At 38.9% G+C, this 144179-nt stretch overlaps 1 pseudogene; it reads right to left on the reverse strand.

The window, feature by feature from the left end:
• Nucleotides 1-81224: 81224 nt before the first annotated feature.
• Nucleotides 81225-81565, reverse strand: LOC124965799 (60S acidic ribosomal protein P2-like; annotated as a pseudogene).
• Between the last annotated feature and the right edge of the window lie 62614 nt (nt 81566-144179).

Raw genomic sequence — 144179 nt, forward strand, 5'->3', positions numbered from 1 at the left:
AATGATTGGGTTGTGAGAGTCTTTTTTTTTTTTTTTTTTTTTTTTTTTGCAGTACTGGGGATTTGAACCCAGGGCCTTGTGCTTACGAGGTAAGCACTCAACCAACTAAGCTATATCCCCAGCCCAACAATAACAGTATAGCATTTTTTTTTTTTTTTTTTTTTTTTTTTTTTTTGCGGTGCTGGGGATCGAACCCAGGGCTTTGTGCTTGCAAGGCAAGCACTCTACCAACTGAGCTATCTCCCCAGCCCCTGTGAGAGTCTTAATCCAATCAGTGAGTTAATCCCCTGGAGGAGATTGGGATTGGGGTGTGACTTTCGGGTCTACATTTTGTATCTGGAGAGTAGAGATTCTCTCTCTGTTTCCTGATGATGCGAGCTGCTTCCCTCTGTCATGCTCTTCCTCCATGATGTTCTGCCTCACCTTGAGCCCCAAGGAATGGATTCGGCCTTTTAAGGAATAAGACCTCTGAAACCGTGAACCCTCAAAAAAGTTTTTCCTCCTCGACTGTTGTTCTGGTTGGGTCATTAAGTGACAGCAGCAAGAAAGCTGACTGATCAGGTGGGATTAGGATTCCTTCTGGAAGTGGCTGTTGCTGTTAGCTTCCTGACCCTGCTGACTTGCATGACTAGCCCCTCTCTTCACTCTGGGCAGGACATTTTCCCTGTTCGGTTTTTGGCCATCAAACAGTATAATTCTTCTGGGCCTCAGATGCGGGCTTATTGCCTTTCAGGGTTATAGTTCCCTTCTTGAGGGTCTGGTTTAGCTCAGAAGCTTGCATGGGGCTCTGGGATCCATCCCCAGCACCACATACACACATGCAAACGAGCCCTGTTTGCATGGAAATCCTGGTGGAGGCATTTCTACTTGCACCTCTATGTGAAAACACAATAGCCACCATGCTTCTTCTAAAATAGCAAGAAGGATTTTCAGATGGCCATGTAACAAATATACTAGTTCAATTAGGAATATTAAATAAATATGTCAGGATTCATATTACATGAGCCACTAATTTCTGTGTATCAGACTGGATTTTTAGAGGTGTCTGAGGCATTCAATATTTTTTTTGCTTTAATATCTAAGCATTAACATAATCCAGAAACAAAAAATGATAAGTAGTTTAATGATTCTACTTAAAATTAATGCAACTAATTTAATGTACTATTGTTGCACAATAGTTATTGTCTTTGAAATGAGCCCTTAGAAAGGTAATATAACTTTCTGAAAATTGCAGTTATAGTACAAAAACTTGTCTGTAAATCATACATGTCTTTTTTATGCTATTTTATTTAAAAGGATGAGCTATTTAAATCACTGTGTAATCTGTCAAAACCATTCCCTAAGAGTCACTTAGGGAATATGCTTTAATTTGAAATAAAAGGAAACCAAACTCAAGTTCCTTCCCATCTGTCTTTTTCTAAAAAAACTGCATTCAAAATTTAAAATTTTTTAAATGCTGATTTTGTCTGTGACACTTAATAATTTAATCATTTAACAGATGATTGATCACCCACTGTGTCAGACATGAAACAAAATAGACAAGAAGCCCCATCTTCAGGGAGCTCACATTGTTTTTAAAAGTGCTTCTGTGAGACAGGCACTAGGCTGTGCTTCTCATACAAGAGCTATTTAAATCCTAACATCTGCCCCAAAGAGGAGGAGAGCACCATTACTGTCCCGCTTGACCAAATGAGGAAGCTGAGGCTTGGTGAGGTTTGCAGTCTCAAGCCTCAGAAGTGACTGACTAGGGTTTTATCTCATCTGCATCAGCCCTGATGGTGGTTTCGTGATCACAGTGCATATGGTCTTTTTGGAGTCCTTTCGAATCATTGAGGTACCTTCAATGTGCATTTTTGTGGAACTCCTCAATTTTGGCATTAGAAACTGTGCTTAAAAGTTGTGGTAGATGCCTGAAAGCAGCCTCTGAGGAAAGCCATCAGAATGGTGGGGTTACCAGTCACATCCAATGAGGGCTGCTGTAAGGAATTATTGAACTGAAATCAATGGGCAGAAGGTCTGGGAGAGAGGTTTCAGGTCAATATAAGGAAGAGCTGTCTAACCTGTTCAGGAGAGGGATGGATTGCCTCATTGCTGAGCTGTGACTGGGGCTTGTGAATATGGTGGAGAGAGTTCAAGTGTTAGATGGATGATTGGTTATATCAGGTTCCCTGACCTTTCATCAGAATGATCCTGACACTTCTTGTAGGTTAGATTCTGGTTGCCCTGAGATGCTGTGATTCATTAAGTTTAGGGTGGAGTGCGAACATTTGAAATTTTAATCACCTCAGTAGAGGACTTGTTGTCTGGGGAGTTGGGGGCTCAGGAAACAGAGGTCACAATTGCAAAATCCATATTTTGATGAGAGGGTGTGGAATGTTTTAGAAACTAACAGATCACTTTGTGGCTGTTCTTAGTGAAGAGAGAGTTGAATTAAGAAAAAAAAAAAGTGGAGATACCAGAGTGGAACAGAAATAAGAGATTCTGCTGAACCATGTTAAAGATCTTATTTGTTTGGAAATCTTTTAACCTAGAGTTGCGAGGCTAACAAGCTTGTATGTGTGAAAATGTGTATACACACACATACACAGACACACACATAGAAATACACATGATGTTTTTAAAGATCACTCAGGTTGCTTCAGCGGTTGTTTAAAGACTAGTTTACCACTGAGCCAAGAAATTTGTAAAACTGGTTCCCTCAAGATTGAAGAATGGGCCAAAGACGGGGAAATTCACTTTTTCCTGTGAATTTCCAATATATGGTTAAAAAGTAGGATCAGAGACTTGACATCTCTCTCTCCATTTTGTATCCATCTTCCTTGCTCACCTAGGACTCTAGGAACAAGTCTGATCCAATAAGCATCATATGATGAGTCAAAGCTACCCTTCAGACAACAGCAACTTTCTTATCTGGAATGAGGCCTTTCTGACCAATCCTGAGATGATGATGGATATACCACACCTGATCAAGATACCTGCTTTGGCAGCTGTGGAAAGCCTCCAGCTGTGCAAACCCCCTAATCCTTTCCCTCATTCCCCTTTCTATAAAGCCTCAAAGTCATGGTCAGTCCCTGGAAGATAGGGCTAAGGTCCTCTGGTCTTCCTAGTCTACATTGATTAAAGTTCTTTGCATGCTTAAAAAATCACTAGCATATGAAAAGAACATATTTAAAAATGTGTGTGGAGAGGCAGGAATGGATGGCAGTAGATAGTTGAAGCATGCCACGTGAACACCCGTGGGCGCTAATCTTGGCTGGACTTGATGGACTGCATAAGTGGGCAAGGGGAAGGGGAGCGTGGAGGTGAACACATTTCTTCACTGAGAGGACAGTGGAGGCAGAGCAGGTTTGTGGGAATGTTCTGGGTGTGTGGGCTCGGAGGTGCCTGTCACACTACTCAGCCACCCTGGGATGCTGAATGGGGATGTTGAATAGGTAGAGAAGTAGAACCAGGGATCAGAAGATGCAGTCAGAGAGTTGAGACCAAGGGGTGGATGAAATTGTCCAAGGAGCAAGAAGAGCGTTGAAGAGGATCCAGAGCTGGGCACAAGCGTGCTTGACGTTGAATGCCTGGTGAGGGAGGAGGCAAACAGGTGTCTGAGAAATCCAGGGAAGAGGGTGGTTTCCAGATGGTGTGTGGGCCCAGAGAGGAAGAAAGCTGGGACCTGAGAGGAATGGCCCTCCACCCATCAGCCTGGAGGTCACTGTGGCTTCTCTGAGAGCTGTTGAGGTGTAGTGGTGGAGGTCTAGTGTGTCAGTGGGCAAGGACCAGGGCAAGTGACCACAGAGATTCCCCCTCAGAATCTAGTTATGAAGGGGACAGGAAAAGAGGACAGAGACTTAAAGGGAGCATGGAAGTTTCTAAAATACTTGTAAAATACATTTTAAAAAATTTTATTAATTATTGTGGTGCTGAGGATGGAACCCAAGGACCTGTGCCTGTTGAGCAAGCATTCTACTGAGATGCACTTCCAGCCCTTAGAATACTTTTTAAAGATGGAATAGACATTTGGTCTATTTTCTGACTTGTTTGCGAATTTTAAGTGAGGAAACTAAAAAAAAAAAAAAAATTGTGGTAGTGCTTTTAAAGTTTCATCTTTCGTATTCTAAATTGCTTTCTATGATGGACTCTGAAGAAATCTTTGAGTGGATGACGGATTTACATCACCAGTCTCATACAGGGGAACCCTCGTGAAGTAGCTTTTTCTAAATGAAAGCGTTGTTTTTCTCTCACACGTACCATTAACATCACATTTTGCTTTGGTGCCTTAGAAGGGGGAAGGCTCTAGATGTATGTTGCAGCATCTAAGACCCAGCAGTGGTTTGATACTTGGGGGACACTTAGTTTGGCTCCCTTTATGTGTGTCACAAGAGTGCAACTGCCTGTGCCACCATCTGATTTTCCTTTTTAATTGAGTATCACATTAAATTCAGGTGCCTGGGGGACCACGGTCCAGAAACATTTTTCCTCATGCCGATTTACTTTTCTGTTCTACAAATCTGTGTCCTGTTTTATTTAAAACACATGTAAATCCTTAATTAGGAAGGTTTTAAAGTCATGAGATTACAAAGTAATCTTCAATCCAATCCTCTGGAATTTCAACCAAATCACCCAATATCTTTAAGCTCAAAGTGTCCTTTCAGCTTTAAATGGAAACTGAATCTCACTGAGAGAATATTATCCATCTTCTCAAAACCTGTATTAATTTCTTTCTTCGTTTTTACCCTTCCTTTCTTAAAGACTCAACAGGCTTGATTTTCTATGTTAGTAACTGTGAAAAGATGATACATTTGTATGCAGAATGACAAAGAGTAAACAATATAAGACTGGGTTTTTAATTTCACAATATACCAGGGGATTAATTGGGAGATGCTGAGGATTATAGGTCTGGTTCCCCGGGCTGTATAATGGTTTAGAGATAAAGAGGGATTTTCTATATAGATGGGTGGTACCCATCTTCTCCTGAATCTGGGATATTTCTTAGTTATTTTAGCACTGCAGACCCATCAGGGCAATACAGTAATGCTAACTATTTATATTATGATATTTTCTTGACAGTATATCCTGTGCTGATTGACACACTCAAGTTTAACAAAACCTCAAGGTGAAGATGAAAAAAAGCCAAATGCTAGTTTATCAGCGTACACACAGAACTATGTTACAGTGTTCTGTGCTGGGCGGGTGGTACTCAGATCTGAACAATCTAAGGGGACGTGAAGTTTGAGGGTGTGTTGAGTGTGGGATCAGTACAGGGGGTTGGTTGGGTGAGGTCAGTGGCCATTTGCCATCAAGCTGTTGCTGAGTGTGCACTGCAGTGACACATCTGCGACATGAGCCAGACCATGGTGTTTTCTGAGTCAGCAGCTGTGCTCTGTTCCCAGCAGTGTCCTACTGGACATTCTATGTGCAAAGAAATGACACGATTTGCTTGTTTTATGGATGGGGAACATGAAGTTCAGAGACATGTGGAATTGACCTCCAGTTATGTAGATGACAAGGGTCAACTGGAACTGGAGCTTGTGCTTAATTCCACAGGCTGATCTTCTGCTCATGTCACTTTACTGTTAGGATTTTGGTGTCCATAGGTGTTCTGTGACATAAGCAACTTTGAGAAACCTCTGTGCCCCCCACCTGGTGTCATTTCGGTGACCTGAGCTTCTGGTTCACTTTGCTGAGATACTGTCTGAGTTGAGGAGCCTGAGAAGGGCTTCCTGGGCTGGCCACATCTGTTCTCATTAGGGAAGTGTTAAATTCCAGTCATCAGCTCTGTGTGGAGTCTGGATAGACTGCATGATGCTGTAGCTGGTAAATGATCTAAGCAAATGATCTGGATTTAGGGTTGGTTTTGGGAAGGAGTTGCAGAGATGAAATGATGGAGGGTTCTAATGGTCTATCACCAAAGCTGCTGTTTACTGTAGGAATTAGCATGACTGATTAGTGCACTGCTCTGAGAAGCTGTGAAAACATCTAAAAAAAAATTCAGCAATTGCCTCAGTGCCCTAAATAATCTTATGTCAGCAATTAGCAGTAACAGTCTTTCATTAATCCATCAGATTTCCGATGCTGCACATCTAACACAGGAGATAATAGAGAATCCTGGGATTAGCCACTGAGGCATCACGGTACAGTATATCATTACAGCAGTAGTGTTGAGACAGCAACTGAAACAAAAATACAGCAGAGCGATTAATTCTCTATAAGCAGCAGTGTTTCTTTTCTTTGTTCAGTTCCAATGCCACATAATGTGGGTACCTCACTGACAACTACTTGGATCACAAGCTCTTCCACTCTTTGGAGGTGCATCAGTGGGCTTTTTAGTTGTATTTCTGAGATGTTTTTGCAAACCTAACATATTCCAAGTGTCCTGGAAGGAAACATATTGCTGCTAAATTCAGAGGGGCTCAGATTGTGCACCCATTGCTTGATAAAATGGACTCCCCTTCGTCCATTCCTTGGTCATGTTACCTAATCTTAGTGGCAGGATCCATTTTCTTGCTCTTCCTCAAATTCATCTTTGCTTGATTCTGTATCAGAATCACTCAGCAAATATTCTGCATTTTTTTTCTTTTTCTGGTTTCCTGAGTCCCTCCAGATGCTTCCCCTCCCCTGGTTCCTGGCAGGGAGCCTCTCCTATTTGATTTCTATGTTCTTAGCTGTCATGTCAACTCTCCCACCTTCCCTTCACTCCTCCTAAAATCCATATTGTCAGCTGTTTGGAACCTGTGTGGGTGATGGAGTTTGACATCTAGATTTGAATCTGGCCTGCTGTACTATATATCACCCTGGTAGGTGCCTCCCATTTGGAATTCTGGATTCTCCACCTTCGTTTCTGGTGCTCATGTGTGTCCTCTCCATCCTGAAATGACAGTGCCTTTTGTCTTGTTCTCAAACTGAAACTCTTGGAGTCATCCTCGTTTCCTCCATTCAGGTCAGATGTCACCTTTGTCAAGGTACCATGGTGGTGGTGGTGTTTTTGTGTGTGTGTTTATGTGCTCCATGAGAATGTTCCATAAAGAATAAACAATGAACTCATGAACATTCTTTTAAAATTTTAAGTAACTTTAATTGTCTGAAGTTCCTTAATACTGAGCCCATACATGGTGGGAACTTCTGAATGTAGCCATGTAAATGCCTGAAATAATCCCACAAAAGCCACTGGAGACAGGAGGAGTTCCTGAGGACTACCCAGAGTAGCATTTGCCTGTCTACGGCTTTCTTGCTGAGGCAGTTTTACTAAATTTTTTTTTTTTCTTTTTGCGGTACTGGGGATCGAACTCAAGGCCTCGTGCTTTCCGAGGCAAGTGCTCTACCAGCTGAGCTATCTCCCCAGCCCAGTTTTACTAAATTAACAGGGAATATTAGTGCTCAAAGACCTCAATGGTGCTGTAAAACATAGAACACTCTGCTTTTACTAAATTTGATAGAGTTCCCCATTTGGTTAAAATTAGTTACTCAGTTTATTTATGGTTCATGACTCATTTGGCTTCTATTTGTTCGAGAAAGGTAGGCAGAGTGATGGAAAGAATGTGAGACACTATGCAAGGCAGGTAACTGCTTCTGTTTCCTTGCTGTGTAGGCCCAAGATCCTCACAGTGAAGATGAAAGCTGTTCATCTCTGAGAGCCAGCAACTGACTTGTTGGATGTTCATTTTCATCTACCTACAACCCTCTGCAATGAAATCTAGTGGGCATTCAGTGAATTTGTGGATGGATGGATGAGAACCAGGGAGAGAGACTGTTCCAGGTAGAGGAGAGAAACTCATTTTGCATAGATGGCTCAGTTCCAAGCTCCTGTGGCTCTCCCAAGGCTCAGTGTTTTGCCTGAAGTTTAAGTCATTTTCAGATCAATGAATGGAATTGATCATTACATCAGTATTGTACTATTGACTTCTAAGTAAAATCAGTCTTCCTTGTCACGATCATACTAATTTTATTCATTCCCACATGATTCAAATAATGTGTCAGAGTTGCAAGGCCCTCCTCTGGGCTATAAGTGGAGCTAAAATATAAACAAGGTGGCCTCCTGCAGATGCTTGGAGTATAATGGGGAGATGAGACCTGTTTACATTTCTGTGAGTATGGGATAGAAGGGGTGTTACACACACCAAGGGACTTAAGAGAAGGGAAATATTCTGTACAGTTTGGAGAAATACAGAAGGCTTTAGAGAATATAAGTTGCATTTTGAATAAGGCCTTGAATGAGATACTGGATTTAAAGAAATGGGTTAGGGACTGTGAATGTAGCTCAGAGGTAGAGTGCTTGCCTAGCATCCTTGAGTCCCTCAGTTTGATCCCAGCACTTGGAGGAGAAAAAAAAAGGACTGGACTGGGTTAGGAATTTAGAGCCAGGGCATTAGAGAAAAAGCAACAGGGTCTGGGGATGTAGCTGAGTTGTAGGGTGTTTGCCTAACATGCACAAGGCCCTGGGTTTAAAAGAAAAAAAGAAAACGAATGTAAAGAAAGCAAGCAACAGGCATAGGAATTGGTAACTGTATGGTCATATAAATCATATAAGTGAATTTATGTTCATTAAAGGTTTAATTCTTTTGCCCATGTGTATTTGTCTAAGTAAATATTATGTATTTATGTGTGGTTTTGGTACAGAACATAACTTAGCACAAAATTTTGTTTTGCTCAGGTTTTTGTCCTTGCACTATTTTATTTCTTTAAGCATTGGAATTCTTCATAATCAAGATAAATAAAGGAAATCATAATTGCATATTGTGATTTCCTTTGAAGTTATATTGAACCGTGTCCATGTAGAAAGTGGACGTTCATGTGGAAATGTGTGCAGGCCTGCCTCTTACCTACTGGCATTGGACCACCTTATTTATTTGTTCAACAGCTTTTTACTATAAATCTACTATGTGCCAAGCACTGGTGCTTGTGTTCTTCATGGTATATTTTACATTTTTTTCCATTGTCCTACTCTATCAACATTTTTTGGAGGATATAGTAGATTCTTAATAATCATCAAGTGTGTACATATTGGAAAATCTCAGATGGGAATTCAGGCATTGATTAATAAGATGGACTTATTGAAAATCTCATTAGAACTTCAGAATTGAGTACAAATATTAAGTCCTGTGTTTCATAGGGCTTCAATAGCCAGAAGGTATTTACTATATTTGGATTTTTGTGGTGCTTTATATTCATTTAACAGATAATTCCACAGATTAATCAGGTCAGTTTTCAAGAACCTTCCTTTGTGTTGTGACTAATCTTACCATCTGATGGGGTTTTGATATAAATAATAGCATGAAGGACTATTCTTAGCCTTTTTTAGGAAAACACATATTTAAAGTTCTTCATGTTTTTATCAATGCTAAAATTTCCATAGGCCATTTTAGCTCTTACATGATTTAAGGGTGAGTGAAAATGCATGTAATCAACAAGAGAGAAGAACTAAATATTGGGTAGTTGATGCCTCACAAAGGATATGATTCCCGTATCCTACCCCAAGTATATAGTTAGTTACTCACACTTCTGGGAGACCCAGTAAAGTGAATTTGTCCAAAAGGTCCAGAGTGAAATATGTGATCTTTTGGAAGGCAGAAGTTGTAGATTCAAGGGACTGGAGATATAGCTCAGTTGGTAGAGTGCTTGCCTGTCAAGCACAGGGCCCTGGGTTCAATCCCCAGCACCACAAAAAAAAAAAAAAAAAAAAAAAAAGAAGTTGTAGATTCATAATTTTGACTTTATGCATTAAATGTAGTTTATTTCATTTTAAAATTTATGCTGCATAATATTTTGGTCAGGGGCTCAAACTTTGGAGAAAGACAGTGTATGAACAAGATTAAGGTTTCAAACAGAAAAAATCAATAGCATTTGATAGTAGTTATCTATGTTCTTACTTACTTCATGTTGTATCTTGTATAAACATCTCTTGGAATTTTCTAAACATATTAACATAATGACATGTACTTGAAAATATCACATTTTGTTCCTACTCTGGTTCTGCCATGATTTTCAGTTCATATTTCAGGTTAAGAATGTTATGTAGAGGATCTTCTGAGGCAAACTCATGAAGTTCTACATTACAGTATTAACTCATTTAAATTGGGATTGTAATTTTAATGCATTTTTAATTAAGTTGATTCTTATGTTAATTTTAGATTTATTAACTGATTTTCTCAAGTCTTCCATTATTAATTTTTGCTTGATTCACCAGCAACTGTCTGTAGTTGAAAATGCAGGTGCTTTCTTATGGGTCTTTAGGGAATGATTTTCTTCTGATTTAATCACTTGGTGCAAGACATATTTTAACACTCCTAAAAGTAATGGAATATTAAATTCCACAATAAATAATAAACTCTTTGCTTCATGATGGAAAAGTTGATCATCTTATATAAACTTAACCGTATTTGTTACCCTAAAACTGTAGTGCTTTACCAGGTAAGTTTCCTTCATTTCTGAGTGATGAATTTAAACTAGGTATCTCATTTCCATTTTTCAGTGTTTTTTTTCTGATGCAATTGACTCAGTGTAGTTCTACTTGTTTTTACTTCCTGTGTGTTGAGCAAACAGATATTATCCTTATATTGTAACACGTGTAATTTCTTGCTGTTTCTATTGGCCCATTTCCAGTGAGCAAATAGAATGTGTTTTTACATTAGCTTTCATTTCTAGTTAGAATGTATCTGTGTCTGAAAATTGACCTAAAGAATGCTGCCACATCTTAACAAGTAGATTAGTAGGTAAGAGATGACCTTGCCATCAGGCTTTATTTTACTGAGAGCTGATTGCAAATTCCTGTGTCATTCAAAGGCAGTGCATAAGAAGTCTTTCACAGGAAATTTATTTATTTGGTAGGAGTAGTGGGAGTAGAGAGGTTCTGTAATTAATGAAAAATGGTAGAATGGAAAAATGATTGGCAGTGACAGATATTGACAAAAGACGGCGAAATAATACTTAGGTTTCCTGTTTCTTGGAAGGTCAATACAAATACTATTCTTTATTATACTGATGGTTAACTGTCCTGTACCAGGGTTGCTGTCCTATAACAGATTGTACCAGAACAGATTATTAGTTAGAAAATAAGCACTGATTGCAGAAAGAAATCTCTACTCTCTATTTGAAAGAATTATTCAATTACAGATATCTATGCCATTTCAAATGATCTGACAGTTATACGGTTTGAAATGAATTATTACCCGGAGGGAGCTGTGGAACCCATCTTCTTGGGAGACAGTTTTGTAGTATTGAGGAAACTGAGGAGAAGGAACCTTTCCATTTTCACAGGTCATTGTGTATTAGAATGCTTTCAGTTGCATGCAACAGAATCCCCAATTGAAACTAGTTTAAGTAAACTTTTAAAAAAAATGTACAGTCCTCCTTCTTCATAGGGGATACATTCTAAAATACAGGTGTGAATTTTGAAGGCCAAAGTATAATTTATAGATAAGGCTCATTTCATTTACTGGATTTGTTTTTTAATATTAAATATGGTCACTCATTATGTGTATTTAATTTTGTGTTCAGTTTTTCCTAATTATTCTTACTAAGTTGTCATAAATGTGATCAAAAATACCTATAGTAACAGGAAAGAATGAGAGAGAGAAAGGAAAAGATTTAGTAAATTCAAAACTATATATCAAGATATGCTTGCTCTCACATAATATTAGGATGTTTAATTTACTTCACCCCATAAGAAACACACATCTTCCAGATATTAGTAACACAAATGTGTGTACTTTAATTGCATCCCACAAAACCAGAGCAATGGCATGAATCCTAAGAAATGGGCAGTTTACCTGAAATTTTACTTCTGTCCCTGAGGATTACTATAATCACAATCTTTCTTATAGGATTTCATAAGATACTGAGAAAATAGTGATTAATCAAAGGAAATTTTAAAATGGAAGGCTTTCATTTATTGGCATTAATTTATTATGAGTAGAGAATAAGGCAGTAAAAAATAGTTGAAAAATGGATTGAATTCTTACTCTTGGTCCAGCAGTGGGCTTTACATATGTTCTAATTTTCCCTTTCATCTTTGAGGCGAGGTGTGTGCTGTTGCAAATAGCAGCCCACTGTACAGATGAGGAAACTGAGGCTTGGGGAAGTCAAGTAAATGGTCTAAGGCAGATCTGGGTGTTACTCCATGTTCCTAGGTACTGTGAGATTGAGGAACAGTGACCACATATGGTATAAACACATCAGAGCTTTGAACCATCCTGTGTGCTGCCTGCATCTATGGCAGATATTATCCCCAGATATTTCGGTATGGAAAAGCAAATGACTATACTAGGTTCTTGACTTATGGTTCTGTGAAGAAAATTGAGTATCTGTTTCTGAGAAATATTGTTCCAAAGTAGAGCAGGCCCTTAAATTGTGTCTTTTGGAGAAGTGTTTTTAGGCAAGGAGTTTCCACTTTTTCCCAGGAAGTGCTTCACAGCACTGTGCCCTGGGAGGGCTGGAACATATATTAACCTCCTTCCAGAGAACTATTTGTTCTCTTTTGGAGACAAGATTTGCTCTTAAAAGTTGGGCAGACTTCACATCTAATTCTGCTGTCGTTACCATTTCCTACCCTAATTCTAAACCCCATGGAGGTTTTATTACATTGTTTGGTGGCATTAGCCTGTCAACAACTGGATAAGAATTTTTGAAGTCAGGAAGCTAAGCAACCAGAAGAACCAATCTGTCAACTTAAATCATCGTGGAAATGGTAAGAATTATTCCACAATGTGGGAAATACAACTTTGCCTCCAACCTGCTTTGTCTCTTCTTTCTCTCTCCTCCCTCCCTCCCTCCCTCCCTCCCTCCCCTCCTCCCATCCTTCCTTCCCTCCCTTCCTTCTTTCCTTCCCTTTGAACTTCCTTTTTCAGAGCAAGCCTCATGTATTGCGTTTCAGAAATGTTGAGTGCTGACTGCTGCTGAAAAACTGTATAGTGTTCATGTGGCCATTTGCTGTGCTTGTTTGAATGTTTATCATGAATATTGTGAGTGGTTTTTACCCTCTGGTTTAATTAGTGGCCCTGTGAGCTGAACACATTTGAAAGGTAAAGGGACCTGGAACTTCGGTCCTCTCATTTTTTATTTTGTTGCTTTTTTTTTTTCCTTTTAAACTTTTTCCTTTTCCTTGTGACTTTTAAATATTTATCTTTCGAAATTGAAATGTTTATGCATTGTCCATATTTAGGGTGAAAGTATATGGGGGTGAACTTTGGTTTTATAGAACTATTCCTTTATAATATTTAGAAATATATTTACATAGTATTGTATAAAATTTAAATATCATCATATTCTCTTGAAATATATATTGTTATGCTCTGTGACAGGAGCAAAGACATAAGATTCCTTGACAAAACCATGAGATGAGTTCATAACTGCAAATGTGTCTCTTCATGGGAACTGATGGGCCACTCCTTTTCAATGACTTTTGCTTTGTTTTTCCCCCCAAACATTATTTTAAACATAAAACTTTATATACTGACGTGGCATTAAAAAAACCTATTATTGGTAACCTCTGCTTCTTAATAAGATGTAAACCGGTATGTTTCTTTATTTTCAGTGTGAATCCATGTTTTTCTGGTTATTTCAGTGACTGTGAAATCCAAAATGACCCGTTCTTTAAATAGTAAAGCAAATAAGTAATTTAAAATAATTTGGGATTTCTTTCTTTTTCTTTATCTTTTTTCTTTTTTTTGTAAATGGGATTGAATTCAGGAGAGCTTTGCCACTTAACTGCATTCCCAGACCTTTTTATTTTTTATTTTGAGACAGGGTCTTACTAAATTCATGAGGCCTGCCTAGAACTTGTGATCTTCCCGCCCACAATAACAGCTAAGCTTTTTGTTGTTGTTTGTTATAAAAACAATTCAAATAAAAGTTGTTAATTTTTATTCAGATAATTTTTTATTTTGTCATTACATTTGTACCTATCAGTATAATTTATGATCTGTGAATTAATTTCAAAACATTAAATTATCAAAATAATCTAAATGTAATGAAACTGAGGCCTAGTGAGGAGAAAACTTCTAATAATCAGGCAGCACATATTTAAACCTAAGTTCCATAGGAATGTTTTCTGTTTTCAAACAAATTTCTTTGTATATTAGTACTACTTATTATATTTTTCTCTTCAAAGTGGCATATGAATTGAAATGTCATGAATGGAATGTTTTTATAATATTTTGAGGTTTCTACTTAGTAAGGTGCTCTGAGATGAATTCTTTTGCAAAAGAGGAAGGAGATTTCTAAATAAACACTCTGTTCTTTGGTTTACAAATTTGGTTTGTTTTATATATAGTATTACTTTAAGTGAAGGACACTTGTATTTGTTATAGTTTGGAACTTCAGTGCCCCTCAAAGACCCATATGCCAACAACTTGGCCTGTGGCACTATTGGGAGGTGGTAGAACCATTGGTAGGTGGGACCAGTGGAAGGAAGTGAGGTCATTGGGGTGTGCCTTTGAAGGGGTTATTGATATCCCAGCCCTGTCTCCCTGCTTGCTTTTCTCACACACTGTGATGTATTTAAAAAATTGTGTTAGCTTTGCATGACTATGACAAAATGCCTGAGATAATAAGCTTAAAAGGAGAAAATATTTATTTTAACTCATGTTTTCAGATCACTTGGCAGAAAGTCATGGCAGGGAGCTTCTGGTGGAGCAAAGCTGCTCATTCATCACAGCCAGGAAGTAAAAAGAGCATAAAGGGAAGCTGTCTTAAAGAAAAAATGCTATTGCACTTGTGTAAACAAGCTAGCTGAGAAAAAATTAGAAAATAGAGGAAACCTAAGTTGAAACTCTGAGAGAAAGCAGTAGCTGAAGACTGTGCATGACCGATGAGAGGCCACTCCAGTTAGCACACCTGGAGAAAGGCCATGGCTGTACATTGCAAGATTAGAGAATGATATGCATGTCTGTCATTTAAGTTCAAATTAAGTTGTTTTATTATTTTTTATCTTATTTTGAAACATCTGTCCAGCTAACTAAAACACTATTCTTTCCTTAAGGCTGAACAGGTACTTTTAACTATAATGATTATTATTGAATAATATATGTGAGCTTCATACTTTTTGTTTAATTTGCCTGCATAAAACTTTTGTCAGCCTTTTCAGACTGTTATGTTATCTTCTGTGATACTACTGCAGTTAAATAGAACAATAATTTTTCTCAAAAAGTCTACAGAAATCATGTGTGGAATAGTTTTACACAAATGTTTTTAAGTGTGACCCAGGAAGTATTTAAATGTTAAATAATTAATTAAAATAAAAGCCAGTTCTTAATGTAATTATATAAAACTAAGTTTAAGTGACCAACCACATTGACATTATTATTATTTTTACAATAATAAATAATAATTATTTTTTTTAAAATATGTTTTAGTTGTCAGTGGATATTTATTTATTTATTACTATGGCGTGCTGAGGATCAAACCCAGTGCTTCACACATGCTAGGCAAGCCCTCTACCACTGAACCACAACCCCGGCCCATTACGTTATTTATTATAATAGTTCAGTATTAGGCACATTTTGATGCCTTTGATTTAATCATGTTTTGATTCTACATATGTAAACATTTCAAGAATTGCAGGATGCTTAGTGGTTAGAAATGAAATTGATTCTTGACCCACCAGTTTTATCAGAATAGTAAGTTTTGGTTTCCTTTTGTTTGGGTCACTTCTGTTAAGTAAGATTCTGTAAGAAGCCATGGATTTGAACTGAGCACCTGATTGGGTTTAAACCAACATAGAGTTTAATCTCACCCACACTTTGGCTTGTCACAGAAGTTACTGTATTCAGTTAGTTAACAGATTAGGCTGTGAACCACTAGCCAATTCAGCTGTAACCCGTTGACTAGATGGTGAACTGATCTGTAGTCGTGTTGTTTTCTGTGCCTCATCTCTGTTTCTGTAAATGCTGTCTGATCACTTTGTTGGTTGAAATTCTCAAAACTTGCTCTAGTTCTGGGAGAATGATTTGTGAATTGTTTTTGTTTTGTTTACTTTGGCCATACAAACTACTGAATTTAATTGGCTTAAGGAAGTTTTCTTGTTAACACTTCTAATGCTTAAAATAACAACAAACAACAATAAAAACACAATTTGAGAAGGCGTGTAGAAATGAAACACTTAAGGCCATTTTAGTGGCAGGATGCGAGAATGCAGCATTGGCCTTGCAAAGCATCTAAGGCACAAATGCTATATAAACTCTGCAGTCTTGAACGTGTGAGCAGTCTCCTTTGTCGCTGTGGAATGCTGCTCATTTTGCCTGTCAGTCAATAATAATTAAATATACAACACAGATAAAGATCAGCTCAGGATGCTGTTCTCTTCTGAATTTTTAATACCTGCAGAAATGAAAAAGAAATAGCCCATCTAGTGAGTGGCAGCGTGGAGGAATAGACTATTTTGCTGCCCAGATCCTCAGAGCATCCACAGAGAGCAGCTTTCCCTATGAATTTGCCTGAGTCTTAAGATCCAAAGTCTGTTTGTTGGTCTTTGGAAGAGGCAGTATCTAATATTGTCAGCCCACCAAGAGTGGGCTGCTCGTAAAGAAGAGATATTGGCATTTTATGAATTTATTTTTATTTTACTTAAATTGTTTTCAGATGGGGTTTCACTGAGCCCAGGCTGGTCTCCATCTTGTGGCTCAAGAAATCCTCCTTTCTCAGGATCATAGGCTTGTGCCCCCATACCTGGCTTTATTAATTTATAATGAGACAAATAGGACAGACCTAAAGGAACTGTCCACCCACAAGTTTAGCCAGGACAGTATTTCTGGCAAACCGTAGGGCAACTGTTAAAATTGAGTTATTTTTGGTGAGCCTGGAAGTAGGGAATAGAATGTGCTGGAAGAAGTCAGGTTTTTTGTAACTTTATGCCCAGGGCTTAACGTGGCCATGTTAGCATGAGCATTAATGCATTCTTGTTTCCTGACTCTGTCCTGCCTATACCATTGAGCAGAGCAGTACTATTACTGTCTCCACAGAGCTCTCATTCTAGACTGTAGATGTCTTTAGTTCTTCCTCCAGGCTCTGTGAAGCATGTAGTCTGGGGTCCTTGGGGACCTGACATCCATTTGAGACCAGAAGGGGGAGGGGGTTACTCAGGAGACATGGAAGGAAGGGAAACCAGTGTGCAGAGCCTGAGAATCTGCTTAAAACTTTCTAAAAATGACTATTCTTTAGAGAAACAGTTTTGGTGCAGGAAGAGGCAGAATGTTCAGTGATTGCTACAGTTGTTAAGAATTTCAGCTTTGGACTTGGGTTGAAGCAACTGGTCTCTCTACCTCCTCATTTCCACACTGTCCAGGCACCAGTTATATTAGAGATGTCACAACCAAGGTTGGGTGTTCCATTTTGACTACTTGCCTCCTCCTGCTTGTGAAGACATTTTGTTGCTAGGTTGGGAGGCTGAAAATGAAGTCTGACAGAGAGAAGTGTGACATATAGTGTCTTCCTCATGCTATGTCCTCAGGTTAATATTTGGTTGACTTAGCAACCAAGGATTTGAGAATTTGCTGCATATCTCACATGAAGAAGGACTCCAAAGGGAATTTTTTGGGGAAAATGAACTTATCTCTCCTTCCCACATATCGGGCTTATCCTAAGAGCAGTGAAAGGGGGTAAGAGCTGGGGAGAGACAGGACTCTTCTTCTTGGGTACAGGGACAGGCAGAATCCTTTGGCAAACACTGTGTGAGGATGTAACCTCCCCAGATACAGGAGATCAAGAAGAGCCTAATGCTCTATTGTCCCCTAACTTGGAACCCACTGGCTTTCAGGGGTCTGCCATATACACATCTTCTAACCAGCCACAATTAGCTTAATGGCAGGATGAATCACTCAAAACAAGAGGAGAAATATTGTTTTGAAGTACTGGACTCTAGCAGAGGGGAAAGGATGAAGAAACAAGACAGAAGAACTGTTCAAGAAACCACTGATTCATTTCTAACAGAAGTTAAAGCATTTTGGGTCCTCAGTAGTGTTCTGACACTCAGAATATTCATAAAACAAGCTCCTGCAACATGGATGTGACTTTAAACTCTCTTTACAGATGTGGTTAAATTTCTGAATCCCACCAAGAAGACCCAAGAGCTGCAGTTGTTTCTGCTTCAGCTGCATCTGTGGACCATTTAAAGGGCACCTGTAGGATCATTGCCAGGGAATTTGCTGTTCTTAAGATCTTGTTTCTGTCTGAGTTCTTAGTAGGTAATGTTTGGAAGAGCCCTTGAGAAGGAAGTGACAATGAACATGCCAGGAAGAGACAGAAGACAGTCTCTTGCCAACTTCCAAGCTGGTTAGTGGAAATACAATCCCCGCGAGGCTGGAAGACTGTCTTCCTCTTGCCCATTTATAAAAATGAGGTCATGGAGAAGAGCAACCTGGGTGGCATGGGAAGACCCAGTAATCCTGCTCAGAGGTTGGCAAACTCAAAACTCCCATTACATGGAAAACCACTGATACTGCCAATAATTGCTACTCCTAATAGATTCCTGCTGTATACCTTCTTTGGGTAAGTACTGAGTGACAGGGTGAGGAACAGCATGGAATATCACAAAATGAACACTGGAATAAACTGAAATAATGATTGCTATTACCATTAGTGGTTTCATTTTTGAATGGAGATGCATTTTGTTGAGTGTGTTCACATATATAAACTTAATCAAAGATATTAATGCTAAGGACTATTTGTGTTCAGTTTTCCTTTCATTCCAAAATACTTCTTTGTATCTGATAAGGGTCTCATCCATGATGGTCATTGACGCCGTCTAGCGGAGTCAGTTTGGCGTGGGAGACAAATGGGCAGCAAGACTCTTGAATTTGAAGCGGTTTATTGATGATTCAGGAACAGGGAACCCGGCACTCAAGGAGAGCCGGCTTATATTCCCTCCAGGAGGCGAAGGGTAGGGTCAACACTAGTTAAGCCAAGATCAGGGTAGGGTCAACACTAGTTAAGCCAAGATCAGGCGAGGAGCTAACTGTCCAATCACGGCAAAGGTCAAACAGGCACGAGCAGGAGCACTTGGGAATACATGCGCATGCATTGTGTGCGTGGACTTATTTGAATATGGCCAATGATAAAGCACTTGGGTGTGTCTATGTTAACCGACCTCCTCACCACCGATGTGATCAAAACAACTTCTGGCTGGTTGCCAGGCGCCATCTTGGCATAGTCCACATGGCATAGCCCCCAACAGGTCATGGGAAAGGAAATCGCACTTATGGGGTAAGGGACTGCTAATGAAAGGGAGGGAGGTCCTGTGTGCACCCTCCTATCTTGGTGTCCTCTTGGTGGCCACTTTCCAACTACAGATGGTCACAGATACACTATGTTATGAAAGTGTTATGAAAGTTCTATGTTATGAAAATGATAAGCAGTTCAATAGAAACTGACTTTGAATTTTGAATTTGGATCTTTCCCTGGGCTGGTGATATGCAGACTGATCCTCTTCTGATGCTGGGCAGCAGCAATGAGCTGCAGTTCCAGGCAGCACTGCCATCATGATGGAAATAACCGAAGCACTACAGTGCGCTATGTTGTTAACCTGGGCTGTTCACCAGGTTACGATAAAGTCAGTGCAGTTTCCACTTATGATATTTTCAAGTTAATGATGGCTTTATCAGGTAAGAACAACAAGAGAAGTTGAGGAACATCAATATTTACTCATTTTAAACTGTAAAGTTTTCCCATACTGGTGACCAATTTATTTATACCAAGTTTCATCAAAATTGGACATCAGTTCATTGAACTAATACTTACTAGGTGACTTTTTGGGCAAGCCAGTATTCTAGATATGAGGAATATGGAAAGATCTTCAAAATCATTGACATCCCAAAGCTTCCAGGAAAACCTGACCACACGTGCATGTATGTGTTGGAGGAATCAAAAAATCAACAACTGTTAAGTGTTCTGGTTGTCTCTCACTGTACAACAAGCCATCCCCAGACTTAGTGAATTAAAATAATAGTAACTTTTAACTTACTAATGTGCAGTTTGGGTATGGCCAATGGGGAAGGCTTGTTTTGGCTTTCAGTGTTGGAACAGGTCCCATGTAAAATGGAAAGGAGAGGCCCCAAGGTCAAAAAAGCAGGGGAAAAGTGATATTAAAAGGTACTATAATGTAAAACATTTTTCCTTCCTTCTGTGGTCTCTCTGTCTTGGTGTTTTTTATTTGCTCTGTAAGTACCCCCTTGCGCATGGGGATACTTGGTGGGCAGTATGGACTCTCCCAGACATCTGCACCCCCTTTCTTAACACCCTCAGCCTACCAGCTGAGAGCTCTCCTTCCAGTCCCAGGACAGAGGACACATTTCCTAAGGTTGGACAAATAAAACTGATTTCTCTCCTTCTCTTGGGCTGTCATCCCAATACACAGTGGATCAGTGATCCTTGAGGGATTGCAGCCTTTGTGGAGGATCTGCTCAGTACTTGATTTGGGGTTTACAAGTGCTGGGGTACTGTTAGCCCAGGTTGGGGTGGCCTTCAGCATAGTATATCCAGAACCCACCACTGCACAGGTTCCTAGCCCCTTCTTCTTCCTGTGTTTCTATCTAGGCCCCTGTCAAGGGCAGAGGTGACAGCAGTCACTGTTGAGGGGTAGGGACAGGGAAGACCAGGGAGCTGGAAAGTGGGCTTCTGCAAACTTGTGCCAAGGAGGCAGGATCTTGCAGGAGTAGCAGTTCCAAGTTGCCAACCCACAAATTCATGGTCCCATGGTGCTCTATATACAGAAAACAGATTCAGAGATAATGTGAAGAATTTCAAGAACATGATCTCAGGCACAAACCCTTGTGAGCAGAGGACCCTGGGAACTGCTGGTCTTCCATCCATGCCCTGTGCTGGAGATTGTTTTTTTTTTCCATATGGGCTTTTCATGCCTTCCTTGTAGCATTCCTTGCAGAACATCCCAGGAGAGCCAGGAGAAGCCGCATTGTATTTATAGTCTAGCTACAGAAATCACAGTCACTTCCCATATACTGTGTTTTTTAAGATAATCACAAGGCCCACCCAGGTTCAAGAGGGGAAGATATAGATGTCTAGATGTGTTGTTGCAGCCAAGATTTTTAGAAAATACAATCTGCTGCTGTAAGATAGTAGATAGTATGTGAGATGGAGATAAGTGCTACAGAAAAGAGTAAAGTAGAAAGAGGCAGAAAAGAGCGGTGTGGGTGGACTGGCTTGCAACATTGAATAGTTGGGTCAGGTATTGCCTCCTTAACATTCGAAGAACATTAGAGATAGAGCTGTTAGATATCTGAGGAAAGAAGGTTGCAGGCAGAGGGGAGTGTCTATGTGGAGTGGATTATAAGAACAGACAGGCAAAATCAAAAAAGACTCTGAGGATTTTGCTTGTATAAGAGAAGCCTTGAAGGTTTATTTTTTTATTTTTTTTTATTGTAAACAAATGGGATACATGTTGTTTCTCTGTTTGTACATAGAGTAAAGGCATACCATTTGTGTAATCATAAATTTACATAGGGTAATGTTGGTTGATTCATTCTGTTATTTTTTCCCTTCCCCCCACCCCTCCCATCCCTCTTTTCCCTCTATACAGTCTTTCCTTCCCCCATTTTTGCCCCCCTCCCTAACCCTAACTCTAACCCTAACACTAACCCCTCCCACACCCATTATGTATCATCATCCACTTATCACCGAGATCATTCTTCCTTTGGTTTTTTGGGATTGAAGCCTTGAAGGTTTTTGAGTCATGGTATCACCTAGGCTGACTCACTTTATAGAAAGATCATTCTTCCTGCTTTTTATAGAACAGACTCTATAGGGGCAAGGTGGAAGCAGGGTGACCCATTGAGAACACTTGAAAAAGTTAGTGGCAGTGGCTCCTAGTTGCTTGGACCAAATAGTAACAATGGAGGTGATGAGGAGTGATTTAGTCTCTGGATGTGTTAAAGGTGGAACCAGTAAGATTTGGTGACAGATTGGATTTGAATATTAAGAGGGCAGGTCAGGAGTGACTACAGTGTTTTTTGATTGGTGGCATTGTCATTAGTTGAGATGTGGACATCTGAGAGATGTGATTGGGAAAATCAGAGTGGTTTGGAGTCTTTAAGTTTGAGATGTCACAAAGATTCCTTAGTGGAGATGTTGACCATGCAGTTGCACCTACAGGTTGGTGCTCATGGAAGAGGCCTGAGACAGAGACAAAACTTTGGGAGTACTCACTACGAGATCAATAAGAAAATGGATATATTTTCAGGAGGGGTGAGTCCCCACTGGATGTGGAATGAATTAATTTGCTATTGAAGGTGAGATAGTCCCTTTATATTTAGACTGGTGATTAAATAGATATTGCTATCACATTTCCTCAACTTACATATTTGGATAGACACGATCAGCCAAGAAATTTTTCCTTTAAGATGTGTGTGTATGTGTGTGAGTGTTGTTCTGTGTATGTTTGTCTGTGTATTGTATTCCAAATATCTTAACCATGATCTTTCCTTTGTGATATGTATAGTTTATATATTTTTTAGATGGTCTGGATTTTTAAGATATTCAAGTTTGTTTCTATATAGATATTTTATGTGCATTTTCTTTATTGACATGTAAATTTGTTGAATTTGTAAATTCAGTTTCTTCCTTAACTAGTACTTCAAAGATTGGGATATCCAAATTGTTCCTCCCTATATCTTCCAGTGAACTGATTCTGTTTTGAATCACAAATTAAAATCACAAATTAATTTAATCAAAAATTAATAGAGCATTTAAAATTATGATGTTCAGAGTTATTCTTTGGATCAGTATGCACACCCTACCTATACTTGAATCAGGATTTCTTTAGCTTTTGTTAATATTTTTTGAACTGTAAGTGACAAATATTCCATTAGACTCAAACAAGTGAGATAAATTGATTGATGGAAAAATTACAGGATGTGTTTGATCTTAGGGGAAAGACATGCCATGATAAAATATTTTAAAGATATATCATTAACATATATTTCATTTAATAAAGGATGTTTTCATTAAAAAAAAAACTTGATAAGAGGTAAAGTTATTGAAAATTGTGGTTAAGAGGCATTTTATACCTAGATTCAACATTCCCTTTTACTTGGGAAATTTTACTTGGGGCTCTCTACTTCCACCGCCTTTGGTACTGGGGATCAAACCCAGGGGGGCTTAACCACAGAGCCACATCATTTTTCACTTTGAGACAGAATCTTGCTAAGTCGCTTAGGGCCTTGCTAAGTCGCTGGGGCTGGTTTTGTTTTGAACTTGGAATTCTCCTGCCTCAGCCTCCCCAGCTGCTGCGATTATAGGTGAGCAGCACCATGCCCTGCTGAACATCATCCCTTTTAATCGTCTATATATTGCCTGATTCCCTCCTTTCCTTCCCCTCCCACCTTCCCTTCCTTCTTTCCTTCCTTTCTCCCTCCCTCTTATTTTCCTGTCTCTTTCTTTTCCTTTGCCTTCTCTTCCCAGAACAAAAACCTGAATTTGCAAGTGGGAGATGGAAAAGCAACGGAAGGAAAACAGAAATCCTGGGAATGACAGCACTCATTTGTTACTCCCACTGTTCAGTCCACTGTGACTGAACCTGAAGTGGGCAGAGGTTCCAGGAGCTTTTGTTAGATGAACGCTGGAGTGACCTCATGCCTGGGTTAAAAGTCCTATTTTTAGTTTAATTTAGGGAAGGACTCAAATGCCTGAATGGTCCTCACAACACTGGGCGCCAACACTCAGGGCTATCTTATGGATGCAGTTGACCCCCCTAGTGATTCCAGTCTGTCTTCTGGAAGCCTCACAGTTCATTCCCTGGTATTCCCATTTCTTCATCCCATATGTCAGGAATACAGTCTTCCCATGAAAGCTCCCATGTTTTTGGCAAAGCATTCTTGTTTCTAATCTCTTCAGTCAACATTTCCCCCATTATTTCCAACATAACCATAAGCCAGGAGGTTTGAAGAACAGAAGCTGACTTCTTGAGGGTCTGGGCATTTGACCAGCAGATGGAAGGTGCTAAGAGGAAGTCAAAAGCAGGACTGATGATTTTATTTTAGGGTTGGCCTGCCTGGGAAGCTAATGCTAGATACAAGTCTGCGGTTCAATGCCATAGTTCAGGTGCACATTAATTGTTTTGTGATGAAACACAGTTTTAGTAAATAACACTAGTAACCAACTCTATTATTATGCCCAACTGAGAGGAAATTAAGTGTAGTTACTTGACTGATAATGATGCCAAACATTTTCAGGTGTTAGAATTTCATTAAGAATGATTTGTTGTCTCTTACTGAACCCATTTACATTTTATGTCAGGTATTTCAAATTAATCATGAGCATAATTAATAGTTGTAGTAATTAGACTACCATTCTATTATGATCTGCAGTGTAGCAGAGAACGTGAAGAAGCAAGAAAAATAAGGAGAAACATTCAGATCTATATAATTAGCATTCTGTGCTCCGTGAGACTTATCAGAACAGGTCTGCTTTTGGGATTAAGGTACTGATGCTTCATTACACGTTGGATTCTTCTTATAAAACTAAAAATGGAGGCAATTCTAATGGGAAGTGAATCTCTCTTAGGTCTGTTAGATCTCATAGTACCCAAACTGAATTATTTTATGAGGATTATTTTCTAACAATGGTTCTTATTGAAGGACAGGCAACTTTTAATAACTGTGAAGAAACCAGGAAACAAATATAAGGTTTTACATTCCTTAAAAGTTTAATTAAGAATCAGACTGCAAAATAAGCCAAGAAAAAAAGGGAAGTTTGGCATTTTAGGACTTGATGAATTATTTAATGAATTACTGAGCATATTTCAGAGAGAAGATTTTTAAATAACATTTTGAACAACTTCTATTAACCTAAAGACACACTCAGTAAACTATCCGGAGGCTCATAGGAAAAGGACATTTGCATGGAAGTCACTTTCCAGTCATGGTGAACCCTGGACATGATTTCAGATGATTGCATAATGAGGGCAGAAGGTTGCAAGGCTACATATAAACTGCATGCTACTTAATAAATTATTCATGTTAGCCCAAAGGTATAATTATTCAGTGAAATGAGAACTAAGAAAATTAGTTCCATATTAATGTTTATTTGTACGGATAATTTTTTTCCTTACATACTCACATTTCCCTACTAGTAATGTAAAGGCAATGCACATACCTACTATGTTTCCTAACTAAATGTTGAAATGGCTTGGAAGTGCAGGGTTAATTGTGTTCACTATTTTTTTTCTTTTTGTTTCTGTTGCTATAATGTGTTTGCTTTTAGAGAAATAGTTTCCTTCTTGAAATGGAAAATCAAATGTTTGTTAATGCAGTTCCCTTTCAAAGGACAAGTGCAACTTGGAATTGCACCATGATCCTGTCGGTGGACACTGCTGCTGTCTTCCACTCCTGCTCTTGCTGGATGAGTCAAAGTGACCCCATTTCAGGTCCTGAAAATTGTGGGATTTTCCCATTCCTCCACTTTATCACCTACAGTCTTTCTTCTCTCAGTACTGATCAGAAACCATTACTCTTATCATTGTCTTGATATTATTTAGCTTTCAGTTGCAACAGTATTTAACACATTTTGGTTGAATTGTCCCTGCTTCTATCCTTGACCTTAGAGTCTTTCCGCAGAACAATACACAGGGAGGTTCTTTCAGGAGGCAGAACAAAGTATTCCTTTGCTCAGAAACTTCTAGGAGGTTCTCAGAGTAAAAACTGCAGTCTTATAAGGTCTGGCTGTGTGACCTCTGTGACCGCCTGTCACTCTGCTCCTTACCCAGCTGCCTCCTGCTGCAGAGGCTTCTGTCCTGTGTGGGGACTATGCCAGCTATGACCTCTGCTGCCTTCTGCTGCTTCCCCTTGAGCCAGGCTTGGTTCACTTCCTCCCCCTCCTAGGTCTCTTGGGAGGTCTCACCTTCTCAGTGATGCTTACCCTGGTCCCTCCAGCGAACTGCTGTTCCTGCAGTGAGAGCCCAGAAACTTCCTTACCTGATCTACTTTTATTTTCACTTACCACTTACTACCTTCTAGAAGTGATTTATAATTTTTCTTTCTTTCTTTTTTTTTTTTTTTTTTGTTGTATGATTTTGCTGAAACAGGGCACCTTACTTTTGTTCAATGATGTAGCCTTGGAACAATGCCTGGCACATAGTAAGAATTTTATTTGTTGGAAGATTCAGTGGATACTTATCCTGCAACTGTTCCCTGAGAATGCTAACTCTGCTGATGCCTGGGTCAGCCAAGTTCCTTGTTGCAAACTCTCAGTCCCCAACATGGGTTTCCAGTTATCACTGAAACCTGGGGAGGAAGGGCAGGAAGTGGCAGCAGCAGAGAACTTTCCCAGGCTTAGGGCTAGAATCCAGCAGGGGATCCTGCCATTCCCAGCACACACTCCATTCCTGCACCCCTTTGTGGTTTAGCCTTCCAGTAGAAGATATGTCTGCTTGGTGGTAGTGATATATATAGGGAGAACCCTTTTGGTGTTGAGTGGCAGGATTTTTGTGTTGGTGTCCTGCTCATGTTTCACCTGAGAGGGTTTCATGACCTCTTACATGTATCTGGTCACTTGCATACCTGTTTGGGTACCCACCTTTTTTGGAACTGTGGTGACTGCCATAGCAACATCTAATTTATAAAGCATGTGCTTACCTCCTGGGAAATTGGGGTCACAGTTTGCTTAGAAGCTTCACAGCAGGAAGCAGTGGAGCAGAGGAAATTTTTGGAAGAGTTAAATGTCTGGGATAAGACCGAAGGCAATAAGCTAAATCTTTTTGTTTCCATAACCTTCTTGGTGGGCAGTTTTACTGTCTCCCTCGCCTTATAAGGCACATTTGGGAGAATTAGGGAGAGAATGAATGTGTGCTATTTTTTAACCTTAATTTTTGTTGTTGATACTGGGGAGTGAACCCAGAGGCACTTAACCATGGAGCTACAGGCACAGTCCTTTTTATTTTATTTTTGAGACAGGGTCTCCTTAAGTTGCTTAGGGTCTCACTAAGTTATCGAGGTTGGCTTTGAACTTGCAATCCTCCTGCCTCAGCCTCCTGAGTTGCTGGAACTACAGGTGTTCATCAGGGTGCCCAGCTGTTTTTTACCTTAATTTTTAATCTAATGGATAATTGAACTGCTTCATAGATTATTTCAATATTGGTCTCTAAAACCACACTGTCCTGGAGTAGCAGGGTAGCTTAATGACGATTGCATGTGTGAGACCCTGGGTTCAATCCTCAGCACCACACACACACACACACAAAAAAAAAAAAAAAAAAAGAAAGAAAGAAAGAAAAAGAAAAATAAAAAACCTATTCTGCCCAGTAGAAAGACAATGTGGTGAGCCACAGTTATAAGTTAACATTTTCTAGTCGCTGCATTTTTAAGAAGTTTTAATATATTTTAATAATATATTTTATCTGACCTAATCCATCCAAAACATTACTTCAGCCTATCATTAGATAAAGTTTATTGAGATAGTTTACTTTTTTCTTTAACAAAACTTTCAAAATTTGGGGTGCATTTCATACTTATAACTCAATTTGGACTGACCATTTTCCCAAATACTCAATAGTTATTTGAGACTGGTAATAATGCATTGGACAAGACAGCTACAAGTAGTTTCATGATAAGATAAAAAGTCCAATACATATAGATTTTCTCTTTTTCTCTGTCCTTGTTAAAAAGTTTGCTTATATTTAAAGTTATTTTCAGTCTCTACATTGTATTGTAGCATGTCTGGTGTTAGGAAGACAGACTGTGGAACACAGAAAATGTGTATTACTCTATATATGATCATGAGCATGATGATGATTTGAGACTTTCTGTTTCCATCTTAATAATTGGTGAATCAAGTATTAAAGATACTTCCAGTAGAAGCTGAGAAGTTGGGAACCAAGATCTATATAACGTATGTTAGCTGTCTGGAACATCTTTTTATTTTGCTACATAAGACTTTTTTTGTTGGTACTAGTACACCCAGGGGTGCTCTATCACTGTGCTGTATCCCCAGTTCCTTTTTATTGTTTTTTTCTTTTGAGAGAGGGTCTTGCTAAGTTGATAAGCCTGACCTTGAATTTGGAGTCCTCTTACCTCAGCCTCCCAAGTTGCTGAGATTATAGATGTGGGTCACTATTCCTGGCTACATGAGACTTTATAAAGGTCTGGCTTAAGAATTCACATACTGTTTCTCTTCCGTTTATTGCAGCAGTTTCTCATTTCAAAATGGGTATGGAGGTGCATGCCTGCAATTCCAGCAACTTGGGAGGGTGAGGCAGGAGGATGGCAAGTTTGAGACTAACCTGGGCAATATAGTGAGACCCTGTCTCAAAATAAAGAAGCTGGGCATTATAGCTCAGTGGTGGAGTACCTATGGGTTCCATCTGCAGTACCACCAAAACCCAAAATGGGCAGGGAGTCCTAAAACATATGAAGTAGTTCTATCTTGAACTTCTAAGGAGTTTTAACTACTACATATCCTAAATGAATTCTGAAGCTAAGAATCTAAGATTGTTTAGGTTGGTAAGTGTAACTTGAATCACTGTGAAAGATGGAGGTTGCAGTGTGCGCTCACAATCCTACATTGGTCTTTGATGCGACAAATAAAATGAAGGAGGTAGTTCTTGAAGAGTAAATAACATTGCATTTTTGTTTTTAAACATCTGCACAAAACAATGGTGACAACCTTCAAAATTAAAAAATATTGTTCCTTAACTATGTCAAAATAAAGCTTAAAAAATTGGGCATGGGAAGGAAGCCTGAGTTCCAGCTCCCTTGAACATCCAGCCTTCTAGTTTATTGCCATCCTGAAACACTACGCACTGTTCCTTTTGCTGTTTCCCACTCCCAATTCCGAGAGACAAGAAATTATATCCACACCAGCTAAATGTCTGGGAGGATCTCCAGGCAAAACTGAGTTGACTTGTGTGGAACTGAATTTAAAAATACTTGATAGAATATTGCTCCAGTCTCTGGATACTGTCAGGTTACATTTATCATAGGTGCCTCTTTAACCAGGATGCACTGTGGTCCTCAGAGACACAGTCCCTGCCTTTCCCCTTCTTCCTCCTGACTATATAACTCAGCTTCTCAAGGATCACAATTTAGCAGCTACTCATTTTTTCCCTCTCAACTGGAAAAAATATAATGGCTTAACTGAAAATTTGATTACTCTTATACTAGGCAAGTTTTTCTGATGAAAATGTTTACATTAGGGGAATGTTTCATGGGTTGTATAAATGGAATATATAATAATGTGGAATATGTAACATGATTATTTATAAATTATTTTCCCCAAAGAAAGGAATTATATTTAGAGGAAATTAGTAATTTATTTGTCAGTAAATTAAATATATAATTAGTCATTGCAGTTGATTGTGGTTTTACATCTGAGGTTATGATAATTCTGTGGGGAGAGGGTGCCCCCAGAGAAGAGAGAAACAGACATTTTAAAGCCCATAATGATTAGTTTTAATTTGTTCATTGATTTAAAACAAAGCAAAGTAATAATAAATGGAGATAGGATTTGAATTTTATATGGCGACCTCTCTTTTTTTGGCTAGGGTACGAATGTCTAAAGTGAATAAGTGGTAGGGTTTATAAAAGCCTCATTCCTTCTTGGCAAGGCTGAGTGAAGAAGGTGGTCATGTACAATAAGAAGTGTTAACCTTTCCTTTTGTGGCGCTAGGGATGGAAGAGGCCTCACACATGTCGGCAGTGCTGTACCCCTGAGCTATACCCCTGACCCTAGTGTTAGTTTTTCTCTTTTGTTATAGGAAATTGAACCTTAGGGACGTTTACAACTGAGTTACCTCCCCACCCTTTTTATTTTTTATTTTGAGATGGGGTCATGCTAAGTTGCCCAGAGCTGGCCTTGAACTTGGGATCCCTTTGCCTCAGTCTCCCCAGTAACTGGGATTCCAATACCTGGCCCTAGTGTTGAATTTTAAGTGTAGATTCTTGGGAAAGACCCTCCCTCCATGACGTACTCAGCCTGATTTTATTCTGGATTAAATTAAATGAGAATCCCTGGCATTGTAAAGAATCATAATTTTCCAAGCATATTTTTCAAGGATTCCTTTTTTTGAAAAAAATGAAGTTCACAAGTTCAACAAATATTGGAATCCATAGCCTCTGAAATGGGTGGGGCACTTCCTCATGGTTATTAATCAGTAAAGCAAAGTAACTATGATTTATATCTAAGGTAATTGTGAAATTTTTCAAAAATACTAATTTTGTCTTTTAGAAGTGATATTTTTCTTTATAAATATTTAGAGTAGTAAATTGCCCATTAAGCATTTTTTTTCTATGTTTTAATTAACTTAATACAATTTTTGGAATAATTTGTATTTGTTTGGCTTTTCTAAAAGAAGAAAAATGTTTATTGTTAGGTATAAAGCCACCTTTCTCTCCCGATACAGGAACCCGGCCTCCCAACCACCCGGCCTCCCAACCACCCATCAATCTGCATTACGCCCGCCTCTTCCGTTACAGGAATTTCCGGCTTATGTTGCCGTAACCTTCCTGCCTCCCACATTACGTTCTAATATGTCATTGGTCCATCAGTCAGTCTGTAATACTTCTCCTCCGCGATTGGTTCCTCCCAGCCCACGAAATTCCCATAACTAAAAAGAAACCCTGCGCCATCTTCTTCTTTTCCTTTCCCCTTTCCCCCGCAGCGGGCACGATTTGTCCGCATAAAATAAAAAGTTCCTCGTGTGGGACCTGTGTCTGTGGAGCGTTTTTCTGGGAGTTATCGACGAACCAAAACTGCCCCTAACATCTGGCCTAACATCTGGCCTAACATTTATTGGCTTTGCTTCAAACTATTTAAAAATGAAACAGAGACCTAGTTAAAGATGGTGGTGTAAAGCCCCCTCTTTTACTCCAGAGTTCTTCGTAGAAGTCCACAAAAGGAAGAAAAAGAGTAAAAAAAAAAAAAAAAAGAAAAAAAAGAAGGAATTGCTGTCTTCCATTAAATAGCCACAACCTCAGACCACAAACTATAAAGAATATCTGCCAAATACAGTGAGATGTGGACCAAATGAGAGAGGATGCTTGAACTTACACAGTCCTCAAATTCTGGCAGGATGTAGTTTTCTCAAGTAGTTAGGCCTCTAGAAATTAAATGGCTTCACTAAGATAATAAAAAGGCACAGCCAGGACTTGCTGTGCAGCTTGGCCATGTACTACAGAAAGCTGGCAGACAGGGAGCAGACAGAAGAGAAGAGCCACCATGTGCAGGAGGGCAGGCTGTGAACTAAACAACCAGGGAGCCCGAGCCCATCAGGGTCTGAGAGAACCAAGATCCCTGGAGTCAGCACCTCAGTGCCTGTGTGCCCACCTCACCACCATGGTGGCCATGTACCACCTGCATTTCTAGTACAGACTCCTAAATGTGGGCAGAGTAGAGTGGAAATGATACCGCCGTTTACCAGTGACAAGTTCTGCTCCTTCTAATGTTGAAGATTGAACACTAGAGAAGCACGCCAAGGCAAGCATATTAAGCAGGTTTTATTTAAAGGTAATAATACAGACTTCTCCCGTCAGGAAGAAGGGGGCCATGACTGATGTTCTAAAAGTTCCAAGAAGTGAGCGCACCCTACATCTTTTATAGGTTAAATTCTCTTTTGTTCTCCGGTTCTCTCCTCCCTTACTCCTTCCTGCCTACAGTGACTAGGCCTGGTTTTGCATTAAGTGAAAAGCCGTGGGCAGGGGGAGGGCCAAGTTGATTCAGGCAGGTAAGGGCCCAGGAGGCATTAATTAGCAGCTCCTTGCTTGCAGTCCTTGATAAAGGCAGGTAAATTTCATAATCAATGGACTCTGGAGCTCCTTGACATTCCATTCTTCCATGGGCAGTCTCCAACTTCCAGAGAGAGATGGCTTTGATCCGATTCCCTATTTCTACACTAACTACCTGTCCTTAATTCTGGCTTCAGGAAGATCAGCTAGGTGGTGATCAGAACATCACCACAGAATGGTGACATAAGGGGCTGCTTAGGTTGAAGGGGGTTCACCCCAAAGACCTGAGTGTGAAATCCTCCCAGGGTACAGGGCTTGACAGAGGTGCAGATAGTGATGGGCCAGTGCTGCTACTCCCTCTTCCTGTGCTGATCATGGGCAGGGGCCAGTGGTGTCCTGTTGCAGTGGGAAGGTCTGCCTGTGCCAGGCCTGGGCACAGGGAGCACGAATTCAAGGAAGGAAGGAACAGCGAGGAAAATGAAGAACACAGATCCAAAGCCAACTATCTCACACACAAGAAAAATTCAGACTCCTAGTTCTTCAAGGCCTTTACAGAATAATGATAACTGGACTTTGTAAAAAGAGGGTTTCAAGAAAAGGCACATATGATGGAAGAAAAGAGAAAATAAAGGTGATGGCAAGGGAGCTGATTCATCCCCATGAAGAAAGAAAAAAACAAAATCATGGAAAGATGAAAATCACATTAGAAGCCCCCAAATTTGGTAAATACAAATGAAAATGCAGGAATAAACAGTCAGACTTGAGAAAGTTCTACAAAGCAAAGTGAAAATGTGAGAAGAAGGATTTCTCTGAAGTTGATATGTAGGAAAAACAAAGTGTTACCATCACATCTTGACTTGTTTTTCTAAAGGAAGAGAATGAAGAATGTGAACCAAAATCCTTCAAAGAGAGAACAGAAGCAAACCTTCCTGATAAAAGACACGTATATGTGCTGTCAAAAGGCCACACCGTCCAGGAGGAAAAAACCTACTTGGACACAATGAATGGAAAGGAATGTGCTGCTGAGAAGTCAAGGGCATGAGGAACAACAGGACCAGGGCCTGTGCTGGGTGAACAGAGGACCATCAGAGCCTGCTGAAAGCACTTCCTGCAGAACAGCTTGGTTTTAGCTGGTGGGGAGAGAGGTGCAGTGGGGGAAGAGGAGAGGCGGGACTTCAGGTTTTGTTTTGCATTGGAATGAGGATTGAGCCCAGAGGCTTTTTACCAATGAGCTGAATCCCAAGCCCTTTTTATTTATTCTGAGACAGGTTCTCGCTAAGTCGCTTAGTGCCTTGCTAAGGTGCAGTCCTCTTGTTCTCTGCCTCTAGACGGGTCTTTTGAGGAGTTTCATCTGAGAGAAGTGAGAGAGAGATGAATGTATTCAGAGGAGGACATGGAATTGAGGGAGGCTCTGTGTGTGTGTGTGTGTGTGCTTTAATTGACACATAATTTTATACATTTCTCAGAGTGTGATATTTTGATACATGTATGCTAAGTACAGTGATCAAATCAGGGTAATTATCACATCCATCACCTCAAACGTTTGTTTTTTGTGACTACATGTGCCTGACAGCATTCAAAATCTCCTTGCTTCTAGCTGTTTTGATATATAGTAAATTATTGTGACCTGTATTAACCCTCCTGTGCCATAGAGCACTATGGGCTTTCCTCCCATCCAGCTGCGTTTCAGCACTCATTATCCATCTTCTGTTTTCCTTCTCCTCTCTACTTGCATCCGATCAACGTTCTTAGTGTCTACATGAGTGAGAAGATATGATATTTGTCATTCTGTGGTCAGCTTATTTCACTTACCATAATGTCCTCTAGGATCATCCATGTTGTCGCAAATGTCAGCATTTCATTATTTTTTACCGCTGAATACTGTTTCATCATACACCCGTATCACATGTTCTTTGTCCATGCAGTCATTGAGGCCACTTCAGTCATTTCTATATGTAGTAAACACGGATGAGTAGTTGTTTCTTCAGCATGCTGATTTCCCTTCCTTTGTATTTACTCCTGGAAGTGGGACAGCTGGATTACAAGGTAATCTGTTTTTATTTATTTTGAGGAACCTCCATACTGTTTCTTATAATGGAAGCATTCCCACCAGCAGTGTATGAGAGTTCTCCTTTCTCCACATCCTCATCATAATTTTTTTTTTATTTTTTTGCTATTAGGGAGGCAGTGTTTCTTTCTTTTTTTTTATTGTAAACAAATGGGATACATGTTGTTTCTCTGTTTGTACATGGAGTAAAGGCATACCATTTGTGTAATCGTACATTTACATAGGATAATGTTGTTTGATTCATTCTGTTATTTTTTCCCTTCTCCCCCATCTCTCCCACCCCTCTTTTCCCTCTATACAGTCCTTCCTTCCTGGCAGTGTTTCTTAAGATGGGAGAAATCTGCAAATATTTAAATATCTTTGGAGAATGTGAAGATAGAGGGAGTGAATCTCAACCCTCGCTATAAATTGAAGCCTTTGGAGTTTTAAAAACAATAACTGATACCAGACACGGTAGTGTACACCTGTAAACCCCAGTGACTTGGGAGATAGAGGCAGGAGGATTGCAAAATTGAGGCCAACCTTAGCAACTTAGTGAGGCCTTAAAGAACTTAGGAAGACCCAATCTCAAAAATTAAAAAGGGCTGGGGATGTGGCTCAGTGGTTAAGCACCCCTGGGTTCAATCCCCAATATGAACAAAACAAAACAAAACTGATGGTGGGACCCACTCACAGAGAGTCCCAGTTAATTGGTGTTGGACATGGCTGGTGTTGAGATTTTTGAGGCTGCCAAAGTGATTCTAAATGATAAATGAATTTAAAAACAATTCTCATAAAAGATAAAATGAAGTCCTAGGAAGATGGAAAGGAATTTGATTCTAAGCATTGGTGGAGGAAACTGTCTTAATACATTTTGTGCTACTACAACAAAATGCCTGAGACTAGAAACTTTATAGAGAAGAGAGGTTTGCTTTGGTTCTCAATATTTGGCAATTTTTTTTTTTTTTAATAGCATGATGCCAGAGTCTTCTTGGTTTTTGGTGAGGACCTTTGCCTTCTCAAAATGGAGAGAAGTGAGATCGAAAGCACAGGTCTTTAAAGAGGAGACACAAGTATAAGAGAGACCAGATAGAGGAAGCTAACCTGATACATTACTCTCAACTCCCACAGTAACCAATCCATTTGTCAAGCAAGATGGGCAATAACCCCTTTCAAGGATACGGACCTCACCTAATCACTTACCACTGAAAGTCCCATCACCTCTCTATACCACTATATTGGGGACCAAGCATTCAGCACAAGAACCTTTGGGAGACAGACCATATCTTGATCACAGTAGAGACCATTCCAAAATAAGAGTAGGTCTTTCTCCTCCATTGTAGCTAGAGGTAGTGGTGAAAGCACTTTTAAATAGAAATGCAGTTTTTTAGCCATGGGCTGAAGGACTCCCTGCTTATTTTCTCTGGAAGGGCCAGACCTGGGGAAGTGCATTGGGAGGAAGCAGGCGAGGCACCTGGAGCAGAGGAACATGTTCAGGGCAGTCGTATGAAGAACGAGGAAGTAAAGTAAGCAATGGTTAAACAAGAGTGTGCATGACAGAGTTGAGAGTCCTGGAGTTTTAAGTTTTGGGGGCTCTTCTTTTCTTAGGTATAAGTAAAGCAGAGTGTAGGTAGATAACGTCAGTAGTGTGTTTTCTAGTAGAGAAGCTAGTTACTTGTCTATTATTTTGTACACCACACAGTGAATCAGACAATGGTGGAAGTAAAATAAATAAGTTAAAAAAATGCATTAGATTAAATTCTGTCAAGCCCTACTTGGTGGGCTCTTTAGATCCACAGCCACAAAGGCAAACACAATTGTTTTGCTCAGTTAAATGGCAAAGAAATGTTTTAGTCTTATTGGCTCCAAACACCCATAGAAAGTAAAGCAGGCCTGACTGTCTCCCTGAAGTGCTTCTTGCCTTCTGGACTAGGGTGTGATTTAAGAGTGTTTTGTGAAGATGTGGTAGTAATTAAGTGTTCACACAACATGCTAACCCAGGCTGGATGTTGAAATACAATTTGATCAACATAGAGGAAAACATAAACTAAATCAGTTTAAATAAAATAATCCCTCTTTGTAAATATTGTGAAGACAATGTAATTCTTCTTTTGGATGTTGGCAGGGTCCTTGAATCAGAGATTTGTGTGTTTGTTAGGGCCTTTGTTCTTTTGTTGTCTTTGACATACCATTTTCATTTGCAGGTAGTTTGCATTTTAAATCATCTCATAACTTGCTTGAACCTGAAATTGGTACTGAGAACATTGTGGCATTTTAAGGGAAAACAGTGGCACCAGGTGTGTGAGAGCCCTCATCTCTGAGTGTACTGGAAGAGAGCTCAGGGCTGGAATTCATGAAGAGCCCGTTGAGAGCTCATGCATTTTGATGAAAACAAAATATGCATAAAAATCAGATCCAAAGTGGACAGCCTGAAATGTCTCAGGAAGTTTGTTCACATCACCAGCCTCTTTTTGTTGCTGTAGTGAGGACAGAAGATTGTTCTGGACATGTTTTCAGAACAGTGTCCTATGTCTCTTTGCACTTTGTCATCCACTGACTCTGTTTACCCTTCATCCTATCCTTTCCCACACATGAAGCTTTGTAGCTATTCCTTTTTGTAGTAAACTTGGCATTTAATGGGAAAATTTTTGCTTTATTCTTTCAAGTTTTATTTTAAATCATGAAATTGTTATATGGTTATACTGTACTAAGCACCTAGGGATGGAGCTATAATTCAGAGTTGGCTCTTGTTTTCAAGATATATGTTCTAAGTTGTTTAAATGCCCTGGAAAGCAAAGACATTTTTCTTGGCTTACTTTTTCAGTGTTTCCACAGTGTTCTTAGCTATTAGAAATAGAAATTTGTTAGAATTGTTGGAAAAAGTTATTCATCTCTTGTCTCAGTTCATTTTTTGTTCCTATCACTGAATATCACAGACTGGATAATTTATCAAGTAATAAGGTTGATTCAGCTCACAGTTATGGAAGTCCAAGGCTGGGCGACAACTCTGGTGACGTCCTGTTGCTGGTAGAGATTTTCTGGAGCGTCCTGGGGCAGCACAGTTCATCACATGGTGGGGCTGAGCATCCTACCTCAGGTCTCTCTTGTTATCATAAAGCCATGGTCTGTTTGCATTAGGGTCCCACCATCATGGCCTCATTTAATCTTAATTATTCCTAAAAGTTCCACTTCCAAATACCATAGTCGGATGAATTTTCCTCTTTCTTAATGCCTGACAAAGGGAATGATGTCCTGGTCACCTTGGAGCCCTGGCATAAGGAAGGAAGTGTTTGGTGGCTGGTGAGCCATTCAGCTGTGGGGTAGAACAGTTTCCTTTTCCAGTGTTTCAATGAGCTGTAACTTTCTCTCTTACCCTCATCCTTTGGCCTGGCATATACTGTAGCTAGCTTGCAGAGAACAGCCTTGAAGGGGTAACAGGAAACTGAAATCAATGGTACTGAGTTTTATGACCAAACTGCCATTTCCTCCATACCCCCAGCCCCAACCCTCACCAAAATTTCATGTTTGAGCTACCCCTTCAGGACAGATGGTTGTACCCGTTCATACAGGCGATTTTCCATCATGTTTGTGTGTGTGTGTGTGTGTGTGTGTGTGTGTGTGTGTGACATTGTTGAGTTTGTATACCCAAATCTGTAAGGACATAACTGCACAAATCTTATTGACATGTTGTTTTACAGATTCGAATGTGCCAGATTATTTAAAAATTAGAACATAAAAGATGACTTTAAGTCCTGAGAATACGAAGATATATATATATTTTTTATTGTAAACAAATGGGATACATGTTATTTCTCGGTTTGTACATGGCGTAAAGACATACCATTTGTGTAATCATAAATTTACATAGGGTAATGTTGTTTGATTCATTCTGTTATTTTTTCCCTTCCCCCCCACCCCTCCCACCCCGCTTTTCCCTCTATACAGTCCTTCCTTCCTCCATTCTTGCCCCCCTCCCTAACCCTAACTCTAACCCTAACACTAACCCCTCCCACCCCCCATTATGTGTCATCATCCACTTATTAGCAATATCATTCGTCCTTTGGTTTTTTGAGATTGGCTTATCTCACTTAGCTTGATATTCTCCAATTTCATCCATTTGCCAGCAAATGCCATAATTTTATCATTCTTTATGGCTGAATAATATTCCATTGTATATATATACCACAGTTTCTTTATCCATTCATCAATTGAAGGACATCTAGGTTGGTTCCACAATCTGGCTATTGTGAACTGAGCAGCTATGAACATTGATGTGGCTGTATCTCTGTAATATGCTGATTTTAAGTCCTTTGGGTATAGGCCAAGGAGTGGGATAGCTGGGTGAAATGGTGGTTCCATTCCAAGTTTTCTAAGGAGTCTCCACACTGTTTTCCAGAGTGACTGCACTAATTTGCAGTCCCACCAGCAATGTATGTGTGTACCTTTCTCCCCACATCCTCGCCAACACCTGTTGTTGCTTGTATTCTTGATAATCGCCATTCTAATTGGGGTGAGATGGAATCTTAGGGTGGTTTTGATTTGCATTTCTCTTATTACTAGAGATGTTGAACATTTTTCCATATCCTTGTAGATCTTCTGTGAAGTGGCTATTCATTTCCTTAGCCCATTTGTCAATTGGATTATTTGCATTCTTGGTGTAGAGTTTTTTGAGTTCTTTATAGATTCTGGAGATTAGTGCTCTATCTGAAGTATGATTGGCAAAGATTTTCTCCCATTCTGTAGGCTCTTTCTTCGCTTTGCTGATAGTTTCCTTTGCTGAGAGAAAGCTTTTTAGTTTGAATCTATCCCAGTTATTGATTCTTGCTTTTATTTCTTGTGCTATGGGAGTCCTGTTGAGGAAGTCTGGTCCTAAGCCAACATGTTGAAGCTCTGGACTACTTTTTCTTCTGTAAGATGCAAGGTCTCTGGTCTGATTCCGAGGTCCTTAATCCACTTTGAGTTTAATTTTGTGCATGGTGAGAGTTATGGGTTTAGTTTCATTCTGTTGCATATGGATTTCCAATTCTCCCAGCACCATTTGTTGAAGAGGCTATCTTTTCTCCATTGCATATTTTTGGCCCCTTTGTCTAGTATGAGAAAATTGTATTTATTTGGGTTTGTGTCCGTGTCCTCTATTCTGTACCATTGATTCACCTTTCTATTTTGGTGCCAATACCATGCTGTTTTTGTTACTATTGCTTTGTAGTAGAGTTGAAGATCTGGTATTGCGATACCCCCTGCTTCACTCTTTCTGCCAAGGATTGCTTTAGCTATTACGAAGATATTTTTAAAAGGAAGTGCATTATTTAGTGCTTTGAGAGGCACTTAGCATTCTCTAAACTAATATTAATTTCCCTCACTTTGCTTGGTTTTGCCAATGAAGTTACTGACAATCCATGACTGAAGCCAGCTAAAGAAATTTGGGAATTTAGTTTATGATTTAAAGTATGGCAATTTCTCTTATTTTCTACATGGATTCCAAAGCCCTCTTCAGAGGGTCACTCCTTGAGGATCCTACCTTCCTCTGGAGCCAGTTCCTGCCATTCATTTCTCCTGCCTGAAGCACTCTGCCCCCTCTCCTCACATCTTGGTGTCAGAGCAACCTGTTGGATGCCTGTGTGTAACACAGGTGAGTTTATCCTCTGCCTGCTCCCAGCACAGTGTTGGATCCACAGGAACAGGCTCTCTGTTCTCTTGGGGCCGAGTGTATGGCAGGCAGCTAGTTATTTGGTGAAAGTCAGTGGAGGAGGAGGAGGTGCTTAGTGTACATTCATGGAATGAGGCAGGAAGGATTTTCATGTAGGGTAACTGTGTTTGAAAGGACTTGAGACACTGTGTTTTAGAAAGTGGTTGGTGATTTTCCTGGATAAAGGAAGTCGCTTCTCACCAAGAGGGATCTCTGTGAGGAAGAGGGCAGTTTTTGTCCCGGTCATGGCCCTGTGCTCAGGGGAGAGTGGCTAGATGTCTCCTTTCCCTTGGAATAAGCCTACTACACACCTGTTTCTCCAGCCTGATCTTTAACAGCACCCTCTTCCATTCTGAAAAGTTCACCAGTTTGAATGATAAAATGCAGGGTCATGTGCTGAAGAAATCGGATTGAATCCAGAGATGGAGATCGGCAAGCAGGGGTTACTGGGGACCAACCTGGGGAGCTCAAGCTGTCCACATCCTTGACTGGACAGGGGAAGGAGTGAGAGGCCTTCCTTTAGAGGGGCCCTGCGCAAGTGCAGTTCTGGACCAGCAGGTGCTACTGTAGCATTAGACCAGGCTGTTAGACCCTGGAGAAGCTGAACTCAACAGTGGCTGGAGAGCAGGAGTGAGGTTAGGGGACTCTGGTGTGTCTGCCCACCCTGTGCAAGCCTGTTACCCCTTTCAGTCATATACCCCGCCCCGTTCCTCATGTTCCCACCAGCCTTTGTCAGCTCTTGGCTGGTGTGGTAGACCTGCTTAAATTAGGGAGCTTGTGCCGTTCAATGAAACCTTACCAGTACATGACTGGTAGTGTATCTTGAGTCTGGGTAGCAGGTGACGTGACTCAGATCTTCGAGAACATCTCCTGGGCTGTTTTTACAGCTAGCAATTGTTGGTAATAATTTACAAATTGTGTATCTGTATGCCACCAGGTACTAAATGTATTATGCCAGTCTCAACTTCTTCCTGTACTTTTCAACTCTTCTCCTTATTTTTATTACAAAACTAATTTAAGCTGGGTGTTAGAAATTTTAAGTATTTATTTTGGTACTGGAGAATAATGAATCTAGCCCTTGTTTTTTTTTTTTTTTTTTTTTTGAGATAGGGTCTCACTAAGTTGCTTAGAGCCTTGCTTAGTTGTCGAGGCTGACCTCAAACTTGCAATCTCCTGCCTTAGCCTCCTGAGTTGCTGGAATTCGAGGTGTGTGCTGCTGCACCTGGCAAAAGATTTAAGCATTTTCCTCCTCTTTTAAACCCACCTCTTTTTTTCTATTGTTAGCACTTTGTGTCTTTCTCCATATTTCTCTACAAAGGTTATAACACTATATGTGCTTATAAATTACACTCCTCTGTATTACTGTTACAGAAATGGTATTAGGTCATACCCAGTACTTACCAAAGCCTTTTAAACTTAGGATTCCATATCTTTGCTAGTCAATAAATACTCATCTCCTTCATTCTTTCTAATTGCAGTATGATATTTAATAGATGAATATATCTGACATATCCATCCATACACCTGTTAATGGGCTTTCAAGTTCTTTGCATTTTTTATTATTTTAAATATCTTTTATTTTTGTTTTACAAAACCATTTATATTTTGCCCAAAGGATAGATGTACAAAAGGATAGATGTAGGTATCTATGCTTAAATTTCGAGACCAGAAATGGGATCTCTGAGTCAAAGTGTATGTGCATTGTTAATTTTAATAGTTATCATCAGTATATTTTCCTAAAGGGACTCTTCATTCTCCCTACAAAACCTTCAGCCCTACTAATCCTTATATCTTAACTGGTAGTGAATGCTGAAATCTTTATTTTTTTCCTAATCTGTCAGGTAAATATGAAGTTACCTTTCACTTTTTTGAGTATTTATATATTCAAATATTTTCTTACATTCTGCACCTACAAGATCTGTAGCAGTTATTTTTGCTGGCATTCACTAAATTAAGTTTTGACTACTAGGAAGATATACTGCTTAAATTTTTAAGAAGTCAAACTCATCTTCCTATGCCATGTTTATCACTTACTTCACATATAAGATATTTAACTCATTTCAGGTTTGATTTTTAAGTATGGTTAATAAGAAACTTTCAGATCAGTGTTCATAATTGGGAATAATTTCACTTTCTCAGAGGTCAGATTTTAAGATTTTTGCACTCAAACTTTTATGGGTGTTAATAATGTCCTCTGGGAGATTATGCGTGTCTGAACAGTTCAGAAGAAGGTGATCCATTAATGTGTGCAATTTTGAACTTTGAAAATAGGCTTTACTTAGTCACTTGTTGAAGTGTAACTAAAGGAAGCAATAAGCGCTAAGTATTTTGATTCCAAGGAGTGAAATGTGATGGAGGGACTGATTATGCGATGGATGGATGGCTCCAGCGTGATTCTGTGCAGTGTGATAATGGTGTCTCTGTCCCTTACACCAAAGGCAACCCACTGAGCAGCAATTTGCTCACAGCAGAGTGCCATATTCGTGGTGTCAGGTTTCTGTCTCCAGGGCCCTTAATGTGTTGTGAAAGCTTCATTGATCGATGCTGGAAACATTGCAACACAAAATAAAAATATATAAGTTGTTGGGTAGTAGTGAAGGGAAACGTGTCACTAGGCCTCATGTCTGTGAGGGATGACATTTCTAGCAACTGTGTTCCCATGATCTAGAACTGTCGCATACTTCTGCTGTGCAACTGTGCCTGGACCAGGGACTGATGTGTATGGAGAACACATCTTTACTGCTTCACCTGGGAAACGGATCATTTTGCTTAGAGAAGGAGCACGGGGGAGAAGAAGGATGTGGCACAGATATTCATTGTTTTTTAGCTTTATGTGTCAGTACTCTGAAAATAATGACACAGATCATTCTTTGGTCGTCAAACCCTGCCCTCGCCAGGACCTCCTCTAAATGTGCTGCCACTCTTTCTTTCCCCCACCCTTCCTGGACTGCTGGCTCAGCGTGTGACTCTGTGCAATCACATGTCCCACCTTCTCTCTCAGCTGCAGACCTGTGTGGGTCTTGGAATAGAGAGTGGAATTCTGGGTAGTGTCAAGGGGACCTGTGGGCAGACAGAGCACAGAGGTCAGAGGAAGGGTTTGACGCGGTGCCCTAGAAACCTTGAACTTTGTTAAGTTGGATGTCTATAGAAACAAGTACAGTGATTTCTCTTGAGGGTGCCCCCAAATTTGATATAATATACTTAAAATATGAATCCTGGAAATGCCTTAATAATATTTAATAATATTAAAATAATTTAATTAGCTATTCTTATCCACTGTTAGATCTCATTTAATCCTCAGACGCCTGTGAGAATTCACTCATGTTATCCTTTTTGTTGTTGACGGAATTAAGATTGTGTGAAGTTTAAAGTCATGTGCTAAGGGTAAGCACTGCTAGAGAGCAGAGGGCCTGGCTGCCTGTATGGCCCACACCAATAGGACTTTGCCCTAACGTAGTTTTCTTAATGAGCAAATTTGTAATTATTGGCTTATGGGCAAGTGGAGCCTGACTAATGCCTGGGCCTCTGCATATACCATAAAGTTCTTTTCTTTTTTAGTGTTGGTTTGATGATGCCTATCTCTCTGCTCAGTACTCAGTCACTTCCTATGTGTGGGAATCAAAGTAGTGTTGCATTCCTTTAAAAAGGTTCATTTTGTTCAGAAATGCTGGATCATATGGTGGTTCTATTTTTGATTTTTTGAGGGATATCCCTTCTGTTTTCCTTAAAGGCTTTATTAATTTATGATCCCACCAGTAGTGTACAAGGGTTCCAGTTAGAATCTTTGAAGGTCAACTGTACCATCAATTGTGCCATCTGACCACATGGCTGAGTCATGTCTTCACAATCATAATTGTGTTTATGATGATAGGCAGGATCGTTATAGTATTCGCAAAGTGATACACCATGAGTTCTCTGTAGGTGGGTGGGAGCATTTTTAGAATTTCATCCACCACTAGGGACATCTAGGGATGCCTCCAGGTGCCTCTGGCTCTGTCTGAACTCTGCTGGAACAAGCCCAAGCCTTCACTGTAATTTGCTGGACCAACCAACACCCTGTGTTACTAGGGATAGCTAATTTCATTTGATTTTAAGGAATTTATGGGCAAATTTCAGCTTATATATGATCATTGTATCTTGGTGCCCCATTGGGCATTAAATTCCTGAGGGTGAGAATAAACATATTAAAAAAGGAGCAAGTATTGCTCACGGTTTGTAGACCTGTTTATACACAAACTCTTAATGTGTCTTACAGGTGAGACATAGACACACTAGGGTCAGTTCACTGCCCCTTATTGTGGGAATGAGTGTGAAACTGGGTCACTTCAGTTTTCTACAAATATAATTGAGGTTATAGGTCATGAGTTAGAACTTCCCTTATAGAAGTGGACAAATGTATCATTACTGTGTTGATCACTTACTAGGTCCTGGGGCTCCATAGCAACGGCAAATTCATTAGAAATAGTTTTGAAGGCTATTGATTTTTTTCAGGTTTGCCTTTTAAGGACTCCTCAGAGCTAGTAGGAAAGGTCAGGCAATAATTCATCTCTAGAAAGAGCACCTGATGGTTAGAGTGTTCATTACTTTCTCATAGAGATAATCTTGCAAAAGGGCACCTGAATTAGTTAGGGTTCTCTGGTTGCAAGCAATGAAATTGGACTTCCGTTCAGTTAAAGCAGAAAAGGAATTTATTGTAAGGACATCAGGAAGCTTGCAGAATGCAGTGACAGGCCAGAAAAGTAGGTACAGAATGAAGATCAAGAGAAATCCAGGGTCATTTCAGGGCACTAGACCTGCTACCTAACTACTGCCCTGTTATTTAGGGCGTGCTGCAGGGATGGAATAGGATGGGACCATTTTCTCTGTCAGTGAGTCATACTAGTCAAGACCCAAAACCCATCTGGAAAAAAGCCCACAGGTCAGGGACCCCAAGACCCACCCCAATGGAGGATAAATTCCTTAAAGGGCCTGGGGATACCATTAACAAGCAAGTTGGGAGTAAATGTTGTGGGGTAAAACCCTAGAACAACAACAACAACAAAAAAGCCTGATATTTAATCTAGAATCCTTTATTCCCTCAAATTCTGTCTCATAATAAAGTGTATTGAATGATAATTAAAAAACATATTCTTCCTTAAATAGTGTTTTATCGTTACACAATTTAATTATAGAAACCTAAAAGTCTGCACCCCCAGAGAGCTAGTTAAATTAAAATATTCAATACATATTATTTGTATAATATCAATGAAATCCTCTGACCAGGTGTGTAAAGAGGTTCATTTAGCATTCAACCACCACCACCACCACCACCACCACCCCCTGCTACCCCCTAAGCAAGCAAATACACAGAAGCAAAAAAGAAAAAAAAGCATTGTTTATGGTCCTAGAGTCATGTTGACTGATTATTTATTTGTAAAGTGAGTACAAACTACAATAATAATTCCCTTTCTATTTATTGAATGATAATAGCTTTTAAAATGAAAAACATTTGTGTCTAACATAAAAAACCCTCTGTATCTGACAGTTTATGGGTAAGTGATCATGTTGTAATAGCTTTGTATCAAAAGCTGCTTTTCTTTATAAATCCTTAAATTTAATTCCTCCAACCAGCGAACTTGTTACAAACTTCCTAGGGAATTAATTTAAGATTGAAGATAAAAAAGAGGCCAAAGTTATTGACATCAAAGAGAAAGCTCCTGAAGGAAGTAATAGTTTCAAAAAGACTTTGACTATTTTATAAAATGAATATAAGCTGTTGTAGAAAAAATTGGTATAAAATAAGACTATTGCTTCTGATTTATTCAAAATGTTTTTTTGTGGTTTATAACCCCGACTAATCTTGCAATAAACTTTTTGAAGTAAAAGTTTCATGTGTGCCTTGGGAGCCACACTGACCAGTTTTACTATTAGATTGCAAAAAAAATGTTTAAAACATTTATAATATAATTCTGACAAGAGCAAATCAATAGCACAGAATTTTTACACTTAATATGTGCAATTTCTAAATGGATAAATAGGGAAAAGTGTTTTTTGTTGGTGAGTGAGCTAAAATCTAAGATTTAATTGTGCTTTTGCATGGAAATAAAATTGCATAAAGCCACCAGGGAAACTACAAAAATGACAATTTTGGAGAATGTTCCCCATTTTAAATAAAAACCCTTCCAGGTAATGACTTATACCTATAGTGATATTGAAGCAATACATTATTTACACATTTAATCTTATTTTGATTTACTCTAATTTATCTGATATCAGCAGCCTGTTAGATGATAATTTAAAAATCTGCTGCTACTGTACTTGCTTTAGAAAAACTTCCTAATGATAATTTTATTCCCTGGAGTTATTTAACTTTCCACCTAAACTGCACATCTCAACACTATAAAGTACATGTTGGCAACGGAAGTTGTTTATGTTCAGGGAGAATGATGATTTCCTTATTGGACAGCAATCCTAAGCTTCATATTTTATGGTAATGGAGATGGATAAAATTACTCTTTACTCTGTGTACCCTCAATGTTTATGTGTGGCATGAACAAGGAGTTCTAAGAGTTTAAAGAATTTAAAACATTCCCCAGAAGGATCTTCCTGGAGGCAAACTGGGTTTATAGTGTTATATTTTGTCAACTTTCACACACACAGTGGTCTGGGCTACTTCCTAACTCAGAGGCACTCTTGAAGACCCTCATCTGACTTTGCCGTGGGCAGGTGCGGGGCAGGACTGGTTCTTGCTCTGATCCCAGAGACCCATTGGGTCTCCTGTCAGGACACTGGCTCCTGCAGGGAGCTGCATTCCATCTAGAGGAATCCTCCAGGGATTGTTTCTAGAAGAAAGGAGAGAGAGATGTTCTGTGATGGAACATAGAGGTAGAAAGTAGTCTTTCCAGAAAGAAAGTCCAAGCTCACAAAGCTCTCTCTCAGTATTTTCTGCCAATAGTGGGAGGATGGAGGCTTCCAGTGTTACCCCTTGTGTCTGTATCAGGAACCCCCCCCAATACTGACATCCACAGGTACGCAATTCCCTTACACATAACCTCTGCACATCCTCTGCACATTTTCAGTCATCTCCAGATTACTTATAACACCTCATGTAAACGCTACACAAATATTTATCACACTGTTTTGTTTAGGGAATAAGGATCAGGAAAGAGGTGTGCATATGTTCAGTACAAATGGAATTTTTAGAAAATTATTTTTGACCCATTCTTGGTCAAACCTGTGTATATGGTGGCCTGACCTCTGTTTCTGTCAAGGTTGAGGATAGGGTAGGTAGGAGAAAACTCTCAGGTGATGGCATTTAGGAGCTGTCCATGGTCAGTGTGTGATAAAAAAAGAAGTTGTGGAGGAAGGTGGAGAAGACCTCATGCCTGGGAATTCAGGGAGAGAGGAGCCCAGATACCTTCTGGTCCAGGAGATTTGCTTAAGGTGACACCAGTGTCCCCTCTGGTGCCTCTCCCCTATGCTGTTGACTTTTGTCAGAATACCCAGCCCAGTTGATTATGGGGAAGTGGGTGAGGCTATGTTTTGGAATTTGACTTCATAGACCTGGACAGATTTATGCAGATAGAGTTGCTGAGCAGGATGTCCCTCGGAGGTGGACGGTGCTCCTGGTGACCCATAGGTCTTCTTGCCTCTTGAGTGCAGGAATAAACCTTCAGCTGGGTGACTTTGAGGGAAGTTTCAGAAACTAAATGCAAATTGGCATACTGCTCTGTCCTGGACTGTACCTTAAGGTGATTTTGGGATTTATTCATTAAATATTTCTTTTGTAGCTGTAGTTCAAACTCCATCTGAATGTGGATTATGACTTGTCCTGATCTTATGTACCTTATAGTAATAAGGAAGAAAAAAAGAGAAATTTAGGTAATTCCAGTTAATGCCAAATACATGGAATATAAAATAAGTAGATGTCATTGAAGAAAGAGTTATGTCCTGGCTAAGGTGAGTTGAAAAAGTTTATCAACTCAGAAAAGGAATTTAAACAAGAAGGAGCTATATGGCAGCTGTAGAAGTACCTACGTTCTGGGCAGAGTGGCTTCAGATCAGGGGACATTGTAGTCGGGGGCTGGAAATAGATCTCCTGGCCGCTGCATTGCATGCAAGTGCCGACATCAGGTGCATGGGACCCTTGGGCCATGGTAGCAGGTAGCACTGTCCCTCCTGTGCCCACCCAGTCATCTCTGCCTTTGAGGCAGCTTTTGATTTTCTCCCCATGCAGGAACGATGCTGGCCTCCTCACACACAGGGAATACCCCACAAATGGTTTTAGCATCAGAACCCCATCTGTGCCGGGGTACACTCACAGTCTGTGGCCTCTACTTGTTTTTTACTGACTTGATCTGAGCTTTGAAAGGAAATAGCAGTACAATGTGAACTGTCTTTCCATGAGGGAATCGAGTCAGCAGTACAAATGTGAACTTGAGATTTATGATCTGGGCTGGGGTCTTGGCTCAGTGGTAGAGCACTTGCCTTGTATGTGTGAGGCACTGGGTTCCATCCTCAGCACCACATAAAATGAATAAAATAAAATAAAGGTATTGTGTCCATCTACAACTAGAAAAAATTTTTAAAAAGATTTGTGATGATCTACTGAAAATTATACAGATCAGTTTCAGAAAATAAACAAGTGACATTTGCTGCATTGGTTGGTTTTCCTTGCTAGTGGACATCACTGGCTTTACGTTCATTAAAGTTGCAATTACTACTAAGTACCTCTTAATCTTTAGAAAATATGTTCAAAGGGTGGTTTATACTCTTGTGTTTTTACTGAATATTGTGCTTTCCTAAGAAGGAACTTTTTCGAAGGTAATGAATCCTTATCCTTTATCATTCATTGCATGGCAAGAGAGCAATTGAATAATTGTCTAATAGCTCTATTTGCATTGTCTTTCACATTTAGGCCCCTTAATTATATGTACTGCATTAAAAGTGTTGCATGGATACTTGGTTTCTGATCAGGTATCATCAGAAATCAAAGGGAGGGAACCATTTGCAAAATTAGGCACAATTAAAACCTTTTATTTATTTATTTTTTGTGGTGTTGGGATAGAACCCAGGGCCTCCTGTGTGACAAGCAGGTGCTGTCCCACCAAGCTACATCCCCAGCCCAAGACCTTTCATTGATAGTTGTAGAAATTAGTTTCATTCAGTAGCAACCCCTGAATTGCAGTAGATGAACTCTAATCAGAAACCACAGGAGGCCAGACACCTGTTACTCTTCCTGGCTAGAAGAGCTCCTGTAAATAGACACCAAGTCACAAAGGCCTTCCTGTCCTGGATGGTCCTCAGCATGGAGCAGAAGCTGCATTTCCAGAGGGTAATTTGTTAGTTCATTGTTTGGAATGGCATTTGTCTAAAAAAGAAATCATGTTTAAACTGTAGTTTGGTTCCAAGTTTGGCTCCTAAAGCATATATTTAAGCATTATTATTCTTACCTTGTTCTACCTTGTATGCTATTTGCCATTTATACTTCTGTATATCTCTGTCTATCCGACTATCTTATTATATCCTACTTGCTTTTATTTGTTAATATTGCTTATTGGATTCATTGGTGTGTCCTAGAAAGTGCTTTGTTCTGTTCTTGACACATATGGTTTATTAAGTATTTTTAAGCAAATAAAAGTATAATACTTAGTAGGTTTTAGAAATAAATATATATATTTTCAAGAGAGAAGTCTTTAGAATTTCAGTTCTGAAAGTCAGGGAATACTTCTGGTATGTGCAAGCTGAAGAGCAGAACTCAGGATTTTTGGAATGGGCTGTTATCTAAACTTCCCTAACTCTTAGTGCCTTGATAAAATGCTTCAGGAAAAGCCTAACATTTCTTTTCTTTCTTTTTTTTTTTTTTTTTTTTTTGGTACCAGGGGTTGAACTCAGGGACACTTTACTACTGAGTCACATCCCTAGCCCTATTTTGTATTTTATTTAGAGACAGGGTCTCACTGAGTTGCTTAGCACCTCGATTTTACTGAGGCTGGTTTTGAACTTGCAATCCTCCTGTCTCAGCCTCCTGAGCTGCTGGGATTACAGGCGTGTGCCACTGCGTCCAGCTAAGCCTAACATTTCTTCAGTCGCAGAGCGATCAGAATTGAAGAGTCAGAATTGGGCTGTGGGATATTCCTTCCCCAAGTCTATAATTCTTTTCTGATCTAAAAAGAAAGTGATGATTTATATGTTGAATTGTTTGTTTCCTGGAATGTTAATTGAATGTGAACGATACCTTTATAATAGATCTCAAAAGATGAGTCCTCTGACTCAGAAAAATATTTACTTTTTTTTTACTTTGAAGGCAATTATTTCTTATATGCTAATATTGATTACATTTTTAAAAATATTATTTCGAGGTGGAGTCTCCCTATATGATTCAGGCAGGTCTCAAACTCCTTGGCTTAAGCAATCTTCATTCCTTCCTTGGGACCACAGGCCCAGGCCACCACACCTGGAAAAGTAATTTTTAAAAGAGAATTGTTCAACAAATATTTTGACTTCCTTTTTTTGTACTTTTAAGACCTCAGATTACTGTTGCTAATTTTGTTATAGGGCAAACTGTGAAAATCAGAGTGCTTTCATGTTTGGAAATATTGGAAGCAAAGTTCTAAACTGTTTGTATTGAACATATGGGGCCAGCTTGGGAATTTGTGAGCAGTGCTTTAAATAAAAGCTTGAATTGTTACGTTTTTACTTTCAGATTTAAATCTGTTAGACTTATCTCTTTTCTGACTGCAAGTCCCTTGAGGAGAGACTATGTCTTAATTTTGTTTTAATCCAAAGTTATTGTTACAGAGCCTGATAAAATAGGAACTACAGATTTTTGTGAGATAAATGAATTTTGAAAAATTGACTCAGGCATGTTAAGGACCACGTTAAATATTTTTGTGCCTTCTTTTTCTGGAGCTCTTTATCTTACGTAGTCCTAATTATATATTAAAATTCATGATGTCTTTAATGAAACCTGAAGATACTCAATAGCTCTAAAATTTTGGAGTATAGATAGCAGAACATTTTAGTGGGAGCATAAAATGTTTTGCTATGGTGGCATTATTAAAGTCCTACTGACATTTTCATTTTCACTGTTTATGTGAAATAGTTGAGGAATTAGCAACTTTTATGTGATTCATGAGGCCAACTGTATTTATTCTTGAGTTTCTTAGATGAGAACCACTACAGTCTTAAAATTCTGTGTCTTCCATTTTCATTGGATTAAACTATCTTTATTCCTTTCTTTTTCTTTTTCTTTTTTTTTTTTTTTTTTGTGTGGTACTGCATCTCTACCACTGAGCCACTGTCCTCCCAGCCTCACCTCCCCTTTTGAGGCAAGGTCATGCTAAGTTGCCCAGCCTGGCCTTCAGTGTGCGATACTCCTGCCTCAGCCTCTCGAGTACCTGGAATCACAGGCTTGTGCCACTGCACCCGGCTTATCTTTGTTTTTCTAATGATATCAGAGATGTACAGTATCTTGTATTTGCCACAGAGTATCTGATGACAGGAGAGAAATATGGCGAGCCTCCAAAAGTGGTGCTATTATATAGTATAAAGTCTTAAAATTTTTTTCCAATGAGAGAGTGAGAATCAGAGAAGAAAATCTTGAAAATTTCAAAGGAATCTGGAAAAATAAGATTTCCTGGGATTAATTAATATGGGGTGGGGAAGGCTGAATTTGCACCAACATCTCAAATACATCTCGCCTAGAACTAGTGTAAACACCATGAATTCTCACTCTCTGAAAATCAAATGTGTGGCTGGCAGACTGAGATGCATTGAAGATCAGCTTGCCTTGACATTACATATTTTATTCTTATGGGAAGGAAACATGAATGTGTTTTTATGAAAAGTTTAACAGATATCATTGGACATGTACTACTTGCTTAGCACTCTACATGCATGATTCTATTCCACTTCTTGCCAACCTTATGGAAGTTAGAACTGTTACTTCTTGGTTTGCATATGCCTCATTTGTTGTAACTTGGCCACATTCTGGAAAGCAGAATGGAAATTAATATGTGACTGAACAGGATCAGAAGCCAGGCAGTTGAATCCCAAAGATGAACCTTCTTCATATTTTATAAAATGTCCTCCTGTTTCAAAATGCCCTTGAACAGAAATAAACACATGGTATAATGGTAACCAGTAACATGTGCCTAAGAATTGAATGCACTTAATTGTTTTTTCCCCCTTTATAAAATTTTTATTATTACAGACTGCATTTTGATTCATTGTACACAAATGTCGGGGTACTGCATACCCCACCCTAGCCTGGCACTGAGCCGGGGCCCCTGGTTTGCAACATCAAGGACTTCAGTGTGGCACCTGGCACTGAGCCGGGGCCCCTGGTTTGCAACATCAAGGACTTCAGTGTGGCACCTGGCACTGAGCCGGGGCCCCTGGTTTACAACATCAAGGACTTCAGTGTGGCACCTGGCACTGAGCCGGGGCCCCTGGTTTGCAACATCAAGGACTTCAGTATGGCACCTGGCACTGAGCCGGGGCAGCCTGGCACTGAGCCGGGGCCCCTGGTTTGCAACAAACAGCTGACACTGCTTAAGGAAATCGTTCTGATTGGATGAGGTGACTCATGCTCGCTGCGTGCTCTCTTGATACCCCTATTGTGTTATATTGTAATCATACTCTCCCCACATGCTCTGTAACCTGATTGGCTCATGATTCATATATAATAACCATGACTTCCTTGTAAGAGGAGAACAAAGAAGAAGAACAAGGAGAAGAATAAAGAGCTCTGATGAACAACCAGTTTGTCGTGTCTCTCTCTGCGGGCAGAGGGAACGCGATACACAAATGGGGTACAACTTTTCATTTCTGTGGTTGTACACAATGTCTGTAACACCATTTATGTAATCCCATATGTACACAGGGTAATAATGTCCGTCTCAGTCCTCTATCTTTTCTTACCAAACCCCCCCAGCCCATTTCCCTCTACACAATCCAAAGTGCCTACATTCTTCTCTTGCCCGTCCCCCTTGTTATATATCATCATTCACCTATCAGAGAAAACATTTGGCCTTTGGTTTTGGGGGATTGGCATATTTCAATTAGCATGTTATTCTCCAACTCCATCCATTTACCTGCAAATGCCATGATTTTTCTTCATGGGTGAGTAATATTCCATTATGTATATATACCACAGTTTCTTTATCCATTCATCAATTGAAGGGCATCTAGGTTGGTTCCACAATCTAGCTATTGTGAATTGAGCAGCTGTGAACATTGATGTGGCTGTGTCACTGTAGTATGCTGATTTTAAGTCGTTTGGGTATAGACTAGGAGTAAGATAGCTGGGTCAAATGGCAGGTCCATTCCATGTTTTCTGAGGAATTTCCATACTGCTTTCCAGAGTGGCTGCACTAATTTGCAACTCTACCAGCAATGTATGAGTATGCTTTTTTCCCCACATCCACACCAAATCTTACTGCTTGTGTTCTTGATAATAGCCATTCTAATTTGAGTTAGATGAAATCTTAGTATGATTTTAATTTGCATTTCTCTAATTACTAGAGATGATGAGCACTTTTTCATATATTTGTTGATCACCAGTATATCTTCTGTGAAGTGTCTGCTCAGTTCCTTGGTCCATTTATTGATTGGGTTTTTGTATTTTGGGGAACACACTTAATTGTAATTCATGTCTTCTGCCAAAAAGAAGTAGTCACTATCTACCATGTAAAATAACTGCATGGATGATATATAAAATGAGTAAGTACCACACTGGCTGTTCAGGATTGAGCAGGCTATAGTATAAACAATCTGTATTATCATTAAAGAACTCTCATACAAAGTGGAATATAGATGCTTTTTAAAGGTGTTTGAAGAAAAGGAAAATGTAGGAGTGCATTGTGGATGCAGTGGCTTTTGCTCCAGGCCCTGGAAGACCAGGTGGCTTCCAGGGAGATACAGACCCAGGATGAAGGGTGGGGCACTGCAGTAGAGAATTGGACAGGTGTAGGGAAAGGAGGGGATGGAACTGTTGTTGACAAAATGAGAAGCGGCGCGTGACAGAGTGTAGAGAGATCTGATGGTGCCTGGTTGCTCTCTGTAGGCAGTGGGGATGGTCACAGGCAGTGGGGTGGAGTAGCGCTCTGCTCTGCCAATGAAGTGATCCAGTGAGGCCCCAGCAGTCACAGTGGGTGGGAATTTGCATTCTGGGGGGTGTGGTCTTCCTCAGTCTTGTAATAACACCTTTATTCCTATTGCTTTTCCCTTGTGCTGTCAACTTCCTTTAAATGTGAGGACACACCAGCCCCAGAATAGAAGAGGGAGTGAGTGTTACAATCTTAATAAATGCCACGTCTCATGTTTCTACAGCCATTTTCCACTGTGAAACGTTGTGAGAAATTACTGATGGTGTGTAATGATGATTTCTGTTCAGAAAGAGGAATGTTAGTGAATGTACTGCCTTTGAATTTGATCAGGTGACGGTTAACAGGTGCAAGCACAGGAAATGCCTTTCCACAGCTTTTAATGTGTAGGGAAGGGCTAAGATGCAAGAATGGGTGAATATACTCATGCAGTGTTTCCAGCTCTTTCCGACAGCGTGAGAAGTTTATTATAAAGTTCAAAGTAAGTGTTTTAAGTAGTATTTACAAACCTGAGGTTACAAAGAAATGGAACCACCATTTAAAAAAAAGTAAGCAAAACAAATGTTTGTGGAAGACTTACTGAGACCTGCCCTTGTACTGTTTTTTCCAAGCATATTGTGTTTAGTCCTGACAGTAGCCCTGAGAGGGAGGGAGGGTTGTTGATATCCCCATTTTGCAGAAGAGGAGAGGCCTGGTGAATGTGAATGATTTAGTTGATGTGCTATAACTGCTAAGGAGCCGCAGAGTGGGGTTTGATCCTGGTGGACCTTACTCCCCAGCCTGCTGTTCTCCAAAGTCCCCTATAAATAGAAAGTTAGTTCCTCATGTCAGTAAAATCACTTGTCAAAGATACATACAAACCAAAAAGGAACTGTAGGTCCTTTGCACCTTTTTTTTCATTTTTTTTTTACAGACTGCATTTTGATTCATTGTATACAAATGGGGTAAAACTTCTAGTTTCTATGGCTGTACACAATGTAGATTCAGATCATTCATGTAATCATACATGCACACAGGGTAATGATGTCTGTCTCATTTCACCACCTTTCATACCCCTGTCCCTTCCCCCATCTCATTTCCCTCTATGTAATCTAAAGTTCCTCCATTCTTTTACCCCCTCAACCCCCACTATGTATCATCATCCATTTATCAGGGAAAACATTCAGACTTTGTTTTTTTGGGATTGGCTTATTTTAATTAGCATGATATTCTCCAATTCCATCCATGTACCTGAAAATGCCATAATTTTATTCGTCTTTATGGCTGAATAATATTCCCCTGTGTATATATACCACATCTTTATTCATTCATCTGTTGAAGGGCATCAAGATTTATAGAAACTCAGTTCACAATCTAGCTATTGTGAATTGAACTGCTATAAGCATTGATGTGGCTGCATTACTGTAGTGTGCTGATTTTAAGTCCCTTGGGTATAATCCAGGAGTGGAATATCCTTTGCACTTTCCTTGATACAAAAGAGTAAGTGTTATGTGTCAGACCTGTTTTATTAACACTCTGCTCCTTTTGGTTACCGGCTGTGTTCCAGTGTACCCAGTGAAGCCTATGGTTTGAGATCTTCTGAGTCAATAGAGATGAACAGACACAAAATCATGTTGCTACTGCAACCTGTGCCAATCAGCAGAGCACTTAGTGCCTGGATGGGATGTAGCAGGGCATCAGGATGTCCTCTCTCACAGATATTTCTTAAAAGTTTTAAGTGCATTTGGCAACAGATGCTGGTTAGTGAGTTTTCAGCAATTCGCTTGATCTCTCTGTGTATCATTCTGTAATTATAGAGCTTAAAAAAATGCCCATGTCTGCCTTTGACATATAGTTGCTATGTTCTCTTTACTTGTATTTCTTGTTTAGATTTCATCTACCTCAGAAATCCTTTATATAGAATTAGCTTTGACTTCTGCCAAGTCAATAGGAAGAGTGGCGTTCAGTGCCATGCTGCTTATTAAGGTATTTCAAGTGCCATGGCCCATGATGTATGGCTGCCTCCTGTCCAAGTGCTGTCTTCACTTTGTATCTAATGTGAAGCAAACGGATCTGGACAGGAATGTTGACGTGGCCCTTATGGTAGTGTAAAGACACACAGGTTAAAAAAAAGTTGCTTAATTTTCTTTCTTTCTTTTTTTTAATTGTAAACAAATGGGATACATGTTGTTTCTGTTTGTACATGGCATAAAGGCATACCATTTGTGTAATCATAAATTTACAAAGGGTAATGTTGTTTGATTCATTCTGTTATTTTTTCCCTTCCCCCTCACCCCTCTCACCCCTCTTTTCCCTCTATACAGTGCTTCCTTCCTCCATTCTTGCCCTGCTCCCTAACCCTAACTCTAACCCTAACACTAACCCCTCCTACTCCCCATTATGTGTCATCATCCACTTATTAGCGATATCATTCGTCCTTTGGTTTTTTTGAGATTGACTTATCTCACTTAGCATGATATTCTCCAATTTCATCCATTTGCCAGCAAACGCCATAATTTTATCACTTTATGGCTGAGTAATATTCCATTGTATATATATATATATATACCACATTTTCTTTATCCATTCATCAATTGAAGGACATCTAGGTTGGTTCCACAATCTGGCAATTGTGAACTGAGCAGCTATGAACATTGATGTGGCTGTATCTCTGTAATATGCTGATTTTAAGTCCTTTGGGTATAGGCCAAGGAGTGGGATATCTGGGTGAAATGGTGGTTCCATTCCAAGTTTTCTAAGGAGTCTCCACACTGTTTTCCAGAGTGGCTGCACTAATTTGCAGCCCCACCAGCAATGTATGAGTGTACCTTTCTCCCCACATCCTCGCCAACACCTGTTGTTGCTTGTATTCTTGATAATCGTCATTCTAATTGGGGTGAGATGGAATCTTAGGGTGGTTTTGATTTGCATTTCTCTTATTACTAGAGATGTTGAACATTTTTCCATGTTTGTTGATTGCTTGTAGATCTTCTTCTGTGAAGTGTCTATTCATTTCCTTAGCCCATTTGTCGATTGGATTATTTGCATTCTTGGTGCAGAGTTTTTTGAGTTCTTTATAGATTCTGGTTAATTTTCTTAATGTAAAATTAGATCTTACAAAAGTTCCTTCCTCAGTGTTGTGTGCAATGCTGACAGCATTGTTTATATTTTCAGTGTTCTTTTTTTAGCTACTACGTGACGGTTGATGTTTGCATTTTGTCCCGATCATTGAAATAGTGCAAGGGACTGGAGTGATGATTCCCCACCATGTATATTCATTTGAAAGTGAAGAACAGGACCCACTTGTACTACCAGGTCTACCTGTTGAGGGTTCTATTCCTTAAATCACATCATTATAACTTACTATCTCAATGCCATGTAATAGGTCTATTATGACTTTTTAAATATTTTAATAGGATCATAAAGAAACTTTTTAAAAAGTTTTAGTTGTAGATGGATGCAATAACTTTATTTATTTATTTTTATGTGGTGCTGAGGATAAACCCAGTGCCTCACATGTGCAAGGCAAGTGCTCCACTACTGAGATACAACCCCAGGACCCCCCTCCCCCCCCCTTTTTTTTTTTCAAATTATGCCTTTGGAAAATGGAAACTGTCTCATGGTGTTGTGATTCTAACAACACATTTATTTGAAAGTTTGGCATATGACATCTAAATTTTAATTTCCTAGAACCAGGTTCCCAGAGTATGTGTGTTTTCCTGTATGATACCCAGCTGTATGGTATCTGTGTCAGAGGTTGTTTGAGTCAGATTTGTTGCTTTTCTGGAATTTTTTGAAATTGTCATAGATGGGAATGTTTCACTAGTTATAAAGGAGCAAATGCACCTTATCAGAATGATTTGAAAACTTCTAACTGCATAGTGTGTTTCGGTAGTTTTCCATTCATGTCGATCATCCTGTTGCTTGTATTTCTTTATGCATGTTTTTGTGCAGAGCCTGGACATGTGGCTGCCTTCATTGTGTAGGCTGTGTGTTTGAGATGATGCATAGAAACACAAACAAGGAATTGTGGCAGCCGTATTTCATTCCTAAAGCTGAATGATGTCAGGCATAATTTCTGAGACTAATATCTGGAGTGTTTTATTAAAGGGAAACCTGCCAAGATTGTTAGCATATACCAGACAGCATTATCCATATGTGCTGTTTTATTACCACTGAACGTCGGGGTGTGTTAGTATGAGGGGAAATGAATACAATGCAGCACAGGATCGCCACTCACATATTATCAGCTCAGAGCTGTTTTAGTTTAGCTAGATGTAGCAGTTTGCTAGGGATTTAAAAAAAATCATACCCATCAGCCATCTGGGGAGTTTCCCTAGGTACCTGTATTACTTGGTCTTACCAGAATTAAAATACATTTCATATGAAAGTACTGAATTCTTTTTTTTAATTTAATATTCTCTGAATCCTCAAAGGAATTAAAGACTATTATTAACAAACAAACAAGATTAGCAGATATTGAGGCCCTACTCTAGTAAATCATGTCGAAAATTACTTGAGTTTAATAGGAATCTTGTTCAGTAGGAAAATAAGAGGGCACTGTGGTGTGATTTGCCAAATTCTTGGAGAAGTATTGAATTGCTGTTCACTCCTTTTTCTGTAGAAGAAAGCTCAGTAGTTGAATAGATAGTTTTAAGTCCGTAGGAGTGGTACTTTTCAACTCTTTTGAATTTTTGAATAGTGTGGTTCTTGCTTCAGTTTATTCACATAGTAACCTAAGGAGGTCACCCCAACCTGGCATGGTGAAGGTCTTCCTCACTAGGTGTGAACAGAGGTTGCCATGCCTATCTACACAGGAATGGAGGCAGGATATGTAGTTCTTTAAAAATTGTACTAAGGGAGTTTTTGATAAAATAGAGAAAAAAATGGTCCTCAGAAAATGCTCACAGTTATTCCTGTATGTTAATCACTGTCATGTGCTGAAAATTGAAAGGTGAATAAGAACACTGTCATCATTTAGTTCTGTTGTAGTCAGGGTGACTGATGGTAAGAAAGGTCCACAAATAGTTCACATGTTGCATGATTGAGGAATATAACAGGACAGAGGGGACCCTGGAATGTTCTGGAATGTTCTTGTTGGACAACAAGTTGTCTACAACAGTGTATCATCCCTTCTCCTGCAACATTAGCAACACACTTCCATCAAACCTTTCTCCTCCCCCCTGTTCCCCAAGCCAAGGTAGGACGCCATCGAGCGGAGCTAGCCAGCCCACCTGTCCCCCACGCCGAGGTCAGACATCATCCAGCGGAGCTAGCCCGCCTGCCTGACGCCCAAGCTGAATTCCGACGCCGTCAGGTGGAGCTAACCTGCCTGCATGTTCCCCAAGCCGGGGTAGGACGCCATCGCAGAGCAAGCTGGCCCACCTGACCCCCACATCGAGGTCAGACACCATAGCTGAGCCTGCCCACCTGCCCCCCTACTGCGGGGGACACTGCACTTGTCTCTGTGCTGTCTCAGCGCACCCTAGCTAGGGCCCCCCAGCTTCTTTGGAGGCTGGTGCAGGCATTTTGAATTATTCCTGGGAGTGTGGCCATCATCATTGGAAGGGCGGCTTCCTTCCTGAGACACATACAGGAGACTGGAGGACCTTTGACAGGACTCAGGAATCAAGAAGAGGAGGTATTGAGAGACTTGGAACTAACTCAGAGCAGCCAGGTGAGTCTCTTCCACTGGGCTAGGCTCCCTGGATGGGTCAGTAGTCCTGGAATGCAGTGAACTTCATGGAGTAGAGTTGCCCAATGAGAATCCCCTGCTACAGTCGTGAATCCAGACAACCCAGAGCATTGTAGAAGAGGTCCGCCCAGCAAGAGGCTTCGGCACAGAGCAAGGGTCCCAGACCTGGGCAGTAAGTCTAGTCCCCAGGGAATGTCATAGAGGAGGGCCGCTCAGAGAGTCCCTTCCAGGACCAGGACCCCACATGAGGTGTTAGTTCCATGCCCCAGGGAACATTGCAGAGGAGGACTGCCCAGCCTACGTGCTAGTTCTGGACTGAAGGGACCTTCTCGGAGGAGAGCTGCCCAGCAAGACGTCCACACCAGGTGAGTCTTCCCCACCGGGCAAGGCTTTTCCACCAGGGTGGTAGAACCAGAGACACAGGCCCAGACCAGCCATGCCCCAGCCTGCAGTTTAGTCCCCCTTTTGACTGACCATCAGTCAATAAGTGGAGGTGCCTCTTCCCACTTGTAGGAAATATACCCCACCTGAAGGCCAACACCCCTAGAGGGGCAGCTTTCTTGTGTATCACTGCATTATCAAGTTCCTCCAAGACTTCAGGCTACTGAAGGCTAGTGGGTAAGTTACTGGAAATCTACAGGGACACTATAAGCCAATAGAGTTTCACTACTAGAGGGGTAGATATCTGACCAATATGAGAAAATAAGGGAAGAAAATGTCCCAAACAAACCTAGATGCTACATCAATAAATTCCAATGATAGCATGGCAGAAGAAATGTCAGAAATGGAGTTCAGAATGTACATAATTAAAATGATCAGAGAGGCAAATGAGATGAAAGAGCAAATGCAGACTTTGAATGATCTCACCACTCAACAGTTAAGAGTAAATGTGGGAAACAAAAGATCATTTCAATAAAGAGTTAGAGATACTAAAATAAAATCAGACAGAAATCCTTGAAATGAAGGAAACAATAAGCCAAATTAAAAACTCCATAGAAAGTATAAAAAAATAGGATAGAATACCTGGAAGACAGAACCTTAGACATTGAAAACAAAATATTTAACCTTGAAAACAAAGTTGACAAAACAGAGAAGATGCTAAAAAATCATGAACAGAATCTACAAAAATTATGGGATATCATGAAAGGGCCAAATATAAGAATTATTGGGATTGAGGAAGGCTTAGAGAAACAAACCAAAGGAATGAATAATCTGTTCAATGAAATAATATCAGAAAATTTCCTACATCTGAAGAATGAAATGGAAAATCAAGTATAAGAGGCTTAGAGGACTCCAAATATACAATATTACAATAGACCCACACCAAGGCACATTATAATGAAAATACCTAACATACAAAATAAAGACAGAATTTTAAAGTCTGCGAGAGAAAAGAATCAAATTACATTCAGGGGGAAACCAATATGGATATCAGCAGATCTTTCAACCCAGACCCTAAAAGCTAGAAGGGCCTGGAACAACATTTTTCAAGCTCTGAAAGAAAACGGATACCAATGAAGAATCTTATACCCAGCAAAACTTACCTTCAGATTTAATGACAAAATTAAATCTTTCCATGATAAACAAAAGCTAAAAGAATTTACAAATAGAAACCTGGCACTACAGAATATTCTCAGCAAAATATTCCATGAGGAATAGATGAAATACAATGATGCAAATCAGCAAAGGGAAGAACTACCCTAAAGCAATAGCCAAATAAAGGAGAAACCAACTCATGTCAAAAAACAAAAATGAGCCAAATGACCAGGAATACAAATCATATCTCAATAATAACCCTGAATGTTAATAGCCTGAACTCATCAATCAATAGACACAGACTGGCAGACTGGATTAAAAAGAAAGATACAACAATTTGCTGCCTACAAGAGACGCATCTTATAGAAAGAGATACCCACAGACTAAGGGTGAAAGGATGGGGGAAAACATACCATGCACATGGACTCAGCAAAAAAGCCAGAGTATCCGTCCTCATATCAGATAATGTGGACTTCAAGCCAAAGTTAGTCAGAAGGGATAAAGAAGGACATTTCATACTGCTTAAGGGAAACATAAATCAAGAAGACATAACAATCATAAATACCTATGCCCCAAACAGTGGCTCATCCATGTATGTCAAACAAATCCTTCTCGATTTGAGAAATCAAATAGACCATAACACAATAATACTAGGTGATTTTAACACACCTCTCTCACCACTGGGTAGATCTTCCAAACAAAAATTGCACAAAGAAACCATGGATCTCAGTAACACAATCAATAATTTAGACTTAACGGACATATATAGAATGTACTATCCAACAAAGAATGAATACACTTTCTTCTCAGCAGCACATGGATCCTTCTCTAAAATAGACCATATTCTATGCCACAAAGCTAATGTTAGCAAATACAAGAAGATAGAGATAGTACCTTGTATTCTATCAGATCATAATGAATTGAAATTACAAGTAAATGACAGAGTAAAAAACAGAAACTACTCCAACACCTGGAGATTAAATAATACGCTATTGTATGATGAGTGGATAACAGAAGACTTCAGGAGGGAAATAAAAAAATTCTTAGGGGTAAATGAGAACAAAGAAACATCATATCAAAATCTCTGGGACACTATGAAAGTAGTACTTAGAGGAAAATTTATTTCATGGAGCGCATTCAACAAAAGAAGAAAAAATCAACAAATAAGCGGCCTAACACTACGCTCAAAGCCCTAGAAAAAGAAGAACAGAGTAACACCAAAAGTAGTAGAAGACAGGAAATAGTTAATATCAGAGCTGAAATCAAATGAAATTGAAACAAAAGAAACAATTGAAAAAATTGACAAAATAAATAGTTGGTTCTTTGAAAAATTAATAAACAAAACTGATAAACCCTTAGGCACACTAACAAAGAGAAGGAGAGAGAACACTCAAATTACTACAATTCAGAATGAACAAGGAAATATCACAACAGACATGAGTGAAATACAAAACATAATTAGAAGCTATTTTGAAAGTCTATACTCCAACAAAATAGAAAATCTTGAAGACATCAACAGGTTTCTAGAGACATATTATTACCTAAACTGAACGAGGAGGACATCCACAATTTAAAGAGACGAATTTCAAGTAATGAAATCAAAAGCCTACCAACAAAGAAAAGTCCAGGACCAGATGGGTTCTCAGCTGAGTTCTACAAATCTTTAAATAAGAGGTCATTCCAATACTCCTCAAGTACTCAATGAAATAGAAGAGGAGGGAATCCTCCCAAACTCATTCTATGAAGCCAATATCACCCTGATACCTAAACCAGACAGAGACACATCGAGGAAAGAAAATTTCAGACCAATATTCTTAATGAACATTGATGCAAAAATTCTCAACAAAATTTCAGCAACTTGCGTACAAAAATATATTAAAAAGATAGTGCACCACGATCAAGCGGGTTTATCCCAGAGATGCAAAGTTGGTTCAACATCCAGAAATCAATAAATGTAATTCACCACATCAACACACTTAAAGTCAAGAATCACATGATTATTTTGATAGATGGAGAAAAAGCATTTGATAAAATACAGCACCCCTTCATGCTCAAAACACTAGAAAAAATAGGGATAGTGGGGACATTCCTTAACATTGTAAAGGCCATCTATGCTAAGACCATGGCTAATATCATTCTAAATGGTGAAAAACTGAAAGCATTCCCCTTAAAAACTGGAACAAGGCAGGGATGCCCTCTTATCACTTCTATTCATCATTGTCCTTGAAACTCTAGCCAGAGCAATTAGACAGACCAAAGAAATTAAAGAAATATGAATAGGAAAAGAAGAACTCAAACTATCCCTATTTGCTGATGACATGATTATATATTTAGAGGAACCAGGAAATTCCACCAGAAAACTTTTAGAATTCATACTGAATTCAGTAAAGTAGGAGGATATAAAATCAATGCTCATAAATCTAATGCTTTTTTATTCACAAGTGATGAATCCTCAGAAAGAGCAGTAAGGAAATCCACTGTATTCACAGTAGACTCGATAAAATAAAATACTTCGGAATCAATCTAACAAAAGAGGTGAAAGACCTCTACAATGAGAACTACAGAACACTAAAGAAAGAAATTAAAGAAAACCTTAGAAGAAAAGTTCTCCCATATTCTTGGATAGGCGGAACTAATATTGTCAAAATGGCCATACTACCAAAAGTGCTATACAAATTCAATGCAATTCCAAGTAAAATCCCAATGATGTACCTTACAGAAATAGAGCAAGCAATCATTAAATTCATCTGGAAGAATAAGAAACCCAGGATAGCTAAAGCAGTTCTTAGCAGGAGGAGTGAAGCAGTGGGTATCGTAATACCAGAACTTCAACTATACTACAAATCTATAGAAACAAAGACGGCATGGTATTGGTACCAAAATAGACAGGTAGATCAGTGGTACAGAATAGAGGACATGGACACAAACCCAAATAAATACAATTTTCTCATACTAGGCAAAAATGGTGCCAAAAATAATGCCATGGAGAAAGGATAGCCTCTTCAACAAATGGTGCTGGGAAAGCTGGAAATCCATATGCAGCAGAATGAAACTAAACCCCTATCTCTCACCCTGCACAAAACTCAACTCAAAATGGATCAAGGACCTCGGAATCAGACCAGAGACCCTTCATCTTATAGAAGAAAAAGTAGGTCCAAATCTTTAACATGTCGGCTTAGGATCAGACTTCCTTAACAGGACTCCCATAGCAGAAGAAATAAAAGGAAGAATCAATAATTGGGATAGATTCAAACTAAAAAGCTTTCTCTCAGCAGAGGAAACTATTGGCAATGTGAAGCGAGAGCCTACAGAGTGGGAGAAAATCTTTGCCACTCATACTTCAGATGGAGCCCTAATTTCCAGAATATATAAAGAACTCAAAAAACTCTACACCAAGAATACAAATAATCCAATGAACAAATGGACTAAGGAAATGAACAGACACTTCACAGAAGAAGATCTACAAGCAATCAACAGATACATGAAAAAGGTTCAACATCTCTAGTAATAAGAGTAATGCAAATCTAAACTACCCTAAGATTCCAGCTCACCCCAATTAGAATGGTGATTATCAAGAATACAAGCAACAATAGGTGTTGGCAAGGATGTGGGGAAAAAGGTACACTTATACATTTCTGGTGGGGTTGCAAATTAGTGCAGCCACTCTGGAAAGCAGTGTGGAGATTCCTTAGAAAACTTGGAATGGACCCACCATTTGACTCAGCTGTCCCACTCCTGGGCCTATACCCAAAGGACTTAAAATCAGCATACTACAGAGATACAGCCACATCAATGTTCATAGCTGCTCAATTCATAATAGCCAGATTGTGGAACCAACCTAGAAGCCCCTCAATTGACGAATGGATAAAGAAACTGTGGTATATATATACAATGGAATATTACTCAGCCATAAAGTATAATAAAATTAAGGCATTTACAGGCAAATGGATGAAATTGGAGAATATCATGCTAAGTGAGATAAGCCAATCTCAAAAAACCAAAGGACGAATGATCTCGCTGATAAGCAGATGATGATACATAATGGGGGGTGGGAGGGGGGCAAGAATGGATTAAGGAGGGAGTGTATAGAGGGAAAAGAGGGGTGGGAGGGGTTGGGGGAAGGGAACAAATAACAGAATGAGTCAAAAGCTATTACCCTATGTAAATGTATGATTACACAAAGGTATGCCTCTAGTTCATGTACAGAGAAACAAGATGTATCCCATTTATTTACAATAAAAAAAGTAAAAAAAAAAAGAACAATAAGAGTAGAGTTGCATTAGTTTTCTTTACAAAATATTGATTGTTGGTTTTGTTTCTATTTTAATTTTCTTGTTTTCTAAAAACCTAATTATAGTATTTCCCTTTTTATGATTGTCATAACTTGAAGTGCAGTAGTAATACCTATATGATTTGTTTTATATATTAGACTTTTAAAAATGGAATCTTTGTTCATTCAATTTGTTTTCAAATTTTACCCATTTATTAAAGGGTGTTAGAGGTAACTCTTTCCTGTTAAATCAATTTCATTATCTAACGTATGAAAATTCAGTGCCTCCTATCTTCATCTGTATAATTGCACACAGAAATATTATCAAAGCTTTTAAGAAGTATACTTAAAAGAAGTTGTTATATGGTCCTGTTTGTGGATGACATCAGGGAGTACACTGATATCACAAATGCTTTCTACTTAACCATGCAAAGTGTGTGTGTGCTGAAGTATCTTACCATTCTGCTTATAAAAAATTATGTAAAATATAATTACTTACCAAAGAAGTATATTAAAACTTTTCTTAACTAAAACTAAGACAAAAATAAACAAGAAATAAAAAAAGCCTTTCTCATGTTCCCAAACCGCACACTGATAACTCCGTGTTTAAATGCTGCCCCTGGATAGCCACTCCACAGACTCTTTTCCTGGGTAAACCCTGATACCCTCCTTCTTCCTTGACTCTTGCCTCCAGCACTGCCAACAAAACTTTAGGAAAACCTCCTTCCTGTCTAGGTCTTTGAAGTCAGTTCTAATGGGTCCTCTACTTTTATTTATTTAATTTTTAACTAGTGACATAGTTATTGTACATATTTGTGGCTATACTATGTGCTACTTTGATAGCTATATATATTATGCAGTGGTCAATCAGGGTAATTGATATATCAGCTCAAATATTCATCATTCCTTTGTGATTACACCATTCAAAATCCCCTTGTCTGTAGGTGTTTTGAAATATACATTACATCATTGCTAACTATGGTCAGTCTACTACGTAATAGAAAATCAGAACTTATTCTTGGGCTGGGATGTAATATGTGTTTAGTACATGGGAGGTTCTGGGTTTGATCCCTAGAACCACTGGGGAGGAAAACATACTTCTTTCTTCTCTCTAGCTGTAACTCTGGGCCCATTTAATTACCTCTCCTCATGACCCTAATCCTCCTACTCTCCCCAGTCTATGGTAACCACTATTCTGTTCACTATTCCTATGAGAGAATTTTTAAAAGAATTCTGCATATGAGTGCAGTCATGCAATATTTGTGGTTCCAAGGTTGGTTTATCTCACATCCATCTCCATCTTTTCTCACATCCAGATCCATCTTTTTTGCTCCAAATGAGAGGACTACTTGAGTAATATTCCATTATGTTTATGTTACACATTTTTCATTTCTTAAAAAGTATATTTTTTTATGTTGTGGGTGGACCTTTATTTTCTTTTTTTATTTATATGCAGTGCTGAGAATTGAACCCAGTGCCTCACACATGCTAGGCAAGCACTGTACCACAGAGCCACAACCCCAGCCCACACATTTTCTTTTCTTTTTTATTTTATTAAATGTAAAGCCTTTTTAAATAAAATACATGAAAAAAGATGAAGACAACCAACATGGTAGAAGTCATATGTTACATAGGAAACAAAGGGTAAGTATCCAAAACACAAAGAACTACAAAATGATGAGAAAAAGATAAACCAGCCCAAAAGATAATGTGCAAAATGAACCAACAAAAAAAGTTAATGAACATCAGCGACTCTAGATTGAGTGCTACTTGAATACAGAGGATAGTCACAATGTACCCCACACCCTTTTCTCTGAATTTGGTACCATATTTATTACCCTTCCAGAATCACCTAGAAAAGTATTACTGAAAATAAAAATAAATAAAAGAAAGTAAGTTAAGTTTTATATTTAGTCACATGTAAAATATCCTATATTTTCCTTTATGATTATGTGTTTTCTGAAACATTTAGAGATACTATAAAACTTTTTTTTTCATTTCCTTCTTTCTTATCCTAGTATATAGGACCAGACCAGACATTGCTTCAAAATATAGTATATGTGTACACACACACACAACACACATTTTTGTGTGTGGTGATGGGCATAGAACTCAGGGCCTCCTGCACACTACGTAAGAACCATATCCCCAAAGTCCAGTATATTTTTAAGGTGAACAAAGCCTACCACTTTTATGGAAGCAGTGATCATTTCTACTACTGTCTCTCACAACCATCCACATACCTGTGCAGCTTCTCCTGGGGGTCCCGTGCACTCTTGGTCTGCAAGGATCACAATTCCTGAACAGGGCCACACTTTCTGGCACTGGGCTGAGTGGCCCAGGGAGCAGCAGGAGACTTGCAGAGCTCAGTCAGGGCGACCCTTGTGCCTTGTGCATGGCAGCACAGGCTTTCAAAGTGGTCTGAGTCACCTTTCCACGTTGGAGGTCCATAGCTGGTGCTCTCTATTGTCCGAAAGAAGAGTCAACTTTGGGAAAAGGCCCTGGGAGGAGGAACTAGCAATGACTTGATAGAAATGAAACCCACATTTTCTTTATGCATTCATCTATTGGTAGACACATAGGTTGATTTCATGTCTTGGCTATTGTGAATATGCTGCAGGTGTGGTACTAGCACAAAAAACAGACATATAGGTTGAGGGAACAGAATAGACAGCCATGATATAAGTCCACACATTCACAGTCAACTCATGTTTGACCAGATGCCAAGAATACACATTGGGGAAAAAAAGAGTCCAGTCCCTTCATTAAATGGTAATGGGAAACTTGGATATCCACATGCAGAAAAATGAAGCTGGATGGACCCCTGTTTCTCAACCATACAACAGTCAACTCTAAATGGATTAAAAACTTAAATATAAAACCTGAACTATGAAACTACTAAAAGAAAACATAGGGGAAAAATTTCCATGACATTGGATTGAGCAAGGAACTTTTGGGATAAGACTACAAAAGTATAGAAAAAAAGAGCAAAGTTGGTATTTTGCTTTTAATCTCCCTTTACTCCAAGCTGTTGCCATATCGCTGCCATTCATGCCATACACACATCACCCTTGTGTAAAATCCTAGCTTCTTGGGAAGAGCTCAGCAGCCTTCTGCCATTCCTCTCACACACCCATGACAGGCCATTGTGTGCATCCCTCTAAGATTTTCCCTGGACTTTCCTTCCACCTGGACATTTCTTTCTCTTTTGTAGAGTACCTTTCTTTTTCTTTTTTTTTTTTAATAAATTAAAATTTTTTGATTAAAAAAATTAAAAAATTTTTTTGATTCATTGCATACAAATGGGGTACAACTTTTCAATTCTAATCACAAAACCAGACAAAGACACATCAAGCAAAGAAAATTTTAGGCTGATATCTCTGATGAATATAGACTCAAAAATCCTTAACAAAATTCTGGAAAATTACATACAAAAACTTATTAAGAAAATAGTATAGCGCAATTAAGTGTGGTTCATCCTGGGGATGCAAGGTTGGGTCAACATCTGGATATCAATAAATGTAATTCATTGCATCAATAGACTTAAGGTTAAGAATCATATGATTATTTCAATAGATGTAGAGAAAGCATTTGACAAAATACAACACCCCTTCCTGCTCAAAACACTAGAAATAATGGGGATAGTAGGAACATGCCTCAAGATTTTAAAGGCTATTTATGCTAAGCCCACGGCCAGCATCATTCTTAATGAAGAAAAACTGAAAGCATTCCCTTTAAAAAATGGAACAAGACAGGGATGCCCTTTTTCAACACTTCTATTCAACATCCTCCTCGAAATACTAGCCAGAGTAATTAGACAGACCAAAGAAATTAAAGGAATACGAATAGGAAAAGAACTCAAGCTGTCACTATTTGCTGATGACATGATTCTATACTTAGAGGATCCAAAATACTCCACCAGAAAACTTATAGACCTAATAAATGAATTCAGCAAAATAGCATGATATAAAATCAACATGCATAAATCTAAAGCATTTTTATTCATAAGCAATGAAAAATCTGAAAGGGAAATGAGGAAAACAACTCTGTTCACAATAGCCTCATGAAAAAAAAATAAAGTATTTGGGAATCTAACAAAAGAGGTGAAAGATCTCTACAATGAAAACTAGAGAACATTAAAGAAAGAAATTGAAAAAGACCTTAGAAGATGGAAAGATCTCCTGTGTTCTTGGATAGGCAGAATAAATATTATCAAAATGGTCATACTTCCAAAGGTGCTATACAGATTTAATGCAATTCTAATTAAAATCCCATGACATTTCTCATAGAAATAGAGAAAGCAATCATGAAATTCATCTGTAAGAAAAAAAGACCCAGAATAGCCAAAGCAATCCTGGGCAGGAAGAGTGATGCAGGAGGAATCACAATTCCAGACCTTAAACTCTACTATAGGGCAAGAATAACAAAAATGGCATGGTATTGGCACGAAAATAAGTAGACCAATGGTACAGAATAGAAGACATGGAGATATGCACATAAGTACATATCTCATATTAGACAAAGGTGCCAAAAATTTACAATGGAGAAAAGATAGCCTGTTCAACAAATGGTGCTGGCAAAACTGGAAACCCATATGCAGTAAAATGAAATTAAACCCCTTTTTCTCACCCTGTACAAAACTCAACTCAAAATGGATCAAGGATCTAGGAATTAGACCTGAGACCCTTCACCAGATAGAAGAAAAAGTAGGCCCAAATCTCCATCATTGCCTTAGGACCAGACTTCCTTAACAAGACCCCCATAGTGCAAGAAATAAAAGCAAGAATCAATAAATGGGATAGATTCAAACTAAAAAGCTTTTTTTTTTTTTTTTCTCAGCAAAGGAAATAATCAATAATGTGAAAAGAGAGCCTACAGAGTGGGAAGAAATCTTTTCCACACACACTGTAGAGTACATTTCTTATCCTTCAAAGTGAGGCCAAGGCTTCCAACTTGAGCTTCTAAGTGATGAATCGTCCTTCCTCCAACTTGCTGCCTTTTCTATATCCCAGTGACACAGATAGCCCATAGCATTTCAACATTCCTTCTCCCAAGGTGCTAGAGATGTCAAGGGAGAAATAGTTATTTTGGGGCTCTGTGTGTGGTGGGTGATTTTCTCTCCCCTCCCCTCTCCTTTCCCTTCCCTTCCCATCCCTTCCCTTTCTCTTTCCCCTACCTCTTCCCCTCTTTCTCTTACTGAGACTTTTAAAAAGGTGAAAGTTTTTTTCTACCTATATAACGCCCAAAGAGAGATACTACCCGTTATGGTTCTGATGTGAGGTGTCCCCCAAATGCTCCTGTGTGAGGCAATGCAAGAGGCTCAGCGGGGGAAATGGTTGGTTTGTGAGAGCCTCTCAACCCATCAGGACGTCAATCCAATGCGGGATTGACTGGGTGGTAACTGGAGGCAGGTGGGGTGTGGCTGGAGGAGGTGGGCCTTGGGGGCGTGGCCTTGGGGCACAAATTTGTAGCTGGTGGGAGGCGCCTCTCTCTCTGCTTCGATCTGGGAAGCGCTTCCCTCCTCCACTCTCTCCGGGTGGTGTTCGCCTCCGCTGGAGCCCGGAGGAGTGGAGCCGGCTTTCTGTGGACCGAGACCTCCGAAACCGGAGCCCCAAATAAACGCTTCCTCCTCTACAGCTGTTCTGGTGGGTCTTTCAGTCACAGCGGTGAAAAAGCTGACCAAGACACTGCAGTATTTAGATTTTTGAGGGAATTAGAAACGAGTTACGCTTTACAACAGAAAAAAATATATGTCTGACAGGAACAGTGTTAGCCTGCCTTTTCTTTTCCTGAGGCCAGCGTTTCAAAGTGTTTCAAGATTGGGGGCTGAGGGTGGGGCGTGGAAGTGAAATGTAGAAAGTGACTTTTAAGTGGTGTCTTTAGTGACTCTTGATGCCAGCCTTCCTTACGGAGATACTTATGGAATCAGTTTTAAAAACCTACCTCATAAATGAGAAAACTTTTAGGAGTCTCCTTATAGAAAACTTTAAAGCATTGTTAATTACTTGAAGCTCTACCATTGTCACTTCATATTATACATGTCAAAATCACCATGGAGAGAAAAGTGCTTTATTCCTCACCCACAGACTCTTTATAACTTGAGTTAAGGGGAGTTTATCTCAGGTAAATTAACCTACAGTGCCAACTACCTAAAATACACTGTAATTGTTTAGAAGATGTGTCCCATGTACTCTATGTTCACTGGTTTAGGGAGGGGAGCAGGTGACATGGCATTAATACTTGGTTGAGAAACCCCAAACTAGTTCTAGCTCTACCAGTAACTGTGTGGCTTAGAACAGGACTTACCTTCCTTGGGTCTTTGTTTGTTTGTTTTTGTTTTTTTCTTTCTATTATGTGAATTTATCAGGAGATCTTCGAAGTCCTCACTACCTCAGTATTTGATTTGTGTTCACACACAGTGGTCCCAAAAGTTGGTACCCTGAATAGTCTCTTTCCAGCATACAAGAATTGCTTTAGCATGAGAATATTGCAGAATCTGCTTTTCAAAATTGTTCTTGATTATTTATAATGAGCCGCTTATTCAGCTCTAAAATTGGCTTTTAGAAAGCATGCACTAAGATTTTAAACAAAGTGAGTGTTTGACTTATGGAAATATAAACTAAACAGAGGTTGGAGAATATGTATTTTTGGTAGCACATCCAGTTTTTACAATACATAGTGAGAGCCTTAATTGCTGTCTAACCTTAATTGTAACCAAATAATGTTTTCTAGTCTGTGTTTAACTATACATCAACTCAGTGGATGATTCATAAAGAGTATAATTGACAGCTAGTAAACCACTTGCAAAAATGAATCAGCTTTTAATTTGCATTAAATTATCCTTTTCTAAACCACTGAAAACTATAATACACTCTTTCTGTGTAATTTGCCATAGATTACTACTTTAGGAGAATAACATCCTTTGTTAAAAAGGCTTTTATGTTATTGGCTTACGGTGTCCCTTCCTCCCACTGAATTAAAGCCTTCACCCTGCTGTTCCATGCCCTGCGCTTTTCACCTGACATCTTTTACAATGAGAGTATAATGAATGTTAGGCTTAAATTAGCTCTCAGTTGCTGCTTTTGACCTCCAGGGAGAGTAAAGAAACAAGCTTCATAGTACAGAGATGGAATTTTTATCAGGTGCTTTAAAGCTTAAATTGTGGAGTCTGTATTTTCCATAATCTGTTTTTACTTTATTTCTTGAGTCTACCCATAAGATGAGCAAGTGTGAATACTTTGACAATTATCATGTACCCCATGTATATTATAAACAGAAAACAACATGGTAATCTATACATTAAACTACAGAAGCATTTGGAACTTAACATTGCTCATTTAACCATCTTAAACTTAATACTAAACTTGATATATTAATATTCTGTAGAAAAAAGTATTGAATATGGCCACCAGGATAGCTGCCTTCATGGAGATTATGGGATAATGACAATTTTAATTATTATTTTAGCTGGTGAAGCGACCTTTGACAAAGTTCAGCACCCATTCTTGACTTTAAATGAAAAAATAATACTCTTATTAAATTAGTATTGGTGAACAGTACTTTAACATTAGACATAATATTTAGATTACAGAAATAAGGTCAGCATCTTAATGGTGAACTGGGAAGCATTTCTACTAAGCCTCCAAATAAGGCAAGGATCACACTGATTTTGTTGCTGTTTAACCTTATATTGGCAATAGTAGCCAATGAAATCAGAGAAGGAAAAATAATTAGAGGTTTATGAATTACAAGGATGTAAAACTATCTCTGTGATACCTGAAACATCCAAAGAATCAATGTCAAAATTAACAAGAACATTAAAGAAATTAGGTAACACCTCAGAACAAAGTTAACATTCAAAGGCTTCATATATACAAACATTAACTGATCAGAGGATAGAATGGAAGAGAAAAGTCTTATTTATAGAAGCAACAACAAAATATGATTCTTACAAATAAAATTAAGCAGATACATTTATAAAATTTAAATAAGGAAAATTCTAGACCTCTCCTGGAGGGCCTCAAGTAGACTTGAACATAATTTGTTCTTGGATAGATGATTCATCATCATAAAGATGTCACTTCTCTTCAAATTTGCAGTTTAATATAGTATCAATAAAAATGGCAAGTCTCTGATCATGACAGTTATATTCTAATATTAATATAGAAAATAAACATGCAAAAATATCTAGGAAAACCTGAAGAGAAGAGAGTAATGGAGAATTTGTGTTTTCCAGTATCCATAATCTTGAGTTTCTGAAATTATGTAGTAGTACAGTGCAAGCACACCAGTGACCAATAGGGGGAAATCCAGAAATAGACCCAATAACACAGGAAATTCAATGTAGTAAAAGTTGCTTCTAAAATCAATGAGAAAAGATAGAGGCTAAAAATTAATAGCCTTTATGTTCCACAGAGGTAAAATACACATAATGTGAACTATTTTTTGGGTGTATAGTACAGTGATGCTAAGTGTCCCATCATTGTGCAACCATTTCCTGAATTCTTTTCACCATGCTAATAATAACTCCCCACTCCAGTCCTCCCCCAAATCCCTGACTACCACTTTTTTACATTGTTTTCCCTATATATTTGACAGCTCTGAATACCCCAGTATAAGTGGAATCATACAGTTTTTGTCTTTTTGCAACTGTCTCATTTCACTTACCCTAATATCTTTAGGTTTGTATATACAGCATATGTCAGAATTTCCTTTTTAAGGCTGAATAATATTCCATTGAATGTGAGGACCTTGTTTAGTTTGCCCATTCATCTACTGGAGCACACTGGGTTGCTTTAAATTTTAGCTGTTATAAATAATGTTGCAATGAAAATGGATACATAAATATTTGTTTGAGACCCTGCTTTCTACTCTTTTAGATATAAGTAGTGGAGTTGTTCTATCATGTGGCATTTCTCTTGATTTTTTTTTTTAAGAATTGCCTATACCACTTACTACAAAGCTTGTTCCATTTTGCATTCCCATCAGTAAAATTAGAACAAGAGCACATGCCTGTAATCCCAGTGGCTCATGATGGTGCAGCATGAGGATCCCAAGTTCAAACCCAGTCTTAGCAAGTTAGTGATGCTATAAGCAATTTAACAAGATCCTGTCTCAAAATAAATAAAAAGGGCTTGAGATGTGGCTCAGTGGTAAAGTGCCCCTGGGTTCAGTCCCTGGTACTAAAAAAAAAAAAAAAAAAAATCAGAATAAGAGTTTCAACCTTCCACATCATCATCAATACTTGTTTTCCATTTTTTGTGATACGTATTCTAAAATGGTATGAAATAGTATTTTTCTTTGGTTTTAATGTGTGTTTCTCAGTGCTTAGTGATGCTGAACATCTTTTCATGTTCTTACTGGTAATTAGTATATCATCTTTGGAGAAATGTGTATTCGAGTCTTTGGGCCATTTCATAATTGGATTGTTTGGGATTTTTTCTTGAATTTTAAGACTTATTTTGATATTTTCTGTGTTAATACTTTATCATTCTGTTGATTATTGTCTTTGATAGGCAGAAATTTTAAATTTTGATATAATCCAATTTATTTTTTTGTTGCCTATACTTTTAGCAACAAGAGCTCCAATTTTTTTCCACAGTGATTCAGGTAATCATTGCCATATCCAGTGTCATCAAGTTTTCCTTTAAGGTTTTTTCTTTACAAAATAAAAGTAAAAAAGAATGTTCATAGCAACACTGTTCATAATAACCCCCAAATGGAATCAACCTTACTATTGATCAGTCAAAGAACAGATAAATACATTGGTATACTCATGATGAAATATCACACAACAGAAATGATAAAACTAACCAGACACAGTGGCGCACATGTAATGCTAGCCACTCAGGAGACTGAGGCAGGAGGATCTAGAGTTCAAAGCCAGTCTCAGCAAAACTGAGACACTGAGCAACTCAGTGAGATCCTGTCTCTAAATAAAATACAAAAATAGGGCTGGGGATGTGGCTCAGTGGTCAGGTGCCCCTGAGTTCAATCCCCAGTACCCCAAAATAGAAAAAAAAATGAAAAAAACTGCTGCTGTACACAACATGGATGAATCTCACAAATATGATGCTGAACAAAAGAAGCCAGATTCGAAAGAATGTCTTCTATACCATTTCACTTCTCCAAGATTAAAATATTGGTGAAATGAATGCATGATACTACAAATGAGTCATCTAGGGAACTGGTTCTCTTCTATTTATAGATGTGGGCAGTGATTTGTCCACTGTGACATTTATTGAGCTGTAGAGGGTACAAAGGTGGGAGCTCATCGCAGCAGTCTGCTACAGCAAGAATCAGTATTTTATCACTGATATTGTTTGGAATATCAAATGCATGATGATACTAAAAAAAGCCAACTGACAAGAGTTTACCAAGTCATGAAACTTACTTGAATATCTCTTCTGTGTATTCTGGCAACTTCTTTTCTTTCTTTTTTCTTTAATGGAAGTGGAAGACAAAAAGCATGATTGGTGTCTTTCAGTTAGCATCATGTTTTTAAGGTTTGTCCATGTCTTACCATGCATCTGTCTGCACTGCATTCCTTATTATGGTGTAGTAATATTCCATTATATGATTATAGCACATTTATCTATTTATCAGTTGATGGACATCTATATTTACGAATAATGGTGCTACAAACATTTGTATGCGTGATTTTTGTGGATACATATTTTAATTTCTTTTAGTCATGTCTGTAGGAGTAGAATTCCTGAGCTGTATGGTAACTCTAATTTTCTGAAGAAATGCCAGACTTTTCCAAAGAAGAAAACAGCATGTAAGGTTCCAGTGTCTCCACATGCCTGGTGCTTGTTATCTTCCATCATTTTGATTCTAGCCATCCTCTTGGGTGTGGGGTGGTTCTTGCAGATTTGAGTTCCATTTCCCTCCTGACTGATGCTACAGAGCATGAGCATCTTTTCATGTGCTTATCTTTGTATATCTTCCTTTGAGAAATGTCTTTTCAAATCCTTTGTTTCATTCATATCAAGTTTTAGGAGTTATCAGATATGATTTAAATATTTACTCTCATTCTACAGATTTTTGATCATATCATTTAATTTTGAATTTTTATCTCCTACAGCACTTTAAATATAAAGATTATTAATGTGTGGCCTGCAGAGTACCAGAACCTAGGTCTTCATTAGAGGTTTATGAGTAAGGGAATTATGTATCTTTATTTCCCTGATCAACCTATTAAACAACCTAAATATATTCAGGTCCTCATTGAATCTCATGTTTGTCATCACTTTTTTTTTTTTTTTTTTGGCACCAGAGATTGAATGCAGAGGTGCTCTACTACTAAGTCATATCCTCAGCACTTTTTATTTTTTATTTTTTCATTTTGAGACAGGGTCTTGCTAAGCTGGTGAGGCTCGCTTTGAACTTCTGATCCTCCTGTCTCAAACTCTCAAGTCACTGGGATTACAGGTGTGTGCCACTGCATCCAGCTGCCATCTCTTAAGAGTAGGAATGACCAGTTTTGGAAGTCAGCTGATTTGCTGTGTGTTTTCTTGAAGAGTGACGCTCCATATTGAATTCTTATATGGCTTCCTATTGTGGGTACACTGGAGCTAGGATCTCCTTTGTGTGCAGCACTATTTTTTATTCATTCAACTTAAGATTTCATGACTTTTGAAGCAGTTTATATTTATTTGTTTATTACAAGTAAAAGAGTTGTTATGGTCTATGTTGGAATAGTAGGTCAAAGTCATACAAAGCTATGCATTTAGTTTTAGAAGAATAAGTATGTAAGTTAAGAATAGAGGCTATTGGCTTTGACAGTACTTCATATAAAAAGTCCTGCACTTTTTAGTCAGTTGCTCATACATAATTCAATGATAGGACAAACTTTTTTAAAAATGATTTTGGAGTTTCTAGATGGTTTTATTTTTATGGAAGAGCTTCTTATTATAACAGGGATTTGGGCTGCCTTTGCTAAAAGCAGTGACACTTAGGCCTGCAAATGTCTGCATACTGGATAAAGCTCAGCATCTCTGCTTTCATTTTAAAATTTTCCTCCTGTATTAACTTAAATTTGGGGTCAGGTACCTGCTCAGCTCTGCACATAGGCATGCTAATCATGTAAGGAGTGTTCATCTAAAAACTAGTAATGCAAGGTTTACTAGCCCTAACGTTAGCTAGCCTATCTCTTCCCCCTTCAAGACTGAGGCAAGATTTGCAGCATCCTGTTCAAGATCCCTGGAGTGGTACCTAGAAGTCTGCAGTCATCACCCTTTTCCAGGATCACAGGTGTGATAGACAAACATACTGAGCAGCGAGTGGAAATTGCCCCTCCAAGTGATAAGGAATTCTCTGTAAGGAGGAAACTCTTTACAGAGTCAGAATTGAAATAATGGTCAACCAGACCACACTGTGACCAAGATTGCTTAGTTATACAGACCTTTTGCCCTTGCCCTGATACTCCTTTCAGTACCTGGATGACAAGGCTGAGGTGCTGGATCTTACCTTGCCTTCCCAATGTGATCATATTGATTAAAGTTATTTTCCTGCTTTTACCGTTACCTGTTCTGTTTGGGGTGAATGACTGGGACCTGTTTAATTGGGTCTCTTTCCCCACCCTGCAGTCAGGCCTCTGACCTAGGATGCTAGTAACAGTCCCAGAGCTATGAAACAATGGAATGGGGGATTTACATCCCCATCATTGACAGGATGTAAGTAGAGGCTGGAGAACCATCAGGGATATGGTAGAAGGACCTGGTGACTGCAATGGACCATAACCTAGTAACTTAAGAATAACTGTGTTTTCTTTTTAACCTCTAATCCTATAAATGCCATGACACTTCAGAGAAAAGGCCAGTGTTTTCTGTATATATACATTGAGATTATATTTTCAATTTATTTTTTTAATCAAGTAGATACTTGTAACCTTGAAAGATTGCTTTTTTTTTTTTTTCTTCACTAAATTATTTTGGCTTGTAAGGAAAATGTCCCATCTTTAGTATTATGCTTTTTTCTTTTTTTTGCAATCCTGCAGAGTGAACCCAGGGTGTCAGGCATGCTAAACGAGTGCTCTACTACTGAGCTACATATCCAGCCCTCATTAATGATTTTGAATGTATGCTCAGATAAATTTTCACATAGTTATATATTCTCATTTTTTTGTTGTTGTTGTTGTTAAGTTTCACAGCTGCATTTAGAAAAACCTTTAGAGAGTCAGCCATATAACTGATATTTTTGTGGCAGGTCAATGGCATGTCAAATTTGAATTTATGTTGGAAACCTGTTTTGCTGTCACAGAATGCCAAATAAACAGCCAAATTATAATTTCTCTTCAGTTTGAATAGGGAAAGTGAGTATGTGTTCGACTTTTATTTATAGAATAAGTTGAAGATGGATAAATATATTTTCTCTGTGCTATGTTAAATGATTGCAATTTTGTAGCAAGTCCAAAAGGGAGAAATTTAACCCCAAAGAATTATGTTAAGTATTTGAAAAACATCTGTTACTTGGGATCATCTACTGTATGCCAGGCGTGAGGCCAGGTATTTTACTGGTGTTATCTCATGTGATTCCCAAATAACATGGTGGTATTATCATTATTTGTAGCTTAGAGGCACTAAAATTGATGACATCACAGTTTAAGGAAATTTGCTCAAGGTCATAGAAACAGTAAATGTGAGTCCAAATCTTGTCACCAGTCTCAAGCTTGTTCTTTGAAGTTCCCCTGAGTTCTTCCAGTTTTATGTTGTACCATAATACAAGATGTTAAATAACATTCAAATATTTTGATATTTAAAACCATATCTTTTGATTCATATTTACAATATTTCAGTGTGTTCAATTCTGATTTTTTTTGTGAACAGACTGTACCCAGACCCTGTTACATGCTAAATATGGATTTTTCATAACACTCTAAAATCTAAAATAGCATCATTACTCTATTTTATTTGGTAGAAACAGGATTAGTTGATTTATATCTTAGGTTATTTGTGAAACCTACCTCAATGTTAATATTTTTGCATAAATGAAGAACTGAAATATTGTCAAGAATCTAGCTATTAATCTTACTTTTCTTTTTTTTTCCCCAACAGCGCTGGGGATTAAATCCAGAGCTTCACACATGCTAGGCAAGTGCTCTACAACTGAGCTGCATTCCCAAACCTAGCTATTAATCTTTTTGAAAGTTATTTTTCCAAATTTCTATATGAAATGTTTTGAAATGAAACACCTTTGTCTTCTTGTACACCAGAGTAATAGAAAAAGAAATGCTCCTCGCTTAACGGCTTTTTTTTTTTTTTAGCTGAGAACTTTGCACAGATGATTTTGTGCCCTGACACAGCACATACAGATTCCCCTTTGGTTGGAAAGTAGATGATGGTCTCAGGAGAGATTATATAGTCATGCTCCAGGCTAGTCCTTGAGTTGCATATTATCTCTTTCCCTGTTCTTTTAATTTTCTACTGTAGTCAGAACCGTTGTACTTAAACATCACATTTATTTTGTAGTAAGGCTGAAAGAAAAACAAACAGTACAAAACACTTACCATAGATAAGGTAGACTTTGTGTCAGAAGGAAATTTTAATATCCACTTAAGTAGGACAATTAAAAATGGTCTTGGGACTCTTGGTTTTACTTACCATATTGCCAGTTCTAGAAGCACTATAGATGTTTTTTTTTTTTTTTTGAGTCATTCTAAAACACATTTGAGTTTATCACTTCAGTTATTATCATTTACTACTTTGATTTTTAAAATGCTTCTAACTTGAAGAATTAAAGAGATAAAATCATACAGAACCATCTAAAACTAACTTAAACTCAAATCTTAGCCTCATTTTTATCATAGTGATAAAATAATGAATTGAGATAATCTTTTGAACATTTCTGTGTTGTTGCAGTTGTCTCAAGTGTATTCCATGCATGAAAAATATAGTCTCCCTTTTTTAGTTGAGAACTTACTTCAATGCTTATATGAAATTCCTTTCAAGTCTCAAATATTATAGAAAAAATTGGGCTTTGACTCTAAGTCTTTGTTATGCCTGGAGCCTATATCATCATTCTTGGATTGTGTATATGTGGAAGGTCCAATTATTGCAAGTATTTGGTGCTTAAGTAATAAAATTTGTAAGGGCCAGAATGGACTCTGGGAAATGAAAGTGGATTCTCACCATTATGCTAAAACATACAGTAACTTTAAGACTCTATATTCCTGGGTTTTTGAAAAGATGTCACCAGAGGATGTGTGATTCTGAAAGTGAGGCATCATTTTCATTTTTTCTCTGTTGAGAACCAAAAATTTATTTGTTTATAAATTTGGTACATGAAGTTTTGCTCAGTATTTAATAGCCTGTGCTTTTAGACTTCCTGTCTCTCCCTGCCCCCAAGTTATAAAGCAACTTTATAATGAGGTAGCAGAGAAGTGTCTACATTATTATAAACTCAAACTGTTGGAAACCTGAATGTGCTCAGTGCAGGTTGCACTCAACAAACAACCTGGACTTTTACCTAAAGGCTACAGCCTTTCTCCTGGATTATACACAGATTAGGGGTCTGTATCACTCTTCACTCAGTTTGGAATGACTAATTAAAAGTCATTTATTGTGGCTATTGTATTACTCAGGAAATGTGGAACCTGAAGTGTGAAATTTCTGTACCAGTGCCTCATAGTAAATCCCTTCCCTAAAGGAAAGTAATTATGGAGCCAGAAACATTTTTTTTTTCTCAGCTGGAGAGAGGGTGACATAGAAAGCTTCTTTCATTGTCCAAAATGCTGCAAATTTGCTGAGAGGATCTCACCTCCCTGACATGTTGATTGCACTTCACATCACACCAAGTACCAAGGGACTTATTTTGTAAGGTTTCTGGCCTTCTCCTTCATCACAGTTGCAGAGTGTCAGTTTGGTCTGATGAAGATGGATATAGAACAATTGTTGATTGGAAGCTCTTGATACAGACAAGGAGTTCAAACACAGGCTCTGCCTGGAGGTTCAACAGTGTGCATCACTCATCAGTCATAATTTTTCCAATGGAAAAGATCAAGACAACTTGCCATCCATCATATCTATTTTACTCCAGAGTGAATTAAATTGTATTTAACAAGTTTTATCTTGCAAGATTTATGCACTCTAGAAGGAAATATACTTCTCCATCAAGCTCTTGTTTTGTTTATGGGTTTAAGATTTTGACACTTGTTCCAAAACATTCAGTAGCTAATAAATTCTTTTCAAAGTCTTCATGACCCTTGATCCCCTCCCAAGTTTTTTTTTTCTTTTTCTTTTTTCAAGATACATAAATAGGCTTTATTTGCAAGGGAACAGGAATTTAATCAAACAGTCCAAATCCCATATCATCCTCAGCCTCCTCAGACTCTTCTTTCTTCTCATCTTTCTTCTCCTCTGCTGCAGGAGAACCACTAGCAGGAGCTGCAGAGTCAGGAGCGGCAGAAACAGCCACAGCCCCTCCAGCAGGCACCCTGGCAAGTTTGCCAATACCTGGGCTGTGACGTCTTCAGTGTTTTTCCCATGCAGCTCATTGATGACCTTGTTGAGCCAGTCGTCGTCAGCCTTGATGCCCATGCTGTCCAGGATCTTCTTGATGTCCTTGGAGCTGGAGGAGGAGTTGCCCCTGAGGGCGGCCTGCAGGGAGGAGGCGACATTGCGCATGTCGGAGGTGGACTGGCCTCAAGTCTGCGACCTCGGCAGCGGCAGGGAGTGGAAAAATAAAGCCAAGTTTTTTTCTTAATGATAAAAATAAATTTCAAATTTAGTAGTAGAGCAATGGAAATATACTGTGAGGATACCATGGTTTAAAAATAGTCGCTTATTCCTACATATGTATGTTCTGAATTGAAACAAGCTTGATCATTATTGCAAGTATTGATCTACAGCCCTTCCAAAATTTTAAGAGGTGTCATCGTAGGACCACAGAATCCTTGAGTTATATAAATACCTGAAGATCTCATCCAATACTATTCATTCACAGCTAAGAAAACTTGGCTGTAAGATGGGTACATGAATATCACAAAAGGACCTTCTAAATGGTTTGCAGAAAAACAAGAATAAAAAATGCAGGTTTTCTAATTCAAGAATAGCATTTATTTGATCTCAGTATTTATCTTCACATACAAATTCTACGTGGAATCTGTGAACCTCCAGTGTCTTGGGGGATTTAAAGAAGAGAAAGACTAAGAGGTGAGAAGTTTAATTGGCTTTAAAAGTTGATCCATTGATTTTGAGTGATGAGAATACCTATGTGAAGAAGGCAAGGGAAAGGAGACCATACTCCATTCTTGCTTTTCTCCAGCTCATGTAATGTCAGATAGCTGCCAAAAAATTGACTCATGAACTGCGCTGATAGAGTTGCTGTGTTTTGCCATCCTGGTTAGTTTATACATCTGCAGAGGCAAAAACCACATACTTAAGGATTTTTTCTTTTGTTTTGGGAACCAGATAATCCAATAAGAAGACATATTGTAAAGTCTCAATGAAAATTGTTACTTTTTTTTCTTGGCATGTATTATATATAGTGTCCCATGATTCTTTGTCATTTGTGTTGTGTATAGTCCATTAAAGACTTGATGGCTGACCAATCTTCACCTCACATTCTCTCTGAAAAATCCATTTTTATTATCAGTGAGTTTTCTTTACCAATTCTTTTTCCTATCATGAGCCAAAAGACTGAAAAGTGCTTCGTAAATGCCCTAGAACCTTCTACCATGGCATTTCTTTTTAGTACCTATATTTATTTCTCTGTTGCCTTTGATGTCCATTACTTGAAGTGAATGGCACAGTTCAGTGAAAAGTCAAGTGTCAAGACTCTGAAGGATTTTTGGGGTCACAGTCCCCCACTGGTCACAACCCATCTCTAAATAGACCTATGCACACAAGGCAGAAGGCTATGAAAAGAGAGGAGAGGTTCTCTTGGAGGCTTGATGAGTTGTACAAGTTTCCTTTTCCCCAATCAGATCCTTGGTTCCTGAAGGAAAATAGTAGACCTCTCCTCTGTGGAGTCACATGCTGCCTTCTGAATGCTCCTCTGTCTTCCAGGTGGCCTTTAACCTGGTTGCATTCCCGACAGGAGGTTCAGTGTGGCTCAAATCAATAGGGAGATTTGCTTCTTTACTCCACTCAGTCTTCAGAAACTCCTGGGAACATGCTCACAGTGTGGGTTCTTGGATCCTTAGTTGAACCATGGGTTTACTAGGCAGCTTGTTTCCAGCAAGCTTTCCCAAGGCTCCTTGAGCAGCTTGCTGCATGCTATGTAGGAACCACTGTACTGCAGTACCAGCTGTTAGACATGACCCTGTCCCAAGCAAAAAGAAGAAAGCTCTTCAAACTAAGCATATCACACCTATGAAGAACTTGAAACTCTCAATATGTCCTGTACCTACATCCAAGGCCAAATGTGCTCTAGACTAGTTTTGTATTACACTAAGTGCTTTCTGAGACTTTGTGACAGTGGGCCCAAAGGACAAATGTAGGTAATTCATATCAAGCTCCATAAAACAGAACACAGCCTGAGTATCCCAAATCATGTGTACCAGAGGCAGTAGAATTGCGGAAAGGGTCCAGAGGAGAAGAAAAGGGAAATCGGTTATTATTTTTGTTAGGAGCCAATGAGGATACAGTGCATTCACCTGAGATCTGTAATATTTCTGCTTTAATTTGACTTTGGTGTATTCAATAAATGAGGGATCTGATTATAAAATTGTGTTTTCATGTGTACTTAAGATTTTAAGTACCTATTAGTGCCTTGAGTACTAAATCAAGATTGTCATGTAATTCTGGGAACAGGGACACATTTTTGGGGAGAGGCCAGGCAAATCTGAATTCTAGTAGATGTGATATTTAAAATTTAAAACTGTTATAGTTTCTTAAGAAGTGAAGCAGACTACAGCTCTATTGTATGTGTTAATTAGAAAAGGGGAGAAAATTATATGGAATTTTTTACATCTTGAAAAAGCCCTGCTGGCATTAATGTTCCAGGGGGCATTGTGACATTCTGAGTTCAGTTAAAAATAGTCTTTGGTAGTCTCATTGTCATATTGGAGGAAAAGTGAATTTTCTGAAGAGTGATTCTTTCAGATTCATTAGGACAAAAATTTCCTGTCTTCCTGTGGGTATTTATTTTTGCTTCAGTTTAAGCTCCTGGCTCAACTGCAGTGCCATTTTATAGCACAGATATCTGAAGTCATAAACCTAGGTGACTTCAGGGGCAAGGAACATTAACTACTGAGTGACCGGGTACAAGAAGGGCTACTGCTGCTCATCTCTTGGTGGGAATATGGGTCCAGTGTTGACAGATCTTATGCATAATTTTTTTGTAGTTGTAGATGGATAGCCTGCCTTTATTTGTTTCATTTTCATGTGGTGCTGAGGATTGAACCCAGTGAGTGCCTCACACATGCTAGGCAAGCACTCTGCCATTAAGCTAAAGCCCCAGCTCTTATGCATTTTTATAGAAGTCCTTTTAAAAACTGAAATGTTCTGATCTTTAAATGTCACCTAATTCAGATAATATCAGAATCATTGGACATTTTGAGGCATGGTTCTACCCTGCAGATAAGACTCCAGGCTCATATTCAAACCATGAGTATTTGTCTGGTTATAAAATGTGAAAACATCCATAGTTTGGTTTTTAAGTAGCCACTCCCTGGTGCTCGTGACCTTGCTGGGACCTTTGTAGGACCAAGGTCCAGGTCCAGGCCAGCCCATCCCTGGCAGTTTCTCTGAAACAGTCTTGTACTCTGTTCTCTTTATAGGCTCAGACCTTGATGGGCTCATGGCACTTCCAGTGCATGGGCATGAAAGCACACAAACACACCATGTCCAATAGGCTACTTCTCCCTTGTCCCCAGTTCTACCTGTTGGCTGCCCACGTGTGGCCAGTTCAGGGTACTGTAGTTTTTTCCTTTGATAGCAAATGCAACATTTATTAGATATTTTGGTTTTACTCTGCCATCTTCCATGCCTGCTTCTCATAGGGGCTTTATCAGTCTATTTTACCCTTAACTTACACTGATGATCTTTTTTCATGGACATATAGTTCTGTCATTTATTCCATCTGATTGATGAGCTCTTTTTTTTTTTTTTTTTTTTTTTTTTTTTTTTTTTTTATTACAGCCTATTTTCCTTTTGCTTCGTCACTCTTCAACCATGGGACTTGGTGGGATGGACACAATGAACACCGTTAAGTACCATGACTTTCCTTTTGTGTCTCTTAGGGTTCTGCCCTCCCGGTTGCTGTCTTATGGACTTGCTACTCAGTAACTTAGACACCTCTTGCTTTGCTTCCTTTGCACTGTCCCCTTAAAGAGTGTTGCTTGTTCCCTGTCATATATGGGTGGTGGTTAAATCAACTTTGATTTTCTACAACTGATTTTCTTTTCTCTGAATTTTTTTTTTTTTCCCCTTTGGTACTGGGAATTGAACTCAGGGCCCAGGGGCAATTAACCACTGATACATATCCTCCACCTTTTAAATTTTTTGTTTTGAAACATGGTTTCAATGAATTGCTTAGAGCCTCCCTAAGTTTCTAAGGCTGGCCTTAAAATTGGGATCCTCCTGCCTCAGCCTCCAAAGTCCCTGCAATTATAGGCATGTGCCACCATACTTGGAATCTTCTTTCATTTTTGAAGAAAGTGGCTCCATTTGTATTTCTTAGGGCATTTGACACTGCATTTTCTGCCCTATATATTTTAGTTTGTACTTCATCTCTAAGGCTACTCTATCCTTTACAGCTGACATTAACCACATTTTGTTCTTTAAGGTAATAAAAAATAAATAGACTTGGATCCCTCAGTTGCATTAGCTACATGTGGCTAGTGAGTACCCTGTTAACCATCACTGAACACTGCTGTCATTAAAGAAGGTTCTCCTGGACTGGGCTGTTTTCAGATCTTGAGGGCTTTGATAGTCCTTCCTTCCTCACTCCCTACCCCTTAACCCCAAGCTGGAAGTACCTTGTCTGTGACCACTCTCATTTTCAGTGGGCTTCATTGGCCGAGGAAGCCACGTGTGGTAGTGATTGTATGTATAGACTCTTGGGGTTTAATGGTTTGACTTTATGACTAGAGCAAGTTATGAACCTCTCTTACCTTTAGTTTTTTTTTTTTAATTAGTGAATAGAATAGTCATAATTTATCTAACTTATAGTTCTGAGCTTAAAATGACATGCTTTGGGCTAGAGTTGTAGCTCAGTGGTAGAACACTTGCCTAGCATGTGTGAGGTACTGGGTTTGATTCTTGGCACACATATAAATAAATTAATTAAATAAACGTCCATCAAAACTAAAAATTTTTTTTTAAAAAATGAGACACTTTCTGAAAGATTCTTAGTGTAACGGTGATCATACAGTAGGTGTTCAGTAAATGTTTGCTTACATTGGGTACCAGATGGGGATCACACCTAAGAATACATGCCTCACTGCCATGGCTGCTCTTGAGCTGTGACAGGGTCATTTAAAACGTTAGCAACAAGGAACTTATTTTCCCAAGCCCAGTTTCCTTTGTGATTTTATTTTTTCACGGAGTGCTGGGGAGGGAATCCAGAGCCTTGCATATGCTAGGCAAGCACTCTACTACAGTGCTACTTCCCCAACCCCTTTTAAACTTTTATTTTTGAGACAAGATCTTTCTCCCTCTGTGTCTTGGGGGCACTAATATTTCCCATTAATGAAAACACAGGTATCGTGCCTTTTTTTCTCTATTGCTTCTGTGAAGCACTGAAGGTGGTCGTTTTTGACAAAATTGTTAGTAGCTCCTAGTAAGTTGCTAGCCTTTAAGGCTGGAACATGGAATTTTTTTTTTTTTCCTTTCCAACAGATCCCTTAATTTTTATCTGTTCTTTTTAGATATACGTGACAGCAGAATATTTTGGACATATTATGCATAACATAGCATATAACTTATTCCAATTAAGATTCCATTCTTGTGGTTGCACATGATGTGGAGTTACACTGGTTGTGTATTCATACATGAATATAGGAAAGTTATGCCCAATTCATTCTGTTTTTCTAACTCCATCCCCCCTCCCTTCCCCTCAATCCCCTTTGTCAAATCCAATGGACTTCTATTCTCCCCACCCCCTTATTGTGTATTAGCATCTGCATATCAGAGAGAACATTCATCCTTTGATTTTTGGTGATTGGCTTATTTCATTTAGCATGACAGTGGGACATGGAGTCTTGAGGAGTTTTCACCTCAATAGGTGTCTGTGCCTCAGATGAGGTGAGCTGTCTCTTTCTGGGTTCTCTTGTGAAGGAAAACACAAGATTCTTTTGGTATAGATGAAACCTCCCCCTGGCTTCCCCTCAACAGATGCCTGGGAATTCAGCTTGTGTGTCCTGTACTCTATCAATTCAGGAAGCCAACTACCAAATTATAGATCACAGGGGAAGAAGTTTTCTTGCAGGGAAGTTCCTGTTTATGGAAATGGCTGTGCACCCATTTGTGAAGAGCTATTGTTATTTGAATTTGTCACCTTCTATTCCTCCAAGTTCTGTTTAAAAAAAAAAATGACATCTTGTAAAACCTGATTTTTTAAGTCATTAGCACATTGCTCCCTACTGAAATTTCCTGGAGTTTGAGTTAAGACAGGATGTGAGTTTGCGGGAAGCAATAGATGGATTATCTTCAATGATATGTGAATGTACCCAGGAAAAGGTGGTATTAGCACAGTGTAATGGAATTCTATATATAATTTTCTTCTTCCCATTTTCAGTGCATTTTATACATTTAAAGCAGAATGATTTTTAAGTTACAGTGAGTGAAAAATTGTTGATATTCTAATAACTTTAAAAAGTAATCCCATGCAGAACTTTGGATAAATAGATACAAATAATGGGTTCTCAATTCATTTTCTTATACAGTGGATAAACCTCCTGCACAAAATTGTTTGAGGCACTAGATTTTTCACTCACCCCTACAGATATTCACGCAGATATCTAGTCATCTTTTATAATAAGCTATTATACCAGGAAATTAAATGGATAATAAGATGTATCTTTGAGAAATGCAGGTCTGTCTTTTGAAAGAATTCCTTTGGTGTGAAGAAGACTGTGAGATTCTGTGTATCAGATCAGGGTCTGGCTCTGACCAAAGACATCAAAGTATTCTTGAGTCTTAACCAGTTAAAAGTATGAGAAATTGCCGAAGAAGGATTGTGGAATTAAAAAAAAAAAATGTTAATGATCTCCTAAATATGAACATATGACTTTAAAGTTGGAAATTAAGTTGGATTGTTTACATAGAAGATATTTGCCCTTGGGCACTACATATGCTTTATCTGATTCCATTCTCAGAGCCAGGAGCACACTTGTAGTCTCAGGACTTGGGAGGCCAGTTTGGGCCTAATGGATAAGAAAAAGAGAAGGCCAAAGATGTTAGGAAACATGTACATTTGTCACCTAACCATTAAAGATTGAAATGTTGATCTGAATTGAGTAGACTTCAGTGCTTAATTAAGCTTTAGACTGTTCTGAACAGCCTAAAGGAAAAGGAAAAGAATCCAAGCATCCAGTTGCCACCTATACCACTTGCTACCTGTGTGGTCACCAATTGTCATTAAACTTTTCTTTGCCTAATTTTTCTCAACTACAATGATTGCAGTGCCTGTCTTACACTGTTGCAAGAATGTAATGGGATAATGTGTGTGAAAATATTTGGTGCACTGTATCATGTTATATAAATGAAAGTTCTTACACTCCAATGCATTTTTAAATGAAAACTTTCACCACTGTCTTAAAACCTAGTCTGTCCTAGGTAGTGTCAAAGAGTTGTCTGTTTACCAGATGATTATTGTGAAATACCAAAATGGTGGAAATAGAGACAGTTACATAACAAAATTTGAATAATATTGCATTCTTAAAAAGGGAGACTGGCTAAAACCTGGTATTTTAACAAATTAAACAAATGGAACTCTTGCTTTACTTAATAAATTGACTATACAGTTAAGTATGTAGTTGACTTAATGTCAGTGTATTGTCTCTTGAATATTTTGGACATAAAACCAAAAAGGAGAAATGTGTATATAGTATAATTATTTCTCACTTGTTTTGTTTTGTGGACTGTTTTATAGAGAAACCTATGCTCCTCTTTTAAACTGCAGACTAAGACCATCCATATAAGCTCTCAAAATTAATAACTATTTACATAAAAGTAGTAATGCATTATTAGTAGCTCTTATTTTGGACTTAGTGTGCTCTTATCTAAGAGGCTTCATGAATATTCTGAAATAACTGCAAAACTCACCAAATGGGAATGATTACCATGAAATCAGGCTTCTGACTTAGATTTTTCTGCAGTTACTGGGAAAGCACCACACTTGGATTTATGTTATTTAGACTGACTGGAGGAAATCCTTTTTAAAGCCTAAAGGAGATGATACATTTTCAAGAATTATTCAGTAGAGCTTCTTAAAAAGGTCTAGTGAAAAATAAATAAAATCAAGTTTGAAAAAAAAATAAGACCATATTTACCTGCAGATTTCAAGATCAAAAAGCTCAAAATTTGTTGGAGAATACTTGATTCTGTATAAAGAAATTAGTGTAATTGTTTGCCTGTAAGTCTTACAGTCAAGATGGGTACTCAGAATGAATATCGAGTGCTGAAGTTTTTGTCCTAGGGCATTAAGAGGAGATAAAATTTAGGAAACTGAATTTGCAGGTTAAAAAAAACTTTTCATTTTTACTGTAGAGGTGCATGTCTTCAAGAAGAATAGTGTGGGTATGAGGTGGAGTAATTTTCTACCATATTTTAGAAAATCTTACATAAAAATAAAGTAGCACAACTGCCCCACACTCTAAATACCTAGTATAGGGGTCTGTCATCCCCCAGCCCCCAGCAGAATTTAAGAACCACATAATTGGCTTATTTGTTATGTTTATAATTTATTTTGTCTCTCCTGTTAAAGTACATTCTAAGTGCCCAGAACAAACAGTGCTTGGCACATGGTAGATAAGAAATAAATGTTCATTGAATGAACAAATGAATCAAAAAGTAGGTTTTTTTGTCTTCGTAGCCCTATGTTTATGTCTCTAAAAATGAGAACTGTATTGGACGTTCCTCCCCCAGCAACTGTGAGTTGACTGAGTAACTAGAGCTGGCATGAAGATAATTTTGTTCAAAGACATTATCTTCTTTCCATCCTCACCCATTCCTGCCCATTTCATAGCTGGGGATTGAACCTGGGGCCTTGCACATGCTAAGCTCGTGCTCTATCACTGAGCTACACCTCTGTCTCTATTAGTCCATTTTCAGCTGAGCCTGGGTGTACTCCTCAAACTACATTTGTTTGAAGTTCAAATATTTTTTTTCTAGGAAATAAAACAAAAGCTAAATGCATTTAGATCCCAAACTCTAGTTGAAAGACTATCAAGGTAATGGAATTTTGAAGTCAGAGTAGTGCTGAATCCCAGCATTCAATTTTCTTTCTTCCTTAGATTGTATAAAGGATCAAATCAGAAAAAGTTTACTCTCTAGGGATTTAAAGAAATTAAGTACTGAGTTTTATTGACCTGGGCTCAAATCTTGAATCTTTTGATACTGAGAATCTTGGATGAATTTGCCACATTCTCTAAATGTTCTGTACTATAAAATTTTCAATAATGAGTAGAAATTTGGGGTGTTGTAAGGATTCCATAAATTAATAGAAATAATATTGATCAGCCTATCAGTCAGTGACAATAAGACTAAGTTATTTTAGGCCAACCATGTTGCTGAGAACAGTTAACTCTTGTTTGTTGCCACGATATTTTGTCTTCCTCTAGAATCCCAAGCTGGTAGCTTTTCTCATTTTTTGATCCTAGAACTAAGAATCCTTTGAAACTTTTTATTTTGTTATTTAAATCTATTAATTATTTTACTGGAACAATAGGAAGCATGTAAGGGGTCAGAACACTCCTCATAAACATATGCATTAATGGAAAGTGTTGGGGTGTCCAGGATACTGATGTAGAATTCATTCAGCCGCATTCTAGAGTGAATGCCAAGTGTGCCGTTTGTGTTGGCACTGGAGCAAGTATGGTGTTTCTGAGCCCCCAGAGAGGAAGAGGGGAGGGAGCCATGAGTTCTTTTAGAGAGAAATGGATTCTACATGCCAGCTGTCTTATGTGGCTTCTGGGTGTGTTAGGCCTACTGTGACAAAATGCCACAGACTGGATGACTTACAAAATGGAAATTGATTGCCTGTTTTGGAGACTAGCAGTCCAAGATCAAGGTGTTGACAGGGTTCATTACCTCTGAAGACGGTGAGGGAAGATCCTCTGTCCTGGCTTCTGTTGGTTTCCTGGTCATCTTTGCCGCCCCTTGGCTTACAAGTGCATCACTGTTCTCTGCCTTCATGTTCATGTGACATTCTTGTGTGGGGCCTCTGTGTCAGTTTCCCCTATGTATGAGAACATAAACCACATTGGATTAAGGGTCCACCCAACTCCAGTGTAACTTCCTCTTAACTAATTATATCTGTAACGACCCCTTTCTTTTATATAGGACACATGGATTTTGTGTGAACACAATTTGACCCATAACAATTGGTGTTTCCATGTATGTTATTTTTATATAAGAATTGCTTCAAAGTTTAAAAGTCTATCTGAAGAGGGTCTCTTTGTATGTAACACTTTGAAGCTTCCAGGAGAGACTGCAGGTCTCACTGTTTCCTTCAATCCTTCTATAGGATGGAATTATCTGATGTCATTTGTTCCCCCACCATTGTCTGCATTTTTGAGCCCCTCTTGCAGTGGGTTTGGCAGTGTGGTACTTAGGCTCCAGATCAGAGCTATCCAGTTGAGCTCCTGTGGGGATGGAATTGACTAGTACAGTAACAAATCAGCATGTGAGGTTACTGAGCACTTGGAATGTGGCTAGTGTCTAAGCAGTAAGTGTCTAATTTTAGGTAAATTTAATCAGTTTCAATTTATATGTAAATATTGAATGTAGTTAGTAACCTGTATTGAACAGCATATCTGTAACTGGGGTACGTGTGGATGTGCTGTGCAGAACACCCACCATGGGCCTGTCAAGGACAGAATGCACCCTTCTCCTGCCTCTGCCTCCGTCCTTCTGCATGGAATGGGAGTGTTCTGATTGGAGCCCCAGCCTGACTGTGAGAATGAGGGCTGTGCAGTGATGGACTGGGTGGATTTGGGCTCTCTGGGGACGTTGTAAAGTAGAGCTGCCATATCATTCCCAGGCCACCTCTGCTCACATACTATAGCTATGAGAAGAATATTCTGATACAGTATCTTGTTTGACCCAGGTACATTTGAGTTCTCTGCTCTCTTTGGCTAATCTAATCTGAAGTAATTCAGGAGACAAAAGCCAGGTGTAAATCCCAGCCTGATTAGTGACGGTATTAGATTAATATTTGAGAGCACCCAAAATCCTCATTGCCACCCTTTAAATGAACAACTTGAAAAACAGGAAATAGAGTCATTGACGTGGGAACCCACACCCTCCCATTGCCCTCACTGGAGAAGGGCCCTTGACTCACCTCCTGGAAAAGGATAACTACCAGCTGCTCTTCTGGGAAGAGACAAGACCCAATTGCTGGTGTTTAACTCTAGGATAAATTTAGAATTCATCTGTTGATCTTTCTTGATTACCACTTAAAAGGTTTAAATTTGCTTAGGATGAGACAATCACAGTTGAGAAGAATCTTCACTTACAAGTGACATGGTTTTAGGTCTTCTAGCTACTTTGACAGTGGCCTTTGGAGTTCTTTGCCTAGAAGAGCACTCCTGCTCCCTCTGCAAATGACCTTATGAAGAACTGGTGGGCTCTGCAGCCACAGGATGGGATGTGGCCTAGCCATAGCTGCTAGAGAGGGAGTTGGGGAGGGACAGTCGTTCCTGCCATTACCCCTATTACAGCAACATTTTAGCTGGCAGAATTACCACCCACTGTTTTTGTTGGCAGCACGGCTGCAAGCTTTGTGTGTTAAAAACCACCATTTTTTTGTCAAGCTGTTTTGACAGGGGTTTGGTCTTTAAATAGTAATAGCTCATTAATTGTCTTTCTTCCTACAATCCAAAACCTTCTTGGTCTCCCTGTATACTTCAGAATATCAAAAGATATGAGCCAGTAATATTTTTATTTCAAGTGATATGGGTGTGTGTGTGTGTGTGTGTGTTAATTTCTTGGGCCCATGAAGGAAATGCATGTCTTGACTGCAGGAGGACTAGGAGGTCTATTTAGGTATAATTATTGGCTGACCCCATTTGCTCCTAGGAGTCTGAGCCCTTGTGACGAGGTGGTGGACTGGTTGTGCTCACAGGGGTCTGTGCAGAAAGATGGGGCTTGCTGGTAGACTCGCTCACTTTGATGATTTAACCTGAATCTAGTACTTTGTGGCTTATAAAGCATAGACACACGTTCTCATTCCCCATGGTAGGAATATTAAAAAACAAAACAACCTTTGCTGAAATCCCTACGGTTAAATGATGCTGCTTTTAAGTGAAATTGTTTGCCTCCCAAGGCCAGACCTGTCTCTGCTTTGTTGAGCATTTAAAAAAATTCATTTACAACAAGTCAGATAAAAGCCTGGGTTTGCAGATGGCTTAAGAAATCTGTGTCTGCCGCTAGAATGTCAGTTAATGTTGGTAACTCTTGCTTTTTGACTTCTTTCCTGGAGTTCTTTTTCACTTTAGGTCTTAAGACCTGGTATCTTACTTGATAAGGATTTCTATACATGTTTTTCTAGGTTTTGCTTGGAAAATTGGAATTACAAGATAACTTTATGACTAAAGTATACTCTTTGTTATCACTCTAATAACAGAAGGAAATATTGTGGGAATAAGTTTAATTCTGATAAGCTGAAGTTAAATACAAATCTTTTGTTCACTTTTAAGTGTTCATTGTTTTATTTTATTTTATTAGAGAATATTCAAATGATTTCTAAGCCTCTTAGTAAAACAAGCTATTTTGCAACATCTTTTGCCAAATCTTCCTCCAAAGTGCTTTCTGGAGTTAACTTTTTCTCCTAACTTTGAAACCACCTGTGTGCTCAAAGTGGTTGTCCCTGGCCTCTTTATTGTGATAGATACTATGTAGCTTCAAATAGGATAATACTCCTTGTATCACCAGTTTCTGCTCAGGAGTCCACAATGGCTCTTCCATTACCACATGGAAGACTTTGTTTTACATTTTAGATCTTTTAACCCCTGATTTTCTTATCTCCCCTTTGCTGTGTACCCCAATTTATTGCCCCTCCTGTTGGTCAACTTCAGCACAAATCTGGACAAAATACCAACCACTTCATAACTGCAGTTTATGTCATCTAATTTCTTTACTTTTGAATGAGCACATACCTACCTAGAATCGCTACCTTCTCACCTTTGACTGGAATAAAACTGAGCTGTCTTTTAAAACATTTTTTTGTTATTGTAGATGGACACAGTATATTTAAATTATTTACTTATTTTTATATGTGGTGCTGAGGATCGAACCCACCGAGCCCCGACCCCAGCCCTGATGTCTTTAAACATTCATCGTGGAGTATCCAAGGCCAGAAAACATAGAATGGAGCAAGTCCCCTTGTGGCAGGAATGATGATCGCATTTTCTTAGAGCTCTGGCAGAGCCTGGCTTGCTGGCTCCCATGCCCCACATGGGTACCATGAAAGGACAGACACTGGGCTTCACACCCGCTGACCCTAGGGAGATGTGCAGATTTGTGTTCAGTGTACATGTGCTGTGACGCGAGGAAGGCTGGGGAGCCCTGCCTTAGAGGACTAAGAAATCTTCGCTTAGTTAACACCCAAGCCCTGTATCTCTTTGTTCCCAGCTTACCTTTCCCATATGATCGAGTGACTTTGCAAATGTGGGCTTGTACAAGTTGGCTCATGCTTTTCCTTCTGCACCCTCAAGATAAATCTGACATTTCTAATTGGCTGCCAGATGTGTCTCCTATCATTTTCACCTGTGTCCTCTCCTGATGCCTCTTACCATTGTCAGTTATCTAGATTGTTAGCATATCGTTGGGCTTTTCTTTATCCCACCACCCCTGTATTTAGCCTGGTTGGGTCTTCATTCCATTGAATCTTTACTTTTGATTTCTCAAATATGTTGTCACTGCCACAGTCTGCCTTTATTGACCATGCCTCTCCAGGAAAGTGATTTCATGTCCTGGGTTTTTGATTCCCTCATCTGAAAATGAAGGGAGTTGGGAATCACATTTATTTACACATAATTTTGGAATTGAAACTGTATCTGGAAAGCCAGTTATTTCATGTACAAGTCATGTGAGTTTAGGGAGAAAGTGTATTCTCTCTAAAACCAGTTTCTTTATTTGGGAAGTGAATACAGTTTGTTCCTATAGAACAACTTACTCTGAGGATTAAGTGCATTTAGTGAGATCCATCTTCACAGTGTGACCCACACAGTGCCAGACACCAAGGAGACATCTGGTACTCCCAAACCATCAAGAAAACCTCCATGCTTTGCATTCTAGAGCTTGGTTCTTCCTCTGTGAACAACTTCCTGACAGCTTCCTCTTTAAGTAATAGTAATCTCTTTCTTGATTTTTGGTATATCTTTGACATGGAATAAATAATGACAAATGTACTGCCATTGTGGTGCAACTGCTGTGGGAACGGTGGACACCTGATTTGGTTGGGGTGGGTTGGGATGCTTAGGGAAGCCTTTGCTTAGGAAGTGATGCATGAACTGAGACGTAAGGGTCACAGGAGCTTGCTCTGCAGTAAGAGGTTTCAAGGTTATTCCAGGGCAATGGATGTTTAGAGAGGAAAGTGTGACGCTTCAGAGTAACAACTATGACAAAGGTTCAGGATGTGAAGGGCCACTATGGCTCCCTCAGAGAAGGTGACAGTGTTCTGTCCCTTCTTGAATTTGGTATCTTGCATTATCCTTTGGCCAGAGCATAATCTCTCAGCTGTATATTTTTTTTCTCCACAGAGATTGCAAAACTCTCAAACACAGAGCCATGTGTGTGCTTATTAGTTTTCTGACCTTTTAAGAGTAGATGAGTCTTGTCTACCAGGTGATAGATTCTTGCATTTAACCCTTGACTTCCTTGGGAACAGATGTATCCTGTGGTCAGCACATAGCCTGGCATGCATACTTTATTTATTATATTTGTTGACCAAATGACTTTTCTTTTTTGTATTTTCCAAATTTAGTATCACTTAGAATGTTTTTCTTCTCCCTCCTGTTCCCCTCCAACTTTCACACACATATAAAATCAACTTAATATTTTTTGGTTTCAAATCTTGTTGAAAACATCATAAAGATTACCCAAATTTCCTATAGAGGTCCATAAACCAAACTGAGTCTTACTGAATTTTTTTTTTTAAATTTCAGGATCTTACAAAGCTTGAATTGTGATTTTAAACATCTGTTTGTCTTTTATGACATTTTAGAAAAGTACCTATGATAGGCTGTGAGTGTATTCTTCTTTTTGTAAGGAGAATATTTTCTGTGATTTCTAGAAGTGGGAATCACAGTTGTGCCTGGCTTTAGGTTTTATGAATGTTTGATATGAACTTGTGAATCATGGAAATAATGCTCAGGAGACTACCTACTCAGCTTAGATGTCATTTGGCTTCTTAGTTATAGTCACTTGGTCAAAAATATATTCTCCATGCATTTGGTATCTTTGGATACTCTTGGTTTAAAATCCATTTTGTTTATTTTTTTATTAATTCTTGATTTTATAACCCCTCTTTGAAGGAAAAAGTAATATAGGAGTTTAATGCTTTGTTGGGGAGGGCAGATTCCAGAAATATGGTAATAAATAAGGTATTGTGGAGCAGTTTTATAGATCTTTGGCTTAGTAGAATACAAGAGCTAGTTTTAGCCTTATGCATTTGATTGAAAATGTTTGGAAAATTTTAATAATTTTATAAAATACTCAGATACTGAGAGTTAGTCAGTGATCTCTATCTTTATCCAATATTTGTGGGGAAAAAAAAAAGTCAAGGTGGATTAGAGTTCTCTTTTCCATGTAAGTCTATATTATTTTGAAGGTATAGAGGCAGATATTTTCCTTTATATGCTTTTCTTTTGTACATTTTAAGAACCACCATTAAGTATGAAATAAGCTTGGAAAACAGACACATCCTGATTTGATTGCTAGTTTCTGTCGTTCACCTCAGTAATCCTGAGAAACTTCTATTACCTGTCCAAGTTTTAGTGTGCTCATCAATTAAATGAGTGCAGTTCTTCCCATATGAAAGGTTTGCTGAGCATGAGTATTGAGAGAGATTTGGTACATGCTACACAGGAAGTGATCAGTAAATTTAAAACTCTGTACTCATTCTCTTTCCATAACATACACAAGGTTTAAATCCACAGGACGAGTTCATATGTATCTGCAGACTAAGAGTAGTACTTCCCTTAACAAGTTTTAAATAAAATTCTCTTCTCTTTAAAATGCCCTTTTTAGGGCTGAGTTTGTGGCTTAGTGGTAGAGTGCTTGCCTAGCATGCATGAGGTGCTGGGTTAGATTATCAGCACCTTATATAAATCAATAAATAAGTAAAAAAAAGGTCCATTTTTATTTTGAAAAAATAAAATGCCCTTTTAAAAAATTTTCGATGCATATCATTTTGCTTTGGCTGTATTTGCTAAAGTTTGTTGTGGAATAATACTATTTTCTGCTGCCTTTATTTATAATTCCATTTTATTTTTGGCTACATATATACTATTTCATTTTGGGACCTATTGCACTGTTGGATTTTGGCTTTACTTACCTTTCCCTGTTCCCCTTTTGGCTCATCTCCTCCCATTTCATTTTGGCACCACTGACATGTATGCTGTGGGTCTGTCCTTGTGCATCTTTCCTGATGCAGTATTCCTTTACTCTTTTTGTTTTCAAAATGACAAGTGTATATTTTCAAATGTGAAAATACTTTAGAACTTCTGGTAAAATATAGATTAGTTGACATTTTAAGTCTTAGCCTCTGTTGTGCAGTTCTGTTTGGTTTTCTATTTCTTCTTTACCCTTTTTGTTATATACCTCATAGTTTTTTGTCCTCGATGAATGATTATTAAGAATCATAATATGCACATCTCTGTACTGAATCTTGTACCAAGAAGTTTAAAGAGACCCTGTGCAATACCCAATATTTCATGTGCTTATTATAGACCATGTTTCATAGAATACAAGTTGTCTTTTTCTAGGTACTTGAATGTAAAATAAATGCAGATACAGAGCTCAGGTACACAGTCGAATAATGTGTGAGTGTGTGAAACAAATATGAGCAGGGTGCACCGTAGACCAGCCTTCTGGTTCCCAAGATGTGACCCTTCCATCCTGTCTGCCTTGTCTCTGAAGATTGAAATGTCAGCTTTCTTTCCATATTACCTATAATAATTGCCAGTTGGTTGTGCCACTTTCCAAGCAGGTAGAGTCTTTGATTCAGTAGGCAGTCACACTATCTGTGATGGCCTCTTTGCAGCTGTGTGGCTTTGTTCTTTCAGTCTGTTCTCTCCAGCAATAAGCAAAAAGAATAGACAGGATTGGTTTTGGGGATCCCAGGAAACACAGGGGAAGAATGCACTTCCCTTTGTGGAGGCCAAAGGGAGACAAAGCTGGTTCTTGGCAGCTGGATGTGGAGCTGTGACTTCTTGCAGCCAATGATAAGGTTAATGCAGGTAATATGGGGTGATCAGTGGAGAACTCAGGCTGCACAGGTGACCAAGGGAGTCCAGTGATCCTAGAGTGACTGTTCCTGTGACCCAGTCCTGTCTGTGTTCCTTTTCTCAGACCCCTGCTACAGCGGGCTTCTGCAGTCTTCCAAGTACTAATTTCCTCTCTGATGAAGTGCTCTTCCATTTAAATTTACCAGGGTATAATTTGTGATATTTGGATCCTACAGCGTGAAGAAAATAATCAGCCTCGGGGTGTGGCTCAGTAGTACAGCACTTGTCTAGCATGCATGAGGCCCTGGGTTCAATCCCCAGAACCCCAGGGGTTGGGTTGGGAAGGGGAGTGAAAACCAGACAAATCAAACAACTAGCAGTTGTTGGTGGACACAACTCTTCAGGAAGAAATAGAATTATTAGTGAAAATACAGACAAAGCAGAAATCTCCCTACAAAAAGACTGGCCAGAAAGATCCAACCTAGGCTCTATTAGAAGGGAGTATGAAAGTTTAGGGTTGAATGGAGAAGTTACCAAGTTTATTCTAATGGGTAAGTAAAACACAAAGATTGTACATGTGAATGGGGTACCTGTGATATTTTGATACATGTATAGATTGTGTAATCAGGTTAAACATATCTACATTCTCAACTATTTAGCACTTCTTTATGGTGAAAACATTTAGAATCCTTTCTTGGGATTACATCAAACTAAACAGCTGCTGCACAGCAAAGAAAATCATCACAGTGAGGAGACAACCTGCAGAATTAGAGAAAATATTTGCAAACTACATATCTGAGAAGGGGTTAAGGTCCAGAATACAGCCAGGTGTGGTCATGGACACCTATAATCCCAGTGACTCAGGAGGCTGAGGCAGAAAGATCACAAGTTCAAAGCTGATTCAGCAGCTTAGTGAGATTCTGTCTCAAATAAAAAAATAAAAAAAGCTGGGGATTGTAGTTCAGTGGTTAAATGCCCCTGGGTTCAGTCCTTGGTTAAAAAAATAAAAAACTCAAAAAAACCCAGAATATATAAGGAACTCGAAAAATTCATTTGTGAAAAAATCCCTTAATAGTCCAGTTTAAAAATGGGAAATGGGAGATAGCTGGGGATGTGGCTCAGTGGCAGAATGCTTGCATGCTGAACACCCTGGGTGTGCTTCCCTGCATGTGCACATGCATGCAGGTACACACACACACACACACACACACACACACACACACAGAGCAATAAAAATTAGGTTGTAGATTGAAATAGTCATTTCTCAAAAGAAACTTAGAAATGGCTAACAGGTATGTGATAAAAAATGCCCACCATTATTGATCATCAGGGAAATGCAAATCAAGTCAGATAGCATCTGATTAGTAAGAATGACCATTATCAAACAGACAAATGGTAACAAGTGGTGCTGGCAGAAGATAGAGAAAAGGGAACCCTTGTGCACTCTTGGTGGGACTGTAAATTAGTATAGCCATATGGAAAATAGTATGAAGTTTCTTTAAAAATTAAAAATAGAACTATCCTATGATACAGCAATCCCACCAGTAGGTATCTATCCAGTGGAAATGGAATCAGTATGTAAAAGAGATACCTGGAGTCCCATGTTCATTTCAGCACTGTTCACAATAACTAAGAAGTCCTTGAACTCATTAATAGATACAGAAGATTTGGTACATATATGCCATTGAATACTCTGCAACCACAAGAATGAGTAAACTCATATGTCCTTGAACTCATTAATAGATACAGAAGATTTGGTACATATATGCCATTGAATACTCTGCAACCACAAGAATGAGTGAAGTTGTATCATTTGCAGCAACATGGATGGAACTAAAGATCATTATGTGAAGTGAAATAAGCCAGTCATGGACAAATACCACCATCACTGGAGGTCAATCATATGCAGAATCTGAGAGTTGATCTCATAGAAGTTGAGAGCATCCTTAGCAGAGGTTGGAGAAGGCAGATGGGAGGGGTACAAGTTACAGTTAGATAGGACCAAAAAGTTCTGGTGTGCTATTGCACAGCAGTGTGACTGTTAATAGCAGGTGTGTACTCTGTATCTCATAAAAGTAGAAGAAATGACTTTGAATGATTTTGCCATAATTAAGTGATAAATGTTCAAGGTGTTTCATTTTAAAGGTTCTTTGAGGAGCTGATGTTTTGATTTTTTGGATCAACCTGGCTTTATATATACGAGAAGAGGAATAAGGAAATGGTGGCCGAACCTCTTGGAGTGTGAACAGGGAAGGCCTTCCTGGTCCAGCAGAGGACAAGGGCATGCATGGCCCACATAGAGGAATAGGTGCAGGCTGCGTAGCTCATTGAATGTGGGTTCAAAATAAAAGCAGGATTTGAGGGACCAGTACAAGAATTTAAATTTTGCTATCTGTGTTGACTTTTAAACTGATGGGAAACACAATTTACCTTGTCTCCATGTCGCATTTCATAAATGCCATTGGCCTGAAGTATGACCAAGTCTTTGTCTTCACAGAGTGGTATGTTCCAATGAGTCATATTTGTGCTCTCCCTCAAACTTTTGATTTGTGCAAGTTCCTCAATTTGCACAGTTTCCTTGCTGCCCAGGAGGCCAGGGAAGGGGTTTGAAGAATATGGATTGTAAGCCGAGGAGCTCCTGTGGCCATTCCCTTTTCAATACAAAACTTGCTCTCCCTCTAGTCTTTCTCTTGCCCAGGGGTAATTTGCACAACTTTGTTCCACTTTGAATTCTTTGTAAGATTTGTCTTCATTTCCTCTGTTCTATCAGATTCCTGTATTTCCATGTACTGTTGGGCCAGACACCATTGTCTCCATCTTAATGTGTGGGACAGAAGCTGCTATTCCAGCTTTGATATTAATTTCCTTTCTAGCACAGCATTTCTGAGCTGGGGTGCATTAGCATTTCTTTTCAATTTTGAAGAGAGATTGAGCACCCTTGCCATGTGTCTGTGCTTTCTTTCCTCTCCCCTCCTCCTCTTCTCCCCTCCCGCCTCCTTCTTTTGTGCTGCTTGGAATGAAACCAGGGTCTTGCTCATACTAGGCAAGTCTCTAACCCTGAATTACTCCCCAGCCCTGTGAGCTTCCTTGATGGTGCATGGTGATTGCTTTCAAAAGATAGTGCACCATGATCAAGTGGGTTTCATCCCAGGGATGCAAGGTTGGTTCAACATCAGGAAATCAATAAATGTCATTCACCATATCAATAGACTCAAAGTTAAGAATCACATGATTATTTCGATAGATGCAGAAAAAGCATTTGATAAAATACAGCACCCCTTCATGCTCAAAACACTAGAAAAAATAGGGATAGTGGGAACATTCCTTAACATTGTAAAGGCCATCTACGCTAAACCCATGGCTAATATCATTCTAAATGGTGAAAAACTGAAAGCATTCCCTCTAAAAACTGGAACAAGGCAGGGATGCCCTCTCTCACCACTTCTATTCAATATCGTCCTTGAAACTCTAGCCAGAGCAATTAGACAGACCAAAGAAATTAAAGGGATACGAATAGGAAAAGAAGAACTCAAACTATCCCTATTTGCTGATGATATGATGGTATACTTAGAGGAACAGGAAATTCCACCAGAAAACTTTTAGATCTCATAAGTGAATTCAGTAAAGTAGCGGGATATAAGATCAATGCACATAAATCTAAGGCATTTTTATACATAAGCGATGAATCTTCAGAAAGAGAAATTAGGAAAACTACCCCATTCACAATAGCTTCGAAAAAAATAAAGTATTTGGGAATCAATCTCACAAAAGAGGTGAAAGACCTCTACAATGAGAACTACAGAACACTAAAGAAAGAAATTCAAGAAAACCTTAGAAGATGGAAAGATCTCCTATGTTCTTGGATAGGAAGAATTAATATTGTCAAAATGGCCATACTACCCAAAGTGCTATACAGATTCAATGCAATTCCAATTAAAATCCCAATGATGTACCTTACAGAAATAGAGCAAGCAATTATGAAATTCATCTGGAAGAATAAAAAACCCAGAATAGCTAAAGCAATCCTTGGCAGAAAGAGTGAAGCAGGGGGTATCGCAATACCAGATCTTCAACTCTACTACAAAGCAATAGTAACAAAAACGGCATGGTATTGGTACCAAAATAGAAAGGTGGATCAATGGTACAGAATAGAGGACACGGACACAAACCCAAATAAATACAATTTTCTCATACTAAACAAAGGGGCCAAAAATATGCAATGGAGAAAAGAGCCTCTTCAACAAATGGTGCTGGGAGAATTGGAAATCCATATGCAACAGAATGAAACTAAACCCATATCTCTCACCATGCACGAAACTAAACTCAAAATGGATTAAGGATCTCAGAATCAGACCAGAGACCTTGCATCTTATAGAAGAAAAAGTAGGTCCAGAGCTTCAACATGTCGGCTTAGGACCAGACTTCCTCAACAGGACTCCCATAGCACAAGAAATAAAAGCAAGAATCAATAACTGGGATAGATTCAAACTAAAAAGCTTTCTCTCAGCAAAGGAAACTATCAGCAATGTGAAGAAAGAGCCTACAGAGTGGGAGAAAATCTTTGCCAATCATACTTCAGATAGAGCGCTAATCTCCAGAATCTATAAAGAACTCAAAAAACTCTACACCAAGAATGTAAATAATCCAATTGACAAATGGGCTAAAGAAATGAATAGACACTTCACAGAAGAAGATATACAAGCAATCAACAAACATATGGAAAAATGTTCAACATCTCTAGTAATAAGAGAAATGCAAATCAAAACCACCCTAAGATTCCATCTCACCCCAATTAGAATGGCGATTATCAAGAATACAAGCAACAACAGGTGTTGGTGAGGATGTGGGGAGAAAGGTACACTCATACATTGCTGGTGGGACTGCAAATTAGTGCAGCCACTCTGGAAAGCAGTGTGGAGACTCCTTAGAAAACTTGGAATGGAACCACCATTTGACCCAGCTATCCCACTCCTTGGCCTATACCCAAAGGACTTAAAATCAGCATATTACAGAGATACAACCACATCAATGTTCATAGCTGCTCAGTTCACAATAGCCAGATTGTGGAACCAACCTAGATGTCCTTCAATTGATGAATGGATAAAGAAAATGTTTTATATATATACAATGGAATATTACTCAGCCATAAAGAATGATAAAATTATGGCATTTGCAGGCAAATGGATGAAACTGGAGAATATCATGCTAAGTGAGATAAGCCAATCTCAAAAAACCAAAGGAAGAATGATATCGCTAATAAGTGGATGATGACACATAATGGGGGGTGGGAAGGGTTAGTGTTGGGGTTGGAGTTGGGTTTAGAGAGGGGGGCAGGAATGGAGGAAGGAAGGACTGTATAGATGGAGGGGAGGGGTGGGAGGGGAGGGGGGAAGGGAAAAAATGGCAGAATGAATCAAACAACATTATCCTATGTAAATTTATAATTACACAAATGGTATGCCTTTACGCCATGTACAGACAGAGAAACAACATGTATCCCATTTGTTTACAATAATAAAAATGTTAAGTTAGGTTTCTCTAGTTGTGCTTCTGATTCGAATTGAAAAAGCAAATAAACAGTCAGTTCAAGGCATCTGTAAACTTGCCTAGTGTAATTTATTCCCTCTCCAAATGCTCTTGCTTAGCATGCTCAGTTTGTCCAGGATTGATTCTTTTGGCAGAATTATTGACAGTTGATCCTAGGAATGAGTTTTCTCTGGTATCTATTTAAAGAAATTAATCTCACTTCTCTGTGCCTCTCTTTCATTATCTCCTTTCTGTAATCAAATCTTCACTTAATAAATTTATAAACAATCTTTAGTGGTGTTGAGATGTCAGTGCTCTTTGGCTATAAAATTCATAGATGTCATCTAATGTGTCTATTTTCTTAAAGATGCAATTGTCTTATATAGTATATATCTAAGTAGCATTTGTGAAATAGTCATCCTGGTGAGGTTTTATACAAATTATTCCAAGAGGAAAACCTGCCTCTTTGGGGTTAGTATACCAAGGGCCATTGTTCTGCTTCTGCCTTGTCTACCTCTGGGACTACAGGCCATTCACTTCATTCCAAGTCCTGCTCTTATTTGTAAGAGGCAATAATGTTTCTTCCCTCCTTTGTCACCAGGCTGTTGTGATGGCCATGTTGAATCATGAATGTAGCAGTGTGAAAATCCCATTCCTTCCAGGGTAATCCCCAGTCTGGAGCAGCACATTCTCAGCTATCTGTAGCCTTATCTACAGCCACTCTTTGTTATTATTTGTGCTGAGATAAACTTTTATTTCATGCATGCATAGTGGCCTCCTCACAACACTCTGTGCTTTCTGGAATGTAGTATCTGTGCCTCAAAAGTCCACCAACTTCCCAGCCACACCTTACATGCCTTCTTCCCTATGCATTCTCCCTGGTCTCTCCTCATTTGAAATAGCCTCAGCATGTTCTTTTCACAGTGTTGAATTGTATTTGGTTGGGTATGTGTCCTATATTCCTAACTAAAGTCTAAGGTTAGGATCCTATGCTTCGGTATCTCTTCCCACACTAAGAATGCACTGGTATGCATCAGGAGAGCTGAATGTTGACTCACTTGCTTGGATAAGTCAGGTAAATCCCAGGCCTCATTTTCCATATTTGCATAGGACTTTGTGTTCTATCTAAGGTCCCTTTTATCTTTGACATTCAGGATGACATGGCTGTGCTCCTGCATAGATGTATAAGTGGGATAGTCTTCAGTCTCAGTACAGACAAATAAGGGGTGACCTCCTGTGCACTTGGTAGCAGGAGCTGCTTCTATTGTGAGCCTTGTTGGGAGGTCAAACACTGTGCAGAATGTTGAGAGGGACAGTCTCCTTTATATGAGAATTATGGGGATTCAGTGAACAGCTAATGACCTGGAAATAGCCAGGGGGCTAGTACCTTTTATGGCAGTGGTCTCAGTTTTCTGGGAAGGGCCTCCAGGTCAATGCACAGGAGAGTCCAAGGTCCTGATGTGCACAGAGCAGGGCTGTGTGTGCAGGGTGTGGGAGTGTGGAGAGTGGGTGGGCTGTACTGTATACCACTGGAGATGCCCACCAGTCATGTGGAGATGGCGGATCTGGGCTCCTCAGAGAGTGAAGAGAGTACTGGGGCACTGATCTGGGAATCAGATGATGACTGGAGAGGATAGGAAAAACAGCCATAGTGGAGGAACATTCTCCCTTCAGCTAGCTTCAGGATTGCTGGGGAAGTATCCTAAAATTCAGAACCTCAGCCTCACTCCCAGTGATTTTGGTTTCATAAAACTAGCCTGGGACTCAGTATCTGTGTAGTAATAAATAGTCCCAGTAATTCTGATGCAGGCAGCCAGTGAACGTCCCTTTGAGTAAATGCCACATTGCTCCAGAGAACCTTCTAGCCCAAGGAATTGTAAGATTTGCACAGATGTACATTTGTTCTGAGGAGACAGATCATGGTCAGTTCTTTTCAATTTCTCAAGGAAGTCCATCAGCTCCCCAAAATTTCAGAATCACTGAGCTCAGAGACTCAGGACTATTGGAGGTCAGTAATCTTTGAGGAAACATTTGGTGAGAATAGGAAAAGGTATTTTCAGGGATCCTCCTGTAAACACATGAGGGAAACCAGAGCTTACCACCCAATTTGTAAGTTGGGATTATGTTTGGGTTAATATTTCAGTGTTTAGAGAGTTTGTACTGTTTAGTGAATTTAGTGATTTAACAGTTTATGTGTAATAGGTTTTTCCCCCCAAGAAACAACTCAAGTCCACTTTTTTTTTTTTTTCTGACCTGATTAAAACTTCTGGTTTCCCTCTGGGTTTTATTTTTTAATTCTGAAGTTAGCAGTATCTGGAAGTGAAGTAGAATTTGGTTTTTATTGAGAATTATTAGTAATGGAGCCACATTTTGTTCTCCTGTGGTTAAGGTCATCTCTGCAATTCTGTGATAAGTATCTCTGTGAGATTTATAGAGCATGTGGGAAGAGGCTGCAATGGATAGAACTTGGTTTTTACTCCCAAGCCATGAATTTTTACATCAGTTCAGGGTACTGTTGAAAAGTGGTACATGCTCCCTCATTTCCTCTAAACCCAGGGTACAATGAGTGTGCTATTGATAGTGGGAGATTCAGTCCTGCAAAGGGGATGCAGCACCTCTGGCAGAGGGACTCTGGTGGGAGATGTGTTTCCTAGCCTTGGCTGTGGTGGAGACATCTGCTGCTTACATTAGCTGGGGATTGTGGCTTCCATGGTACCACTTTTCATTATTGGTTGGAACATTTCAGAAATTGAGCTGGTCTATTAAGCTTCTTGTAGACAAATTTATGACCCCATGAAAGGTTACTGTTCTTTAAGACTGATCAATATTGTATTGATCTACAAAGGTGTATTCTTTATACATGAGGTACCTGCACTAGATTACATACTATTAAAGATGAGAATCCAGTGTGGCCAAGGCCAAACACAGTCTTAAAGAGCATTCCATAAGAAAAAAAGATATAGGCCATGTATAATTAACTATAAAATTACACTCAGACTGGCTGAGGATGTAGCTCAGTGGTAGAGTGCTTACCCAGCATGCACAGGGCCCTGGGTTCTATCCCTAGCAGTGCAGCAACAGCAACCAAAATTGGTAAGGTATCTCTGTGAGTCACTTATCCCAGTGACTATAGCTTCTTATAGATCAGTCATATGAAAAAATAAGGAATTTTCATAAGAAATGGAACTCCCCACATGCCAGGCTATATGTTAGCCATATCCCAATAAATCGTTTCTGGAAGCAGATAGGACTCATCCCAAGTAGGACTTGTCCCAACAAGCTTGTTATGAAGTCACTGAATTCGATTTTTTTCTTCCTCCTCCTTTTCCTTCCTCCTTTTCTCCCCCATTCCTCCCTCTTTTTCTCCCCATTCTTTTGAAACCTATTCCCCACCCATCTCTCAAATATCATTACATAGTTTTTGTCAAAGTACAAAATATATAATATCTAGTTTTTTATACTTGTGGGTTGTTTGTGTGGACCTGTACACTATAGCTCTAAATAAATAATTTTTAGAGTGGATGTAGTTAGAGGACTGATAGTATGAATCCATTTGTATGCAGCATTTGCATTTTAGGTATCTAGCCTCTATGCTATAGAATGAATTGTAGTTTTTTGTTTTGTTTTGTTTTTGTTTTTTTGCAAACCAAGTGCTCTACCACTAAATCATGCCCTCAGCTTCCTCAAATAACTTTAGATGGTAGTAGTAGGCTAGGAAGAATTCTACTGAAATCATATTAGGTGTTGTTTGTTTGTTTGTTTTGATACTATGGGTTGAACCAAGAGGTGCTTTACCACTGCTATGCATCTCTGGCCTTTTTTATTTTAAGAAAGGGTCTCAATAAGTTGCTCAGGGCCTTAGTAAGTTGCTGATACTGGCCTCAAATTTGTGATCCTCCTGCCTCAGCCTCCTGAGAGATCACACACATGCACCACCACATCCACCTGTATTAGTTGATCCTTTTCAGCATATGTGATTTTATCATTTTAGATGATGGGATTGGAACAATTACCCCACCTGGGTCCTGTGACCTTGTTGTGATCTTTGCTTTTTCATTGATCAGGAGCTTGGCCGGCCCTTTCCTATGAGTGGGATGCCTTCTGCCTCCTCCTAATCCTTATCTTCTTGGTGAACAGTGAGCCTAGCTGTCTTTTTCTTGTATTGTTTAACTTTATTCATTTTGTTTTTATATCATAATCATCCCCCCCAGAAGTACACCTGGTACACAACAACACATTTTAGCCTCTGTTGTATTACTGATAAAGAATCATTATCTTTAAGACAGAAAGAAATGAGTGTGTGATCTTAGGGTAGAATATTGAGATAATCTAGACACGAAGTTTTCAAATATTGTCAAATACTAACTTTTTTGTAGCCCAGTTGTTTTGTAGCCAATAGAATCTTCCAACATGTAATGTAAATGGACCAGGCTCAGTGATGGATGTCGTAGTCCCAGCTACTCAGGAATCTGTGACAGAAGGATTGCTTAAGCCCAGGAGTTTGAGGCCACCCTGGGCAACAGCAAGACTGTCTTAAAGAAAAGAAAAATTAAGTGAAAGTTGAATGTATCTATGAAAGTTGGTTTTCAGAAGGGCTTGCAGCAGACAGATATTCTAAAAATGATCAGTGTTCTGACAATCACAGTTTGGAAAAACAATGATATAATACATCCATGCTATTTCACAGACAGAACACTGGACTGTGTAAGAAAGAAAACCACATTAGCTTATTTACTAGGTAGGTAGGTAAGAAGTGGATTGGTAGGTAGGTAGGTAGATAAACTAACAGTATAAAATATTACAGTATAAAATATATAAACACATGCAAATATGCAGAATCGCTAAATCCTAATTCTTGAAGGTAGTTCATCTGTAGATAAAGAGATGAAGAAGACTTTTAAGTCATCAGGGTAAGGATTTGCCTTGATCCTTTTTGGTGGCAGAGTAAGATTCTATTACATTTCCTCTCTGGTGCCTGCTTGCCTTGCCCAAAGCTGCATGCAGGCAGGGGCAGGTCTGGGAGCCAGACTCCTCCTTCCTGATTCAGGGCCATTTTCTTAAATGGCTTTCTGTCTTTAGTCCGTGATAAAATACCTGCTAAAGTAAACAGAATAACGAATAAACACTCAATGAGAATAAGTAATATACTCCAGTCATGTTGACCTTAAGAAGGGTAATTAATGTCCTTAGTTCCCTATATGTTAGCAACTAATAGGTCATGTGAAATGACTGCTAGGAAAGCTGATTCATGGCAACTTTTGTGCCTTGTGAGTATTGCTCTAGGCTTGGAGAATTTTGCACAGAATCCAGCTTTCTAATTTTAGAAATTATGTAACAAATTACTTTTCTTCAAAGCATCCTTTCTTTATGGTGAGTGGCAGCATTTGATATTGAGTAAACATTAACTACTTTTATGTTTCATAAATTTGAAAGATGCATGATATGTAATCATTAACATTCTTTTTATGTTTAAAACCTAAAACCAAACACAACTGACTGAGGCATTAAACCAGAGCTCCAGTATGATACACACAAAATCTCTGTGCTTTTTGTTGACTTATGCTGAGGTCTGCCAAATAGCAGCCTCGTTATGCAGATTCTTAGAATAGCAGACCATGGGTATCTAGGAGAGTCTTAAATCTAGTTGCTGACTCTGGTTTTCTTTTTATCTGGACCAGTCTGGACCAGTTAGGAAAAGAAGACCTTCAGGATGAGCTTTTGTTCTTTCTCTTGGGCTCCCGTAGTAGTTTTAATATCTCCCCCACCCCTTTTAGCTCCCTGTGTCCCCTAAGTTATCTTCTTTGAGGACAAGGACTTCTTTTTCAGAGCCTAGAGGTCTCTAACCACTGGTCCCCTCCCCTTTTCTCCCCAGTGCCTGACCTAATGCCTGGCACCAAATCCTTAGGGGTCCTAGGGCTGAGAGAGGGAGGGGGATGCCATGGTCAGATCCAAGAAGAGACTGAACTCTAGAGTCAAGATTTCTTCTTCCATTGGTGCATCCTGAGTATTTGTTAAATAGAATAATTTGTTAAATTAGATGCTTTTTCATCATGTTCCTTTCTAACACAGAGACCGGTAATCAGTTTTTTTTTTTTTCATTTTTTAAATTGTTTGTTCTACTTACTTATACATGGCAGCAGAATGCATTTTGATTCATTGTACACAAATAGAGTACAACTTTTCATTTCTCTGGTTGTCCACAATGTAGAGTCACAGCATGATTTGATGGTGGCATACAGCAGCATGGTCATTGGAGGTGAATGTATGGATAATCAGGAATTACTACAGTGTAAAATTAAAGGGAAGCAGCAGCAAGAAAAGAAGATAAAAAGGTAGATGGGGTCAAATCAGAAAAACAACATATGTCACATGATAAAATTTGAGTGTTATCTCATGGGCAGTGAGGAGCTGATGAATAGATTTAATAAGTAAGGGGAGAGTATTTAAAGCTATGCATTTATAAAATTCAGCTTGCAAGGAATGTGTGGAATTGCTGGAGGGGGCAGACATGAGGGAATGGTTCAAATCAAGTGGGGACCTGAGCTAAAACTCAAATTGTGGTGGGGGGAGGATGGGAAACTGTTAGGAGAAACATCAAAGGGCATAAGATGTTGGGCAGAGAGTTAGGTGACCCAACCAATACTGTGTGGATAAAAGAAGGTCTATTACTTTTTCTTCCTCTTTCATATGATATGAACCAAACATAGCTGTGACTTTCTTTGATGCTCATCATCTTGTATCAGTGACCACACTTTCGCAGGTACCATCAAGTTTAACCTTTCCCTTTTCCCAGGCAATAGTGACAGAAGTTATGAAGGAATTTTATATTCTGCAGAGCATAAATCCTCAGAGATTTTCCTGTGGTCAAAATTATCCCTGGAAACCCATTAGGGAAATTTGGCATTGAAGATTAGCATACTGTTTCTTAGTAATTTCAACAGGGCCTCTCTAGGGTCCCCTTGGCATTGGAATATCTATTTTGTTGTTTGAGCACAGAATTTGGGGATTTAAAGTTTGGACCTATATTTTAGTAAAACATTCAGATCTTTAGGCATGAGAATTACAATGACACCAATGGGATTCCATGCTAAGACAGGAAGGAACAAAGACCAACTGGATGAAGTGGAGGTGGCACCTATTCCTCTTTCTCATTTTTCAGTTCCAGTTCTTCTGGGACTTATGATTATTAGACTCCTGGACTAAGTGCATTGACTTTTCTTTGTCCTACACTCCTCCTTTGTCCTCACTGAAATCATCTAGGTTAAGTGCACCTTCACTGTGAGGACTGTTCATCTCCTTCTCGTTCAGGGAGCAAGAAACACATAACTAGCAGATCCAGGACTTAATGTACCCCTGATCCCTGATGCTATTCAGTACAGGTCAGCTGTTCAAGTTAGCTGATGTTAGGTGAGCAGTTCTCCTATTGATAGCAAATTGCAATGAATGTTTAGCCAAAGGATATAGGAAATTATATTTATTTTTTTCTTATACATCAGTTCTACTCAGTGATTGTAAATGGGTGAAAAAAAATGTTCACTGAGGCTGTTCATTTAGTTGAGCTTAGATTAATCGGTGCCCAGGGAACATACACAATTGGCTTGCTGTTTTAAACTGAACAATTGGCTTGACTGCACTGCAATTCAGCATTGGTGAAATCAGGACTTTATCAGCTGTTTCAAATAATGACTTTATGCTAAAAAACCATCAAGAAGTGGATTTGTAAATCATATCAAAGTGGCAGGAGTGCATGAAATGAAATTCTGCTTTTCATGAATTCCTGGGTACTTCTGACCAGTAACTGGGATCATTTTCCATGTAGGACATCTCTTCTTATCAAGAAATTCCACTTAGAAAAAAATGACAGATCAGGGATTTCTTAGCAGAAAATTAGAGCAACACTTTGATCCAGCTGCCTATTTTGTTTTCCTTATTTACCTGAGTGATATTTATGACTAAATTATTAAGTTATTTCGAGCACCAACCTCCAAAAGGCTTTACTTTATGCCCCTTTTTGTTTCCATTTCATAGTGCTGGGGATTGAAACCAGGGCCTTGTGCATGCAAAGGATAAGAACACTCGAGTATACTCTGGTAGTTTCAAATTTACACAGATAATTCATGTACGTGTTCTCATTAAATCCAGTAGCAGTTTTATGAGGTATTTATTTACATATGGAAAAATGGAGACACTGAAGTACCTAATAATTTGGCTCTATCTGTAAAATATTTAGGAATGGAAATAACACCATTACCCATTTTGATTAACCAGATTTTATGATTGATAAGAAAAATATGTGACTATTTGTTGCAATCCAGCCTTTTTACAAATTAGGAATCCATAGATTGATATAAAATGAAGTACGTGGTAAGTGTAATAAGCCATATATACTTCAAGAAGAAAACAACTCACTTCCTTTGTATTCTGTAGATCTATCCCTTGGTGAATGAAGCTTTTTACAATAGAGCACAGTATTAGCCATTTAAAGCTTGTGCAATGTGTAAAAGCTGCTTGCTAGATTAAATTATGTAGGGGAGCTTCTCTATAATACTTAGTGTCTGATTCACCAAACATCACCTGCACACTCAAAAGTTTAAGAAGCACTATATACTTTTATTGTTTGGCAGGCAATTAAATGTGGATGTCAGTATGATTTACAAGAAGAAAGCAGGGGCTCTGGCATGTTGGTATAGGTTTTTTCTTTAACTCTTAAAACAATTATGTCTATTATAGCACATCTTCTGTTTATCCTTTGAATTGTGTAGCCACTTATCTAACACAGTTTTTAAATCTGAAATAAGTGGATAGGACCACCTGAGAGTGCATGTATTTTAGGAAAATAGAAAATAGAACATTAATTCTCCTGGGGGGTATTTTAGCACTATTTTTTGATCTTTGTTCTCTATGGAGAGAACCATTTAATACTTTGTGAATTTGATAAAAGCTGTCTTAAAATGGGGTCATTCTATAGTTAGAACAAATTAGAAAATGTACCAAAAAACTCCTCAAGGAGTCTTATTGTCTTTTTACAAAATAACTTTAAGTGGACTATAATTACAACAATAGTAATGATTGCCTAGAGTGTCTAAGTCAATTTATCCTCTAAAAGGTAGAACAGTTTAAAATGTGTGTTTATCTTACAAGTTTATGAGAGTAACATTAGATTGTCCTCCACTGCTTCTTAGAAACAGCACTTTCAGGAGCTTATTTACAATGCAATTCATTGTTTACTTACTTTATAGATGTAGGTGAAACTATATAGACTGGAAAGAGCATGAACTTTAGATGCAGACCTTGGTTGAACTGAAATTTGGGGGATATTTTTGGGGAGATATTTGATCACCCAGACTGCCATTTGTAAAAACAGGAAGGTGTTGGTCAGAAGACAAAAACAGTACAGTAACTTGAATAGGGAAAATTTAACATACAGAATATTGAACTTGCCAGACCTGGTGGTGTATACCTGTAATCCCAGTGACTTGGAAGGCTGAAGCAGGAGGATTGAAAGCTCGAGGCCAGCCACATCAACTTATTGAGACCCTGTCTCAAAAAATAAAAAGGACTTGGGGTATAGCTCAATGGTAAAGTGCCCCTGAGTTTAATCCCTAGTACCACCACCACCACAAAAATAAATAGATAGATAAATAAATAATTATGAACTTTAATGGGGATTTGGAATAGGAGAGATTGGGTAGTACAGACAAATGAATGCTCTAAAGAATAAAGAAATAGTAGATACATGGAACAGCCTCTGTCCAGACATCTTGGCAAACCTAGAGTCAAACAGGAGACCCAGGACAGGTTGTGGCCCAGTGGATGGCAGAGAAGTCACTACAAGTCTGTACCTGCAGAGCTTGGAGGGGATGTGCCTTCTGGAGGGGAAGCAGGGGAAAGAGAAAGCTGTGAATGGGAGGTGTTCCACTGGAGCCCCCTGCTGCAAACCCCAGGAGAGGTGCAGGGGAGGTTGCTGTTGCTGGAGGAGTCAGGTCCTGAGAAGGCCCCTGCATGGTGTGCTGAGGATTGTGCCAGGGAGTTGAGTGAGGCCACCCCTCCTTCATGCAGGGTCTCTCCCTCACTCTCTGAGAATCTTAGCTTCTTGCCCATTGGGGCAGGTGATTGAGATGGACACATTTTTGCAGAGCAAGTGATGAAAAGTGTATATAGACCTGAGAGGTTTAATAATACTGATAACCGGTACATGGATAGGTCTTTAAGAAAATTAAATGAGATGATACATATAAATTTTTGCATGGTTTTTGTTGTACAGTGAATTCTTTGAATCAGACATCTTGAGACAAGAGTGTTCCACTGATTGTTAAGAATAAATAATAACCATATTGTCCCTCAGATAGCATGTTCATGATACCAGGTCCACATTGAGGCAACAGTAGCTGTCAGTACCAGAGAACTTTGTAGAGCAGGGGTTTTTCTCTGAGTATCTCAGTAATGTGCTCACATAGTGAGTGTTGATTAATAACCTCGAGCTAAATAAACAGTCTTAAGTAGTGGCCCTCACCCCCAAATCTGAGAGACTACAAGTTGCCACTTTTGAGGGAACCCTGAAATCAATTTATTGGACTTAGAGCTGCCTTCTGCAAATCCAGTGGAACACAGTTAAAAAATATGCATGCATCTCCGTAGTGACACATTCGGTTAGAGAAGAGTGTATGTAGGAAGTCTAGGTCAAGATGGCATGACTGACTTGCAATCAAAAACAAATTGTTAAAACATCTTTCAGGGGGGCCCTAATCTTTGTCAGTTTGTCTTTTCTCTCAGCCTGGAGTTTCAGTAAGACATAGAATGAGGACATGAAAGATCTCTCAGGGTTCCCTTTGGGGTAAAAGCAGGCCTCTTCACACCTTATACCTTAAATGTTTTATGTAATTGTTGTTGACATTTCTGCTACTCCAAAGAAAGAAAAAAGGTAAATTCCTTTTGGTCTGCAAATGACAATATTTTATTTTCATAAATTAGGGGTGACCTTTATAGACAACTAGCCTTGCTATATAATTATTGCCAGGATTAAAAAAAGTCTGAAAGCCATAATTTGTGGAGACTTCATTAACATTTAACTGGCTTATAGTTTCAACCATAATAAAAAGTGAACATGATCAGCGATTTAGTCACCTTTTGCAGCTATTTTATCTTGGAATGTTCCAGAAGAATCAGGCAATTTTGTGGGGCTATGTAAAGATTTTTTTCATCATTTGGGTCAATGTTACATTACACTTCCTTTAATATTTTTCAGACAAAGATGATTGCTGCCAGATCCTACATAGAATTTGAGGGAATTCATTGCCTCTTCTTTTTTTACACTGAGTACTTAGCAGGTAACAGCTCTAAGGAATACCACGCTAAGGAAGATATAGTTAGAATCAGTAGTGCTTTTGAGCAGAATTCCTATCCTATCCATGACCTTTCAGATACCTATTCTTTGTTTTGTTTTTGTTGTTGTTGTTTGTTTGTTTTGTTTTGTTTTTTCAGGGCCAAGGACTGAACCCAGGGCATTGCTCATGCTAGGCAAGTGCTCTGCCACTGAGCTAAATCCCCAACCCCTCAGATACCTATTCTTAAAGTCTGCAGTTTTCATGAAAAGATGTCTGGGGGTTTGACTCCAGAACTACACCAATTGCTTTTAGACCAATTGACCTGAAAACCAAAAACTTAATTCCTCTGTCTTTAATTGGTTTTTTCAATTCTTTTGTCATTTCTTTTATTTTAACTCAAAAAAATCACCTTTGCTATCTTTGTGGTCCCACCAATAAAGGTTGTTGTGCAGGGAGTGTATCCGAGGGCCATTGGAAATTCTGTGGTTGATTCTATTTTCAAGGGTCTCAATAATCAGAAGTGGGTCCAGAAAGAACCATATTATATTTTTATATTTCCTTTACAGTGATAAAAACAACTTTGTGCAATGGTAAAATTATATCCCTTCACAGGCATTGTATTGGTCTTCCGGGTTTGCTCTCAACCACACATGCTATTGTCTTGGAATCTGGATCCATCTTCAGTGGCAACAGCTGTCTTGTAAAACAGACCTTTAACCAGCCTTCGCTGTTCACTGGATGTTTGTCATTATTCTCTCTGTTTAAGATTGTACAGGACTTCCATAGGAGTGCTGTTCACTGAGGCCCCTTTTATGTCAAAATTTATGATTATTTCATTCTTTTGGACTATTATTCATGCCACTGTTGTTGAGTTATGCCTTTAGAACTGACGCTCTTCATCAAAATTAGGGTTTGCAACTAAGGTGGGGGAATTACCATAAATATTTGTGTGATTTTTTTAACATTTCTTACCTCAAATTAGAATGTTGTTAGCATTAGGCATTCAGTGAATCCACTTTGCATCTGAACTTACTAAAACCCAGTAGGAGGAAAATGCAAATGACAGATGATTGTTGAGGTAAAACTTTTGAGTTTCGTGCTCTACCTTTTATAATGAGTTTTCTGTTTCCAGAAGAAGGTTTAGTTGAAACTAGAAGTGTTAGAAATGTTACTGAAGTGAGCGAATCTATTTCACCCTTGTGCCTGAAAATAATGACTAAGAAAAGGCTAGAATGCTGGGAGAGGCCATTTAAAGCAGCTCAGAGTTCCTGGACTCTACACCGTGTAATGTTTAACAGCACATCGGAGGCAGACATTGAGAACATGCTTATCAGATACAGACTGAGTATCCCTTTTCAGAAGTGCTTGGGACCAGAAATGTTTTAAATTTTGTATTTTTAAAAATGCGAAGTATTCACATATACATAGTGAGATGCTATGGGGATGGGACCCAAGTCTGAACACAAAGTTCACTTATGTTTCACATACACCTTATATACGTAGCCTGAAGGTCATTTTATGCAGTATTTTTAGTGCACCTCCATTTTGAATGTGGCCCATTACATGAAGTCAGGTGTGAAATTTTCCACTTGTGGCATCATATTGATACTCAAAAATTTTCAGAGTTTGGCAGACTGGATTTTCTGGTTGGGGATGCTCAACCTGTAATGTAAATTTAGTAGGATGATTATTACCTGAGCCACAGGATCAGTATTCTGAAAGCTCTCCACAGGCCATGGTGATGCACTGAAAATGAGGTGGGGTTTAGTTCTGTGTCTGAATTCAGAAAAATCACCTCAATATAGAAGAGGAGAAACAACTTGATGGCAGTGGTGTGGAAAGAACAGATGAGTTTGAAGGCTCCCAGCAGCTCAGAAAGGACCAGCACCTGGTGCAGGCTGTTGAAAGGAACAGAGGTCAAGGGAGGAGCCAGTTGAATTCTGGTCTTTTGGATCAGGATTCAGAGCAGCTGCCATGCTACTGATGAGTCCAAAACCCTTCTAGAAGGAGGAATTTAAGTGGAGCAAAGCATGTTTTGCTTGGAGAAATAAAGACCTAGAATATGAAAACTCTTTATAAATGATCACATTTCCTGTGCAAGAACTGAGATTTTTACCATTTCTTCATGGGTGGAGCTAAGATAAATGGGTTTCCATCTCAGAAAGTGAATTGGGGCCTTTTTAAGGAGAATTTTCTGTGTGATAAGTATATGTTACAAAATTCTGAGTGTTTCACCTCTTCAGAGACTGTCAGCATGTCCAGGAGAATATAGAATTGACTTGAGCATTTGCTGGGAAATTAGATCAGGTGTATCCCAGCCAACATCTGTTTTCTATTTTATTTATTCTTGCCACCAGGGACATATTACAAATACAGTATAATAATATTCTTAATTCATGTTTTCTGGATCTAGATCTTAAATGTCTTTGGCAAGCACTTATAATTAATATTTTTGAATTCATATAATTAATATATGAATTATTGTTAAGTAATAGGTTGCAATATAATATCAATTATCCCATATAGTAGAATTTTCATGGTCATTAGTGTGGTTGATATAATTACTCATGTTCCCCAAGTGAAACATTTGGATAAAGATCTGATGCTATAATAATTCAAAGTGACATATGTAAGAGGATGTGGGGTGAAATCTAAAATCATCAATATGCTGAATTCTGTTGATTGTGAAACAGATGAACTGCTGTGCATACACTGCATTTTGTAATTTTTTTTTGTTTTCTTATTTAAATAGCTTCATTCTTAGTAGCAAAATTAAGCAGATGTTTACCACATGTTTAGTCTTGAAATTATTTTTGCCGTTAAAACTTATGTGGACTATAAAGTAAATTTATAATCTCTTAATTTTGAGACTCTACAAATCTCTGATATATTAAAGTGAAAGCTGTTTCTGTTAGATTTTAGAATAATCCTTTGAAAAATATTTTATATTTTGTCCATAATTTGTACTGCATCTTGTCTCCTTCCATTGTACCAGTGTTGTGGTGAAAACCTTTCTCTATTGTTTTGAACAAATAATAATTTTTTTAAATTGAATACTCAGGGAAGTTCTATTAACATTTTGAATGCACAATAAATTTTCTCAATTCCTATAAATCTGGAAAATGTGAATTTTAAAATTTCTTAGATCTTCCTTTCAGTTGTCTTCTATGGTTGTTAGATTCCTTTTGGAGAACAACATAATATAATGGTATGGGCAAGGCATGGTTAATACTCAGCAGTGCTTAGCATGTATATGATAATGGTGAAATCCAGAGATTCTGAGCAATAAATGCTAAACCAGATCCAGTTTGGCATCAAGTAGGTGCAATCACCACACCTCATTTAAGAGGTCTGGTTGTCACTTATGTTATTTTTCATTCTTTCACATCTTAGGTGGTGGTTGCCTCTTTAATGAACCATAAAGCACATGTGGATGTGGTCAAGCTGAAGCTGATGACTTCAATTGGGAGCAAGTGAACACCTTGACCCAAACAACTTCTGATCCATGGATGCCATCAAGTTTACTTTTAGTATTAAGTTTCCTTTTTAAAGTAAAGGGAGCCTAAGAGTTTTGATCAAAGTCAAGGTTCACTGGATATTGTTGAATGATGGAGGGTGTTTTCTTTGATTGTGGCAGTCAGTGGCCGATTAACTAGTGAGGATGGTATAATTAAGAGGACTGATTACAAGAGTTTTAACTTTATATCTCCCTCCTTATGGCCTAGTTATGGGTTATTTCCTTTACCTGTGGGTACCCCTTTGCTAGATGAGTGGACCTTACCTAATTGATCATGAGAACTACTGTCAGTTGGAGTTTGATTTGTATAAAAGAGATGGATGCACTCCCAGGGTGTGGCAGCTTCAGAGTCCTATGAGGAGAGTTCCTGTGACTGGGGCTTAGATCTAATCAGGGTTTAGGGCCTTTGCTGGGTGGTATCTACTCTGGAGAGATTAGATCAACACACCCCTAGGGCCCAAGAGTTGCCGATTTCTGTCAGGAGTCTAGATCTCAGGAGTCTCCCAAGAATTCTACTCATGGGGCAGGGGAGTCAACTTTCCACACACTCTGCTGTCCAGGAGCTCAGCCTCCCTGAGATTATTCCCTGAGTGTGTTCACACCCACCTGTTCAAATTCCTGCTCCACTCCAGCTGGTCTGATAAGCCTCCAGACCCAAAGGAAAAGCAAGTTGGACTCCTCTTCACTTTTCTGACTTGAATCCCCCTGGGTACAATCTTCTCTGGCCTGTTTCACTCATGCTCTGCTAGGTACATTCTAGGCCACACTTTAGCACTTGCCAAGACAGTATGGCTGAGTCTGCTGTGATCAACTGGCTCCACAGCAGCAGATGCAGTGTGGCCTCAAGATGGCTCCTCCCTCAGCTCTCCACCGTCAATTGAGAAACACAAAGCACTTTTCAGACACCAGTTCACAGTGCAGCCTCTGGACCCCTGAGTTCAGGTTGCTTTTCTTTTTTAAAATTTTATTTATTTATTTATTTATTTATTTATTTTATCTGTTCTTTTTAGTGATACATGACAGCAGAATGTATTTTGACATATTATACATACATGGAGTGTAACTTCCCATTCTTGTGGTTGGACATGATGTGGAGTTACACTGTTTGGGTATTCATATATGAACTTAGGAAAGTTATGTCCAAATCATTCTACTGTCTTTCCTATTCCCATACTAATTACCTTCCCTTCATTCCCCTTTGTCTAATCCACTGAAATTCTATTCTTCCCTTCCCCACTTATTATGAGTTAGCATCCACATAGCAGAAAGAACCATTCAGCCTTTTTTGGGATTGGCTTATTTCACTTAGCATGACAGTGTCCACTTATATCCATTCACCAGCAAGTGCTATAATTTCATTCTTCTTTAAGGCTGAGTAATATTCCATTGTGTATATATACCACATTTTCTTTATCCATTATTCTGTTGTAGGGCATCTAGGTTAGTTCCATAGCTTAACTATTGTGAATTGAGCTGCTATAAACATTGATGTGGCCATGTCACTATAGTACGCTGATTTTAAGTCCTTTGAGTATAGACCAAGGAGTGGAATAACTGGGTCAAATGGTGGTTCCATTCCAAGTTTTCTGAGTTATCTCCATACTTCTTTTCATAGTGATTGCACGAATTTGCAATCCCACCAGCATATATGAGTGTACCTTTTCCCCACATCCTCGCCAACTTTTATTGTTACTTGTTTTCTTTTTATTTATTTATTTATTTATTTATTTATTTATTTATTTATTTATTTTTATTATTGTACACAAATGGGATACATGTTGTTTCTCTGTTTGTACATGGTGTAAAGGCATACCATTTGTGTAATCATAAATTTACATAGGGTAATGTTTGATTCATTCTGTTATTTTTTTCCCTTCCCCCACCCCTCCCACCCCTCTTTTCCCTCTATACAGTCCTCCTTCCTTCCTCCATTCTTGCCCCCCTCCCTAAACCTAACTCTAACCCTAACACTAACTCTTCCCACCCCCCATTATGTGTCTTCATCCACTTATTAGCTATATCATTCTTCCTTTGGTTTTTTGAGATTGGCTTATCTCACTTAGCATGATATTCTCCAGTTTCATCCATTTGCCTTCAAATGCCATAATTTTATCATTCTTTATGGCAGAGTAATATTCCATTGTATAATTGTTCAGGCTGCTTTTCTGATCTGCTTTTCTGTACCAGATCTGTCCACTGTGCTTCTCTCTGTGCTCTACCTCCTCTGTGTTGAACCAGCACTGCTGCTGTCACAGCCAGCGTGGCTCCAGTGTGCTCTTTGTTCTTTGTTCAATGCACCCAAATTTCCGAGTCTCTAAGACACTCTGAGTGTGTGATATTTTCGTGAAATCCCTCTTCCACCCACCTCACTGAGAAGCAGTATGCCTGCTGCCTGAATCCTGAGCCACAGAACAACTAGGAACACAGCCTTTCTCTAACCTACCATCTTGAATCTCCTGAAAGTAGATCTTAGTGACTCACCACATACACGCAGGAAAGGTAACTATGTGAAGAGATTGATGCTTCAATCAGCTAGACTGAGCTATGAGTACACTATGTGTGATATATACTAAAATATCATATTGCATACTTAAATATATAGAATTTTTAATAAAAATATAAAATAAAGTAACACAAGTCAAATAAACGAACATAAAATAGCATACAATTCAAATTATCAGCATCTAAGTTGTTAGTGTTGGTTGAAAGTTTCTGCAGCAGCCCCAAAGCATAATTGCTCCGAACACCATTTTCTATAAAAACAGACATTAGACTTTGCAGTGACATTGTGGATCTATAGTAAATCTTTTAAAAATTGAATTTTAAGAAGCTATAGGTGACTGTAAATGGCATAAATATAACTTGAATATTAAAAACTTCAGAAAAGGATATTATATCTAAAAAGGGAAAAGGAAAAATTAATTTTGAAATTTGGTGTTTGGTCATACATTCTGAGATGTGTAATCAAAATGAGTCTTCTTCCTTCTTTTTCTAGTATTTTCTGCATTTGAGAAGTTGGTTTGAGTGTCAGGGAACTGTAATTTGTTTTGCCCTAAATACTATATTATCATTGTTTCATTCTTCTTCAAAGAATTTCTTAATCCCTTTGGTGCTTTCCTGTGCATTATAGCACATTTAATTTTTGTTACTGATTACAGGTGCATGCCTGAGATCTCAGCAACTCAGGAAGCAGAGGCAGGAGGATCACAGTTCAAAACTAGCCTCAGCAATTTAGTGAGGCCCTCAGCAGCTTAGCAAGACCCTGTCTCAAAATAAAAAATAAAAAGGGCAAAAGGGTTGGGGATGTGGCTCAACAGTACACCTGGGTTTAATCTCTGGTACTAAAAAGAAAAGAAAAGAAAAATTTGTTAGTGCATTATTTTCTACTTAACACATGATTCCAAATTATTACTGAGCACATATAGTTGAAAATAGATATCTAAAAATGATATCTTCGGCCTGCATTCTGGAACGTGTCTTAATTTATATTTTCTAGATGGGTTAATTTAGACCTGATGGCACTGACGTTACCTTCCCAATGAGATTCAACCACAGTTTTAATTGAGTGCTTGGCAGATATGTTCTTAATACACTTTAATATTTATTGAAGCAGCATCGTAACTGTATCATTCTGGGATATGAATAAAAAGTTCAGTGTCATCAAAAGTGTTTTCTCTGCAATGTTCACTAGCATACTTGAAAGTGCAAAACATGGAAGATAGGATGCCCTAGACATTTTTTTTTTTTTTTGCTCTGCTCTTGTAGCCTATTCTATTTTATAAGCATATTTAATGGCTTGTCAGATATTTTCTATCTAAATTCTGGTGGGGTATTATTCTGTTAAAAATGTGCATAGATTCTTTTTATTCACATTGTCTTCTGGGCCAAATTCCACAAAATACTCTTATATAAAGTATTTGAATCTTGAAAATCTAGAAATACAACAATAATTATCTGCTTTATGTGGCTCCATTTGGGATTTTATCTAAAACAAATACATAATATTCTGCATTTCTTACTTTATTCAAAGTTATTTCATTCATGATATCTATTACACCTTTACATGGGTTTTTGCTTCATTCCTTAGATAATGCAAACATTTCCCATTGATCCTTGTGTTCTATGAAAGTGTTCCATTGTGATTTATTACATTTTACTATTGTTTCTGCCAAATGGAAAAAATCCTATCATTTTCATAGTTTTTTAGCTATCACTCTGTACACTAGACATTGCCCATAGAGCATATTGTGAACTCAGTGTGCCAGGACATTTTCATGCAGTGACTGCCCTATTGCCTCTCACATCCTTTTCACATTTTTACTTTCAAATATTTACTATTGTTGAAAACAGGATTTCACTAACTTCATACTCACCAAGCACATGTGACAATTGCTGACAATCTTTGTGTCCATTCTCATTTTTCAGTGGGTTTATATTTATCTCTAGAGAACACACAATGTGGATAGATATAGTCTTTGAGGTCAAATAAATTAATGAGCACCTGTTGATTTTTTTCTCTCCATTGGGGAAGAAATTGTGTGTAGCAAGGTTCTAAATATTTCTACCTTTGGTATTTTTAGAATGTTTCCAACCAGAGTTTTCAACGAGAGAGCCTGGCTTTTAATGTTCAGGTCATATGACCATGTGCTTGACTGTACAGAAAATTCAAAAATAATGGCTTAATGCATTCTTGAAAAAAATCTTCCAATTTTCCCAGAATTTCATCAGTTATGATTGACAGAGAATCAAAGCATTTGTCTGAGACAGCTGCATCTTCTCTGGTGTGGCTTCATTTTATTCTCATGTCTTATTTTCTTCAAAGATTTATATAATGATCAAAATATTTTTAATCATCTTTGGTTTTGTTTTCTGATCCTAATGTTTAAAAAATTGTTTTCTGCCATCTGAGGAGAAACCATCTACTGATGGTCCCTGATTTACGGTGGTATGACTTTGGATTTTTGATTGTAGAAAAGTGGTATGTGGTCTGATTCTCTCATGACGCTGCATGGGGCTGTGAGCCACGGGTCCCAGGCAGCCCTGTGATCACCAGGGAAACCACCATCCTTCCCCAGTGTGTTGATAAGCTAGAATGTTCAGTGGGCTAGATTTATTAAATGCATTTTCAGTTTAAGATATTTCCAATTTATGATGGGTTTGTGGGGACATAACCCCATGATAAGTCAAGGAATATCTGCCATGTTTAGTGTTTTTCTTGGAAATTTTAACATTTAAATGTAATATATTTAACAAACTTGGTTTTAACAGCACTTAGTTTTTACTGACAAAATTTTTTATAACAGCAAATTAAACAATTCCAGTACTATAAGACAGATTATTTGTGAAAATAAAAGATTTGCAAATAAAAGTTTTTTCTTGTATATTTGTTTTGTATCATAGTAGAACTATTGTAGATTTTAACTGGAAGCTCAGTCATTCTATTCTGGTATACTAAACACTCTGGATGACAGAAATTTCAATATAAACTATAAACTTTAGTCAGTGCTTGGTTAGTATCAATGGTGGATTTAATTTTTTTCTAAGATGCTTACTGATTAGTATATCAGATAGAAAAATAGGTCCTTTATTAAAAACAGAATTATTAGGATGTGTGATTATTGACTAATTAATTTTTCATAAGTTAATGAAGAATCTTATTCTATACTATTGGAATAAGACACTTTTCTGTCTGTTGAAAATTGTCAGTGAATACTGATTTTGCTTAAGTAAGATACATTACTGCCATCTCCTGGAAAATTGTCATAATAATTATTGCCCACCTTTGAAATGGACAAAGACATAAAAAAGATCCCCAAATCCACAATAATTAATGTGTTTCTCATGTGAACAGTTTCACTCTTACAGGTGATATACTTGTGTAGCGAATAGCCTGAACAAGTCTATATCCTGCTCCTAGTAAGGGATTAAGACATGGAATCTTGGGGGGCCATGATGTTATCACACCATTCCTTCTATACTGAATGGTCCCCTCACTTTTAAATAAAAATTAAGGAAACCTAGGCTTGTCCATAGAAGCTGAATTTGCAATAAAATGATGGCGGAGCTTTTTAGGGTCTGTTGGCTTTTGCTCCTTGAAGTTCCTATGAGTACAGGGGCCCAACGAACCCCAAGGGAGGAAAGCACAGTAACCCACTCCAAGCAGCTGGTCTCCTACTCTGTGGTGTCTGTTGTCCAGTCAGCCTGCATATGGGTACTTCCTCAAGAAACAGGTAGAACCTTCTGATTCCTACTGCCCTGTAGATGAAGCCAGCACTCCCTGTATACCCCAACTGTCCAACTCTCTTTTTTCTGAATTTATTCATACATCTCATGTATTTTTTTTTCTTTATTTCTTTTCTCTTCTCTCCCCTCTCCTCCTTTCCCCTCCCCTCCTCTCCTCTCTTTGGTACTAGAGATTGAACCTATGGCCTATTCTTGCTACATGTGTATGGTATTTCCAGGCTATATCCTCAGCCCCTACACCCCCACCTCTAAGTGTTTGGCTCTTAAAATCCAACAATTGACCCTACTTCAACAGGCTGCCTTGGGGCAGACCCCAGAAAGCCTGGGAATTTACACACCCTCTGGACAACCTTTGATTTCTGGCCAAGAGACAGGCAGATGTGAAACCCAGCTCTCCTGCCTGAGCAGAGCCTGCGTCCCTGGGTCTGAGCTCATGCAGGGTTTGCTCTGTGCCTGTCTTCAAGTCTGTCCCAGGCTTGCATATGAAGCATCCTCTCAGAGTCTGCCGAGTAAAACCTTAAAGACAGCACAACAACGGGTCAGAACAGACACATGCGTCTCAGAGAGACAGAATGGTGCTCAGGCCAGCAAACTTGACTATTATCTAATGAATGATACATAATCACATAACCAAAGCAGAGCTGTCCAGGAGAGCAGAAAGCAAGTCTCTTGTGTCATTTCTACTTCCTTTAAGAAATATAAAAGAATCAGTGAAACTTATTTTAGCAATGTATTTCCTCTAATATCATATGTTCAATATAGCATTGGTTCAAGATGAATATTTCATGTTTGATTTTTCTTCTCGAGTCTTTGAAATCCAGTGTGTTTTTGTACTCACAGCACATCTCACTTCAAACTAACCACATGTCAAGTGTTCAGCAGCCACACAGGACTCATGGCTACTGTATGGAACAGTGTAGCTCGAAAGCCTGATTGTGCTAATTAGAAGAGTGCATAAAACTTAGGGAAGCAAGAAGGGCTTCCAGGTGCCTCCCTGAGTGCTGCCTGAAGGGGAGCATGCCTTGGGCACCGGCCTCCCAGGCTCTTCATCTCCCACTGGGATGTACAGAGCTAAAGGGTCTCACTAAGTTGTGGAGGCTGGCTTTGAACTTGTATCCACCTGCCTCACCCTCCCGATGGATTTCCTGTTCAGGTGTACCCCAGGAGAGACTGAGAGGCTGGCATATTCATGAGAGATCCAGGTGTATGTCCCTGCCACTATTTTCATGATAGTGAATAAAAAGCATTTTGGTTTTATATATCAGCTTCACTTATTTAATTAAAAAGTTACTAAACTGATGAATAATAATTATATATATATATATATATTTATGAGTTATAATGTGATGTTTTGATACATGTTTACAATATAGAATGATTAGGTCAGGCTGATTAACAAATCCTTCACCTCTCATAGATATTTTTGTGGTGAAAATATTTAAAATCTACTCTTTTAGTAATTTTGAAATATGTACTACATTGTTGTTCCTTGTAGTTAGAATGCCATGCAAGGGGTCGCTTAGGCTTATTCCTCTGGACTGAAACTTTGTACCCTATTGTCAATATCTCTCCTTCCCCTCTCCTCCCTGAGCCTCTGGTAAGCACCAAGGATTTGGTTTTATCCATGGTTCATCTGAGCCTTCCCTTAAGAGCTCAGCCACGCTTGGTGTGCAGAGAGAGCCAGTCTTCTGATGCTGCACAGATATAAGCTAATCTCTCAATTATTAAGTATCTTTTCCTTCTATTAGAAATAAAATAAAGCACAGTCAGCTCTTCCTCTCTGTGGGCTCTGCAGCCAGCACCTGTCCTAAGAAGGAAGGTATGTGCAGGGCTACTGCTCCTGCCCCTGGGCTTAACGCAGGATCCAAGTCTGCTCAACTATTGTGCCCTGCCTGTACATTGGTTTATCTAATCTCTGCTGTGGCTTTGCAGGCTAATGTTCAGCCTGTCCTTGGCATCTGGTCCTTGTTTGGTTCTCCAGCCAAACAGGGACCAGATGCTGTCTTTCTTCCTCCCATTCTTACCTCTGAGCCTTTGCACATGCTAATCTCTTTGCCTGGAAAATTATTCTCCCTTTCTCCTGCCCATGACTGTAAGCCTTTTCCTTTCTAAGCATAGATATAAAATTATCTAAATTCTTAAGTGGTTTTTCCCATTATTAGAAATAAAAGTAGTCAACTCTTCATATCAGCAGGTTCTGCAGCCATGGATTTAACCAACCATGGATCAATCTTAAATACCCAGAAAAATATCTCATCTCTATTGAACCTGGACTGTTTCCTTCTCCTATTCACTAAACAATGCTGTATAACTATTTACATAGCATTTACATTGTACTAGGGATCATAATGAGACTGAGGCAAAATCCAAATACAGCATCAAGCTTCACTTGCTTTGTTACTTGGTTTTTAGTTGACTTTTAGTTGACTTTTAAAAAGTCACTAGTTCCAGAGGTCACACAACAGAGCTATACACTATGGGTCTCCCACTAAATTTGCTGCAGGTGACGTGTGGGTTGTGATTATAGCAGTTGTGTAGGTTATTTTGTAAGGACTTGAAGGCCACCTTTGTTGAAACTATCACCTCTTCACTTGCGCCTAGGCAGGTGTTCTATTCTTACTGACTTGGTAGGTTCTAATCTCTGTCAGAAGAATAAGATAAAGGCGCAACTGTGAGAGAAATAAGACTTTTTACTGAGATGTCTTGCTTGGGCAGAAGGGAGATACAGCATTGACCAGGAGAGTGTCAGGCTGGCTCAAAAAGAGGACAAAGGTATAGAAGAAAAAATAGGTTCAAACCTTCAACTTGTTGGCTTAGGATCAGACTTCCTTAACAGGACTCCCATAGCACAAGAAATAAAGGAAAGAATCAACAACTGGGATAGATTCAAACTAAAAAGCTTTCTCCCAGCAAAGGAAACTCTCAGTAATGTGAAGAGAGAGCCTTCAGAGTGAGAGAAAATCTTTGCCACTCATACTTCAGATAGGGCGCTAATTTCCAGAATCTATAAAGAACTCAAAAAACTCTACACGAAGAATACAAGTAATCCAATCAACAAATGGGCTAAGGAAATGAACAGACACTTCACAAAAGGAGATGTACAAGCAATCAACAGATATATGAAAAAATGTTCAACATCTCTAGTAATAAGAGAAATGCAAATCAAAACTACCCTAAGATTTCATCTCACCCCAATTAGAATGGCGATTATCAAGAACACAAGCAACAATAGGTGTTGGCGAGGATGTGGGGAAAAAGGTACACTCATACATTGCTGGTGGGGTTGCAAATTAGTGCAGCCACTCTGGAAAGCAGTATGGAGATTCCTTAGAAAACTTGGAATGGAACTACCATTTGACCCAGCTATCCCACTCCTTGGCCTATACCCAAAGGACTTAAAATCAGCATACTACAGAGATACAGCCACATCAATGTTCATTGCTGCTCAATTCACCATAGCCAGAATGTGGAATCAACCTAGATGCCCTTCAGTTGATGAATGGATAAAGAAACTGTGGCATATATATACAATGGAATATTACTCCACCATGAAGAATGATAAAATTATGGCATTTGCAGGCAAATGGATGAAATTGGAGAATATCATGCTAAGTGAGATAAGCCAATCTCAAAAAACTAAAGGACGAATGATCTCGCTGATAAGCGGATGAGGACATATAATGGGGGGTGGGAGGGGTTAGCCTTAGGGTTAGGGTTAGGTTTAGGGTTAGGGATAAGGTGGTAAGAATGGAGGAAAGAAGGACTGTATAGAGGGAAAAGAGGGGTGGGAGGGGTGGGGGGGAAGGGAAAAAAATAATGAATCAAACATCATTGCCCTATGTAAATTTATGATTACACAAATGGTATGCCTGGACTCCATGTACAAATAGAGAAACAACATGTATCCCATTTGTATACAATAATAAAAAAAAAAAAAGATGACAAAGGTGTACAGCTTTTAAGGCATCTTCGGGGCGGGCAGGGAACTGGTCTTTTGATGTCATCGCCTGTGGAGGGGGTTTTAGTTGTGCCTGAGCTCTTCTCCATCATGCTGCTTCCTGTGTCCCATGGCTCATTACCATCTTAAGTCCCCTCCTAGGACTGTGCATTTCACTATGCTGATAAGGTCAAGGTAACTGTGGGTCACTTCAGTGACTGTCCTACCCATGCCTTTGCTCCTCACCTCCTGAAATTTGCTTCATACCATTGAGGAAAGTTCCTAATTGGATTTTGGAGCAAGACAGATCATTGTCCTGCCTCAGTAGGTGTGACTTAATGATCTTGTTTTCCTTGACTCTGGCGTCTTGGTATCTCGGCTGATGGTCTTTGAAGGCCGCATGGACTACCCAGCCTCCTGTCTCCTGGAATGTAATGTTAGTTTAGAGCCTTGAAGACAGGTGCACTTTTTAGCTCTTATTATGGGGTATGTTTTTCATGGGGGTCCCTTACTGTGTCACTGTGGGTGACCTTTGGATGCCAGAGGGCCAGAATCTCTCTCAGATCATGTCAACACTGCTATTATATGAACAGGTGTTTCATGAAGAACCATGAAGATTGATTGTGCATGCACAGAACACTGATATATTTACCTATTACATTTCCCTATGCCTCAGACTACTCTGCTTCATTACACCATAAATATGCCCAAACCAAATTTTCTTCTCAGTGAGGTGATTTTGAGATTTGGGTCTCCTCCTCTATGCTTGGCCACCTTTCAAATAACCCTTCTCCAGAACTCATTTCAGTGATTGGCGTACCACGTGGAGGGAACAACAGGCCTGTTTTGGTCATAATAAGTAATCTAGTGATGGTTTAAAGTATACAGAATGATGTGAACTGGTTATGTGCAAATACTGAACAATTTTATATTATGAGACCTGAACATCCATGGATTTTGGTATCTTGGGGTTCCTGTGGATACTGACAACTACATTTTTATCATCTTACAACTTGCAAACAAAAGTCTCTAGCTTCCAACAATTTCTGTAGTGAGGGTGTTCTTTGTATCCCCAAACAGGTTGTGGAAATATAATGAAGAGAAATTGTGGAAGTACCCTTGTTAATTCTGAAATATAGAAAAATCTGGTAGCTGTATCAAGTAGTTTGAAGATCAAAACATGAAATAGCAGACTACAGCACACATTGAAACACTGACATCAAAGGCCTTTGGATGGCCAAGCTAATTAGCAGAGGGCAATGGGCTGGAGGCCCAGAAAAAATTAGGACAGGGGAAGCCTGCTCTGGGAAAGTAAAAACAATGAGGAGGAACTAATTATGCCCCCTGCCTGAGCCATAATTAAGCTGTTAGTACCCGCCTTGGGAGCCAGCCTCCCAGTCACATGAGCAGGGATCTGTACAGTGCAGACGAAACTTTTTCAACAAACTTACAGTGTGACCTGAAGATTTTCTTTTTTAAAAACCTTATTTAAAGGCCAGGATATAGAAATGAGGTCTCATATTTCCAGAACTTTTGCCAAACTAAAAGGATGATTCTCTTTTAAAAAATAGGTATCTGTCTCTATGTATCTACCTACCTATCTATCATCTATCTAATAATGTGGTTTGTATTGACTGATTTAGAGCTATGGCTATCCTACTGTTTCTGCAGAAGTTTTGAAGCAGCCTAATGCTTTAGCTAAGGAAGCTTCCTAAGATTTTGAAGGGAACTTGAGGTCCTCCTAGATTATAGGGATGTGTGGTTGGGGTGGGTCATAACTCAGTCGTAGAGAGCTGCCTTACATGTGAAAGGACCTGAATTCAATTCCCAGGACACACACAGACACACGGACACATACACGTGTGCATGCACATAAACACATGGAGGCTTGTGATTACCTAGGCAATTTTCAGAGCTGTTGTCTAATGAGAGTCTAAGGAAGAATGAAGTTAATGAAGTCAGAGACCCTACAACCCCCCCTACAAACCCTGCATTGTGCCTGAGTACCCAGGGCTGCAGTGAACAGGTGCTGAATAAATTAGAAAAAGAGAGATGAAAGGGGACGAAGACCTACTTTCTGTAGAGAGCACAATTTCGGGCTACATCAACTAGCAAACAAGTAAGAAAATGAACCAGCAGAACCCTTGGGAAGAGGAGGGAAATTTGCTGCTCTAGTGGCCTCAAGGACTCCACCAACCTCAGAGACCTCAGGCAATTTCATCTGTGGGTGGGGCTGTGCAGTCGGATGGTTTCTGCTCCCCCTTGTTTCCTTTCTCCTTTAGGTATTTTATTCTTGTTACTCAATATAAACATCTTTTTGTAACACACTCAAAATTACAAATACTCAAAATAGACTATATATATATTTTTTTTGTGTGTGTGTGTATATGTGTGTGTGTGTGTGTGTGTGTGTGTGTGTGTGTGTTGCTGGGGATTGAACCCAGGGCCTTGTGCTTCACAGGCTAGCACTCTACCAACTGAGTTATATCCCCAACCCCAGTTTTATATTTTGATTAATGTAACATACTTAAAGAGACAATGCTCAAAATGAGAAGAAGGGAGAAGTGAGTGAGGGAGAGAGATATATAAGGGGAGAAATGTACAGTGAGGAGGAGAGTGAGACTGAGGAGAAGATACAGAGAGGGACAAGGAAAGATATAGAGAGGGAGAAAAGGAGGGGTTGGTTTGTCATTTAGAATTTCTGAATTCATTGGCTATACACAAACCAGTATGGACAGACATCCAGTTCTCCTGAGCCCTCTGAAGGATTTTGTCTGCATTTCTCTGCTTCTGGCTATTTGTGGTTCTGATTAGGTTTGTGAATGGAAGGGAGTTATCAGTGGGGGAAGAAGGGTAAAATCAGAAAGAGATGTGAAAGGCAGGAGGTGGGTGGGAAGTGGGAGGGAACATGAAATAAGCGAGTCAGTAGGGACTGCGAATTTGGTAATAAGATGGAAAGAAGGCTCTGGCAGTTACCTTGAAGTTTGGGACTTCAGGGATATGGATGGGTAAAAGGTTTCTAGGAAATGTTCCTGCTGTGTTTTGTAGTTTAGTCTTTCTTTGGGGGTTAGGATTGTGTTTCTTTTGGATGTGGCATTGTGCAGAGATAGGCACTTTGCAAACTTTGTAACAGATTTTTTTGCATTCATGTTGAAACCCCTTGAAACATAAGTTTTGTAACTTCCCTGTCAAGAAATGAAATCTATGCTTTTTTCCTCTCTTGAATCTGGGTATGGCCATGGGACTTGGCCAAGTGGTGTTGGTAAATGTCAGGCAAGTAGAGGCTTGGGAAGTAAGTGGACATTCGCACTTGCCCTCTTGCTGCTCATAAAATCTCTGGACCCATCACCATGAAGGAGCCCACCTACCTACTACATGAGAGTGACATGACCTGGTTTTCCCCATTGAATCTGCTACTTACCAGACATGAATGAGGCCACTGAGTGCTGATTGCAAATACACAAGCAAGTGCCTCTCCATCACATGGAATAGAGACCAGCTGCCTCTGTGAGTTTAGCTCAAAACAGGAATCCATGGTCTGGTAAAGAAATACATTCTTTTAAATTTTTGTACTGGGAATTGAACCCAGAAGCACTTAACCACCGAGTCCATCCCTAGCCCTTAAATTTTATTTTGAGATAGGGTCTCACTAAGTTGCTTAGGGCCTCACTAAGTTGTGGAGGCTGGCTTTGAACTTGTATCCACCTGCCTCAGCCTCCTGAGCTGCTGGGATTACAGGCATGTGCCACTGGTGGTGCCCAGCATGGTTGTTGTTTTGAGCTACTAAATTCTGGGATGTTGTGCAGCAAAAGCTAGCGAATAGAGGCAGGAAAGATTTTGTTATTATGTGATGATGATGGGGCCTTGTTAGTGCTCAACAATTAGTAACCTGTAAAATAGCAGCTACAGCCAGTTCCCCAGAGAGCTAATGTTGGTGCAGTTTAGCAGTGTGAGTGCCCCTGGAGTTCGTGCTTTGCAACCTGCCTGATGCAGGAATCCCTTGACACCTCTCTGCCTCATGGCTTCCTGGAGCAGAGAATCCCCCAGCTCTCCTTGGCAGTCCATCTCACTCAGAGAGGTTTGGATTAGTGACATGCTCTTCCTTATATCTAACCAAAGGCAGCAGCTTTGCAAGTGAGAACAGTATTTTATTTTTAGCTAAATCTTGCATCCAGGAGAGATGAGAAGTGATGGAGAGAGACCAAAAGTCCTCTGCTTTGTGCTTCTTCCTCTGCTTCCCCTGTACCTCTCCCTGAAGACATCTGCTAGGTTCTGAAATGTCATAGCCCGTTCCTGTGGGATGACCCAGTTACCAGGTTGGGGTGGTTTGCCTAGCACCTTTCCAAGGGTGTAAAGCCTGGGAATCTGAGTTGTTAGGGAGTTCAGGGGAACCAAGAAAAAAAGGACAAAGTTGCAGCACAGGACAAGGAAGGGAACAGGCATGTGTACAAGATGGGATGTTTGTGGTAGGTGTATGGGATAGTTGGGTGCAGAGGAGGGATGTCATTCTTAGTGAACCTGTTATGACATGATTTTCTATATTTAAGGGACAATTTGCACAAGTTTTGTGGTAACAAGGAGTTGACCTGGTAGAGTCAATTACTATTCTTAAAATCAAATGGAGAGGTTTATCATTCATTCATTCATTCATCAAATACTTTCCAAATACCCAGTCTGGGGATACAGTAACTAAAATATGAAGAGTATGTGAATTCATGGAGCTTTCTCTTCAGAGGGGAAAATGCCAAGTGAGCAATTTGTTACATAACATAATTTTGAATGCATGAAGATGGTGAGATGTGATGTCCTGAGATAAAGTGGTCAGCAAAGACCTTGCTGAAGAGGTGATGTTTGAACAGAATCATGAATTCATGAGGGAAGGGGGCTGCAACTTCTGGAGGAAACCACTCCAGGCAAAGTGCACAGGAAGTGCACAGGCCCTGGGGTCACAATGGCTAGGGAGTAGCTTGATTTGATTTTCATCCTTAAGGGATCTTCTGCCTGTTGTATATTAACAGAAGACTTTGAAGGAGTCCTGGAAAGACAGCTAGATCTAGATGTTAGAACAGAGGCTCCACTACTGGCTGACCTTGGCATGTATCTTAAACTTACTGAGTCTTAGTATTCTTGTCTGTAAATTGGTGACAACAACCATACATACATAATTCATCACATCGTGGAACTGAGGATTGAACCCATGACCTTGTGCAAAGGAGGCAAGCACTCTACCAACTGAGCCAGATCCCCAGCCAGAAACTTTTTGATAATCTGTCCTGTGCCATTCCTTGAGGTGTCAAACTGTATGGAGAACTGAGCAGTCTGAGGGGATCCAGGTGCCCCTAACCCACTGTGAAGTTTGAGAGTTGGTGACCATGCTGTACCTTTATTATTAGTCAGTTGGTGTTTTGGCCTGATGGACCTTATTTCAAGGGCTACAAACAAACCTTCTCTCAAGGCAGGAATCCATCTGGGAGGTCTCTATCACCCCTGGAGACTGAGGCCAAGTACTATAGAAACCCAGGAGAATTTCAAGCCTGCTCTCCTCTTCTAGCTCCCTGCCATTTAGCTTTCTTCATTGTATGATTTCTTGAGTGTCTTGTCTTTATTTGCTTTGTTTTGACTTATCTTATCCTTTGCCCATTAATCTTTGTGTGTTGATTTAGACTTTGTTTTTTGTGTATTATTGATTCCATTGAGTCAAAATCTACTTCAAATGTGCAGAAATATAAAACTTAGAGTTGTTCTGCCTCAGTCTCCTCAGTTCAAGTGTTATAATGGGAGTACTGGGTATCACATTACTGTTAATTAGTTTTGTTATTCAACCTCAAACAAAATCATGTTAAGGAAACCTATCTTAAAAGTGTGATCAAATACACGAAACATAAAATGTAACATTTTAATCATTTGTGTGTGTATAGTTCAGTGGCATTAAGAACATTCACATGGTGCAACCATAACTTCTGTTCAATTCCAGAACCTTTCCATGACCCCAAACTCAACCTAATGTGTCCATTAAACAATAACTATCCCTTCCCCACTTTCTGTCTCTGTGAATTCAACTGTTCTAGATACCTCAACTCATAGGAGAACCCTCTAGTACTTGTCCATTTGAATCTGGCTTCTTTTACTTAGCATCATGTCCTCAAGGCCTGTCTGTATTGCAGCATATCAGAATCTCCTTCCTTTTGAAGACTGAATAATATTCCACTGTATACATACATATGCCACATTTTGCTTCTCCATTCATCTGTTGATGGATACTTATATTTCTTCCACATTTTGCCTATTGTAAATAATGCTGTTATGAGGATAGGGGTTCAAATATCTCTTTGGTACCCTACTTTCAATTATTTTGGGAACTTATCCAGAGGTAGAATTTCTGGATCATGTGATAATTGTGTTTTTATTTTTTCAAGGAACCACCATAGAAACAGTTCTATGAGGACTGTGCCCTTTTACATTCCCATCCACAGTGCCTAAGAGTCACAATTTCTCCATATCTTCGCCAGCACTTGTTTTTTTCTGTTGTTTTTTTTTTAATAGTAGATATCCTATTTTATCTGAGGTAGAATCTCATTATGGTTTTGATTTGCATTTCCTTAATGATTAGAGATGTTGAGCATCGCACTATGTGTTTGTTGGTGGTTTGTGTATATTCTTTGGAGAAATATTTACTCAAGTCCTTTGCCTAATTGTGTTAGGTTTTGTTGTTGTTGTAGGAGTTCTTTAAATATTCTGGATATTAATCCCTTATCAGATCCGTGATTTACAAATATTTTCTCTCATTCTGTGGGCTGCCTTTTCATTCTGTTTATTGTGTCTTTGATGCACTGAAGTTTTAAATTTTGATGTAACACAGTTCACCTGCTTTTTTCTGTGATGCCTGTGTTTTCAGTGTCACGTTCAAAAAATAGTTGTCAAATTGTTCGACAGTGCTATGGAGGCAAATCGTAAAATTCAATGCAATGAAGTTTATGTCACTGATGAATTTTGAGTTAAATATTAATTAATAATTAATTGTTACTCTATTATGGTAAAAGGTAAAAGTCCAATGTCACTCTTTTGCATGTGAATATTTGTTGAAAAAAATTTCCTTCCCCCATTGAAACATCTTAGCACCTTTGTAGAAACTCATTTGACTCTGTATGTGTGAATTTATTTCTGGATCATTTATTGGTGTTCCACTGGTCCATATGTCTTTTTTAAGTTAGCAAAACTACATTGTTTTGATGACTCTAACTTTGTTGTAGGTCCTGAAATCAGGAAGTTTGAGATCTCTAACTCGGTCTTTCTTTTTCAAGATTCTTGTGGTAATTTTCAGGATCTGTTTATATTTTGTCTGAATTTGGGGATGAATTTATCTTTTTCCTGGAAAAAATAAATGTCATTGGCATTTTGGAAGAGATTGAAATATATCTATAGACAACATGGGGTTGTACTGACATCATAAGAATATTAAGTCTTCCAGATCATCAGCAAGACTGTCTTTCTGAACTGTCTTTAATTTCTTTCAACAATATTTTATAGTTTTCTATGTACAAGTTTTTCACATCCTTGGTTAAATTTATTGCTAAGTATTTAATTTTTCCCAATATTGTAAATGGGATTGTTTTCTTAATTTTGGTAGTCATTATTATTATATATAAACATAACTGATTTTTGCATGTTTATTTTGTATCCTGCAATTTTGCTGAATTCATTTATTAGTTTTAACCAGTAAATGTGTACACGTGTGTATGTGTTTGTAAAATGGAATATAACCTTTTAAGTTCTTTCAAAACCACTTTCTCCTTCTCTATTAGGAGGCTGAGCATGAGTGCTCTTTGCAGCCAACAAATACTGAATGCAGGTGTGTACAAAATCCTAACCATCCTATGCTGATGCTGGTATATAGATAGAAAAAACAGATCACGATTGCCAGTTGCCTTGTACTTGTCAGTTACACAAAATCAAATGTAAATGGCTAATATTCCAGGCCAAAAATGTTGGCAGAAGAGAGAAACATTTGAGAGCTCTTTGCATACATTTTCAATTTTCTTAGTGTTAAAATGGGACCTCTGAATAAATTTGTGTTTATCTCAGCATGTCAGAATTTTCACAGAAAATGGTAGATGTTTAGTAGAAAATTCCTTTGTTTTGTGGGATCTCTTTCCACACCATGAATGAGGTGCAAATAGTTTTCTAAGTTAGGAAAAACAAGATTTTCCTGCTTGAGAAAGGCAGCTTTACTTACTCTCATGGTAATGGGATGCCTTACTGAAAACATCAGCACGGGAGAACACAGAAGTCAGAGAACTTCTGGAAGGTCAGATTAAAGCTACAAATAGACGCTGTGCATATCCAGATTATACACGCAACTGCAAAGAATAGGGTGTGAATAAAAAGGTGAAGTAGCTCAGCTGCTTCCACCATTGAGCAGCATGTCCAATAGTCAGCTCTGTCCTCTGTTGGCCTAGAACTCTGGGGTTAGGAGGGAGGGCAGACACCTACACAGTAGCTTCCTGCATCGCTCAGAACTCAAGACAACCTCGCTTGGGTCCCAGGAGCATCCTTATCTTGGCTTCTGTACAGATGGTGAGGCCAGGAATTAGAACAGATGGAATCATCTGCATTGGCAACTCCATGACTCATTAATCTGAAGATCACACTGGTGGAACTCACTAGCTCTCTGCAGAACGTGGGATCAATAAACCAAAGCCTTACCCTTTCCTCTTTCACCTGATGGACAAATTGTCACTGAGTGTCTCCCAGAATCCCACATGGTCCTGCCTGTAATTACTACTTACTTCCATTTCTGGTGGTCCACCTTATGATTGTCCATTAACATAATGAGAGGGTCCCATAACCTGGCAACCAGGGGTGGAACAGGTTCCAATGAGACTTTGACTCATTCATTTGATTGGGTCAAACTTCAGTTGCCTCTGCCCTTGGCTTAGCTCACTTCTGTGGGAACAAGAGTGCAAACCACCCCCTTGTCCTGCCAGGTTATACCTCCTGCCTGCCCTCCCCTATCCAAACTCTGGCTGACCCATGGAGTCTCTCCTATGTACTGAAAGAGCTCTTTTTATTTCTAGTCCTAAATCTGAGGACTTCTCCTTCCTTTGTGCTGTAGATTTGTCCTCCAGTGAATACTGCCCACTTAACATCTACTCCACACGTATAATCCTCTGCCTCTTGCTTGCTTTTCCCTATGAGAAGAAAATGAATTATTATGTTCCCTGTCTGTTCACCTTGGTCCACTTCTTTTATATTATAATTTTATTTTCCCCTTTCCAGAGAAAAGTATTGATACCCCCTACTATCATAATTCCCATTTAAAACTATATAAAATATGAACTGTCCCTGTCCATTTTCCATAAAGGAGAAGTACTTTTAACTATACTGACATACCTAGAAATACTGTCTTTTCACCATTGAGAGCTTTGATCCACTTATTTTTTCCCCATTGCTCTAAGTGTGCCGCTCCTATTGTTATTTTGCTATTGCTGTTTCTTTTATTTTGGTTTAAAAATGTGAAACAATTTCAAACTGTAAGTACAGCACACAACTATTTTTTCCTCAGTCATTTGCAAGGGATTTGCCCACATGATGTCCCATTACTATCATCTCTTTCTCAACCCTCCTTTACCTTTTGCTGGTTGTCTTAAAGATGTCCTTTAGCAAAACAAATCAGCCTAAAACCTTGCATTGCAAGCTGTTTATGTCTTAAGGTTTCTTCAGTCTTGAATGATTTCACAGTTTTGCCTTGACTCTCATGACCTTCACTTTTGGAGATTATGGGCTTTTTAGTAGAACGTCCTCCAGTTTGGGTTAATGTGATATTTCCTCATGGCTTAACTTCAAATATGACTCTTTGCAGGAATGTAATAGTGATGCTATATTTTTAATGTTTATTTCAGGGATATGTTTCAGTTAGTCTCAATACTGGCCATATTTACTCTCATTACTTAAGGTAGTACCTGCCAACTTCCCTACTCTAAAGTTATTCTTTTTCCCCCTCAGTATTTGGGGAGGAAAGCTTTTCACACTATGTAAATATCCTGTTTCTTATGAAACTTTCAAGTTACTCTGTTATCTCCTTATTTGTAGCAACATGTTCCAGTGGAATACGATTTTACATAATTGGTTATATAATCTATTACTATCATGATGTAGCTAAATGCTCAAAAATGTCCCAGATCTGGTCAGTAGGAGCCCCTGTAATCTGACTCCATCCTCTTATTCTGTGAGCACTGAAGAGATTCCAGGATCATTTTGTACATTCCCTACTCCAGCTCTGGAATCAGCCACTATTTCAAGGTGTCCTGCTTCTTCATATTGGAAAATGAGATTTAGAAATCAAAATGTGGGCCCCAAATATACTCATTGCTGTTGGGGTATTTAATGTCCCCAGGTCTCTTAACACAGAGAACATCTATACACATATATATACATCTACATTTACATCTTTATATTGGTGCATTTTGACATATCATACATAAATGGAGTATAAGTTCTCATTCTTCTGGGTGTACATGATGTAGAATCACACCCACTGTGTAATCATATGTTACATCTTTATTTCTATACCTCTCTGTGTTGAAAACCTTGATATCTCTAATTGCAAACAAACAGCATTGTTCATTCAGTCTCCCCCAGTGACTTCTCCAGTGGTGAGAATTCTGGCTTCCATTATCCTTAGCATACTGACACATTTGGTCAATTTCCCAAGCTGTATCCAGCCTTCCATTGCTTCCACTGCCCTGTCCCCTTCCTGTGCAGATGCCTTCCTTACCCACTCAGGCCCTGATGCCCAAGCCAGGCCATCTCCCTATGGGAATATTCTCACCCTCCCCAGGGCTCAGGCTCTGAGGACACCACAGTTTACTCCCTCTTTCCCACTCAGGCAGAGTTTGCTTACTTTTCTTGACTCTACCTAAAGTGAGTTGGAGTTTATTGTTAAGAAAGGGAAGGAAGCAAAGAGGAAGAGCCCCAATGTACATTTAATGCACTGTCCACCCCTACAAAATGTCAACTTTCTTGCCAATTATTTTCCCATGGTCTAGAAGACAAATTCTGTCACTTACTGTGGCATAGCAGATCCTTCTGGAGTATATTAAGGTAAAATTTGAACCAATTAATGACATGTATTATCTGAAAGAGACAGAAAATACCTGTGATTGGAAGCTACTAAGATATATTGACTTTTTTTATTACAGTTTTACCCTTTCTATCCTTACCAGTATCACCCATAAACCCAGGCAATAGGTATACTTCCCTGCCTGGGGTTTTAGAGCTCCCCATTCCATCCCTCCTTCAGTCATTCCTTCCATATAGGTGGAGTAATGGGGTCAAGGAGAGTACCCACTTGGGTTCCATACTTCCCTCCTATAAACCATTCTCTGAATATGGGCATTTTTCCACCCAGACAGCCCGTTCTTCTTCATCTAGAACCTGTACCTGTCTCCTCAGGTCAGAGTCAGAGGCATCCCTAGAACATGCATCCCTCAGCTGGAGGGCAGGGAGACAGTGGAGAGGCTGGGTGTGCAGAATGGGGCATTTAGAGGGAGCACCCACAAGATGACTTTTGGTGCAGAGTAGAGCTGAAGATGCAAAGAAAATGGTGGTCAGAAATTCCAAATGGCTTGAGTGTTCTTCATGTGAAACTGGCCCTTAGGTTGTTAGGAAAGAATACTCATCAAGGTAGAGGGACATAGCATGTTTTCTTTTCTTTATTTTTATTTTTTTATTTTTATTTTTTTTAGCATGTTTTATTTTCTAGCTACTTCCTGATTTAGAACTTTCAAGTATTTAGATTATGATGTATGAATCCACATTTACATTTACATCCTGAGAACTATCAAATATTATAGGAAGAGCTAGTCCTTGCATACAGTAGGCACTCATGTATGTGAGAGTTTTCCTTACGTACTTGTATAGTACTTCTGATATTCCTTCCGTGAGGGCCCACAGTCATCTGCTCTGATGTATACCATGACTTGGGCATCCCCACTCAAAGAGCCTGCTCTGCACATCTTCAGACAGATTCATATTATCCCCTGTGTGTGTCCATCCTGCCTGACCTGCACAGAGCTGATTTGGAGACCCATTGTTAGATCTGTCAGTGGAGATCCATCATGAAGGTCCTTGCTCCAGTGCCACCCAGCACTGGCACAGGACCTGCTCTTTTCCTCCAAGTGACACATAGTGAAGGGCACACAACTGATAACACACTCACACTAGGTGGCATTGTGCCCTGCTCCTCCTCCGAATGGTCTTTATGGCCCTGCTTATGACCAGATCATCCTTAGCACTCTCCAGAGAGGGCTCTCACACTTTTGTCATTTGGGTAACCAAAACATAAGAAGCCATAGTAGACCATCGTTGATGCAAGCCACCATGTTACAGAAAACTCTTGGGCCAGGCCATCATTTTTCTTCTTGCAGCACTGGCAGTGGGGAGGTGGGCCCTCTGACCACAGGTTGCTTGTTCTCTGTGTGTGTGTGTGTATGTGTATGTGTGTGTGTGTGTGTGTGTGTGTGTGTGTGTATGTGTGTGTTGCCTTGGAGAAGGTTGTTGAGTTAAAAAGCTAGATTATCCTGTATAATTAAGAACCAGAAAATTTCAGTTTCTTCTGGTGGGTAGGGTCTGGGGACCCTGGAGTATGGAGAAGAGGAGAAATAGAGACAAATCAGGAGAGAGGAAGGGTGATATTGGGGGAAATGGCCAGGGTGGGCCTAAAGGGGGCAACCAGTGAACTTGAAGTTTAATAATGCTCCTCCAATAATGTGACATTCATTAATATCTATATGCAGTACCTTACAGGCAAAGGTCATCAAACTCATCTTAAAACATTTGTCTTTTTGCATTAACATTTGCCATTCAAAATGTCTTATTTTCTACCTATTTTTAAAAACTGATATTTTCCACTTATACATTTTTTTATACTTTATAAAAGTTTCACATTTAGCATAGTGCTGTGGTTTGGATCTGGAATATTTCCCAAAGGCCCATGTGTTAAAGGCTTGGTCCCCAGGATGGTGTAGTTGGGAGGTGCTATGTGAGTCTTTAGGAGGAGGAGCCTGGTGGGAGGTTCTAGGTCATGGGGGTGTTCCTCTGAAGGGACTTACAGGATCCCATTCTTTCTTCTTCCTTTTTGCTTCCTGGCTTGTGATATAACTGATTTTGCTCTGCCATGTATGCTTACCATGATGTGCTGCCTCAACCCAGGCCAAAACAATGGGGCCTATTAATCATGAACTGGAACCTCCAAAACTCTGAGCCAAAAAAACCCTTTTATTTCTATAAGTTTTTATAAGTGGGTTATTATTTTAACTTTAACTTTTATCTTTATAAGTTAGTTATCTCAGGAATTTTGATGGCCAGGTAGTCAGAAGGTACATGTTGTGGAAAGTTGAACTTCTGTTTTACCTTTTACTGTTAATGCAGTCTGCCTTTTATTTTTCACTTGAAAAATATATTTTGTGGGGCATCAGATCATTTGCTGCTGTTGTATTAATCCTGGCATGATCTGTGAAGATGTCATTAGCAGGACAGCACCAGGTTACTGAACATAATCACCTTCACATAGGTAAACACACTCTTCTCTGTCATGGTTCTCTCTAATAAATACCCTAGGCTCAAGGTTATAACCAGTAGCCCTAGGAACAACTTCAACAAGTCAATAAAACATGAAAATTCTTTATTCTTTTAATTAAGCAGATATAAACTCAACATTGTGTTGACAAGATACAAAATTCATATAGATTTAAATTGTATTTTTGGTAACTTGCTTGTGAATCCTTCCTAATCTTAAACTCATTTTAAAATAAAAGGCAATGGGTAATGTAGACTTTGCCTTTTCAGAGTCAATTATCTGCAAGTTTTTCATCCTTTTTTTTAATTGTTCTATTTATATTGTAAACAAATGGGGTACAACTTGTTTCTCTGGTTGTACGTGAAATAGAGGCGTACTATTTGTGTAATCGTACATTTACATAGGGTAATAGGGTTTGATTTATTCTGTTATTTTTCCCTCCCACCCCTCTTTTCCCTCTATACAGTTCCTCCTTCCTACATTCTTGCCTCCCTCCCACCCCCCATTATGTATCATCATCCGCTTATAAGCGAGATCATTTGCTCTTTGGTGTTTTGAGATTGGCTTATCTCACTTAACATGATATTCTCCAATTTTATCCATTTGCCTGCAAATGCCATAATTTTATTATTCTTTATGGCTGAGTAATATTCCATTGTGTGTTTTTATATATATATATATATATATATATATATATATATATATATATACCACAGTTTCTTTATCCATTCATCAATTGAAGGGCATCTAGGTTGGTTCCACAATCTGGCTATTGTGAATTGAGCACCTATGAACATTGATCTGGCTGCATCACTGTATCATCTTCTTAAAGTTCATGCTTAAAACCATTAAGTGAACAAGCTGACATATGATTGTAGCTTCTTGGATCAGTTACCTATTTAGACCAGGCTTAATAAAAAAAAATCTAGAAATTCTGTTTTGAACTTCTCCTCCAAGTATCTCATTTTATTCCCACAACAGGGCCATGTGACCCTCTGCAGACTCATTACTCACAAAGATAAGGTGAGAATTTGTGTGGTTTCATGAAAATAATGAGATCAAAACACATCTTGCTGGGGCTGGGGTTGTGGCTCAGTGATAGAACACTTGCCTAGCATGTATGAGGCACTGGGTTCAATTCTCAGCACCTCGTATACAAAAATAAATAAAGGTCTATCAAAAACTAGAAATATGTATAAAAATTTAAAAGAAAACACATTTGTTAATGAGTTACTGCTCATTACAGTGCGTGAATCCTCTAAGCCAAACGTTCAGTTTTGTTCAATATGACATAAGTCGGTTATCGTCTCAAAAGCTGCTACTTTATTTTCATTACATTTCTATAAATGTTTTTCCATTATACCTTTATATTAAACTCAATGTCTGTAGAACTTTCAAAACCTAGGTGTAATTGGAAGAAATCATAAAAATGTGAAAAATTGAATACTAGAAATTTATAATTTTATTTCTAACCATATCATTTTAGATGCTAATTACTTTTTTAAAAGTAATTTAAAAATAAAAATTATTTCTATGCAAAATTCTGCTGAAGAGGTA

Source organism: Sciurus carolinensis, chromosome 15, assembly GCF_902686445.1.
Source record: "Sciurus carolinensis chromosome 15, mSciCar1.2, whole genome shotgun sequence".
NCBI lineage: Eukaryota > Metazoa > Chordata > Mammalia > Rodentia > Sciuridae > Sciurus > Sciurus carolinensis.